This window comes from Eutrigla gurnardus (assembly GCF_963514095.1).
Source record: "Eutrigla gurnardus genome assembly, chromosome: 3".
Taxonomy (NCBI): domain Eukaryota; kingdom Metazoa; phylum Chordata; class Actinopteri; order Perciformes; family Triglidae; genus Eutrigla; species Eutrigla gurnardus.
In genome coordinates this window covers 4,241,999-4,386,177 of record NC_139917.1, presented here as the reverse complement: position 1 = coordinate 4,386,177, position 144,179 = coordinate 4,241,999, and the positions used below count along the sequence as shown (strand labels likewise).

General features: G+C 43.6%; 1 protein-coding gene and 2 long non-coding RNA genes across 6 annotated transcripts; 1 reads left to right on the top strand and 2 right to left on the bottom strand.

Moving 5' to 3' along the window:
• Positions 1 to 74,420: 74,420 nt before the first annotated feature.
• LOC311010970 (vasorin-like) lies at positions 74,421 to 120,049 on the bottom strand. The gene is made up of 2 exons (XM_084005643.1): positions 119,858 to 120,049; positions 74,421 to 82,604 (listed from the first exon to the last, which is right to left on the bottom strand). The coding sequence occupies exon 2, from the start codon at positions 82,581 to 82,583 to the stop codon at positions 80,460 to 80,462; it is 2,124 nt and encodes a 707-aa protein (XP_083861769.1). The 5' UTR covers positions 82,584 to 82,604; positions 119,858 to 120,049; the 3' UTR covers positions 74,421 to 80,459.
• A 5,521-nt stretch (positions 120,050 to 125,570) lies between these two features.
• On the top strand, positions 125,571 to 127,347 carry LOC311011663. Of its 4 annotated transcripts, XR_014596922.1 has the most exons (5): positions 125,571 to 125,933; positions 126,036 to 126,106; positions 126,399 to 126,575; positions 126,684 to 126,745; positions 126,835 to 127,347. It is a non-coding gene; the product is annotated as an uncharacterized lncRNA (long non-coding RNA). The 4 variants fall into 4 exon arrangements; XR_014596921.1 differs by lacking the exon at positions 126,036 to 126,106; XR_014596923.1 differs by having other exon boundaries at positions 125,571 to 126,106.
• Positions 127,348 to 127,496: 149 nt separating this feature from the next.
• On the bottom strand, positions 127,497 to 128,569 carry LOC311010696. The gene is made up of 3 exons (XR_014596822.1): positions 128,129 to 128,569; positions 127,926 to 128,037; positions 127,497 to 127,846 (listed from the first exon to the last, which is right to left on the bottom strand). It is a non-coding gene; the product is annotated as an uncharacterized lncRNA (long non-coding RNA).
• Positions 128,570 to 144,179: the final 15,610 nt, after the last annotated feature.

Here is a 144,179-nt window from a genome sequence, read left to right as displayed (position 1 = left end):
ACCAGTTCAGCCGTACGGTCGCTTCCTTGATGTCCTTGTGCGTCATGGAGCTGAGTCAGCACTTCTTCTTTTAGGCACTCGGGGAGCAAGATTTGTAGAACCTCCTCCCCTCCATCTGGTCTGAAAATCCTACGGTACAGGAGGTCGTTAACCTGGGTTATTCGACCCCACTCCCGCCACAGTGCTTGAGCAGTTGCTGGCAGCTCCTCACGTTCGGCGCGACTTGGCATTCGTCCGGCCTGCCAGATCGGGAGAAAGGCACCAATGGTTGGATCCATCTCCTGCAGTCTCTTCAGGTCTGAAGATGAACGACCGGGAAGGGCCATGATAGCTGACTGAGTCACTGGTTGAGATCCCCTTCCCACAGCCTCCTGCAGGATAGCCGGAAGCACAACTCCAGGAAAAGCCGGAATTGTCGTATCAGGGGTGGTATCCAAGCGTTGTCGGGAAAGGGAGTCCGCATTCTGATTGGTCCGACCGGGTCTATATCGGACCGTAAAGTTGAATGCTGCTAGTTCAGCAACCCACCTTTGCTCGGTGGCCCCCAGCTTAGCTGTGTTTAAATGACTTAGCGGATTGTTATCAGTCCATACCACACACTGTTGTCCCCAAAGGTATTCACGATACTTCTCTACCATCGCCCACTTCATACCCAGGAACTCCAGCTTCATGGAGCCGTACTTCCGCTCAGCAGGGTTGAGGCTCCGACTGGCGTATGCCACCGGACGCACCTTTCCATCTTGCTCCTGGGACAAGACGGCTCCCAATCCCTGGTGGCTAGCATCTATTTCTAAGATGAAGGGGAGAGAAAAGTTAGCAAACGCCAATGTTGGAGCCTTGACAAGCCGTACCTTCATGTCTTGAAAGCTCCCTTCACATTCTCTGGACCAGACATCCTCCAGACTCGACCTGTTTCCCCGTTGACCTCTTCCCACACTTTGTTGAGCCACCAGCTTGTGTAGGGGTGCTGCCAGTGCTGAGAAACCTTTAACAAAACGGCGGTAGTAACTGGCGAAACCTAGGAAGGATCGCAGCTCCTGAGAGTTCCTTGGCCTAGGCCAATTAGCCACTGCAGAGATCTTTCCCGGGTCTGTGGCCACACCCTCTTGGGAGATTAGGTGGCCCAGATAACGAACCTCCCTCCGAAAGAAACAACACTTCTCCAGTTTGGCTTTAATCCCCTCTCGCTGTAACCGTTCCAGCACCAGTTCAAGGCGTTTAAGATGTGCAGCTGTGTCTGACGAAAAGACTATGATGTCGTCTAAATACAGCCACAAGGACTGTCCATTCTGATCGCCAAATATACGTTCCATCATCCTTTGGAATGTGCCGGGAGCATTGCATAACCCAAAGGGCATGCGATTAAATTCAAATAACCCAAAGGGTGTGCAAAAAGCGGTTTTGAATCGGTCCTTCTCAGTTACTGGGATTTGGTGATATCCACTGGACAGGTCAATGGTTGAAAACCACTGGGCACCAGACAGCGAATCTAGCGTCTCCTCAATGCGAGGCAGCGGGAAGGCATCCTTACGGGTTCTGCTGTTTAATTGGCGATAGTCTACACACATCCTGAGGCTGCCGTCTTTCTTCTTAACCAGCACAATGGGAGAAGCAAAAGGGCTGCAGCTCTCTCTGATAACCTGGCTGTCCAATAGTTGTCTAATATGGGCCTTAACAGCCTCATAATCTGCAGGAGGAACGCGCCGAAACCTTTGTCTCACTGGCCTGTCATCTATAAGGGGTATGTCGTGTGATAGCAATGTAGTGCAGCCCAAATCACCCTCAGTTTCTGAGAAAACTGAAGCATATTTGTTTAGAAGACCTCTGACCTTCTCCTGCTCTAGCTGGGGAAGCATTGATAGATCAAACTCCTGAATTTGCTGTAAGACAGAATTACAGCTACCGGTTTGAGTGTAAACGGGAACAGTGAATCCCTGGGATGTTCCCACCCCATCTGTAACCCCAACGAATGGTTCCACCCTTTCTGTGACCTCGGGGGGCAAGCTTACTATCTGGGCCAGTGTCAGGATTCCCACCAGACAACGTGGGTGGAGGACAGTGCTAGACTCATTCACGTTCAAAATTGGGACATACACAGTGCCTTTATCCACCCTAAGTAGAGCGGGGAGGGGCATTAACCCACTAGGCAACTGTTGGGTAGTACAGGGGGGCTCAAATAGGACAAACCCTGGGGTTTCACAGAACTGCTGGGAGCATGTAGACGCCACAAACTTAACAGCACCTGCAGGTATAGTGACGGCCCTACGGCCTCTTACCTTTGCCAAACCAGTAGGATGAGGGGCCTGACCCTGGGCTTGATGGCATAACTGAAATGCTTCCCTCCAAGGTTTACTGTCCGGAAAGACCGTTGGGCTGTCAAAAAGAGCAGGGCCATGCACAGAAAATAGTTCAGAATAGCATTCCCTTATGACATTCATCCCCAACACCCCTGGCGTACTAAGGGTAGTGGGTCCAGGGGGATCCCTCACCACCAACCAACCCCGTTTGCGCATAGATTTCCCCAGAACCCAATATATGGTATTTCCAGGCCATTAGCTGCTTGCAGGTGCAACCAATTGTAATCTTTGAGTTGACCCTGCAGGTACTGTCGAAAATAACTCTCGTATGGTAGACACCATTGATCCTGTATCTAACAGGCAATCTACCCCAACTCCACCCAATTTGATGGTTACTGTGGGACACTGACCTAACAAAGAGGAAATAGGCTGGCTTACCAGGGTAGATAGACTGGAGCCAATGCTGCCCCCTTCCAATGTTTGCTTCAGTGCTGGTTGGGAAGTGCTGTTGGTATGGGCAACTAGGGTTCGAGGCTGCAGTACACCAACCCGTTGGTTGTCACATTCACGTGCATAGTGCCCTGGCTGCTGGCACCTACGGCAGATGACTGCAGTTGGGCGGCTGGAATTCATGGGACGCTGAGGGGCTGCTAAGGAGGCAATGCTTTGAGTGAGGTGATTAATTTGTTCTTGCTGTTTTACCAGCATCCCCTTAAGTTCTGCCAAGTCTACACTAGACTGGCCAGAGGGTGTAGCATCGTGGTTATGTGAAGGCCTAGAATACTGCACGGCACACAGAGATGGAACTGAAAAACTTCTATTCCTCCCACAATCACTGGGTCTGCCCTCCCGCTCCCACCGGATAGCGTCAGACCGGGCTTCCAGCATAGTCAATTGGGGGGACTGTCGGACAAGGCGCTTAAGTTCCCTACGAAGAGTTGGACCAAACACATATTCAATGAACTGATCACGTTATAGAGTGTCGAAATTAATCAAAGCAGTTGGAGCACGTCTCTTTACTTTGTCCATCATAGAACACAGGGCATGGGAATACTCCTGTAATGACTCTCCTTCCAGCTGTTTACGTGAAAAGAAACTCTCCTGTAACTCTACATAAGATTTATCACAGCCATACAGCTCCCGCAAAGTCGAAGTCATTTTAACTGGATCTTCCCTTTCAGCCCTACTACGATATTTAATTTCATCTTTAGCTTCCCCCTCTAAGTGGTCATACATGAAATAGGCTTCGTCCAACTCCCCCAAGCGCCTAGCCCTAATGCTAGCCTTGACCTCCTCGAGCCATTCTTCAACCCCAATCCCCGAACTACCCCGGAACACTGGACATTTCCTCTCTCTGGGTATATACAATAGTCGTTCAACTGTAGAACCAGGCAATTGTCCATCAATCCCCAGGCCAGATCCACCAGCACCCGACCCTGCATCATTCCCTCCCCTCAAGAGACGAGCGTTTTCCACTTGTAGTTGTTGGACCAAGTCTTGCAGTCTCTGTAACTCCTCAGCCATAACTCAGTCTCAAGAACGGAAAGAAAATAGGAGTTAGATGTGGTTGGATGCAGACTTCACGAGCTGGAACGTCCCACGCCGTGCCACTGCTGTTTTGCCTCTTAATATCAAATAAATTAAAAGAAAAAAAACAAACTAACACTGGGTGCCAACTGGAACACTCATCTCTACTAAGATACAATCCTGCCGACGACGCCAATTTGTAACCCTAGGTTACATTAAGGAATGGTCAAATACCAGACAACGCCACCTAAGGCCTTACACCTTAAGACTTAACAATTTCACACCGTATTGAAGTTTCCCCCACACTTGGTTCAATTGTATAGACAAGACAGAGACAGGTGTTCCAGTTGACTGGGCAATATTTATTTATATTAAGCAATGGCTATAAAAATCGGAATCAACAATCCCTTGGATATAAAAAAATGTAAATGTATTTTATTACAACAAGCAGAGAATGATAAAAACACGCACAAGCCACGGATAGGGATAAAGGCCGTAAAATAGCAAGCCGAGGGTACTGGCGGCACTAAAAACAGCAGCAATAGGCAGGTTAATATTGGGATCAATGAGCGTAGTTACCTGGCATACTGGGGGAGAAAGAGAGAGAGAGAGTTCCACACGGCAACCACTCCGAGTGCTCCTATATCTACGAGAATCAAAAACACACACACACACACACACACACACACAAGGCGTAGGCTGCACAGCAAACCGCAATAAAAATAAGGTGAAGGTGCTCATTAGCCTTACACTTAGTCCACCGCAAATATTGTGAAGGGGAAAAGGAAGCACCCAACACCCCCAATACGCTGGAACCACGTTCACTGGCTTCTGTTAATAGAAAGAAGAACAAGGTCAATAAGCTACTTTAAGTTTAAGCTAGTATACCGGCCAGTACCCCAAAGCAGAGCTTAGTAGGAAAAGCAACTAGGATAAGATGAGCAACAAGCCATCATACATTGCCCAATCCAGCATCTCAATGTCACAGAAAAACAACAAAGAAAGCAAAGTACCTACAACAACTATAACCTGCGTACAAAGGCAAGCAAAACAAATACATAAAATTAACCCTAGGCAAAACAGCAATGGCAGACTCCTGCAAATACATACATAAAATTAGTAATGGTATTAAACCATATAAAATCCCAGCGATAAACTGTACCAGCAGTAAATTCAGCATACCTGCAGCATAGCACACACACACACGTAGACACATACCCGTTGCCCTCAGACAGCGTGAATCTAAAAAGGGAGCACATTATCGTTACGCTAAAAGTATCTGGATACATAAAGCGAGGAGATCGTAAAATATGTTTAAGAAAAGAAAATACCGTAATCACTGTTCGTCACACGCACCCGCACCGTAGCCCAAACACAGGAGAAAGGATACCTGGCGACTGTAGCAGACACAAGGTTTAATTTAGAACAGTTAAACGTACAACATACAACCACCATCAACTCACCCACCTCACCAGGATCCCCACACTCTCCACAACTGGATGTCAGAGCGAACAGAGAGCAAACGTCCCACAAGCTTCCTTCCTGGTCTTATACTCATTAGCGTGATTGCAAACTCCAAACAGCTGTGTAATGCATGGGCTCGCGTTCCCGCTAGCAGCCGTTGCTAACGTAAACAGTTACCCAGGAAGTAACCCGGAAGTACTGTTGCCCGTGACCCACTGGTTACACATACAATGATTGCAATAGGCTACATGAAAAACCTTTCTGTTTAATATTTACAGAAGAATTACAATGTGCAACTGGTCAACCCACTTCCCAAAAATGTGTTACAAATTATATATATATATTCCCCACAGGAGAAATGAAGATCAAAGTCCAGCTGCAGCTGCAGCATCACATCACACAGCTCTTCCTCTTCTCCCCCTCCTAGCTCTTCCTCTGCCAGCTCTTCCTCTTCCAGCTGCACCTCCTCTCACAGCTCTTCCTCTTCCAGCTGCACCTCCTCTCACAGCTCTTCCTCTTCCAGCTGCACCTCCTCTCACAGCTCTTCCTCTCCCTGCTCTTCCTCTTCCTCCTCTCCCTCTTGGTGCACCCACTGCCTCTCCTCTCCCTCCTGCTGCTCGTGCCAGTTCACTGTTGGAGAAGAAATTGAGGATGGAAATGAGGGTTTTAAAAAGGCAAAGAAAGGTCCTCAAAGCAAAAGAGTGGCTAATACAAATGAAGACAGAATATTACAGTCTTAAGATAGAAAAATTGAAAGAATAAATGTTATGAACTACACAAATGTGTGTTGACTGATTTTTGCCAAGGTGTTTACCTAAAATGTGTATTTACAAAGTGATCCCTAAATGCCAGTCCACTCGGTTCCACACGGCCAAATTCATCGTCATGTTGATCGCCATCATCATCATCATCGTGGTCATCGTCCTCTTCATCGTCATCATCGTCCGGCTGTGGAATGTTCCTCCGCTTGCAGAGGTTGTGCAGAATGGCACAGACAGTGATGACTGCGCTTGCCCTCTCTGGGGTGAGGCGTATTTCGCCGTGGAGGACATGAAACCGACGTTTCATCTGCCCAATTCCTCTCTCCACAACATTTCGTGTATGTTTGTGCGCTCTAACATATATGGAGGAAAACAGTAAACAATAATAAATATGGATTCAACAAATAAAAGGCGTCAAAGAGCTATAGGACTAAGCGTAATCTGCGTAATCACTTACATGTTATACTTTAACTGTGCTCCCGGTTGTGGATTGAGGTAGGGTGTCAAGAGCCATGTCTTGCAGGGATAGCCACTGTCACCCAGCAAGTGACAGCCAACAGGGACATGGTGCCTCTCAAAAAGCTGCCTCAGACCGCTCTCCATTAAAATGCGCGAATCATGGGTAGCTCCAGGCCACTTTGCAACAACATCCAGTATGTTACAATTTGCATCAAAAACAACCTGCGTGTTGATGGAATGCACTTTCTTCCTGTTGACGAACACGTCCTCATCATTTGATGGCGCGATTATTTTTATGTGCGTCCCGTCTATAACACCGACCACACCGGGCATACCTGCAATTGCCATGAAGTTGGCTTTAATCCTGTGTAATTGTTGAATGTCCAAAGGAAACCGGATAAACTGTTGGATGATATGTGGTCTAGAGAGCGCGTTGATAGTTTGGTTTATGGCACGGCTGACTGATGGTTGCGATAGTCCTAAATCGTCGGCATTGCAAAGTTGCATTTTCCCAGTTGCTAAATAGCGTAGTGTTGCGAGACATTTTATTTCGGGACTAATTGGATTATTCCTGTTAGTCGGGGCTGTTATTGCATCCCGCACTAACTCCACAACAAGTTTAATACCCTCACGATTTAGCCTATATCTCTTCATTAACTCACAGTCTTCCATAGTCTCCAAAACATTTCGTCTTGCAGCCATTTTCAATTCCTTGTGAATAGGTCTTAGTGAGTTAGGAGTCCTCTTGAGGACTTTTAAGCTCTCCTAGACTTAGGTGCTACTTTTAGGCCTAAAATCCTTTGTGAATTGCTCTTAGTGAAAAAAGTTAGGAGTCCTAAATTTAAGAGTGACACGCCCATTATTTTTAGGAGTTACTCCTAAATTCGCCGGTTAGGACCTACTTTTAGCCCTAAAATCCTTTGTGAATACGGCCCCTGATGTTTAGCTAGTTGTATAGCCGGAAAACTTGTTGCCTGCAACATCTTTCAGTGAGGACAACATAGTAAAAGGATGACCACTCATCGTGGGACTTTCAGATAACTCAACTACGCTGAACTCCATCACCATGGAAACCAGAGATAAGCCAGTCAAGGTCCCAGTTGACAAAGGTCATGGGTCACAAGATGAAATTTCACAGGTTCAGTCCTTTCTCAAAACCGCTCCAGAAAGTCTCGCTCTTTACTCTCATCAACAAGCTCTAGAGTCAGCTTAGAAGCAGCAAGAGCCCGAGCTAAAGCTGAGGCAGCCAAAACCAGGCTGGCCTTCACAGAAAAGGAGAGTGAACTTAAAATTGAGAAAGCCAAGCTTAAAAGGACAGATGAGTACGTGACCTGTCATGCCCTGCATCACTTTCCACATGATCCCAAAGAGGCAAAGAATATACACTATTCCCCTCCTCCAGCACTCACATCACAACTACGAACTCAAACACCCAAAGAGGAGAAGGCTGCTTATCAACTCTTACCTCCAATACTCACGCCCTATCAAGACTACACTGCTCAGGATGAGGCCCAGTCACAGGTTATAAACAGAAGACCGATACACCAACAAACAGGCATGCAGCAACTTCATGCCTATGTACCACAGCAGAGTAATTACGACCATGGGCACAGTGACTGTCCCAACAAGCCAGCATACTCAGCCAACACAAATCACAATGCTACAACAGCTGATCTCGCCAGATTCCTTGTTAAAAACCAGGTGGTGACATCGGAATTGACAAAGTTCGATGACCTACCTGAACACTACCAAGCCTGGAGGGAAACCTTCATAAACACGATTGAAAACCTAGAACTGTCAACAAGCGAAGAGATGGATTTGCTGATCAAATGGCTGGGTAAGGACTCAAGTGAGCAAGCACTTAGAATTAGGTCAGTCAGACAACCCTCCTTGGTCTTAAACCTATTTGGGAGAGATTGAACAAAACATATGGATCTGCAGATGCAATAGAGAGAGCTCTGTTCTGTAAAATAGAGGACTTCCCCAAGATCCAGAATAGAGACTTCAAACAATGGTCATCGCACACTACAGAGGAAAATGTATGCCATCTTAGATGACCAGAGCAATATGTCATTGGCCAGATCAGTTTTTTGACATGTTTGGCATCACAGGAGCAGCAGTGACATACACACTCAAAACCTGTGCAGGGATGGTGGAAACAGCAGGCAGAAGAGCCCAGGGATTCACAGTAGAATCTATAGATGGAGAAGTAAACATATCACTCCCTACACTTATTGAGTGCAATGAAATCCCCAACAAAAGAGCAGAGATTCCAACGCCAGAAGCTGCGTACTACCAGCAGCACCTAAGACAGAATGCAGAAAAAATTCCACCTCTTGATCTAGATGCTGACATCCTGCTACTACTGGGAAGAGACATTATTAGGGCTCATAAGGTTCGTAAACAGCACAACGGCCCTCATGATGCACCCTATGCACAAAAACTAGACCTTGGGTGGGTCATCATAGGGGGGATGTATGCTTGGGGGTGTTCACAAAACTAACCTGGTGAGTGCCATGAAGACCTGCATCCTAGATAATGGGAGACCAACTTGCCTTACTCCATGTGAGAATCAGATTTGAGTGAAAGACATCTACAGTAACAAATGTGATGGCAAGAATCTTCTCTCCCACAAACCCACAGGAAGAACATCAGTAGTATCAAACGAAGACAAGCTTGGAAAAACAGTCTTTTGTACGGCAGAAAATTACAACTTGCTCGCCCATTCAATTGAGGATGTAATCTTCCTTCAGATCATGGAACAGGCAGTCTTCCAAGATTACTCAAACAACTGGGTGGCTCCTCTCCCTTTCCGTCACCCACGGAGACGTCTCCCTAACAACAGAGACTATGCTCACCGTCGTCTGACATCACTGTGAAGGATGTTAGACAAAAAGCCTGGCATGAAAGTGCATTTCCCCGAGTTCATGCAAAAAATGCTCAACGGTAAGATGCTGAGCTCGCACCACCACTCAAAGAAGGGATGGAATGCTGGTATCTCCTTACATTTGGAGTCTATCATCCCCAAAAACCAGGCCAGATTCGTGTGGTATTTGACTCCAGCGCACAATATGATGGCATATCACTGAATGAGGTGCTGCTCTCTGGACCAGCTTTCTTGACCAAACCAGTAAGGTCAGAGGTCAACACTGAGGACGAGACGACATACACACTCATAGATCCAGACAGATACTGAGGTTCGTGCCAAGGTAACAGCACTCTCTACACAGATCACTGAAGACAAGCTGGGTTCAAAGAGGTTTGAGCATTTTTCTAAGTGGAGCTCACTTATCAAAGCTGTGGCCCGTCTCCGTCACATCGCTGAATGCTTCTCACTTTAGTGATGTGACTTCCGAAACAGGCGTGTCGGCGCTTCTCTGAAGTCGCGGATCGAAACGTTTCGAAACGGTTCTGAAACGCCCATGTCACGTGACTGTAGTTCAGTGATTGAAGGAACGCCTCTGTTTCGAAACGGCTATTCCAAGACGGGCAGATCCTTTGAAATACTGGCAAGAGCGACGTGCTGTCTTCCCTAATTTGTACCGACTGACTAAGACATTTTTAAGTGTCCCTGCAACAAGTGTACCCTGTGAAAGGATTTTTTCAAAAGCAGGGGAAGTGTTATCCAAAAAAAGAAACAGACTCAGCTCAAAAAGAGCTGAACAAATATTTTTGAATAAAAAACTTTGATTATAGTACTGCATATAACAATGTGTAATTTATTTATTTTTAATGTTTCTTTAATTCAACCTGTATTCTACTTAAATTAAGGAAACCTAAGACCGGCTCATTTCATAGTGGCACATAATTAGGAGTTTTCTTTGGCCAGAGCATGTAGTTCACAGAAGTGGCCACTAGATGCCACTGTAGAGTCAGGTTTCATATTCGTTTCAAGGCTTCAACACATACGGAAACATCGCTTCGAACTGTTTCGAAGCTTCCCTTTGCCCATCACTATCTCACTTCCATCAGGCAATCAGGGTTGTGTTGGCTGGCACATGTGCAAGAACGGATTGTCAGTAGCTGACCTCGCTAATGCAGAGCAAGTGATTATATAGTGTTGTTATGACCACCTGGCTCATGGCAGACCACAACAAGGAGGAGACTACACAGTTAAACCATTTACATATCTTTAATGAAAGTAGGGCCCCAAGCTACAATAGAAACAAGGGATCAGTGTAAGTAGCAGCTAACTATGTGTAGGGTGATATGGTCTGTTGCATTGAGAATGTGAAAACTAACAAGAACCACAAAGAAGATCTGTTGGCAGTTGTCAGCGCAGGCAGGGAGAGAGAGAGAGAGCCAGCCCTGGAATCTTCTCCTTAAATACTCTCCCAGGGAATCAGACCCAACCATGTGCACCTGGACTGGACCTGACCTGGAAGGCAAAAATGGGCAAGGCACTAGGGAAACAGCTCCTCCCCCACCACACAGGAGAAGGACACCCATCCCCAGGAACACACAGATACATAACACCCTCCCCCTTAAAACAGAGGCCCAACACCGTGGCCTCTGTAAGTAAAGCTTACGGTACTGCAAATACACCAAACTCAAACCCCTCTGGTGCACATGACAATGCATCGGCTATGACGTTGTCCACACAGCGTATGTGCCGGATGCGCAGGTTATAAGGCTGTAGAAAGAGTGTCCATCTTATCAGCCGCTGGTTCGGACTCTGCAAGGAGTAAAGGAAAGTTAGGGGATTGTGGTCTGAATACACGACTACTGGATGGACTCCCCCTCCCACATACACATCAAAATGTTGCAGAGCCCACACCAGTGCTAATGCTTCCTTCTCTATCGTTGAATAGATTAGCTATTTAGCTATAACTGGCGGTTAAACTTCCTCGAAAAGTAGCTGACTGGCCGATCCACCCCTTCACTATCAGTCTGCATCAGGACACCCCCAACCCCAACCTGACTAGCATCTACCTGTAACTTGAATGGCTGATCTAGTCTAGGCGCAGCCAGGACAGGAGCTCTTCTCAACAGCATCGTAACTTGGTCAAAAGCCTGCTGGCAGGCAGAAGACCACACAAACTTAACCTTCTGCTGTAGTAGGCCGGTCAGTGGAGCAACCACCGTGGAGAAGTTCGGACAGAAACTTCTATAATAGCCAACCATTCCCAAGAAACGTCTAAGCTCAGTCTTGGAAACAGGAGGTGGGAACCAATGGCTTGGACCTTGGCCCTCACTGGCTTCACCTGTCCCTGGCCCACTACTTTACCCAGGTACATTGCTGTAGCCCTTGCAAAATCACACTTGGCTAAGTTAACCGTGAGGTTGGCCTCCTGGAGTCATACCAACAGCGCGTGTATATGATCCAGGTGCTCCTCCCAAGTATTGCTGTAAACTACAACATCATCTAGGTATGGGGCTATGCCCTCCAGCCCTGCTACTACCCCATTCATCAAAAGTTGCCGGGGCATTCCGTAACCCAAAACTCATAACCTTGTAGGAGTAAAGGCCGGATGGCGTGATGAATGCAGAGATCTCTTGGGCAAGGGGAGTCAGTGGGACCTGCCAGTAGCCTTTTAGCAGATGAAATTTACTCACAAATCTGGCGGATCCCACTGCATCCATGCAATCCTCCATCCTAGGTGAGGGAAAGGAGTCAGGTTTGGTCACAGCATTCACTTTTCGGTAATCTGTCAGTGTTGTCTGGTTTTCCTACATGGAGAGGCCAACTGGAGTTAGAAGGCACCGCCAACCCATTGTCGATCATATACTGAACCTCAGCGTCTAGGCGGCGCCGATTCTCCAGTGGGACTCTGTAGAACCTTTGGCAAATTGGCTCCGCTTCTCCAACATCGATATCGTGCTGCAAGAAACAGCTCTGACAACTCCCTGCCTTGTTTCTCTGGTAAATGACCAACTAGATCACTTAGATCAGCTAGTATCTCCGAGTTCTTGAATCGAGGACGCAGCACGCCTTCCGCAAACACACTCGCATCCTCCTTTTCCTCTTCTGCCGCTACTAAAACAGGGGAAGAAAGCATGTGAGCGGTTGTAAATAACATAGCAGGCTTAACCTCCTGAGCTGTACCTGCTCCTGAGTTGGATACACGGGCATAGTAAGCCTTTAGCAAGTTCACATGACACAGTTGAGTTGACTTTTTTCGGTCAGGAGTATTTATCAGATAGTTCTGGTCAGAGATCTGTCAGACCACTGTGTATGGTCCAGTGAACCTGGCCTGGAATGGTGAAGTGGGGATAGACAGTAACGCCAACACCTGGTCTCCAGGACAGAACACTCGAGGCTCTGCTCTGCGGTCATAATACCGCTTCATCTTATTCTGGACGGTGGTCAGATGTTCACCTGCCATCTTAACTGCCAGATGTAACCTACGGTGAAAACCATTCACATAATCAATTAGATTTACAGGTGGCTCTGCAGGCTTTAGGCCATCCTGCAAAACCGCCAGGGGACCCCTCACTTTATGTCCAAACACCAACTCACTGGGGCTAAATCCTGTACTCTCCTACACCACTTCTCTAGCAGATAACATAAGCCAGGGTAGCCCCTCCTCCCAGTCCCCTTTAAGCTCAGTACAATAAGCACGCAGAAGCGACTTCAGGGTTTGATGGAACCTTTCAAGAGCTCCATGGCTCTGAGCATGGTAAGCGCTAGCTTTGTTGTGCTTTACCCTCAACTGGCGTAGAACTTGGGCAAACATTTGAGATGTGAAGTTGGAACCCTGGTCACTCTGTATGACCCTGGGAATACCAAAGATGGATATAAACTGGTTCATAGCCTTCACAATGCACCGTGTGGTGATGGAGCGTAGTGGATACACCGCTGGGTAACGAGTGGTCTGACACATTACCGTCAACAGCTAGGTGCACCCTGACTTAGATGGAGGGAGTGGTCCCACACAGTCGATTATGAGATGCTGGAATGGCTCGCTCACTGTGGGAATAGGATAAAGAGGTACAGGTTTAATGATCTGGTTAGGCTTACCAGTAATCTGGCAGGTGGGGCAAGTCTGGATAAACCAAGTAACCTCCTTCCTCAACCCTGGCCAGCAGAAATAACGTAGCAATCTATCACATGTATTTTTAACCCCCATATGTCCTGCTACATCACAATGGGCTGTCTCCAAAACCACATCCCTGAACTTTGTAGGAAAGACTACCTGGAACACTGGATCATTTAGAAAACAGGCATCATAAAGGAAGCCATTTACGAACCAGCATTTCATCCAATAAAAAGTACCCATGTGCCAAACTCTCCATCTCTTCTGTTGACTTGACCTCACCGAATAAGGACTTCAGCTCAGGGTCTTCCTGCTGGGCAGCGACCAGCTCACTTTTGGACAGGGAAAGAGGCAGATCAGTTAGTTGAACAGTACTCTGTTTAGGTGGCTCTTTAGCTCCCCCTTCAGGCCCTGCTCCCCCCATAGAGCGAGTTACCGCACAGGCAGTGAAAACTTCAGGGAACTCCTTCTCACTACTGTCTGGACCAGAGGAAACCGTCGGCCCAGGCGTCACTATGGGAGGTGGTGGTGGAACCCCCTCCCACACCCTCCCGCCAGCGAGATCATTTCCTAGGATGACCGAGACACCCTCCACTGGCAGGGATGATCTAAGGGCTACTGCAACTTCCCCCTTAACCAATTTGGAGTCAAGTTTGATCTTGTGCAAAGGAACTGGCCAAGTATGCATCCCCATGTCTCGGATTAACACACTTCTCCCCAGGCTTGTCCTCTCAGAAAAATGTAACACCGAGTCTAGAATGAAAGATACTGACCCCCCCGTGTCACGCAGTATCCTCACAGGTACTTTCTGTGGACTACCCTCCAATGAAACAAATCCTGTTGTGATGAAGTGACTATAGTCAGGAGGTACCTTATCTGGAAGTATGAAGTCGGTGCCCTGTGATGCGCTTGGAAGTTTTCTGCTCACAGGAGGATTTGGTAGAGGAGTCGCCATCGACGGTTTTACCTTACACGCGTCGTCATCTGGGTCCAAGGCCCCCTGTCCCCCACCGACGTATACAGACATGGCTTGAGGTCGAACAGTAGATAGCCCCTTACCATTATATCTTCTACCTTTAAGCACAGGGCAATCTTTCTTCCAATGTCCCTTTCCCAGGCAATAGTTGCATGCAGAATCGGAACCAACCTTACTTGGACTAGCATGTTCATACTTTGTACGAGGAGCTGAGAATCCAGAGCTCCCACTAGGGAACTTAGCAAGGTAAGGAGGCTGGTGGCCTCCGCTCTGATCAGTTCTATAACCGTAACCTCCATCATGGCCACGGAACTCTCTAGCTTGACCCTTATTAGTCAACACAAACTCATCTGCCCACTTAGCAGCCTCAAGGGCAGTTTTTGGTTAACACGCATTTACAATGCGTTCATGGGTAATATTCTTAAACTGTTCTAGCAGCAAAACCTCACACAGGTCCTCCAGAGTCTTAACTCCTGCTGCCTTACGCCAACATTTAAAGTAACTTACCAGCTCTCTTGTTACCTCCATGTAAGTCTGCTTATCAGTTTTTCTCCAGTTCCTGAAGCGCAACTGGTATGCTTCAGCACACAGTTCATAGGACAAAAGTATAGCGGCCTTTACTTTATCATAAGACGTCCTATCTGTGGGGTCAAGTGCTAAATAGGCCTCTTGGGCTTTAAGTGGAAGTACACTCTGAATCAACGCTGTGCGATCTGCATCAGACCAACTTCTCTCATCGGCCAGACTTCCAAATAATGAAAAGAACACGTCAGCATCTCTTTCATTAAACTTTGGTAAGAGTCGAACCATGTCTCCTAAATTGTCCCTACGCCTACCATCAAACCCATCATCAGCAGTAGATCTAGACTGGCGCACTCTCTCTAACTCAAGACGTGCCTCTCCCTCTCAATGGCGCCCTCGGTTCAGAAGCTCCTGCAGCTGTATCTGCATTGCTAACAGCTCCCTTTGCTCTGCAAATGATAAGCCCATACCTACTCCACCCACTGCACCTCCAAGAGGAGAAGGGGGCAGAGACATTTCATCATCTTCCAGTATGCCCTGGGTCACCAACTCCCCCTGTATGGCAACAATAACCCTTATTCTTAGACCGACCCGGTGCAACATCAAGGCTCAGTTTATAATGCTCAACAATTCGCCACAACTCATCAACCTTTAAGTGCTGCAACAACTTAACTGATGGAGCTTCCACAAATTCCTTCACAGGATCCATTTCACCAAAAACCTTTATGGCTACAAATGCTCAACCAGTAACTGATAACCAATAATCAACAGGCCCCCAAGGTCACAACGTCAAACCCAATTTATAATTTACCAGGCCATCACTTATATCAAAATAGCATAAACAAAAACCTTATCGCCTATAATACCCCAGCATGGAACGGTGAGTAGCTTTATATAGCAGCAGAAACCAACGAGCTGCCCCGCATCTAACTCAGCAAAGATCCCTGGCTAACCACAAACCAGTCTTCAGTGCACTCATAGCAGCTTAACTACCAGCAGCACCTTCATGGCACTGCTAAATAGTACCCCGGCTTACAGCACACCAAAAAAAACAAACTAAAACAACAAACAAAAAAAACAAACAAGCATTAAGCGCTTCTACTCCTACCACGGGGGTTCACGTAGCTCATGGTATCTACACCAAATGCTTCATAGACAGAAGGTAGGCGACAACGGTAACCCAAGCTACTCACCATCCAGCTGAGGCTCATAACCGGTACGCAGGTCACCACTAAAAGAAGGAAAGCGGCCACCAGTCCTCCCCTGTAAGCAATCAAGCAAACTAACCACACAATGCAAGTCTCCGAACAAAAGTACTACCAAACTATACAGGCATTAGTAAGGTACTGACAACCTTACCAATATCCTGGACGAGCCCCCATTTGTTATGACCACCTGGCTCATGGCAGACCACAACAAGGAGGAGACTACACAGTTAAACCATTTACATATCTTTAATGAAAGTAGGGCCCCAAGCTACAATAGAAACAATGGATCAGTGTAAGTGGCACTATGTGTAGGGTGATATGGTCTGTTGCATTGAGAATGTGAAAACTGACAAGAACCACAAAGAAGATCTGTTGGCAGTTGTCAGCGCAGGCAGGGAGAGAGAGAGCCAGCCCTGGAATCTTCTCCTTAAATACTCTCCCAGGCAATCAGACCCAACCATGTGCACCTGGACTGGACCTGACCTGGAAGGCAAAAATGGGCAAGGCACTAGGGAAACAGCGCCTCCCCCACCACACAGGAGAAGGACACCCATCCCCAGGAACAGTGTGTCCAACATGAACACTATTCCGAAGAACTGAAATGCATTAATTCAAACCACAGCCTTCCCAAAAACAGCTCTCTTCATAAACTTTGTCCTGTCATTGACAGTGAAGGCCTTCTAAGAATAAGTGGACGCATCGACCAGGCACAAATTGAGAGGTCTCAAGCTGATCCCATCATTATCCCAAGCCGCCATCACATAGCAACTTTGCTTGTCCGCCATCATCATAAATGTGTGCAGCATCAGGGCAGACACTTCACTGAATTGCAATCCGTGCCAGTGGCCTGTGGATAGTAGGAGGGAAGCGTCTCATCAGCAGGTGCATTCACACTTGTGTTACATGCAAGAAGTTGCGAGGAAGAATGGAGGTACAACAAATGTGTGATCTACCTGTCGAACGTCTCCAAGTAGACCCCCCATTTTCCTATGTGGGACTTGATGTTTTTGGACCATGGGAAGTCCTCACTCGTCGTACCAGAGGTGGCCAAGCCAGAGACAAAAGGTGGGCAGTTTTATTCACGTGCATGTCCACACGTGCTGTTCACATTGAGGTTATCAAAACTATGACCTCCTCAAGCTTCATTAATGCACTCAGGAGATTTTTCTCCATCAGAGGCAGTGCCAAACAATTGGGACTAATTTCATTGGAGCATCTAAAGAGCTGAAAATTGATTAACAAAGTCATGTGATTCAAACATAGATGACTATCTCTTTCAACAGAAATGCTCCTGGGTTTTTAACCCTCCACACTCTTCTCATATGGGTGGGACCTGGGAGCGCATGATTGGAGTTACACTGCGAATTCTGGATGCCATGCTCCTTCAAGTTGGACCTTACAAACTCACTCACGAAGTCCTAGTAACATTTATGGCAGAGGCCATTAATTCCTGTGTCTACTGACCCAGAAGCTCCTCTCATTCTAACCCCTTCCATGCTGCTGACACAAAAAACAGACATGCCTTTCTCTCCAGTCAGTGGGTTCTCGAAAGGAGATATGCTCAAGAACCAGTGGAAGAGGGTTCAAGCCTTGGCAGAGACATTCTGGGCTAGGTGGCGACGAGAATATTTGAGCACACTACAGAGTCGGCAGAAGTGGCAAGCACAAAAACCTAATCTCAAAGAAGGTGACATAGTTCTGATGAAGGACAATCAGACAAAAAGAAACCAGTGGCCAATGGGAATTATTCTGAAGGCTATTCCCAGTAAAGACGGACGGTCAAGATTTCAAGAAATCAGACAGTCAAGACATTCTCCAGGCCCATTTCTGAGATGGTCTTGCTCATCACTCAGGAGGACAAAGACAATTCCAGTGAAGCAGGAGCTCTATTGTACAGACTCTTATTGGAAAGTGGGTTGATATGTTTATATGTGGCATATTTTGTAATACGCCAGGTGGGGAGTGTATTGGAATCAGTGCAGTGGATTCGTTATGCATTCTTTGGCGTCACCTAGTGGTGACAGAAAACAGCAGGTTTGAGGAGGAAGTGAGCTCAGTGTTGCAGGAAGTGATGTTATTTTTCAGGAAGTTGTTTTAGCTCCATGGGCTCATAGAGGGAGCATCACAGTTAGACAATCTGTTCAATCCTTATCATTAAAGTCCACAAAGCGGCTTCATCCGTAAGTCCTCTATGATTTATAGTTATATTAATATGTAGGCCATACTATTGGTTAAATGTTATGTATGTTTAAGTCACCGTTTCTCCTTTGTTTGTATCAGTGATCGTTTGTGTGATGATGATGTATTAGGAGATACTTATCTTGTTGTATGTTTCCTTTTGCAGTTTTACAAATATGAATATGATTTTCCAAGAAAATTCTCAAATTATCTATGCAGCAGATGTAGGAGCAAGTGGGTCAAAGTTCAAGTTGCAATGTTACAAGGAAATAATATGTCCCAATGAATGCATGCTGCATGCGACAGTCTGTACTTTGTAAGGGCAGCCGCACTATGTTCACGAAGTAAAAATAAACCTCCAAATGAGCACAACATGTCTCCTTTAAAACTGCTGTTTTGAGACTGAACTGTGTTGGCTTTCAAAAAAACAAGCAAAATGTTGTGGGAGGAAATTTAGGGATTTGAGCTGAGTCTTGAATCTTTAATCTCTCAAACCTCACTGGCTCCACTGGGTCGGTTATAATAAACTTCTTATACCGAATTGAATTTTGAAGATGTTTATAAAATGATACACAATACTAATCGAGAATAACACATGGAGTCTTGGTTTCCAATAACAACGTAACATCTTGGAACTGAAATGAAGAGCTGAAACGTATACATGTATATATATACATGTTAGACAGTGAAATGACATGCTTTTCCAACTTTAAAGACACTGTTATGGGGAAACCACCACTTCAATGCAGGCCACATATTGGTGTGAATTAATAAAACCAAATCTTTTATGTGGTTCCAGGCCTTCACACACACACTAATGAAAACCAAAACAGTAACACAACAATCAGGGAAGTGGCTGGTGTGTTGAGCTTGAAAACAATTCCTTTGTTTTGACCCAGGCGTCTCTCAAAAGTGGCAACTAATACTGACTTTTCGTTTGAATGTTTCCTTGTCATTTGACCTTGATCTCCCTCTGAACTCCTGCTGAACCCCAAACCTCTGGGGCTCTCTGACTGTATTTCAGTTACAGCAGGCTCTGTTTGGACTGAATGATGATCATATGTAGATTTGTTCGGATTTAGAGAGCGTGGTGTGGCTGAATATCAAAGTGTGTGTGCATCAGAATATGTTGGAGGTGTGTGTGCTCGTACTGTTTCAAAGACAGATGTGTGTTTGTGTGTGAGTGAGACCTCCTGTCGGTCCATCCATTCCACTCTAAAACACTAACTCTAGCCAGATGTGACCGTTGCCCTTCACCGCCGTTCGTCTTATTCTTTCTACTCTCTGCCCTTCTTTCTTTCCCTTCTTTGGTAAAGCTTCACTCTCTCATCACCTTTTCTCATCTAACTTTACCTGCAGAGTTCAGTCGTCTTCCAGACAGAGACGTAACATAGAGCACTTGCATGCACAACGATTTGCACCTCACAGTTCAGTAGGGAAAACACCCGGTGTTATATTTTGATTAAAGCCCGACGTGTGTGTGTGTGTTTACACTGGGCGTTGGCATGGTAACAGTCGTTGCTACGATCCAGCTCATTTCCTCTCCACAAAGACTCATCATCTGTCAACTGATGGGCGTGGGCTGATTGTGTTTGTCTATTTTACACACTAGTTAGAACTACTTTACCATTTATAAAATCACAGAGAACTTCTCTACTGTATCCATTCATCTTCTACCGCTAATCCTGTATTCAGGGTCGTAGGGGGGCTGGAGCCGATTCTATCTGACATTGGTTTGCAAGTTTGGCTGACGGCGCGCAGTGCGCACACGTCACCGAGACCTCACAGGCAGGTTTCCACAGTTCCAGGCACATTTAAATGCAATAAATAATCACAACAAACACTATTTAATGCAACTAATTGAATCAACACGTGAATTTATATCTATATAGATTGTCCCGTCACATCTGACGTCAGATCAAAGGCGGATGGCACGCGTAACGGAAACTCTGCCTCTCGGACCAAAACATCTCCCTCTCTCTCTCCTGTTTTTTATAATATCTGCATTGTTATTATTATGATACGCGCGCACAGCGCGTGATGCGCGTGGTGGGAGCGGCGGCGCTGCTTCTGTCATCGGGTTGTCAAGTGACGGATCTTGCACTGAACCTCCCCTAACGCATTAAAGGTGAGGAGAGGAGCTCATTTGATTGGTGAAGATCTGAATCGGCTGTATTAATCCCAGTCTGTCTTGCGCAGTGGGAGTGACGGGAGGTGTGCCTGCGCGCGAGCCTGCGCGGTGCACGAAACTCGCAAAGTCCAGGCGGACACACCCCTTCGGCGTGGTGCAGGTGCGCTGAGAGCTGACTGCGCCTGGTCTACGAAACTAGGGCCCGTAGAGACAGACAGGTAACCAGTCTATCACAGGTTCCCATCATGCATGTCTTTGGACTGTGGGAGGAAGCCAGAGAACCCGGAGAGAACCAACGCTCACACGGGGAAAACATGCAAACTCCACACAGAAGGAACCCGAACCCGACCTGGGAATCGAACCCGGAACCCTCTCGCTGTGAGGCGACAGTGCTAACCATGACACCACCCTGCAGCCCCCCCCCATGTATCATAACAGATTATAAATTCTAAGTTTCTGATTACTGAAACGGATTGGCAAAGCAAACGTTTTAGTAATTGAGGAACGTTTCCTTTTGGTTTTATTTTGAAATGGATGTTAGACGCATTGCATGGTTCTTTCATGGTTACATAGTAAATAAAAGCTTTGGGAAACAAATCTAGAAGGATGTTATGAAGAAGTTCGGAAGTGGAAGAACATGGTGACAGTTCTAGAAATGTTAAAATTTGTTCAGGTTCAGAAGTTCATGTCAGGAAAGCTCGATATGTATTCAGATATTTCTGAAAATGTTCCTCTATGTTTTGGCGCTTCATTTATGCAAATTAGTTTTTTTCAATATTCCTTTTCTAAAATGGAGATTTTTAAAGAAGCCTTCTAAGTTGCAGTTTTTCCAAAACTCCCATTGCTTGGTGCTAAGTCCCGCCCCTTTTATAAATTAGTATAAAAAATTATCTTATAGTAATGGTTTGAATTGTACCATGAATTACACATATTATGTTTGTCAATTGAAATTATAATTAAAGAAAAAAATAGATAAAATAAAGTCACGAAAGTCTCGTTTTTCTTATTATTTAATTTAGCTTCGCTTGCTAGCTAGCCAAGTAACTTAGCTATATTCCATCACAAATATAACATCTCATCTGATGTGTTTTATCCAGCGACTAACCTGAGGCCTGTACTCCTCAGAGAGTTCAACATACCAGGGTATCTTTCAGTTATCCTGCATCAGTAACCCTAAAAAAGGCAATCAGAGATAACGGTCACACGAAGCTGGTTATCAACTCGGTAAGTCAACCAGGGTTTCCCTGTCCAGCTATGAGCGCGTGCACATGAAAGAGGCGGGGTTTGCAGCATTTGACCAATCACAATCATGGATCAGTCTACGGGCAGCTGAGCGGCGTATTTCACGTATGAGGAGCGAACCATAATCTTACAGAAATACGAAGAAGTTAAACGTATAATACAGGCAAAAAGCAACAGTTTCATCTGCAACATGCAGGAAGGACACCTGGCAAAACTTGCCGACTGTGAATGTGCAAGTTAATAGTCGTTTAATATGACTGTCTGAACACACAGAGAGACCTGTTGTTCTAGTAACGTTACATCCTGGTACCCAACACACAGAGAGACCTGTTGTTATAGTAACGTTACATCCTGGTACCCAACACACAGAGAGACCTGTTGTTATAGTAACGTTACATCCTGGTACCCAACACACAGAGAGACCTGTTGTTATAGTAACGTTACATCCTGGTACCCAACACACAGAGAGACCTGTTGTTATAGTAACGTTACATCCTGGTGCCCAACACACAGAGAGACCTGTTGTTATAGTAACGTTACATCCTGGAACCCAACACACAGAGAGACCTGTTGTAAGCGTGAGTAACATTACATCCTGGTACCGAACACATCGTAACTTCAGAGAGAGACGTCAACCATTACCATTGACCTAGTAATACCAAAACTTCTCCAGTCTAACAATACTTGCATTAGATCAAGCGTAGCGTTAGTTCTGGCAGGCCACGACGTCAAGCTCTAAATCAGCAGCAACAGCATAGCTGTCAAAACCGAGGAGATCAGCTGACGGCTCAGCTGACTCCCCGTGCTCACTTCCTATTGGGAAATTGCATTCAGTGCGCGCTATTTAAACTGCTCTAGCCTGACCTCCCTCGTTGCTTCCTCTGCCGGCGTTTTCAACCCACCTCCACCCCAGCTCCTCCCGTCATCTGTTATGTACCTTACCATTGTTCTTGTTGGTTGCTCTGCTCTGTCTGGGGTTTTTCTTTGCTGCTACGCTCCCTGCTTATGCCGTTCATGATGGCTCATGAAGGGCAGGAAGGTGCTCTTCCTGCCTCAGGCTTTCCACGCAAGCGCGTGGAAGAGCAGGGAGTCCCAGAACAGTACCATACCGCCAAATGAAACTTGTGCAAATAAATAAAGATTCTTTTTGACAAAGTGGTCCTGACTGAAATAATTTTTGTGCCAGATTGAGAAAAAACAATGGTATGGTTTTGCTTGCAGCCAATTAGCATAATCTTTTTTTTAGGTAATGCAACATGTGATTGGCCAACCCAGTCCCACGCCAGAATGTGATATAGTAGCGGAACTGAAATCTAGAGATTCATGTACATGGACACGAATGTTCCATTTTGTGTGTCTCTCAACACTAAAGCAATCACAATGTAAAGTTATCCGTCCATCCATCAACCGCTTATCCTGTATTCGCAGTCGCGGGGGGAGCCGATCCCTGCTAACATTGGGTTCACCCTGGACAGGATGCCAGTCTATCACAGGGCTGACCAATGTAAAGTTAAATAAAGTTAATTAATTCCTTTTCTGTGGTTGACACACAAATTAAAGGCAGCCACATGACTATGCAATATTGAGAAAGACAAATTCTCATGAGACTGGTGTTGGACACCATGTGTCCTAAAATGTGTTGTGAATTGACTCATTCACAATGGTTTTCCTAAACCTAACTTAGAGCTTTTGTTGCCTCAACCTCACGTTCATTTTATTGCATGATGTCGTCCTGACTGCATGTCCTGTGGTGAGCAACACGAAAAGTTTTAAATCTGAGTTTATATACATACAAGTCCATAGATGACCTCTTTGTCATTATTTCCCAAACTACCACTGTGTTGTCCTACTACCACAGCTACCAACCAAACAGCTGGGATTGCCAGCAGCAGCTGATGGTGCTAGCAGCTAATATTGCTAGCAGCTAATAGTGTGAGCAGCTATTAGTGCTTACAGCTTATAGTGCTTGTGTGGACAGAATATTAAAACGTTCTTTTAAAAATCTCAAAAACATCTGTATTTTTGTGCTAATGGATTCTTAGTGAGAGCTTTTCCAGATTAAAGAACATGACTTCATCGGAGGGTGTTTATTTTAGGATATATATATATATACACCTTATGAAAAGCCTCAGTGATAAGCAGGGATATTCCCCTTACCTGCACTAGGAAGTCCCTTTCTGGTTTGTTAGGGTTTGTATTTCCATTATTTCGACACTTCAGACACACTTGGATTTCATAATTTATTTTTACCAACCAAATCTGGTCACAATATATATTGCCATATACTATATTGCCAAAAGTATTGGCTCACCTGCCTTGACTCGCATATGAACTTAAGTGGCATCCCATTCTTAATCCCTAGGGTTTAATATGACGTCAGTCCACCCTTTGCAGCTATAACAGCTTCAACTCTTCTGGAAGGCTTTCCTCAAGGTTTAGGAGTGTGTTTATGGGACTTTTTGACCATTCTTCCAGAAGTGTATTTGTGAGGTCACACACTGATGTTGGAGGGAAGGCCTGGCTCTCAGTCTCCACTCTAATTCATCCCAAAGGTGTTCTATCGGGTTGAGGTCAGGACTCTGTGCAGGCCAGTCAAGTTCATCCACACCAAACTCTCTCATCCATGTCTTTATGGACCTTGCTTGCTCAGATACAAATAATTCCATAATTATGAGTAAGAAGTTGTTTTCAGCCCACAGAAAGATGCGTTGCTTCACATCCTGTGATTCAGCAGTAAGGGTTGGTGGCTCTGTGCCAACTATGGAAAGACAACACTGGTGAGAAAGCAGCTCTAGCACGAGGGCCGTGTAAGCAGCATGGACCACCCGCCTCCACCAGACCTCCACCACCTCTACCAGACCTCCATCAGACCTCCATCAGACCGCCTGCTCTCAGACCAACAGGTATTTTTAGCAGCTCAGGAGGAAATACAGCTTGGATCTACCTCAGCTCACTCAAACACACACACACACACACACACACACACACACACACACACACAGTTTAGTTTTAATTTGTTGCATGTTGCAGTTTAGTTACAAGCAATTGACGCGTCCAGTTGTCCTCACATGCACAAGTCACTGTTACTGTTTCCTAAACCAAACTAGTTTTTAGCACATTGGTAATAATAATAATAATAATTCTTTAAATTTATATAGCGCTTTTCAATGACCCAAAGACGCTTACAAGGGACACAAAAGAAACAGGGTAGAGACATACAGGGGGGAGACGAGGGAAAGACAGTGAGACGTTAATGAGCGAGGTGATGGAGAGACCGGCTATGGGTAGGGGAGGTCGTAGGCTTGGGAGAAGAGGTATGTTTTTAACCGGGACTTGAATGTGGGGAGTGAGGGTGAGTCGCGGACAGGTGTGGGGAGAGAGTTCCAGAGTCGGGGTGCAGTACGGGAGAAGGCTCGGTCGCCGAAGGATTTGAGTCTGGATGTGGGTGTTGTCAGGGAGAGAGTGGAGGAGGATCGGAGGGCACGGGTGGGGCGGTGGGGAATGAGGAGGTCAGACAGGTAGGGGGGGGCCAGGTGGTGGAGGGCTTTGAAGGTGAGGAGGAGGATCTTGAAGTTGATGCGCTGTTTGATGGGGAGCCAGTGGAGAGAGTGGAGGACGGGAGTGATGTGTTCACGGGACCGGGTGTGGGTGAGGAGGCGGGCAGCAGAGTTTTGGACCATTTGAAGTCTATGGAGGGAGTGGGAAGTGATGCCGGTGAGGAGGGAGTTACAGTAGTCGAGGCGGGAGGAGATGAAGGCGTGGATGAGGGATTCGGCAGCAGGGGGAGAGAGGCAGTGTCGGATTTTGGCGATGCGGCGGAGGTGGAAGTAGGAGGTCTTGATGACGGAGCTGACATGGTGATCGAAGGAGAGGGTGGGGTCCAGGATAATGCCAAGGTTGCGTGCCAGGGGGGAGGGAGTGATGGTCGAGGTGTCGATGGTGAGTGAGATGGGTCCGGTTTTGCTGAGGGTGGATTTGGTGCCTATGAGGAGGAGCTCTGTTTTATCACTGTTGAGTTTGAGGAAGTTGTGAGTCAGCCATGTTTTTATTGTGGAGATGCAGGTTTCGATGTGGGTGAGGGGAGGGTTCTGGGTGGATTTGGTGCTGATATAGATCTGGGTGTCGTCGGCGTGGTAACTATGTGTTTCAAACTGAGCTTGCTTAGTGGGGTTACCCTGGAAACGTAATTACCGGTGTTGTTTAGTTGTATGGCATCATCATTTTGTAGAAGACGGGGTTGACTCTAAAGGCCACTCATGGGTGGAGTTTCCATCTTTGGTGACTTGATGCTTGAGGGGCTGAAAGCTAGAAGATTCAGTTGAACTCAGCTAATAAACGTAGCAGTTTAAGGAGTTCATCTAAAACCTTTCCAGAGATGTTTGTTGGAGTTAAACGAGGCACCATATGTCAAGTGGTTTTCTTGCCTAAACCTAAAACAGTAATTTGTGTAGTGTGTATTAATTTATTTTCAATTTAACAGTCAATGTGTTTGAAAATAAGTTTCCCTGGAAATGTAAATGAAAGTGTAGTTTAACAGTATGGGAAGGTGATTTTGCAGGAGACAGCTGAAGGAATGAGAAATCAGGTAGAGAAACAGGCACATTCACACAGTCAGAGACTCACTTGGCTCTCCTCCTCTCCAACAATAATATGGCTGCTGTTGACTCACTGCTTCCTGATTTCTCTCTCTTCATCTCCACCTTTTGGGACTTTCCCTCTTCGCCCTCCTCCTTTGTTCCAAACGCCGTCCTGGTTTATGATAAATCTGTCTTACTACCCACCCAACCCCCACCACCCTTTTTTAAAATAATTTTTCCTCTCATAGGTAATTAATTATCTGTCGACTTCTTCGACAGATAATAAAACGCCAGAGTCACTAATTCACTACGTTCAAGGCCCAAACGGTTTTCTTCTGTCCTCCGGCTTGTGTCTCAGTCCATTCTTAGCTACTGGACAGAGAGAAGCACTTAACCTGCCTGCCTCAGTAAATATACTCGTCTTTCCTCTCTGGACTCTAGATCAACAACAGGAAGCTGACGGTCACCCTGAGGTCTGCTGGGAGCAAAATAAACTCATCCTTTGGCAGCCACATTATCTGACATCAGAGCAGAAATTACTACAAATATTTACCCATTTGAGTGGAATGGATCTGTGATGGTGGACAGCGGCGAGATGGGTGGGGCAAATTTGCACCGGGCAGCACAGATGAGGTGAATTTGCAAATGTTGCTTCATTCTAGAAATATGTGTGCTCGGTCCTGAAAGCCTATCAGTGTTGAGATTCTGCTGTCGTCCTGATGATGCTGAATGATACACGGAGGAAACAGATGTTGTCTCCTGTCTCTGTGGTCCCCCAGAGGTCTAGATAGTAGCTCACATTAGTCCAGAGACCAGACCAGACTATATGGAGGAACCAGAGACTGTCTGTGGTCCCCCAGAGGTCTAGATAGTAGCTCACATTAGTCCAGAGACCAGACCAGACTACTGTGTTGATGGAGCAGCTACAATGTTAGCATAGCCTAGCACCCATCAACCAGACTCAAACCAATATCATTATGTTGTTATTTCAGCATCCTTTTTAATATGTCTATTGCAATTATGTCACAGCTAAATAATTTAATTTGATTCTATCCATAAAATGATACAGCCTGTGTGTTCAGAGATCAGTACATTACGTTGTGTTGTGAATTTAATTTAAATAGATATATAAGTTGTCAAGAACACTGTTATGTTCATCTGACAGATCATAAAATAATGTTGTGAACAATGGACAGATGATGCATTAAGACGTAAGGAACATTCATAGAATCAGCAATTTTACAAATATCTACTACACTATCTACACTTTACCTTAAACATCAATGACAAAAGACACATCAGAAAGACACAATAAAAGGACATATGGTGCAGTAAACATACGGAGCAGATGCAGTCCCGTGGTTGCAGCCACATAGTTTGATTCCCATATTGAGTTAATTTTGAGAAAGATGTTAAAGTGGCAGACTGTAAGATGAGATGCGTTGCTTCTAGCGGCCTCTCTGGCAGTAGATTGAACTACAGGCGAGCCTCTGGGACTCATCTCCCTCACCAACAGTGTGACTGTCTCTCATCTGTGTGATGCCTTCAAATGCTCCACACTGAAAGGAGGTCCGTGGTTTTCCCTCATTGGCGTCTCTTTGCTTCTTGATGACTTTCGTTCTTCACTTCCATTAGTTTGTTGTTTCTTTTTCTTGGACTGGAAGTCGAATGGTCTTCTTTCTCTGCCTGTTTCTATGAGGGAACACAACTGAAGGTTGTTCTCCACCAGAACAAAACCTGAATCTGACCTTTTCTCCTAAAAAAGACATCCACACATCAGCTACACTGCATAGCAAATTATGTTACATATACTGTACGTGAAAAATGTGCTTCCCCGGAAACCTAACTGAGAGTGTAGTTCAGTTGTATGGGAACGACTCTTATAAAGTCATAGTAAAACAGAAGTTAAGGGACATGAAAGATGGAGATTGTTTATATGAACACAAATCCTAATATTTCTCCTTATCTTCCTTTTCATTCATATTTGTATTGCATCATATCATCCTCGTTGTTGCCGTTGAGCAGCTTCTGGAGCAGTTATGTCACATATTATGTCATTTATTATGTGTCATATTATATGTTGTGTTTTTTTAAGGAGATTTGGCGTATAGTCACTGATTTTTTTTTTCTATTCCAGTTGAAATGTTGGATGAGGTGAAGGACGATGAGCTGGAGCCAGTAAGAACTCCACTCAGAGATAAAGTGTGTGTGTGTGTGTGTGTGTGTGTGTGTGTGTGTGTGTGTGTGTGTGTGTGTGTGTGTGTGTGTGTGTGTGTGTGAGTGAAGGGCGACACTCGTCTTCCCTCTCTCTCCTTGTTCTGTCCCAGATGGATCGTGGGAAGATTGTCTGCCTGAAAACAAAATAAATGGATAAATTAAATGAGAAGGAATAAATAAACAAGTCCATATTTAGATCCAGATAAGGAGACCATCTCTCTCTACTTCAGCTTGTGTTTCAGCTGCTTGTTCTGCTTCTCCAGAATAACTAACTTACTGTTGAAGATAGGGAGGATGCTTTGAACCCCGTTACTGCAGCGATGCCTTGTCGCCATGTAAGAGGAAGTGATGTTTCCAGTGGGCCGTTGCAGTCCCAAACTTTGTACACCAGTCCAGCATGATGACTTTAACCCTAGAACACTATCACTCAAATTCAAAACACCGTCACTAACGCCGGGTGATTTTCACCCGAGATAATATACCCAATAAAAAGTACTTGTCATCAAAATAAATCAAAACATGACAATACATGACAAATTTGAGTAGTGTTCTTTTATTTTAAACTGTGTCATGTCTAACAAAATGAAAGAAAAGCATCATGAGGGGACCATATAAAAATGCTCCAAAATTACTGGAAAATTAGGAATTTGGGAACAAAAAATTCCTAAAATAAATAATAAAGATGGAAACTTGGTTTTTGACTACCGACTCCTCTTATGTGTGCGAGGGTCCGTGCATCACTGCTCTCAGTTTTAATTAAGGCCCGAAGCACAGACAACGCAAAGGCCCTATTGTATTGCTTTCGTTTCTTCTTTTTCCGCAAGTTGGACTGCCTTTTTGGGGGCCTCATCATATTCAAAAGTTGAAAAAACTTAGTGTGCGCATTTTGACTGGTGTCAAATTTGCGATGTTAGAGGTTTCATAGTTGGCCATAAAAAAGTGGCTCGCTAGTGCCAATGAATTTTGGGAAAAACACCTTTTTGCTAACTCCGTCTAAACCTTACATGTGATTCTCACCAAAGTCTTCTGTGGATCATCACTAGACCAAGCTGGTCAATAGTTATCAAAGGCTTTGTAAAATATTGTTGCGTTCAGAAGTTATTAGCCAACCCACCCTAAACACGTCTGCACTGCAATATTGACTCCCAATCACAGCGCCACCTACTGGCGTCAGGAAATGTTTTTATACTTGTATGCGCTCCTCCTATTGTGTTGACCTGATCCACCTCAAATTTGTTCATAAAAGCCTCCAGACATTTTTCATGTTTACTGTTGAAGATAGGGAGGATGCCTTGAATGCCGTTACCACGGCAATGCTTTTTTGCCATATGAGATTAAGTGATGTTTCCAGTGGGTTGCTACAGTCCATGATGACTTTAAATGTCTGATATGGTTATCAACAGATGAAAAATCAAGTATGTGGCGACCAGTTTGCTTTTTATGTATCCCAAATCAGTTTCTCCTGAAAGTCTGTAATAGTCCTCATGAGAAGGAGGTCAAGGTAGATTGTTCTAAAATAATTACACAGGACTTTCTTCCAGGAAAAGAGACTGCTAGTTGGTTTATAAATAAATAACCATTGTCAGTAACGTGAATCAATAGTGTAGGCAGTCATTTGATTCATTAGTCAGTCAAGATAACATCAACCACGATCCTAACTTCCTGTGAAGAAGACCAGCGGTGCAGATACCAACACACCACGTTTTCAACCAAATCCAACACAAACCCATCAGACGCTCAGAGCAACTGACTGAGTTTAAAGAAAGAGGAAATCCACACAGCGACAGGACTTTCACCCAGGAGACCGCTGTCTGTGTCCCATGCAAAAGGAAAAAAGGAAAAGTAAACATTGACTATCTGTCTCCAAAGTCATGCAGTGAATTTAAAGCCACCCACGCTCTTTCCTGAACCTAAATGTTTTGTTGCCTGTGCCCAACTTCCTGTTTAGTTTATTTTGAAAGGACACTATGCACACACCGAGCAGATATCGACACGCCATCACTGACAAAGTGGTGCGAGAGGGGAGCGTCATAGTTTAATGCTTTGGAGCACAAGTTGGGTCAACACAGGACTGTCACTCTGATTTATTTTAATGCCAACATTAAAATAATCTGTAACATAAATAATCTAACAAACAGATTTTTTAATCCAAATCATGATGTTTTTACAAAACATAACCACGTGTTTAAAATGTGATTGAGAATGTAACTGTTGAGGCGACATGGTTGGAAGCAGAAGAGCGAGGCGTCTCATCACCTCCCACGGTGTCTGACTGCCGAGTGGACGACTGATGGGAAAACAAGGACAATTTGGGAGCAAAGACGGAGACGGAGGAGCTAAAAAAACAAAGCCATTATGGACTTCAAATTTCAATTTGAAAGACGGCATCCTGTGGAAAGGCTCGGCTCCGTGTCTTTTTAACAGTCACCCCCGTTCATCCACTGAGAGGTGGCTGGAAACTACACCACTAACCAGACACACATGGAGTCTGTGTGGAGGGTTTGTGTTGTGGGGAACGCGGGGGCGTCGTCGCTCACGGGGAGTGGGATGACTTTCCAGGGGGGAGCAACGGTTAGCAGGGAAGTAAAGAACGAGGGCAGGAGTGAAGGAAGGGAGAGAGAGAGAGAGAGAGAGAGAGAGAGAGAGCATGTGGGGGCGGGTGGAATGAAGAACGAGGTACGGAAGCAAAAAGAGAAAGTTAAGAACGTCCACAAGCACACCTTGTCCTCATTTTCTCTCTCACACACCCACCCACCCACACACACACACACACACACACACACACACACGTGCGCGCGCAAGATAACAGTTATGAACACAAACTGGCTGCGTGTCCTCCATGAAACACAGTTCATGCCACACACCTCCTCTCAGCAGGCCACACATGCCGAGCCCACATGTGTGCTCAGAGTCCAGAATCCAAACCATCCACCTACACACACAAACTCACAAATACCTCCTCCACACAAGCAGCACCTAAATACACACACCGGCAGCCAAGCTGAACACACACACACACACACACACGCTCGGAGGCCCAGTGCTGAGGATGAGGGGATTTCCAGCCTGATGCTTTGCAGCTGCAGGACGGCACCCAGCGCACCGCCAACCTGACGCAGGCTGATGAGCTCACCAACGGGACGAAGCAAACAGCACACGCGATCACAAGCACAACATTGTACTTTGTTGATGAGAACTTACAGTCCAACACAGTCTCACAGTAGTTATCTTCTAATACATGTACAGGGGTAATCTTTCATTTGTTTGTGTCGGTCAGAACGACTTTAAAACGCTTGTACTTCAATAAGGAATTGTTTTTTTCATTATTGTCACGATTTCAGGAGGAAAAGAGTTCAGGACCCAAAAGCAGGTGCAAACAAAAGATAATTGGAACTCAGATTAGGGGCTGCACGGTGGTGTAGTGGGTAGCACTGTCGCCTCACAGTGAGAGGTTCGATTCCTGGGTCGGCCTGGGTTCCTTCTGTGTGGAGTTTGCAGGTTCTCCCCGTGTAAGAGTGGGTTCTCTCCGAGTTCTCCGGCTTCCTCCCACAGTCCAAAGACATGCAGGATGGGGATAGGTTCATTGATGACTCTAAATTGCCCGTAGGTGTGAATGTGAGTGTGAATGGTTGTTTGTCTCTACATGTCAGCCCTGTGATAGACTGGCGACCTGTCCAGGTGTACCTTGCCTTCACCCAATGACAGCTGGAATCGGCTCCAGCCCCCCTGTGACCCTGAATACGGGATAAGCGGTAGACAATGGATGGATGGATGGATGGATGGATGGAACTCAGATTCATTAAATAAATGCTTTCCAAAAATGCAGGCAAAACTCAGGAAGACTATAAAAGCAGAAAACTGGAAACAAGAACCATTAAACAGCAAAATCCAAACTTATGGATGGTGAACGAAAAAACAGTCACAGGAAAAATCCACACATCACTGCTGCGACGGCAAAATGAATGTAATGGTTAGTTAACACAAAATAACTTTCAGGAAAACCATCATGAACGCATCACTCCACAACACTTTGAGACACCAAAGGGACTGATCTACCGCCACACTCTCCAGCATAAGTAGTCTTTTTTCATTGTTCATGCCAATCAAAATATAATGAAGGTTTTCCTGCTGAGCCACACAGAAAAAAAAGAACAATTAGCGTCACTGTGCAACAAACCAGTAGAACGATGGCGTCTCTAACCCCCTCCCTCAATAACGTTCCCATGTCAATAAAGAGAAAATTCTGTGCTGTGGAACGGGAATGCTGGTCTGAATGATTAGTGGACTGGGAGAGAGGGAATAACATGTTGCTTCCCCTCCTGGCCTGAAGAGTCTTTACTTGATGGATGTGATGATTCTACCTCTCAACAAATAAACAGCTAGCTGAGTAATATTTCACCCCAGCTGCACTCGCAGCTATTTGTGCATAAGGTCATCCAATCAAGAAAACAACGCAGTTGTGTCTTTTTCAAGCATCTTAGAGTTATTATAAAATCAAGACTGAAGACTTTTCTGTTTGCCGCTGTCAAGTAGCTGTTTTCAGTAAACAATACTATCTATGAACTTTCTTGATTGGACAAACTGTCATCAGCCGCTGCAACCTGAAATCCCTCTCTCCCTCCGCTCTCTCCTCAACTCTTCTTTCCTCACTACCATCCACAGAACAATTCTCCTTAATGTCTCCTCCATCCTGATGTCCTCACTCTCCTCTTCTTTGGACACTCTCTGTCCCCTCACCTCACGACCAGTGTAATCATCTCCCTCCCCTCCCTGGCTCTCCGAACTTCTGCGAACCAACAGATCATTGTTGCGAGCGTCAGAGAGGAAATGGAAGAAATCGGGCCAAGATGAGGACCTTGCTCACTACCACCACCTCCTCTCTGACTTCACCTCAACTGTTTCGGCAGCTAAATCTGCCTTCTACCTGGCAAAGATCAACTCTTCCGCCTCCAACCCCAGGAAACTCTTCTCCATGTTCTCCTTCCTCCTCACCCCTCCTACCCCTCCCCCTCCTTCCTCCCTCACTGCTGATGATTTTGCAACTTATTTACCAAGAAAGTAAATGACATCAGCCCCCTCACCTCTGAAGACGTTCACGCACTTGTTACATCTAACCATGCCACCACCTGCTCCCTCGACCCGATTCCCTCCTCTCTTCTCCAAGACATCTCACACGACATCTTGCCATTCCTCACCACCCTGATCAACTCCTCTCTCACCTCAGGTGTCATTCCAGCGGATTTTAAGACTGCTACAGTGAAGCCTCTCCTTAAAAAACCCACCCTAGACGCTACTGACATCCAAAGCTACAGACCTGTATCTCTTCTTTCATTCCTCTCTAAAACCTTGGAACGTGCCGCCTACAACCAACTGTCATCCTATCTCTCGCAGAACAACCTCCTAGACCCTAATCAATCAGGATTTAAGACTGCTCACTCCACTGAGACGGCCCTCCTCACAGTGACCGAGTCCCTGCGAGACGCCAGAGCCTCGTCCCACTCCTCCGTTCTCATTCTCCTCGACCTATCTGCTGCATTCGACACAGTCAACCACCAAATTCTCCTCTCCACTCTGGCTGAACTTGGCATCACTGACTCTGCTCTCACCTGGTTTACATCATACCTGACAAATCGCACCTTTCAGGTCACATGGAATGGCTCTATGTCCAAACCCTGTTCTCTGGACACGGGTGTCCCTCAAGGCTCAGTATTAGGACCGCTTCTGTTCTCACTATACACCAGATCACTAGGTTCTCTTATTACATCGCATGGATTCTCCTACCATTGCTACGCAGATGTTCCTCTCTTTTCCCCCAACCTCTGACACTCACATTGCAACTCGCATCTCGGACTGTCTGGCTGACATCTCTGTCTGGACAACTGCACATCACCTCAAGCGTAACCTGAATAAAACCGAACTCCTCTTCATCCCGGGGAAAGACTGCCCTCGCATGGACCTGTCGGTCACTGTCGAGGGCATCACAGTATTGCTGTCGTCAACTGTGAGGAACCTGGGTGTAATCCTCAATGACCAACTATCCTGCACCCCCAACATCACTGCTGTGGGCCGATCCTGCAGATTTTCACTCTACAATATCCACAGGATTCAGACCTTCCTCAGAAAGGATGCAACGCAACTCCTGGTCCAAGCACTGGTCATCTCCCACCTTGGCGGCTGGCTGGTACCACCATCGCTGAAATCAAACAAATGTCGCTCAGCAAAGTCCAGACTCTTCTCTGTTCTGGTGCCTCGGTAGTGGAACGAACTCCCGACCAATGTCAGGACAACAGAGTCATTTGCCATCTTCCGAAAAAGGCTCAAGACTCACCTGTTCAGACTTCACCTCGACTCTACATAGCATAACCCACTGACCCCCCCCCCCCCCCCCCCCAAAAAAAACCTTACCTATAGCACTTTGATCATAGCACTGTTGTTCTTAAGGTATGTTTGCTGAACAGCTACTACTTTACTCAGATGAGGACCTATCACTTGTTTCTATTTTTTAGCTCTTACTTTATAGGCAATATGTTGTAGTTTCTTTCTTTCGACAAATGTACTTATTGTCAGTCGCTTTGGACAAAAGTGTCTCCTAAATGCCCGAAATGTAAATGTAAATGAACTTCTTATACTACACTGTAATTTCTATTCGTTGATGTTCTTGTTTTTGTTTGTTTTTTTTACATCTTTTTTAGTTTAGTTTCAGAGGTTGTTTTAAGGAAATGTTTACTTTGGTTTTTCCCCCTTCACAAAAAGGCTGTCAATCTATCAACATGAGACCTCCACACCCTCACAGCACTACATGGACGTCATGCCACTCAAATCACGTTGCTAATGAAGAATAAAAATCGTCAGAGACATGAAAGTGAATTGAAGTGATGAGTTTGTAGACCTTGTGGAAGCGGAGGCAGAGGTGGGATTAGAGTTGAGAATGTGCTGAGTGTTGGAGGCGTGGCCGTGCAGGGTGGAGGATTCAAGGAAGGGGGAGAAGAAAAGGCAGATCCTCTGCATCACTTCTCTGCTTCCCTGATGTTATTAAAGCAAATAATCGACCCGCTAAATCCCAGTAAAAATACAAACATATCTTGCTTCTCGGATTCCTTTGACCATTCAATCCCCTTTTAATTTTTCATCTTTTACAACCCAGTGCTCCTTGGCCTTATCCAGAGCCCCCCCCCCCCCCCCCCCCTTCTCACTCTCTGTTGTTTTGCTTTCAGTCTGTGCAGTAAGAGAGCTGCCAGAAACAATTTAAATACTCACATATGTCCAACGTTGGCTCCAGATCTCCACTTCTCATTCTGGTTAACAGTGTTCAGGTCAGCTAAAAGGTAGTCAAATAAGTAGGCTTGTTACTGGAAGGTTGCACCAATCAATATTTATATTCACAATTGATCCAATATAAAAGTCTTTCAACCCCAAAATCCATGTTGGACGCTGTGAAGGTATGTCACTAGGATTTAAAGACGGGGGCTTAGCCCCCAGGAGAAGCATCTCTGTAGTATTACAACTACAACCTGTGAAGAATCCAGCTAGTTACAACTTTAAAGCAACATTCTCTTCTTCCATCTCTTCTGTTGAACAAGAGTTATTGTCATGTTAACTTTTTGACACATTAAAGCTGCATGCTTAGAACCTGATTATGTAAATGTGTCTGAAAGTGACACTGTATCTAATTATATTAATATTCTTATATTTACTCTCCGTTTTGCTTTTCGTTCACCAGGTAGGTCATTTTGGCTGCAGCTTGTGGTTGTACTGGGACAAAGAGGCAGAGCTGACTGGAAACACTTACTTGTACAGTAAGTAAGATTTATTAAAAGCAACAGCACTAAAATATAAAATATACTGGTCTCTTTCCATATGTGGATGATAACCACTTTGGCAATATCCTGCATTTTCAACATTCAAATCAGACTGAAGTGGGCTTAATAGCTGACAAATCTTCTGTAATCCAAACATCATGTCGCCAGCTTGGTTTCAGAAGCAACAAGCATCTGAAGAGCTCATTTATAGAGTTTAAATCTTAGCAACCAAACAGCAAAGTGTCGGCTGTAGGAGAAGCAGTTACACCATAACTGTTCTTTATTCCTGCATGCTCCTTACGTGCAAAAATGAAAATGAAACATTTGTCGTAGAAGAAACAGAAGAATTTCTGTAAGAAATCTTTTCATTTGTGCAAAAGAAAATAATCTCTTTCCACTAATTTCTCTGCCAAAAATAAGTATAACATCCCAGAATGAAATGCAGCACAAGACACATGAATGTCGGGCATCGAGTGGAACAACTGTTACAGGTAATCAACAGCTAGTACCATATCCCAAAGAATGTTCTGGAAGATGGAAGAAATCACAAACCGTAAGTGGAAACAGACGGAGCACCAGAAAGGTTAATTACACGTTGTACGTTGAGAATCGATGATATACGATGCTTCAGGAGTCTCAGTGGGAACATTGAGCCCCTACAGCAGAAGACTGTGTTGCACTGGACAGAGATATGAATTCACAACCATGCACATGTTGCAAAAACGGTTCCTGGAAAATGTAAGGCCCCACCCAAACAAACCGGGTTACAACGCTGCAGTTGCTTTTGGAGCAAAGCGAGTCAGATCCTCAGTTCCTGCGAGAGTCGGCCTGATGCCAACGTGTTTCCACGCGACAGCGTTTAGCAGCCATTAAGACCGGCCGTCGCCATGATCAAAGTGATTATTTGGGAAGCTTGTGGGGCTCTTTGTTGACTTTGGCCAGTGGTTTCACAGCACATTGAGAATAATGCTCAGCCTGGAGAAGCCATTAGCAGTCAGCAACAACCTCAGGTCGCTCCGGCTGATAGGGAGCAGAGACGAGCTGAGTCGGCAAAACACAGCAGGTTTGTCAGTGACAAAGAATACACGAGGAAAGAATTCTACACTGCTCAAATGAAACACTTAACATCACAGTTATTCACCTTTCAGCTGCTTTGGTGCAAATGAACGTGACAACAGGAGCAATGGAGATAAAAGCAGGACAACAAGGAGGTTCTGATGTGGAGACCACAGACAGCTGCTCTCTCAGTCTCCTTCCTGACTGGTTCTTCTCTAGTTCTGGTTCTGCTAGTCTCCTTGTCACTACTTGTAGCATGAGGCAGAACCTGCAGCCCAATCAGGTTCACAGGCAGTCCAGCTCCTCCAGGATCTACATCCATATGTTAGGTCACAAGAAGGTTTGCTGCGTCTGCCAGCACTCAAGAACCTGGAGGAGGACCATGAGACCGTTACACCAGGACAGCTGGACATCAACCCAGCACCAGGACCAGTATGAGCTCCTTTATGGAGGAGGAACAGGAGAAGCACTGACAGAGTTCAACCTCCAGCAAGCTACTAGTGTACAATGGTGTATAATGGTTATTATCAATGGAAAATACGATACCACGTAAATAATAATCCACAACAGGGAAATGTAGTTTATTGTAGAATGCACTCCGACAGTTTTCCTCCAATTATCTTGTTGATTTGATCAAATATGTGATCTGACAGGAGCCAACCACTTTATGACCAATATTTCTTTCTCGTGTAGCCAGATAAAAGTATCAATCACCTTAAAATGCATCAGAATACAGGAAATGACAAATGACTACTCAAATTCTGGGGAAGGACCCGGGAGTAGTCAAGTTAGTGACAGTAGAGATGCCAATTTTAGTCAATTACTTTAATTAAAAATACTGGCGGTAAGAGGCAAACAAGACCACAACATCGGTGCAGTCCGGATCAGGTTCCACGACAGTCCAGGGAGACCTGCTAGGCAAGAGAGCACAGGGACTCTGGGGGAACATACACAGAGAGAGCGTGAGAGAGAGAGAGAGAGAGAGGCTCAGTGTGTCACTATAATCCCCCAGCAGTCTAGGCCTATAGCAGCTTAACCAAGAGCTGGCTCAGGGCAAACCTGAGCCAGCCCTAGCTATAAGCGTTGTCAAAGAGAAAGGTTTTAAGCCTACTCTTAAATGTGGGAACAGTGTCTGCCTCACGAACCAGAACCGGAAGACGGTTCCACAGAAGAGGAGCTTGATGGCTGAAAGCTCTGGCCCCTGTTCTAATTTTGGAGACTTTAGGAACTACAAGTAACCCTTTATTCTGAGAGCGTAGTGCTCTAGGAGGACAGTAGGGTTTAATGAGCTCTTTAAGATATGATGGTGCCTGTCCATTAAGAGCCTTGTAAGTGAGGAGAAGGATTTTAAATTCTATTCTGGATTTTACTGGGAGCCAGAGCAGAGCAGCTAATACAGGAGAAATGTGATCCCTTCTTCTGGTTTTAGTCAGAACACGCGCTGCAGCATTCTGGACCAGCTGGAGAGATTTAAGAGATTTATTAGAGCAGCCTGATAATAAAGAATTACAATAGTCCAGCCTTGAGGTAACAAATGCATGGACGAGTTTTTCTGCATCTTTTTGAGACAGCATTTGCCTAATTTTAGTAATGTTACGCAGGTCAAAGTAGGCTGTCCTTGTAGTTTGTTTAATATGCGAGTCAAAGGACAGGTCCTGATCAAAGATAACTCCAAGGTTTCTTACAGTAGCATTTGAGGCGATGGCAATCCCATCAATAGTCAATGGAGTTTAGGCCCAAGTACAATAACTTCTGTTTTATCGGAGTTTAACATCAGGAAATTGCAGGTCATCCAGGATTTTATGTCATCAACACATACCTGGAGTTTAACTAGCTGATTGGTTTCTTCTGGCTTGATCGATAGATATAACTGAGTATCATCAGCATAACAATGGAAGTTTATAGAGTGTCCTCTAATAATGTTGCCTAAAGGAAGCATATATAAGTTGAAAAGAATTGGTCCGAGCACAGAACCTTGAGGAACACCGTATTTAACTTCAGTGTGCCTGGAGGATTTTTCATTGACATGCACAAACTGAGATCGATTGGATAAATAGGACTTAAACCAGCTTAATGCGGTTCCTTTGATGCCAATTAATTTTTCCAGTCTACATATTAGAATCTCATGGTTAATGGTGTCAAATGCAGCACTAAGATCTAGCAGAACAAGTACAGAAACCAGTCCTTTGTCAGCAGCAATAAGAAGGTAATTTGTCATTTTCACCAGAGCTGTCTCTGTACTATGATGTACTCTAAATCCTGACTGGAAGTCCTCAAGTAGACTGTTATTGTTGAGAAAGTCACACAGCTGATTGGCGACTACTTTCTCAAGGATCTTAGAGAGAAAAGGAAGATTTGATATTGGTCTGTAGTTTGATAAAACCCCTGGATCTAGAGTAGGCTTCTTAAGAAGAGGTTTAATTACAGCTACTTTAAATGACTGTGGCACATAGCCTGTTAATAAAGACACATTGATCATATCTAATAGCGACGCGCTAACTAAGGGTAAGACTTCTTTCAGTAGCCTGGTTGGTATCGGGTCTAGGAGACAGGTTGAAGGTTTAGAAGAAGAGATCATTGACGTTAGTTGGTTTAGGTTGATTGGAGAAAAGCAGGCAAATATCAGGTCTTAATGCTAGTTCTAAAACTCCTGAGTTTGAGGGTAACGCAGTTCCAATTGAAGGCAAGATGCAAGTAATTTTGTCGCGGATTGCTAGAATTTTATCATTAAAAAAGTTCATAAAGTCATTATTACGAAGATCTCTAGGAATGCATGGCTCAGTAGAGCTGTGACTCTTTGTCAGCCTGGCTACAGTACTGAAAAGAAATCTAGGGTTGTTTTTATTTTCCTCTATTAAAGATGAGTAGTAGGCTGCTCTGGTATTACGGAGAGCCTTCTTATACGTTTTAAGACAGTTCTGCCAGACTAGGCGGGATTCTTCCAGTTTGGTGGAGCGCCAGATGGTTTCAAGTTTACGCAAATTTTTGTTTTAATTTACGAGTTTGGGAGTTATACCAGGGAGCTAACTTCCTATGCTTTATAGTTTTCTGTTTTAGCGGAGCAACAGAGTCGAGAGTCGTTCGCAGTAGGCTTCCAGATTCATCTATAAGAGAATTGATCTGGGAGGGACTAAGATTAACATAGAAGTCCTCCGTTTCATTAAGACATGGAAGTGAACTCAAGACTGGCGGAATGACTTCCTTAAACTTAGCTACTGCTCTATCCAATAGACACCGAGAGTAGTAGCTTTTTCCTAGAGGAGTGAAGTCCAGCAACAATAATTCAAAGGTTATCAAGTAATGGTCAGATAGAGAAGAATTTTGAGGAAAGATTATTAAGTTTTTGATTTCAGAGCCATAAGATAAGACGAGGTCGAGAGTGTGGTTATGACAGTGAGTTGGTTTCTGTACACTCTGACTGAAGCCAATAGAATCTATTAAGGAAGTAAATGCTGCACTAAGGCTGTCATTTACAACGTCCACATGGACATTAAAATCCCCCACAATAATTACTTTATCTGATTTAAGGACTAAACTTGATAGCAACTCAGAGAATTCAGATAGGAATTCAGAGTATGGACCAGGAGCACGATACACAATAACAAACAGAATTGGCTGCATTGTTTTCCAGTTTGGGTGCGAAAGGCTGAGAATCAGACTCTCAAATGAGTTATAATTTAGTTTTGGTTTCGGATTGATTGACAGGCTTGAATAAAAAATGGCTGCAACTCCTCCTCCACGTCTGCTGCCTCGAGATATATGAGTATTAATATGGCTGGGAGGACTAGCTTCGTTTAAGCAAACATAGTCTTCATCACGCAGCCAGGTTTCAGTCAGGCAGAATAAATCAATATGATTATCTGATATTAAGTCGTTGACTAATACTGCTTTAGATGAGAGAGATCTAATGTTTAAGAGTCCACATTTAATTCTCTTATTTTGTTTTACTACATCGGAAGTGCTAATTTTTATTAGGTTTTCATGTGAAATCTCTCTTCTGTTGGACCAAATTAATTTGGTTGGTCGGGGGACAGACACCGTTCTTATGTGGTTTTGGTTTTGGGTGGGTGACTGCTCTAAAGGAGGCGCAGAGAAGTGTGTAAGACTGCAGCTCTGCTTCCTGGTCTCAACACTGGTTTGTCATGTTTTAGGACAACCAATGAGATCAGCGATGTTTCTAGATAGGCGAGCAGCTCCATCCAAAGTGGGGTGGATGCCATCTCTCCTGATCAGACCAGGTTTTCCCCAGAAAGGCTGCCAATTATTAACGAAGCCCACATCATTATCTGGACACCACCTCGACAGCCAGCGGTGGAAAGATGACATGCGGCTATACATATCATCACTAGTAAAGTTTGGCAGGGGACCAGAGAAAACTACAGAAACAGATCTTCAGAAACAATCCCAATGGAAGACGATGGGGTTGGGGATTTAATTCATCTACGGGACGTAGTATTAAATATTGACAAATACAACTCATGGTGGGTCTCCCAAAGTTAACCTAACATCTGTTTTGGTTGACTAAACCAAATGTACGTAGTTTTGAGTGTAACCATCCTGCCTGTTTAGTGGATCAGGCGCCAATGGTGCCCCACTGAAATGCATTCATTTTTCATTTTAATGTCGTGGTGAGCGAGAAACCATGCAAGGCAAAGGTACCACAGAAATACCAATCTCTGCCTATTGAACGTGTTGTCCTCCTGCAACTTTATGCTGTTAGCAAGTAACACACACACACACACAAACATCTGAAAGTCTGTGTGCAGCTTGTGAAACAAACATGTAGTGAGATCCAGAGTGTTTTTACAGGAGGAACGTCGTGTTCTGACACATTGAGTCCAACATCACTGGTGGTCTTCATGTTTGATCTGGAGCTGAGATGAAAGGAAGCTGAGCCACTGTGACGCCTCCAGGCTGCGATGTATTTACACTCCTCTATGACTGGAGGAGATGGTGACAGATAATATTCATCCACTGTCAATGTGTCAAGCAGGGGAACTACTGTTCTGCAGAAGATCTCATATCAACCTCAGTTCAAAGCATTCCAGTAGATTTTTTTAATGAGCCTTTCAACATACTTGCAATTTGCATATTAATACCAACCAGGTGGCAACGTCCCGTTAAGAAAAGTGAAGCCAAAGCTGAAGTGCCTTAAACTTGCATTCTCTCTACTGGTCTTCAGGGGGCAACTCCTCTGGTTGCAAAAAGAAGTCAAATGGCATGGAAGTCTATGAGAAAACGAGCCTACTTCTCACTTGATTTATTATCTCAGAAACCCCCCCTCCCCCCAGAATGCCAAAGGAGTGCTCGAGAATGGCAGAGTGCGCACAATCAGGAAGTAGACAGACAGGCAGGCCATCCAGTTATTTTCTCTGGCCCAACTTTTTTGATTGGCTGATGTATTCACAGTCCTGCCACGGCCACAGATAACATTTATTTTAAGTCAGAGCATTTAAATATGAATTTAATGTACTCATAGCTATCAGTATGTTGTGATGATTTCAAGTAACCAGCCAACCATCGTCCAATTGGTGGACACGTGACCGCAGCCGCCCAATATACAGTCTGTGATACTTTATCATTAACACTGAACCACATTCACAACGTTATTTCCTGTTGCTGTCGTCATAGGTGCTCAGGAAGTATTTCCAACCAGGTTTCTAGAACATGACATTCATATTATATTAGTAGTTCTAATAGGCTCTTGTACCTCACAAGTGTCGTATGGAGGTGTTTGAAGAGTATAAAGCGAAACGTGTTCGGTCTCGTGTCACTCGTGATTTTTAATATTGAAGTGCTTTAATTTGCCCAAACATGGCCATAACGACACGATTCTTGGATATTCTAGAGAAAACCAATCACATACTTTGTTTTGCAGAAAGCTTCGGCAACGTTTTCTTTCATGATGTCACAATCTCTCATAGCTCTCTTCCCATCTTCCTCTCTTTCACTACATAATGATCTCAATCTTGCCCATCGTCTCACATATTGTCAAAAACATAAGTATTCATTAGGGTTGTGAACAATAAACCGATGCGACCGGATATTCGGTTCAACAAGTGAGAGATACGGCTGCATCGGTAGCAGCCTCCTCAATCGATATTAATAAGATTTTTTGGTCCATGTCTAAAAATAAATACATTGACATGTGATTTTGTTGTTCTGTTTTTTTTTTTTGCCAGTGCCATACAGCCACAATGTTTGGGGACATGTGGTATTTTACATATTTGAAAAGAAACTATTGTACTGTCACTTTCATAGAATTGGCTTCTTTATTTTATAAAATATCTACAACAAATATTAACCGTAGAACCAAATCCTATCATTCTTACACTGTATGGAATCGATTCGAATCGAATCGGTCTGTAATAAAAGGATATCGTTTTTGAATCGAATCGTAACCTGTGTATCTAGATGCATATCGAACCGTTTATCATAGAGAGATGTGCAACCCTAGCATTCATGCAAAGATAACCTGTTGCACACTGTAGTGTTAGCTAATGTTAATACCTGGGCAGATGTGAGTTAATATTCTCATCTAACTCTCAGCAAGAAAGTTAATAAATGGTGTAATCAGTAATCAGTTAGGAGGAAGTTGTCATTCCTCTCCTGTTGGCTTAAATCAAAGCAAACCATTTGCGACTCAAATGTCAAATTCATGTTGTTGAGTAACTTTGCCCCGTTTCTCCTAGTTTTAGGGGCCATTGCAGTAATAATGTTGCTAGTTTATCATGTTAAAGCTGATAATAGGAGCTCTGATGTTGTTGCAGTCAGGGAGGACAGACACTTTGTCACATTGACATTTTTCATCCCAAGAAAAGAGTTCCAAGAAAAAACGTCCAGTTTGTTTTCAGAGATAAAAATAGTGGAAAGTTGTTTTTTCCAGAAGGTTCCAGACAAAGAGACCAGCCTCCTCACCTCTGAACCCTTTGGGAATAACCCTCAGTGGTGATCCTGCAGGTAGTCTGGCCTCCATCTCTCCTCTGGTACTGGGAGTTATGGAAAATATTTGCCAGTTTACAGTTCATATTCCATGACAATTTAGATGTGAAACTTTTTGATTTGGGTATAATTCATTTCAAGAAAATAAGTTTCCCTGGAAACGTAATGGAGAGTGCAGTTTAGTTGTATGGTAATGTCATTTTGTCGGCCCTCATTTATATTCATGGGGCAAAATACTAGCACACATCTTAGTATACCGCAATAAAAGTCTACAGCAAACAACAAATATTAGGTAGAATCAACACTAAAACAGCTTCAACAAGACCTGAACATGAAGGTTGGATGTGATGTTAGTAGCTGTAGGATTTCCTGTTCACAGCAAAGGAGTTTGATCATCAGATCATTTGTTTTAAACCAAACGCCCACCTGTCTGAGTTCATAACATCTACAGGTGAATTTCACCGAGCTGTAATGTTTGCATTTACCAGATCAAAAGGATGCTGAAATAACTCCATAATGATGCTGGTGCTTTGTTAGGTCTGTTTGCAAGACCACAAGCAAACACATTTTAAAAAGCTTGTTTTCTGAATGGAGTCTGGATTCATGCTAACATTGTAGCTGCTCCGTCATCACTCCAAATAAGGTCATCTAGACATGAATATGGCAGCAGCCTTGTTGTTTGGACCACAGACAGTCTCTGGTTTCTCCACATAGTCTGGTCTGGTCTCTGGACTAATGTGAGCTACTATCTAGACCTCTGGGGTACCACAGACAGTCTCTGGTTTCTCCACATAACCTGGTCTGGTCTCTGGACTAATGTGAGCTACTATCTAGACCTCTGGGGACCACAGACACAAGAGACAACATCTGGTTCCTCCATTCAGGATTCAGCAACGTCAGGGCGACAGGAGGACCATCTCAATGCTGACAGCCTATCAGGATACATCGCCTCGCAAAACCTGTCTATCTGCCTCATCCACTTTGCAGCAATCGTACCTTCCCATTGACTTTGTATGCAATCATGCCGCTGAAAAATCTACTTTACCTTTTGTGCTTTATGAGGAAGAATTAGTTAAACACTGATAGTAATACAAATAATAATAAATTACTTTACAATACAGACAAAATCTTGAGGTTCTTTACATCCAGGACAAAAACCACAATTACTTTTGACTTTCTTTCTTTATTTCAAACCAAAAACTTCATACAACACAACAAAGACACCACCACAAAATATAAAACAAATAAAAATAAATACAACAACAAACTCATAAACAGTTTGGAAAGGGGGATGGAAGAAGCTAGAAGCTTTATTCCAAAGTCCACTATAATTTGGTCCAACTAACTATTTACACTAAGGGGCTGAAAAAGGTTCATCACAAGGTAATTCTCCCTCCTCCCACGCCACCAGATTCTCTCCTCAATGTAACAAGTAGGACAGTTTTCTTCAACACGTCTGTTTCAGGGTTTTGGTTAAATTAGTGTGACCTTTGGAGGCAATTTGCAATGTTTGGGGTCTTCACATGTATGAAAGTAGAGACTTGTGTGACTCCCCAAATTAAAACCACTGTCATCACATATGTAATAAACGACTCAAAGTAGTTTTAGGCTCAACTCAAGCAACAAAGAGAAAATGACAATTTGCAAATATTTTTCCTACAAACTCCGTCAAGTGTGGTGTTTCTGGAGAAGAGACAGAAAACCAGCCATTTGGTTTTTGGGATGAAACGCTTGAACATGGACTTAATCAAAGCTGCATGCTGACTTGGCAAGAAGTGAGCCTGAAATGATTTCCCCTGCAAAGTTTTCATTGTCTGGTTTAGTTCGAAGAACGGGGTGTTGAAACACGGCCTGTGACTAATGGAAACATTAAAAATGAAGAGTTTGTTTTTCCATTGCTGCTCCAGGCCCGCCTGAAGCATTAATCTCGTTTTAGTCGAGAAGAAGAAGAGACGGAAGTGAAGCCTGAAGAGAATTGATTTGTTTTCATGGAACATTTGACCGAGTGCAGCATAGTTATTGCAGGCTGCCATTCAAAACAAATATGGGTGAAGTGCATAAAAAATAATTGCTTTTGCCTTTAACAGTAACTCGGCTGTTTAAAAATGCTGTTTGTGCAGAATGTCCTGTTCTCTCCAACCCATCACTGTGTAACATCTCAGCTCACTAGGAACCTGGACCGAAAAACAACCTGTTGCTGAAAAAGTACTCCGGTACCAGCTACAAGTTTTACTAATGGAAAACCCAAAATACCTATTTTAATGTGTAACTGGACTTAAGTTGACTGAACTGGACTGAACTGGACTAAACTGGATTGGACTGGATTGGACTGACCTGAACTGGACTGCAATTAACTGGACTAGACCAAACCAGACTTGGCTGAACTGTTCTGTACTGGGCTAGACTAAACTGGACTAGACTATACTGGACTAATCTGTACTGGACTAAACTGGATTAGACTGAGCTAATCTGTACTGGACTAAACTGGAATGGACTGAGCTAATCTGTACTGGACTGGAAAGGTACTAGGTACTAATGTGTAACAGAATGGATTGAACTGTACTGGATTCGACTAAACTTTACTGTACTGAACTGTAATGTGCTGTACTTGACTAGATTGGACTAAACTAGACTAGACTAAACTAGACCAGACTAAACTACTCAACTCAACTCAACTCAACTTTATTTATAAAGCGCTTTAAGCAGCCATAGCTGAGACAAAGTGAAAATAAATAAAACATAAATCATAAAAAGGTAGGAGACAAAATAAAAACAATAAAAATGTTAAAACAATTAGAACAGTAAAGATGTCAAAACAATAAAAACAATAAAAAACTAGAACACTAAAAACCAGAGCAGAGTCTCATGCTGAGTTAAAAGCCAAAGAATAAACGTGGGTTTTAAGACGAGTTTTAAAAATGGACAGTGAGGGGGCTTGTCTAATGTGGAGCGGGAGGACATTCCAGAGTTTAGGACAAAAAGCTCTTTCCCCTCTGAGCTTCCTCTTAGACCTCGGTACCTCCAGGAGCAGCTGGTCAGCTGACCTGAGGCACCGAGCATGAGCGTAGGGATGAAGAAGCTCAGAGAGGTAAGGAGGGGCGAGACCATTTAAAGATTTAAAAACAAATAAAATAATCTTAAAATGGACTCTAAAATGCACAGGCAGCCAGTGGAAGGAGGCCAGAATGGGGGTGATGTGCTGGCTCTTACGTGCCCCAGTTAAAAGGCGAGCAGCAGCGTTCTGGACCAACTGGAGGCAGGTGAGGGACTGGCTGACTCCAAGGTAAAGTGAATTGCAGTAATCCAGCCGAGATGTAATGAAGGCGTGGATTACTGCTTCAAAGTGCTTCAGTGCAAGAAAGGGCTTCACCTTTGCCAGCTGCCTCAGATGAAAGAAGCTGGACTTCACTATAGCACTAATTTGCCGGTCCAATTTAAAATCACTGTCCATCTTAAAACCCAAGTTTGAGACTAATGGCTTCATATATTGTGCCAACGGGTGGCTAGCATACCACGATCAAGGCCAGGTTTCTTAAGCAGGGGTTGCACCACAGCATGTTTAAAACTTTGAGGGACAACACCAGAGGACAAACTGCTGTTAATAATGGCCAGAACTGACTGCCCTATACAGGGGAATACCTCTTTAAAAAAGTGAGGTGGGACAGTGTCACAGGCAGAGCCTGATGGCTTAATCTGGCCAACCACTTTTTCTAGGGCAATCAAAGACACAGGCTCAAAGGAATCAAGCACAGCTGAGCAAGGAACATGGTCAGAGGGGTCAGATGCAGGTGTGGTGATGAGAGCCCTTGTGGTAGCAACCTTACCAATGAAGAAGTGTAGGAAGCTATTGCACATTTCTGGGGATTCCTCCGTGCACGCAGGCTGAGGTGAGCCGAGAACAGATTTGATGGTTTTAAATAACACGTGGGTTGTGAGAATTCGATTCAATAATGTTTGACAGGTGCTCTGTTCTGGCCTCTCTGACAGTGCTCTGGTAGCAGCGCCAGCAGTCTTTTAGGATTTGGCGAGAAACCTGCAGCTTGTCCTTCTTCCACCTGCGTTCAGCTTTGCGGCAATCTTGTCTGGTTGCGCGAGTTCTCGCATTGAACCAGGGCTCAGGTTTAGCTTTGGGCTGCACACTTTTAAATGGAGCCACAGAGTTAAGTATGGTTCGGCAGGAGGAGTGAAACCAAGAACTGAGCACCTCCGTGTTTGCAGACGTTATGTCAGAGGGGACACAGCTGGTTGAAGGCAGCAGAGAACTGACCGGCAGTGACTAGACTAGACTAGACTAGACTAGACTAGACTAAACTAGACCAGACTAAACTAGAGTAAACTAACCTAGACCAGACTAAACTAGACTTAACTAGACTAGACTAAACTAGAATAAGCTAGACTAGACTAAACTAGACCAGACTCTCTACATGTCAGCCCTGTGATAGACTGGTTACCTGTTTGTCTCTACATGTCTCCCTGTGATAGACTGGTTACCTGTCTGTCTCTACATGTCAGCCCTGTGATACACTGGTTACCTGTCTGTCAATACATGTCAGCCCTGTGATAGACTGGTTACCTGTCTGTCTTACTTTGTAAGATAATTTCATGTGTCATGATGATGCATTTGAGGCTATTGTATGCCGCATTGTTACTGTGAAATGGCTGCAGTTAGGTTAAGGAAAAACCTTGTGATTGGGTGAAGTTAATGCAGGAAAGCCTTAAACTTACATTCTGTCCTGGACAGGAAGGAGTCTGATTGCATGGAACTCTATGAGAAAATGGTCCTACTTCTCTCTTGATGTATTATCTCAGTAAACATTGTAAACATGAGTTTATGGTCTCAATTTCTAGTTTCAAGTCTTCTTCAATCCAGCATGATGTTCATTTAGTACATTATGGTCCATTTAAAGTCCAACATATGCTTTCTGGTACATGCAGCTTCACAATAACTCAACAATTTGGGACGCAAACGCTGGTTTCCTGGTTGAGCTTCCTGTGTTTGTTTCAATGTTTATACTCAAACTGTCACAGCTCTGAGCATTGCATATTCACATGTATGCGTTTACATTGAAGGCAGTACAGATAGTATGGCGTATAATGACATGAAAACAAGCAAGCAAGATGGACTTAAAAACTGTCCTGTCGTTCAGACGCTATTTGGTTTAAAGAAATACAAACAAAGTGAAACTTCACTCCATGAAAACATCCCTGTCAGGAGGCGTAAACAGTCAGATTGAGGCTTTAGCTTCATGCCTAATGACATGTGAGTGTTTGCTATCATTTTCTTGTGACACTCTTGAAAAGGACTAATACATTCTTGCAATTTCCACAACAGATCCACCAAAAAATGTAATTACAGGATCGTGTGTCGGCAGAATGGCCTCGGGGCTGAAACAAACAACACAGACGTTTATCTATTTCCTATAACACTCATCTGAAATCATACAGCTCTTTGATTAGCTGGCCTGTGATGTAAATCATGCTCCCGATGTTCGCCCTTTGCAAGACAAGAAACCACATGTATGATAAAGGGGATCTTGTTCAGCTCTTGAATGACTTGGGCTTGTGGTTCCACTGTGTTTACAAAAGAGTTACGCTTCACGCTTGTGTGGAAAATGAAGTAAAACAGGATTGCTTCTGCTCAGTTTATACAGTTGAACTTTGATTATGATTTCTCGCAGAGGTGGCTGCTGAACTTGATATCAATGAAAGGAGGGAATGAAAGATGATTTAAGTGACCTTGAAAGTGGCATGGTTGTTGGTGCCAGATGGAATGGTCTGAGTATTTCAGCAACTGCGGATCTACTGGGATTTTGACGCTCATCCATCTCTCAGGTTTACGGAAGACGCCGCAGATGCTACAGTGAGCGACATAAACCATAATATAATAATTATATAAGCAATAACGAACAAATTATATTTGGTGTAGTTGGATGTAGGCTACAATGCCGTCTGTGTGCATGTGTGGGAGAGAGAGGAGACGGGGAAAGAGAGAGCCTTTAAACTTTTCTCTTCCTCCCGCTCTTAGAAGCACATGATTTACAGGAAGCACCCCACACTTGGCTGCCATCGGGTTTATTTAAAAAAAAATCCAACAGGGAAAAGGCTCCGCCCAGAGGAGCCATAAAAATGCAAGGATATAAAGCTGGAGGAAAGAGAAATGAGATGATGATGGGGTATAAATTGAACAGGGGGAGGCTGCCAGGAACTGTTTCATCATCTCTGGGTAAAAGCTGCAGTCAGATGAACAAATAATGAGAATGAGTCTTGGATCACTGAGCTTGGCTGCAGTAAACCAATCAGCCTCCACACCTTCAGATTTACAGCAGGAACACACAACTGCATTCAGTGAACAGTTTATACATATTTTAGATGGCCTGTTTTAATCCTCCACATCCAAACCACTAACTGAATCACAAGAGGAAACGAATACACTAAACTGTTGGCGCACAGGACTCTCCACATGCATCCTCATCGGTCCTGCTGCCATGCCACTACATAAGAACATATTAGGAGGAAGATTCAATTTTGTGGTTGTCCTCGTCCAGACCAGCACTTACATTTGGAAAGCCATAACCACATATCTGTGGTCTTTTCTGTCAGTTGGCACAGTGGAGGTTTCCTATTTTCCACTTTCTCAGACGGAGGCAAAGGGCAAGTTTATTTATCCGCACACTCAAATCTGTGCAAAAATCTTTAAAGGACCAAACCAGCCTAATTCTGACTCAAAGGTTCCTCCTGTCTTCAACACATCTTGTGTGCATCAGTGTCTGCAGTGTTTACTTTAGTAGAGCTCAGCTACCTATTTGAGCCACCTGTTTGAACCGCCGTTCACTGCCGTTCCCCAAGGTTCTGTCCTTGGACCCCTCCTGTTCCTTATCTACCTCCTCCCTCTTGGCCATATTTTCCATAAATATAATATTCAGTTCCATTGCTATGCAGATGACACGCAGCTCTACCTGTCCACCATAAACACCATGTCACACCCACATCAATGTCACTCAATCAGCATACTTCACTCTACGTAACATCTCCCGCCATCTCCATCCCCCAACAGTGCTAAAATTCTAGTTCACTACCTGGTCACATCACAGTTGGACTACTGTAACTCTCCTTTTTGGCTTACCTGACAAGTCCTTCCATAAACTACAACTGGTTCAAAACTCATCTGCCCATTTCATTACTAGAACCCCCTCCATCAGTCACCTAACACCTGTTCTGCAGCAACTCAACTGGCTTCCCATAAAATACTGCATCATCTACACAATCCTTCTCCTCACATTCAAGGCCTTCAACAATCTTACCCCTCAGTATCTCACTGAGATCCTACATATCAAGTCACCCACCCATTCTCTCAGGTCCTCTTCTTCCATCCAGCCCATCCTCCCACGTGCTCGCCTGTTTACCATGGGTATTGAGTCGCTCAGCCCCCCACCTCTGGAACTCTCTCCCTCATGACATCCAACACTCCACTTCCATTACCACTTTCAAAACTCACTTGAAATCTATTGAGACAAGCCTACTCCCTTAAATTCAAATATTCCTTGTAAATTTTTATTACGTTTTGCTAACTCTTATGAATGTTTGATTGATACTCTAATTGTTTATATTTGTTTGATTTTGTACGGTGACCTTGAGTGAGTAGAAAGGCACCCATAAATAAAATGAATTATTATTATTATTACTCGTCTTCCTCCCCCTTGTCCTGGTACTCGTCTTCCTCTCCCTTGTCCTGGTGCTCATCTTCCTCTCCTTTGTCCTGGTACTCGTCTTCCTCTCCCTTGTTCTAGTACTGCTCTTCCTCTCCCTTGTCCTGGTACTCATCTTCCTCTCCTTTGTCCTGGTACTCGTCTTCCTCTCCCTTGTTCTAGTACTGCTCTTCCTCTCCCTTGTCCTGGTACTCATCTTCCTCTCCTTTGTCCTGGTACTTGTCTTCCTCTCCCTTGTCCTGGTACTCGTCTTCCTCTCCCTTGTCCTGGTACTCGTCTTCCTCTCCCTTGTCCTGGTGCTCATCTTCCTCTCCTTTGTCCTGGTACTTGTCTTCCTCTCCCTTGTTCTGGTACTGCTCTTCCTCTCCCTTGTCCTGGTACTCATCTTCCTCTCCTTTGTCCTGGTAATCGTCTTCCTCTCCCTTGTCTTGGTACTCGTCTTCCTCTCCCTTGTCCTGGTACTCGTCTTCCTCTCCCTTGTCCTGGTGCTCACAATATCCAAAAAAATAATACAACTTTAGTAAAAATGGTAGAGGTTTATGTTAACCAGGTGGCTGATGTTGTCTATGGATGGTGACATGCAGTTGCACTAGTATGGCCCTTTAAAAGCATCTACACACTGAAATCTATGCAAAAATCCTTAAATGCAAAAGAGCACCATTGACTAGTGTATACAGTAGTTGAAAAAAACACATTCTTTTTTGTCACGTTTGAATTGTCCCATGAATTACACATATGTTTGTGAAGCTTAAAGATAATTTTTCAACATCAAGAAAATCAATTTTTTGGTCTAACTGTTGAATTATGAAGGTGTGTTCACACCAAAATGCACCATATGCATACAAAGTCAATGTGAAGATGTAAATAACACGAAATTTGCGTCATTGACTTATTTGTGCAAACCTGAACTATTTCAACTCAAGGGAAAAATTGGCGTTATACTGTGATGTGAACGTCTATCAGCATTGAGATTCTCCTCCTGTCGTCACTGGATCAGAAACGGAAACAGAAAACGTTATTTTAAGTGTAACGGGGCGTACCCACCAAACGCGATGAACGCGATTCAATCGCGCGACAAATGAAATCGCGTCGCGCTAGACGCTCCAGTTTTGACGCCGGTCCAATATGCCAAAAAACGCCTCATCGCGGCATCGCGTCATCGCGTCGCGCGACGAGCCCGCCCAAACAACAACATTTCTTCCGCCATTTCATTCTCTCGTCGATCATGGCTGAGATAACCACCATCGCTGCACTGTATCTACTCTGGAGAAGTTCCCAGCTTCGTCTGCGGGCTAGGCGCCGACGTCGGTTCTGGGTGCATGCTACCCTACGGAGGCGGCGTGAGCTCGGCGAGTTCCACCGTCTCCTGCTCCATCTTCTTCACTGGAGCGGCAAGCCGGCAAAAAGCGAGGGAACACCAGGACGTCCGTACGTCAGCACGTCGGTGACGATCTCAACGCTGATAGGCTGTCGCGGCGCGTCTTCACGCGAATTCGCCGCAAAAGTTCAATTATTTCAACTCGAGCGATGGCGCGATGGCGCGATGAAGCGATGAAGCGATTTTTCGCGTCCATCGCGTCCATCGCGCCGCGCTATCGCGTCCATCGCGTCGCCCGCCGCGATGAAGCGTCTAATCGCGTCTTTGCATTGACTTTACATGTAATCTTGTCGCGCGATGAAGTTTCATCGCGGTTGGTGGGTACGCCCTGTAAGGAGCAGCTACAAAAAAGAATTTGGAAAAGGTTATTTGCTTATCGTCTAAAATTTCCATCTTTTGTTTGGTGTAAACGACCTTAACAAGACTTTCTAGACTTGAAAATTATCTTTTAAAATAACAAACATCATATGTGTAATTCGTGGTACAGTTCATACGGGATCAAAAAATTATTTGTGTCTCTGGGCCCTAGTTTCGTGGCGCAGCGCAGGGCGGCGCAGGGTGGCGGAGCCGGCGCAATGCAAGTTTCGACCCGCGCAGCCTTGCGCACGGTCAGTTTGGCAGTTTGGTGGATCGCCTGCGCCAAGATGGGTGTGGCGGCGCAGCAGGGGGAGGCGTCACAGATTCAGCTTGGCATAGCGGAAGTTTCGTGGCAAAAAGCCTCGCCGAGACTGCGCTGAAAGCTCGCCAGCTCCAACCTGGTCTACTCTCGGCGCAAGGCGTAAATAAAGTCCATTCATTCAATGCGAATCACAGCTGGCGGAGTGGAAGTTTGGCTGACGGCTCGCAGTGCACACACGTCACCGAGACCTCACAGGCAGGTTTCCACAGTTCCAGGCACATTTAAATGCAATAAATAATCACAACAAACACTATTTAATGCAACTGACTGAATCAACACGTGAATGTATATCTATATAGATTGTCCCGTCACATCTGACGTCAGATCAAAGGCGGATGGCACGCGTAACGGAAACTCAGCCTCTCGGACCAAAACATCTCCCTCTCTCTCTCCTGTTTTTTATAATATCGGCATTGTTATTATTATGATACGCGCGCACAGCGCGTGATGCGCGTGGTGGGAGCGCCGGCGCTGCTTCTGTCATCGGGTTGTCAAGTGACGGATCTTGCACTGAACCTCCCCTAACGGATTAAAGGAGAGGAGAGGAGCTCATTTGATTGGTGAAGATCTGAATCGGCTGTATTAATCCCAGTCCACGCCTCGTCTCCTCCTCGTCTCCCACTCACGCCTTCTTCTCCTCCCTCTTTCCCACTTGCGCCGGTGGGCGAGGCGGGAGGTGTGCCTGCGCGAGCCTGCGCGGTGCACGAAACTTGCAAAGTCCAGGCGGACACACCCCGTCGGCGCGGCGCAGGTGCGCTGAAAGCTGACTGCGCCTGGTCTACGAAACTAGGGCCCTCTATGTTTACTGCCGTACATCTTCTTCCGAACTCCAGGAGACTTGAAGATGTTGGACGAGGTTCCTCTTGTTTCTCTGCTAAAACCCTTCATGTTTTCCTTCCTTGCATTAATTAGGACCTGCACCGGCGTCTGACGCCCCCAGATGACGGCTGGGCCTCTCCTGGAGAGAGGGAAAGCTGCTCACAAGGAGACTCATAAAGTCATTTTCAAAAGGGAGTTTGATTTCATCCTGCAGGTATGTTGGATGGGAGTGAGCCAGGCGGACTCAGGGGATACGGCTCGCCTTTGTGTAAACTTTCCGCTGCATGAAGAAAAGATCAACAGGGAAAAAAGGACTACTTTAATTTCTGTTTAAGAGGAGCTGCGGTGGAAAGTCGGGGCCAAGTTGCGGGCATGGCTTTGGTTAAACGTAATGATGTCCTGCAGGGAGCGTTGCCAGAGTGTTTGCGAGTTCTAAACGCTGTCCGTCACTCAGAGCTCCTTCTGCTACGACAAATCTCAGAGGAGAATCGCTGGAGACGCCGAATGAGAAAACCAGACAAGAGTTTTGGCCACAAGAATAGAGCATCATGGGAGTATTTCAACAATGCTGTTAGTTAGCTAACGGATCAGTGTGACAAGCTAACTAAGATAACTGTTTTAAGTTGTCAAAAACAATCTTATGACACGTTTCATTAGTCCTATATGTGTTCCGGAGCTTTCTAGCGTATCACGGCTTCTTTTAACTTTCAGGATCAGAAATCTATATATACTTACTGGAAGACCTGCTAGATGAAACAACAATCCTCCATGTTCTGAATAGGGGTGGGAATTGATAAGTTTTTATCAATATCAATGCCATTGTCGATGCTGCCTATCGATCCAATTCCTTATCAATTCTCTTACCGATTCCTGAGTAGTTCAATAAATACTTATATACACTATAATAGGGGATTTTAGCCCATAAATTAAAAATAAATAAAAAACGCACCTTGAATTTTTACACATTTTATTAAAAAAGCACCGCAAATCGTTATAACGAAAGAAAAGCTTAACATAGAAAGTTGCACACACTTGTTTGGATTGTGTGTGTGTGTGTGTGTGTGTGTGTGTGTGTGTGTGTGTGTGTGTGTGTATGTGTGTGTCTCCCGTTTGGGCAAACACGTCCAAGCGTAAATCAGGCTTTCCGATTGGCTGTAAAAGCCGCTGCGGGAGCAAATACGAATGTCCGATGCATAAACGTAACTCTATGGGCCCTAGTTTCGTAGACCAGCGCAGGGCGGCGCAGGGTGGCGCAGCCGGCGCAGTGCAAGTTTCGACCCGCGCAGCCTTGCGCACCGTCAGTTTGGCAGTTTGGTAGATTGCCTGCGCCAAGATGGGTGTGGCGGCGCAGCAGGGGGAGGCGTCACAGATTCAGCTTGGCGTAGCGGAAGTTTCGTGGCAAAAAGCCTCGCCGAGACTGCGCTGAAAGCTCGCCAGCTCCGACCTGGTCTACTTTCGGCGCAAGGCGTAAATAAAGTCCATTCATTCAATGCGAATCACAGCTGGCGGATCGGAAGTTTGGCGGACCGGCGCGCAGTGCGCACACGTCACCGAGACCTCACAGGCAGGTTTCCACAGTTCCAGGCACATTTAAATGCAATAAATAATCACAACAAGCACTATTTAATGCAACTAATTGAATCAACACGTGAATTTATATCTATATAGATTGTCCCGTCACATCTGACGTCAGATCAAAGGCGGATGGCACGCGTAACGGAAACTCAGCCTCTCGGACCAAAACATCTCCCTCTCTCTCTCCTGTTTTTTATAATATCGGCATTGTTATTATTATGATACGCACGCACAGCGTGATGCGCGTGGTGGGAGCAGCGGCGCTGCTTCTGTCATCGGGTTGTCAAGTGACGGAACTTGCACTGAACCTCCCCTAACGCATTAAAGGAGAGGAGAGGAGCTCATTTGATTGGTGAAGATCTGAATCGGCTGTATTAATCCCAGTCCACGCCTCGTCTCCTCCTCGTCTCCCACTCACGCCTTCTTCTCCTCCCTCTTTCCCACTTGCGCCGGTGGGCGAGACGGGAGGTGTGCCTGCGCGAGCCTGCGCGGTGCACGAAACTTGCAAAGTCCAGGCGGACACACCCTGTCGGCGCGGCGCAGGTGCGCTGAAAGCTGACTGCGCCTGGTCTACGAAACTAGGGCCCTATACGTCACTAGCAAGATGGCGGCTGAAAATAATAAACGATATACATAAACAAGCGGGGGAAATGCGCCACGGAGACGAGGAGACATCTAGTGACATCTTTACAACTTTACGCATTCGTTTTGTTGTCAGAAATAAATCGCTCACATGGGCAAGCAGGGTACTGTTGTTTAGCCCCGTTTCTCTAGTTTAAGAGGGAAAAAACACATGTTTGTAGCGCAAACCATTACGGAGTTATGACGCTCTAAAGACAACATGATCTTTTGTAGTGTATACGCTACAATGGGTCTATGCCTCCACTGATTACACACGGCAGCATTTTCATCGCGTTTGGTGAAATGTAGCCAGACTTTTGATCGCTTCCTCCTCTCCATGATGCTGCCTCGTTGTTTATAGGTTGTCGGCGCGCGCAGGGTCGTCGCAGAGAGTGATGCAATGTACCGCGACGCAAAATTTCGAGTAAACCAGAAAACGTGGTGCGGAATCGTTAAGAAGAATCGATAACGTTGGAGGCGTACGATTCCGATGGAATTGGTTAGTTGGAGCCGGTTCTGAGTAGGAACCGGTTCTCGATTCCCACCCCTAGTTCTGAAGGCATCATTGATTAGGCCTACATGTATATATTCATTTTATCTTGAAGTGGAAAAATAATTATTCACATGGACTACTTTGGTGTAGATCATGTTACGTTACATATTAATGTCTGACAGCCGTCTCTTGCTGCAGTTAAAGCAACATGCTTTAAAAGGCAGACATGAAAGAATTACAAACTGAACATTAAAACCTACCAATACTAACAGGATGTAACTATTTCTGTTACTTCCTGTAAATTCTTTGAAGGCCATATTTACATCCTGTATATCTACGGTATGTTATTATTTACTGTTCTATAAATTTAGAGCAGATTCAGAAAAAAAAACTTTAAAAAATAATTGATTATATTTGTTCATAAATAAATTAATAAAAGTGCTGACAACAGTTCACTAAAAACCCCAATCCTATTCTGTTTCTCTGGTTTTGAACACAAACTTAAATGCAGTCGGATATACAGATAGTGTGGAAACTTCGTCAGCCAGTAAGACGACAATAAAGGTTTGTTTCGTGTTTACTTAACAGTCGTCTCATCATGAGATGGCATCATTGGAGTTTGTGTTGTAGCAGTGGTTTTGATTAGATGGCCTTGTGCATCACTGGCGCTCTAATCCTTCTATTGAAAATGTCATTCCCTCACAGAATGAAGTGTTACACAACAGCCGTTCGACAATAGGAGATCACAACATGTCACGTACTATAATGTGATACACAAATACTGGTTCGACTGGTTGATTGTGGTGAAACCAGAGGTGGCCTCCTGGTTTCACGGTGAAGCCAAAACTAATTTGCATTAAACTTGCATTTTTTTTTTCAACCGGAGAACCCACGCTCACACGGGGAGAACATGCAAACTCCACACAGAAGGATCTCTAACTGGGAATCAAACCCATGACCCTCTGCTGTGAGGCGACAGTGCTACCCACTACACCACCGTGCAGCCCAGCATGCTGTTCGTTTAGTCAATTATGATCCATTTAGAGTCAAACAGACCAGAAAGCAGGGGATGCTTTAGGTCGGGGGAGTTAAACATATGACCCGAGGGCTCAAACCGGCCCACAGCAGTTTATTTAAATAAAATAAACTGCTGTTCCTATGAGCTGAATGGCTATGATCGTGCAGGACGTGACACAACACTGTCATGCATTATAGGTTATTGGTTTATTTCTAGTAGACTTACATTACGTGGAAGTGTCATAGCCTATAGCATCAGCTAACAACTAGACACAAAACAAACACAAACGAATGTGACTAATATTATATTATATTATTATTGCTAACACTGACTGTAAAAGGCAAGATGTCGTGTCCGGTACGTCCACCACGGGTAGATAACAAAGCTTGGTAAAAGTCGCTCTCCGAGAGCTCCGTGGGCGCACCCACGCTGGCTCTGAACGAAACATGTTTAGCCGTCATGGTGCTCCTCGGTGGTTACAGTTTTAAAAATGGTGGCACGACAAGTCCCGAGGACTTACCCGTCCAATGTAAATACAAAAAGGAAAAAAAAGAAGCAGATTATTGGCAGAGGTAATTATACACACACACACACACACACACACACACACACACACACACACACACACATATATATATATATATATATATATATATATATATATATATATATATATATAACGGGAAACTGAATGGAGAAGAACCTAAATGTGTGTGTGTCAGTGTAAGAGCTCATTGAGTGTGTTTGTCATAGCCGACCTCGTCTGTCTGGTCTCCATGGTGAAATCATGTTTGCTCGTTGGCCTGCACCTGCTGGTCGAGTTGGTTCTCCAGAGTCAGACCAGATTAAATATTTCATCACACCCGACCGTTTCAATGGAGACACACACAATGTCTTTTGTTCAGGAGGAAAAACTCATAACTGAGAGTGGAGGTCACTCTTTTGTTTCTGAGGCTCTTGGAGACGTCGCTGTGTGACAGGAAATGAGCTGCTGCTTGTCGTTCAGTGAGCTCACGCGACACAACGAGTTTTTAAATAAGGAATTCCATCGTCGTGTTCGTCTCTCAATGTTCTCATAGTTCAGACATCCTGAACCTGGCTGCTTGTCAACACACAGTATAGGAGCTCCTTTTCCTCAGCGGAGGAAGGAAAAACGATTATTTATTTAATGAGGGAAAGTAAAAGAGCACAGTATGCTTCTAAAAGTGCCGGCAACAAAATGGGCATTGTGAAATATTGGAGACATACTCCACCCTTTCTGCTTTTGCTGAAGTCTGCACACAGGATGGCATTGTGAGGTATGATTCATAACTCATATTCCACTCATTGGTTTTCTGTTTCCCTCCTCACCTCTACTAACCACCACTCAGCAGCAGCTCAAATGAATCTGGATTCAACGTTTGGTTGCAGAAACCACACTGAAAAAAAAGAATCCTCCCTGTGTGAACAACAAAAATGGTCTCACCAGACACTGGAAAGTCCAAAGTGCGTAAAACAACCTGACAGGAGGAACAAACTGCTGACATTTAAGACCACTTTGGGATAAAAGTCACGTTTACTTCATTGCAGTTGCCTGCGCATTGTGGTGGCAGAAAAACTTACAACACACACAGAGACCTGTTGTTAGTGAGGGTAACTTTACATCCTGGTACCGAACACACAGAGAAAGACATCACTCACCTCACTTTTGGGTGTCATCTTTCTAATTACTTATTTTTACAGTCTTGTACTTCAACAGTTAAACCACAAAAAATACTTTCTTTGCATGCAAAATTATCTTTTTATGTGTGTAATTCATGGCATAATTCAAATGGGAGCAAAACGACATTTGACTCGTGCCTGCCGTACATTATGACATTTTTTTCCCAAAATAAGGTCCCGTGGTGGTCCACCGAAAAGGGTCTCGCTCCTTCTTCCTTCATAAAAAGAGTTGCTGAATAAAACACATCAGGTAAGATAATGTTAACTTTTTGATGGAGCATAGCTATGTTAGATAGCTAGCTAGCAAGACAAGTATCGGTGACATACGTTCACTGAGCAGTTTCACACAAAACTAAGTGATACTACAACAAATCTACGGAAAATAGAGACTTTCTTGATTTGATCATATGTGTAATTCATGGTACAATTCAAAAAATATTTTCTCTTACCGTTGACTACCGGACACGCTATATTACCAAAAGTATTCACTCACCCATCCAAATAATATAAATCAGGTGTTCCAATCACTTCAATGGCCACAGGTGTATAAGACTGTTTCTACAAACGTGTGAAAGAATGGGTTGCTCTCAGGAGCTCAGTGAATTCCAGCATGGTACTGTGATAGGATGCCACCTGTGCAACAAGTCCAGTCATGAAATGTCCTCACTCCTTAATATACCACAGTCAACTGTTAGTGGGATTAGAACAAAGTGGAAATGATTGGGAACGACAGCAACTCAGCCAAGAAGTGGCAGATCACATAAAGCACGCTGGACTCTAGAGCAGTGGAGACGTTCTCTGGAGTGACCAATCACGCTTCCCCATCTGGAAATCTGATGGATGAGTCTGGGTTTGGCGGTTGCTAGGACAACGGTACTTGTCTGACTGCATTGTGCCCGTGTAAAGTTTGGTGGAGGGGGATTATGGTGTGGGGTTGTTTTTCAGGAGCTGGGCTTGGCCCCTTAGTTCCAGTGAAAGGAACTCTGAATGCTTCAGCATACCAAGAGATGTTGGACAATTCCATGCTCCCAACTTTGTGGAACAGTTTGGGGATGGCCCCTTCCTGTTCCAACATGACTGTGCACCAGTGCACAAAGCAAGGTCCATAAAGACATGGAGGAGAGAGTTTGGTGTGGATGAACTTGACTGGCCTGCACAGAGTCCTGACCTCAACCCCATAGAACACCTTTGGGATGAATTAGAGTGGAGACTGAGAGCCAGGCCTTCCCTCCAACATCAGTGTGTGACCTCACAAATACACTTCTGGAAGAATGGTCAAAAAGACCCATAAACACACTCCTAAACCTTGTGGAAAGTCTTCCAGAAGAGTTGAAGGTGTTATAGCTGCAAAGGGTGGACCGACGTCATATTAAACCCTATGGATTAAGAATGGGATGCCACTTAAGTTCATATGTGAGTCAAGGCAGGTGAGCGAATACTACTGGCAATAAAGTGTACATTTTTCCAAAAGGGTCTAACAGGGGACACAGGAAGCACCATAGCACGTTGTGATTTCATAAGAAAACAGCTAAGCTGCATTGTTCTGCCCAAACGCCAAGCTTTTATAATACTGTTGGTAATATGAAAGTTATTTACACATTCCAATTTTAATATATTTTGGGTTAGCAGCCTGCAGATACTGAGGCTGTTGCTATGGAAAATCCTTAACTTGCAGCTACCATGTTTCTCAAGCTAGCGCTATTTTCTTTTATTTGTCTCTCATGATACTGACTTTGTTTAACTCCCCCGAGACTGACTACTCGTACGAGGCTTGCCTTTGTTCGTCAGGTCAAGGTGTGTTGCTAGGCTTGTTTCACTTTCTTGATGATCAGTTTAAGGAACAATTTTGGGTCAATTTCACATGACTGTCGTATGTGGCTTCAACTGGCAAAGCCAATTGACTGGGTTTTCAGTAATCTTTGACATTTCCCTCTTTCCCCCACATTTACTTTTAACTTCGACATTTGCATCAACGTTGTGGAACAATAAAAAGAAAGGGTTTGAATCTGAATCAAGTTTGGACTCAAACTACAAGCTTAACTTTTGGTGCAAAGGTTCATTCTTGTCGGTGCTTCCCATTTTAAAGTCAGAACAAGAAACTTGAATAAAGTGCGGTGAAGCACAACACAACAACATACCGTAAATCAGCATGTCTGATGATCGTTCGCTCCTCCTGCCTTCTCTTGCCCAGTCATGTCAAAACCTGCTCCACATCTGGTCAGACAAACACCAATAAAACAGGGCCCTTTGTTATTCAATCACTTAATTGGTATCCTGCAGATATTTCCTGAAGGAGGAAGAAACAGGAGACATTAATGGGAAGGCGAGATATGAAACTGAAAGGTAACAACGTTGGTGTGAATGGGCCTGAGAATGAGTTGGATTTAATGAACGTCTCGTAAAATGAAGCAGAACATGAGAGAGGGAGAGATAATTAAAAGCAGCAAGGATGGAGAATGATTGAAAACAAGCCGTTAAAGTTGCCAGTTTGGCTTGAACCTGATGAACACTTGTTCACGTTGCTATAAGTCAATTTTTGTCTGGTTTTTTGCTTTTTGTCGGGATGACCCTGGGGACAACAAAAATGGGGTCAAAAATTACCGGATTTCTCCTTTAATTCACTGAGTCGCTGGAATTGGGTTTCAAATGTACAACGTTTTCAGTCGTCGTCTGTCACAGCATAGTGGAAATGCGTAACCTACGCTATTACCAAGGCTTTGGCAGGAAGCCCATTTAGTTCTCTGTCTTGGTCCACTAGCGCTTCTACTGGCTATGTGGCAGCTCTGTGAGTCTGACTCACAACACTGAGAACTGCAATAGCTGTCCACAAGGTTTTGAACTCGCACTATAGTCAGAGTTATTTGTTGGCACATTTAGAAACAACAGGATTGTATCAAAGAAACTTGTCAGCTGCTACGAAGTTGAGAACTGAACTGTTGCTGGGTAGATGTGAGGAGCTGCTTTAATTCCACAGCCCAGGTCTTAGTGCACAGTGTAGTTTGTAGTCAATTAAGTTGTGGATATGAAATTGTAATGCATGGTCAAGTCAAATTCAGTCAACTCTATTCGTATTGCACATTTACAAACAACAGGATGGACAACACCGGTCTCAAACATGTGACTCTTGTCCAAAACCTAACTAAGTTCTTTTATAAACCTAAATGTGTTTTGTTGCTTTAAATGTTTAAAACTTTTGATTTGTTGACTAAACATAACCTTTAGTTATTAAACATAATCCAGGATTTGTGGCAGCTGTCTAATATAATCAATGGGTTAGGGTTAGGGTTCGGTTTTATTCAGGTTAAGCTTGAGGTGATGTGCAGTTGTCCAGACAGAGATGTCAGCCAGACAGTCCGAGATGCGAGTTGCAATGTGGGTGTCAGAGGACGGGGGAAAAGAGAGGAACAGCTGGGTGTCATCTGCGTAGCAATGGTAGGAGAATCCATGCGATGTGATAACAGAACCTAGTGATCTGGTGTATAGTGAGAACAGAAGCGGTCCTAATACTGAGCCTTGAGGGACACCCGTGTCCAGAGAACAGGGTTTGGACATAGAGCCATTCCATGTGACCTGAAAGGTGCGATTTGTCAGGTATGATGTAAACCAGGCGAGAGCAGAGTCAGTTATGCCAAGTTCAGCCAGAGTGGAGAGGAGGATTTGGTGATTGACTGTGTCGAACGCAGCAGAAAGGTCGAGGAGAACGAGAACGGAGGAGTGGGACGAGGCTCTGGCGTCTCGCAGGGACTCGGTCACTGTGAGGAGGGCCGTCTCAGTGGAGTGAGCAGTCCTGAATCCTGATTGATAAGGGTCTAGGAGGTTGTTCAGCGAGAGATAGGATGACAGTTGGTTGTAGGCGGCACGTTCCAAGGTTTTAGAGAGGAATGAAAGAAGAGATACAGGTCTGTAGCTTTGGATGTCAGTAGCGTCTAGGGTGGGTTTTTTAAGGAGGCTTCACGGTAGCTGTCTTAAAATCCACTGGAATGACACCTGAGGTGAGGGAGGAGTTGATCAGGGTGGTGAGGAATGGCAAGATGTCGTGTGAGATGTCTTGGAGAAGAGAGGAGGGGATCGGGTCGAGGGAGCAGGTGGTGGCACGGTTAGATGTAACAAGTGGGTGAACATCTTCAGAGGTGAGGGGGGTAAAGCTGGTAAGACCATCCGAGTTGAGGGTTGGGGGAGATGTCTTCTGGGAGGGAATAGGCGTAAATGAGGAGCTGATGTCATTTACTTTCTTGGTAAAGTAAGTAGCAAAGTCATCGGCAGTAAGGAAGGAAGGGGGCGGAGGGGTAGGAGGGGTGAGGAGGGAGGAGAACACGGAGAAGAGTTTCCTGGGGTTGGAGGCAGAAGAGTTGATCTTTGCCAGGTAGAAGGCAGATTTAGCTGCCAAAACAGTTGAGGTGAAGTCAGAGAGGAGGCGGTGGTAGTGAGTAAGGTCCTCGTGCTGGCCCGATTTCTTCCATTTTCTCTCTGACGCTCGCAACAATGATCTGTTGGTTCGCAGAGGTTCAGACAGCCAGGGAGGGGGGGAAGATGATCGCGCAGGTCGTGAGATAGGGGGACAGAGAGTGTCCAAAGAAGAGGAGAGTGAGGACATCAGGATGGAGGAGGCTTCCTCAGTAGGTATTAAGGAGAACTGTTCTGAGGATGGTAGCGAGGCGATAACAGTTGAGGAGAGAGCGGAGGGAGTGAGGGATTTCAGGTTGCGGCGGCTGGTGACCATTCGAAGCGTAGAGGGGAGGGATGTGGTGGGCTCCATGGGGAGGGAGAAAGTCACAAAGTGGTGGTCGGACACGGTGAGCGGGGTAACAGAGATTGCCGAGATGCCACAGGATCTTGTGAAGACAAGGTCAAGTTGGTTCCCGGCGCGGTGAGTTGGTGGAGAGGGGGAGAGTGTAAGGTCAAATGCGGAAAAGAAGTTGATGAATTCAGATGAGTGCAGCTTTCCCGAGTGGATGTTGAAGTCACAGAGGACGACGAGCGGTGTGCCATCATCAGGGGAGCAGCTCAGGAGGGCATCCATCTCATCCAAAAAGTCACCGAGAGGACCGGGTGGGCGATAGATCACTATGATGTTGAGTTTGAAAGGAAGGGTGACAGAGACGGCGTGGAATTCAAGTGTAGATCGGGGTAGGTGGTCCAGAGGAAGGATCTGGTAGGACCATCTCGGTGAGATGAGGAGCCCAGTTCCTCCTCCTCGCCCTGTTCGTCTTGGGGAGTGTGAAAACGAGTAGGCAGTTGAAAGGGCAGCTGGAGTGGCAGTGTTTTCCGGGGTGATCCAGGTCTCTGTGAGGGCCAGGAAGTGGAGAGACTGCAGGGAGGCATAGGCTGAAATGGTGTCCGCCTTCTTGACTGCAGACTGGCAGTTCCATAGCCCCCCTAGTACTTCAAGGTCCTTACCGGTGGAGAATGGTGGGTAGCAGAGATTGGATGGGTTACAGCCTCGAGTGAAGGGTCTTCGGTGAAATCTTCTCCAGTGTGATGTCCTGACTGGGATAAGACACATGGCTGCGAGGGGGGGTAAGATGTTATGCCTACCTCGGTGGACGTCCTCGATGGACTCCCGCAGATAGACTCCCTTGTCTTTGTTCAGCTGTCTTGACTCCCGCAGATAGACTCCCTTGTCTTTGTTCAGCTGTCTTGACTCCCGCAGATAGACTCCCTTGTCTTTGTTCAGCTGTCTTGACTCCCGCAGATAGACTCCCTTGTCCTTGTTCAGCTGTCTTGACTCCCGCAGATAGACTCCCTTGTCTTTGTTCAGCTGTCTTGACTCCCGCAGATAGACTCCCTTGTCTTTGTTCAGCTGTCTTGACTCCCGCAGATAGACTCCCTTGTCTTTGTTCAGCTGTCTTCGTTCAGATGGCCAGACGCTGCAGCTGACGCTGTAGTGACAGCCTTTTTAAGTGCGCAGTTTACCGTAAGTACTGTGTGTGACCCCTCCCTCTAATCAAGTCTATTCACTACACCTGAGGTGGCTCAAACTTAGTTGATTACTCACTTAACATATGCAGTTTCACGACGATTTCAACAACAAGCTATCAGCACACGACTAATGTTGCAACTAGCTTTACTCACACAATGCCTGAACCCAAATCTACAATTAGTTTCTGACTTACCAACAACAGACAAAGCAGCTTCCTTCCTTGCTCCAGACAAAATGTGGTTTGAAGGAGGTCTACTGGCAGCCCTTTAAGCACTGTGTGTGACCCCTCCCTCTAATCAAGTCTATTCACTACACCTGAGGTGGCTCAAACTTAGTTGATTACTCACTTAACACCTGGGCCGTTTCTCAATACCCAGTACGCCAAGTTCGAACTCGTGAACTCCGGGAGTCTAGACTTGCGGAGTTCAGTTGGAAGAACGAACTCCCGGGGTACGGGAGGACGGGAGAACGGGAGGACGGTGTTTTTTCTGCATTTGGAACAGGAACGTACTTGATGACGTCATCGTTTTTGCCGGTTGACGGCGTTCAACTTCCGGTTATTTTTACTGGTTAAAATAAAATAAACACTATAAAAAACAACTCTGTTTCATTTGTATATTTTATTATATATTATATGAGGATATAATATGATGTTTTCTTTTTATACAAATATGAATATAAATTTTCAGAAAAAAAAAATGCCCGGGCCAACTTGCTAGCGGCTAGCGAGGTAGGAATAAAAACTACGTGCTACAGTAATAAATCACCCACAGCACCGATTAGAAGTTGTAAAAATGACATTCCCGCAAAAATACATAAAAACATTTATTCACCCCAAAACAGTAGAATTTCAAAACTTCTAACGTTAACTTACAATTGTGCGTCTTCTCCTCCGCCATTGCTTTATTGAAATGCATTCTTGGATACGTAACTGCCCAAAGTCCACACAAGTCTCCTCCGATGCATCCTCGGTGAAATGGGCGGGGCAAGAACACATCCGGGGTATTTGACCGTACTTGGCCAGATGCGAACTTTGAATTGGAACAGTACTCGGTCCGACGCTGATGACGTTTCTCAAGTCCACAAGAACAGAAGTACAGAGAAGAACGCATATTGAGAAACGGCCACGCAGTTTCACAACGATTTCAACAACAAGCTATCAGCACACGACTAATGTTGCAACTAGCTTTACTCACATTTAAGGGCATTCACAACCTCGCCCCTCCATACCTGCCTGACCTCCTCCATGTTGCCACTCCCTCTCGCACACTCAGATCCTCCTCCTCTATCCACCTGACTGTCCCCTCCGCCATCTCACCACCATGGGGAGCAGTGCATTCAGCTGTCTGCCCCCAGGCTCTGGAACTCATTACCACCCGACCTCAGAAATATCACTTCGCTCCCACTATTCAAATCCACACTCAAAACCCATCTGTTTAAGCCTGCCTTTTCCCTACGATTTAAATTGCACTGTTTAATTGTAACTGTCCTATCTTAACTGTACACATTTTAACTGTCTATTCTAACTCATTGCTTGTTTTGTATTTTATTGGTTGTTTTTTATTCACTGTACTGTGTCCATGAGGGCTCTGATAGATGCCGATAAATAAAATGTATTATTATTATTATTAGTAGTAGTAGTAGTAGTAGTAGTAGTAGTAGTAGTAGTAGTAGTAGTAGTATATATAAATGTATAAATAAATATTTTTTTTCCTTTATATATCGCTGTAGTTGCTTTCTGCTTCTGTGTTTCAGACATCTGCATGCCTGAATACACCCTCCCATGTTCGTTTATGCCTCTGGCACATTGTGTGTGTGTTTGCAGCATATGGTTTACAGGCCTGAACACTCCGCCGGAGTGTCCTATTAGTCCCATCCATTATGCTTTGCAGCGAAGGCCTCAAAAAGGTGCAGGTCCCTGGTAATCTGTGCTGTGTGCAGTCATGTCGTCTCTTATCATAACATGAGCCTTCCTGGCCCTGAAGGCATATTGTTGAGCTGCAGAAATCCTGGAGCCCAATAAGCTGTCAGCTGCTGCTGCTGCTGCACAGAGTTCACTCCTCATACTGGCATGTTAACTCTGCTCTGCCTCTTTCAATCGCAGGTTTGAATTTTCAGTAGGATTTCCAGACGTCTTCGTTTCATACTACTTTCCAAAATGAATGAGTCTCATTTCTGCTGTCTTCATCATCACATTTCAGTTCTTGGACTGTTAACAGTCACAAGAATTCCACTCTACATTCAACGATCTGCAGGAGCTCGGGTGGTCCTGTGTGACACATTTTAATTTAACGTAAAACTCTGCACCAGACAACATGGAAGTCATTAAGGGCCCTGGGTAAGAGGATACCTTTGGTCCACAGGCAATTGAATGGCAATTAAAACTAATTGAATTAAGCATTGTATTGCAATTCATCCACAGCTTTATCTGCTGTGTTTTTCTCATGAGAAGAGGGAACATGAGCTCTCAACCCACACAGTGTGGGAAGCCATGTTGGAGAGGAATACAAAGCGAGCCTGCACTGGGTCTTAATAAACTTCGGCTCTTCATTTCGCCTAAAAGCAGTGATGTAAACACGTATTGTGCCCACCAGTGATCAGTCTGGAAGGTAAGTTGCACTAAACTGGACCTTTAGACAAAGAGGCTCCTGCAGAGGTGTGGACTGGAAGCACACGTGATGATTTCAGACTATAGACATGACAAAATAAAAACTTTATGTCGACTTTAACACCAAAAACTTGTGACTTCACCTGGGCCTTTTGACTTGAAAATAGTTGATACCTTCTGAGAAAAATGTAAATTGTTATTTAAAAAGTGTGCCATGACTCAATTCATTTCCTGAATCAACTCACATTAATGCTGTTCATTCCCAGAACATCTACGGTACACTTGATTCTCCTGCATGAGCATCCATTTGAGCTGCAGGAGACAGTATCGTGAAATCACAATACTGAGTGGCAGTTGGAAAAACATGATGCCAAAGATAATTTAAGTTGTGTGCACAAACTATGTGGGGGTAAAAAAAAACAAAAAAAACAAAAAACAAAACAAAACAAAACAAATGCTACAGTACAGAGGAATACCATTAGTAAGGCTTTGACTAAACAGGCAACAGTTGTTGTTGGAATTTGTTGAGAATAATAAAATATTCAATACCACCAGTACTATCCTTTAAAGTCCCAGTCGGCAACATATGTTTGATCATATTCACTGAAGCCGACACCATGATCCGATAGAACAACATAAATCATCCGGTTTTAGAAATAAACGTGCCTCTACGTGCACGTAGAGCCCGTTGTTTGATTTGCAAAAAATCAACAGCCCGGATCATCCTGTCCAATCAGCACGCAGGGCTGTGTTCGTGTACACACAGAGCCCCTCCCCCCTTCGGGTCGTACCACTATCACAGGGGGGAGGCGGAGAGAAGTAGCAACAAGCTTCCAATTCCTCGGTTCAAAACCCAAATGAGGAGGTCCAAAACAACCAAGGAAAAGAAAACACCGGTGGAAAAGAAGGAAAAAAAGAAAGGTTGCGACGGTGCCTGTGATAAAACCAGAGTCAACATCGGACCCGCGTTTCAAAGGTGGCGTGATCTAAGGGATTTAAAAGGGCACGGAGTCGAGGGGAAGGAGCTCAGTGGTCATGGGGGAGGAGTGGAGAGTTGGAAACATTCAAAATCTGACAGAGTGCCCTCCATCCGCCGGACTTGCCGACTGGGAGTTTAAGTCTCAAGTCAAGTTTCAACGTCACCATGGTCTTGCCTGGACTTTAACCAAGTGTTTATTATCGTAACCATGACAATGAAGGACACCAAGCTTGATGTTTCCCGTAACCCAAGAAAATCTTAACCGTGGCGTTAGCATTGAATGGTTTTGGAAGGCACAGAAATGATTTGCTGATTGGGCAGCGGATCAGAAAAAAACAACACATTGAGTGGTCTGATTCAGAGGATTGTTGGAGGATTTACAGAGACTGGATCCAAGATCTTAAATCAAACTTCAGCAAAGAATGTTAGAAATGTATTCCAGAAAACAACTATAGATGAATGCCAAAAATGTAGTGTGTTTGTGAATGATTTTAAACGATATGTGATTCCCTTTTAACCGAGACATACCGACTCTTAAGTGCCAGAATCTGCTCTTAGAAATGCACCAGTGTCCAAAAGACATAAACCCAGATTTTAGTGTGGTAGTAGCTGCATAAAACATTCTCCTTCTACCTCTCGTTGGCCTTTATATATTACACAGGTACGTCAGCATTGATTTATTGCAGCACAAATGGGTTGCATGTGTAATTCATGGCTGTAATATGGTGGGTTAGGTACAATGTATACACAGAAGTATGTACACACACACACACACACACACACACACACACACTCTAAGGCTGGAAGGCTCCGTTAAAACCATTATCAAGTCCAACAATCTGTCTGCAGTTGGATTTCACCCCATTCACTCTTTCTTCAGCACAATCTATCCGTCCACCCCCAGCGAGCCCTGACTGCTTTCATTACAACCAGATTGTTCAAATAAATCTCCCCTGCTTTCTTTTTTTCTCTGCGTGTCTTTCTTCTCTCTCAGCGCCACGCAGCCGTCCACAGAGAAAAGCCTTTAAACGAGAAGCACATTTCGGGGCTAATGAGGGTGATGGGCTGTGAAGTTGGGGGTTTGTTTGGTTTTTCTTTGTGGCTCCAGTATGTGTTGTGTATGAAAGGTCTGTCTATGTACAGTCAAAACCACAGAATTAAGAAAGTGAAAGCGTTGACCTGAGAGGATCAGGAATACTTGTTGTGTCGCTATTGTGAAGGTTAATGAACTGTTTACCCCAAAAAATGGTAAACTTTTCAAGTAAAGGCGCTTTACTACTTAACCCATTCCTTCCTTGTTTTGATGCCTGTATATATATATATATATATTATATACATTTTCCCTCCTCCTCATCCAACAGCAGAGCATCCACATTTGATCACCTGGTTGATCACGAACCCCCGCTACACAGGCTCGTCAGCTGATTTGACTGACACACTCTGCCAAGGGGCGTTTTTGAAGAACTGTTGCAACACGTCTGGCTATTTTGGCGCCTAAAAAGAGTTGAGAGAAACAACACTTGTTGATTTCAAGCCTAAGCTACACTAAACATATTGTTGCTTTTCTGAAGGATGCTGCTGGGATGGAAAAATGTGATTTAGGAACAATTTGCATTCAGCCTGAATAACCCAGAGTTAATTTGTAGCTCAACTGCACATCAGGTGCAAAGGAATAAAAACATGGCTGTATCTGCAGCCCCGGATAAAATGTCTGTATTGTATGTTTATGTGTAACTATGGTTACATTGAATCTCGATGTCCCTGAACCAAAAATACCTCTCACATTTTAGTAATTTATAGATACCATAAAAACATAGCATTTTGAAACTGCATTCTCAACCTAATTTAGGCTTAGACACCAACCTGGTGTCACAGGACACAAACAGCTGTCCTCTGGGTGAAAGTCCTGTGTTTGAATCATTCATCCATCCATCTATAACTTTGATTCAATGTATTTGTGATGAACAAACTTAAACATGGGAGAATGTTTCCCTCAAAATACAATTGACAATGCAGTTTCACTGTCTAGTTATGTAATTTTTGGGAGAGCATCTCACATATATACTAATAAATATAGGGTTAGATAGTTACCTGTCTAACATAATCAAACGTTTCTATTACGATGACAAGGTTGTTTGCCAGATGCTCATGATAGAAATGCTTTCTTGTTACAAACAGGCACTCGGTGGTTCACATCCTTCAAGTCTGTCTGCTCACTTAGGCTCTTATACTTTTGAATCCTCCATTCCTACAAATAAATGATCATATCTTGCCTGCTGACATTATTATCAATAACATATTATCACGATATTTAAGTCACAAAACAATCAGATTGCAATACAATGTTTGCAATATATTGCAATTTAGTACCTTTTTTTAACTGCAAACTATGCAGTGACATCTGCATGATTTCAGTCGGTCAGGCAGACAGACTAAGTCATAAATGTTGAATCATGCACCTGAAAAACTGAACTGTTTGTAGCCAACATGATCCATCCCCTTGACTAATAAAGCACCTTTTACCAAAAGGTTTCATTTGTATTTGCAATATTAATAGTTTATATAATAAAAGATGGATACTTGGCGTCTGTGCATCAATATCATATTGCCACACAACGGCATCCTCACATTGCACTGAGGTCTGTTTGTTTGACATATCTGTAACACTTTGTCACAGGCATGGACAGGAATATGTTTGGTCTTCCAAGTAGTCTCCCTTTGAGTTTACAATCTGTTTTACACACACAGCCCATGTAGTATTGAGATATTTTGTACAAATTCTTCCTTTTACCAGCCTATCAATAGACGTATTGCAAATAGTTAATAACTCCATTCAATCAGGCAATTTCCCAAAGGCCTTCAAAACTGCAGTCATTAAACCTCTTCTAAAAAAGCGGAGCCTAGATGCCTCTATTATCAACAACTACAGACCAATTTCAAATCTACCCTTCATAAGTAAAATAATTGAGAAAGTTGTCCTCCAACAACTGAATCACTTCCTGGCTTCAACTGGCTGCCACAACAACTTCCAGTCAGGATTTCGACCTTTTCATAGCACCGAGACGGCCCTTATTAAAGTTGTAAATGACATCCGTCTTAACACAGACTCTGGCAAAACTTCAATATTAATGCTATTAGACCTCAGTGCTGCATTTGACACTGTCGACCACTCAATACTCTTGGACAGGTTGGAAAACTGGGTGGGGCTCTCAAGCACAGTCTTAAACTGGTTCAAGTCATATCTACAAGATAGGAACTATTTTGTTTCCATTGGCGACTTTGTATCAGAACCTACCAATGTAACGTGTGGAGTCCCCCAAGGTTCAATCTTGGGGCCAACTTTATTCAACATCTACATGCTCCCACTAGGACAAATCATGCAAAATAATAACATTGACCACCATTGCTATGCTGATGACACCCAAATCTATGTAGCACTATCACCAAACGACTATCGCCCCATAGATCTTCTGTGCCAGTGCATTGAGCAAGTCAAAGACTGGATGTGCCAAAACTTCCTACAACTAAATGAGGATAAAACTGAGATAATTGTTTTTGGTGCTAAAAAAGAAAGGTTTAAAGTAATTCAACACCTTCACTCTCTGTCCCTGAAAACCTCAAACAAAGCCAGAAATCTTGGGGTTATTATGGATTCTGATTTACATTTCGACAGTCACGTTAAATCAGTAACAAAATCAGCCTACTATCACCTAAAAAATGTAGCAAGACTTAGAGGGCTCATGTCAGCTCAAGACTTAGAAAAACTTGTACATGCCTTTATTACTAGTAGGCTAGACTACTGTAATGGTCTCCTTGCAGGTTTTCCGAAAAAAAACTGTCAGGCAGCTACAGCTTGTTCAGAACGCTGCTGCTAGAGTTCTTACAAAGACCAAAAAATGTGAGCACATTACACCAATTCTTAAATCCTTACATTGGCTCCCTGTATGTCAGAGGATTGATTTCAAAATCCTCCTGCTCACATATAAATCACTACATGGTCTAGGACCGAAGTATATCACTGATATGCTCCCACTACATAAGACTTTTAGACCACTAAGATCTTCTGAGACCAATCTGTTAGTGATTCCCAGAGTAAACAACAATCACGGGAGAGCATCATTTAGTCACTATGCAACAAATGGCTGGAATAAACTTCCTGAAGATGTAAGACTTGCCCCAACTCTGACCACTTTTAAAACTAGACTGAAAACTGTTATGTTCACCATAGCTTTCTGCTAAATCTTTTAATGTCTGCACTGTTTTTAATTATTGCAAATATGTTTTTATTCTCTTTTCTTTCTGTAATGCATTTTTAAATGTTTTATTATTTTCTTTTAATTCTTCTATTTTTTTCTTTTTCTTCTCACTTTGTTTTATGATGTGAAGCACTTTGAGTCTGCCTTGTGTATGAAATGTGCTATACAAATAAAGTTGCCTTGCCTTGCCTTGCCTTATTCTCTACCTGTCACACCACTAACCAACTACAACTAACCCGTGGTGATTTAGCTCTAAGTTTTTTTTGAGAATAATGAATGAACCAAGTGACATAAATTCTCCCTAATTTATTCATCAAGAAGCTGATCAAAGAAGTCCACCAATTCAATTCAATTTTATTCACAGTGTCATATCACAACAAAAGAGAACATGCTCAAGATTTCCAGTCAATGGATTTCCAACATCACCTGGGAGCAAGAGTTACAGCGTGCCAGTGGTGAGAAAAAACTGCCTTAAAAGAATATTCCAGAATATTCCAGTTCTCTTATATATCATTCTTAGCACTATTATGACATTTTATCAGCTTGATTTTGACTTTTGTGAACACCACTTGTAAGCTGTTTTGCTAAATCCCTTTCCTTACTGCCACAGTTATAGCATGCCACACCCTGCAAAAGTGGCTCTTGTTTTAGCAAACACACATAACAACCAAACAAAAATGTTTTGCCACATAGTCATTTTCTGTGGAATTCAGGAGGGCCATCTAAAGAGGGCGCATTCTGAGCCACAGTGTCAATCCTGCAGAGTCCCCTTCATTTAAATCTCTTTTCATTAGAAGCTGAAAGGCTATAATCTCTTCCCTCAATATATGATTAGACTTTCTGTTTGTTTCGGGCAAACTGACTGAATCAGAAGTGGCGAGTTGTGTTGAATGCATGTATTCTGTGTGAGTGAAGGAGGAAGCCTCCAATTTAAACAGAATAAACTCTTCTGTGTTCAACTAGCCTACAAATGTCATTAGAGGTTAGTTTTTAGTGGTCATGTGACTAGTACGAAACGGAAATGGTGATTGAGTTGTTATGGTGACAACACAGTCAGGATGGCTGTGCATGCCGCCATGGACTACTACTGTTGATACAACCACTACTGTTAATGCTACTACTACTACACTACTACCAACACCAAATGCAGTTGGAACCCAAGGGCCTGGGCTGCATTAGATTTTTGCCTAAAAGCCTATTAAGACAGTTTTTTTCTTGCCACTGTTGCTGTAACGGTCCTGGTGATGTTGGGACTCTGAAATTCATTAACTCTGAAAACCATGAGTGTGTTCTAGTCCCAATGTGTAAAGTGTCCTGAGATTACTTCTGTTGAGACTTTAAATAAAATTTAATTGAAATTGAATTTGAATTCAGGCTGTCCTCCCTATGCTTCGGAACGTCGTCAGTGGTCATTTGAATAGAACAAAAGAAAATGGTGATTGTTCTTAGTTGTTATGGTGACAACAGACATGAGTGGGGCCAGAAATTAATTAAAAGAAGTGTTTTCACAGCTCAATGGAAGAGAGCGGCCATAGCTGTGGTGAAGAATGTCTGGCTTGGTGGCTAGATATTTACCTAGGTAAATATCCTCGGTAGAACCAGAAAACACTGGAGGGATTTTGTATCCCTTGGAACACCTAGGAGCCACCCAGGAGGAGCTGGAAAGCCCCCACGACCCAGCCCTGGATAAGTGGATGAAAATGGATGGATGGACAACATGACATCCAACAATCAATCTGCAACGTTTTGCCCTCCAACTCACTACCACCGCTCTAAAGAAAAACAAGCTAACAAGCTAAGCAGCCAGACATGGAGCTGCGTCCGCTCTGATCTGTGATGTCACCATAACAACAAACACTTGGCGTTTTCTTTTTTACTATTCAAATGAACACTGAAAACAGTTCTACTCCTGTTCTGTTTCTACGGTTTGTCTGCCTACAGCCTCACACCATTTTCTATTCCTCCCTAGCGTGGACTTCTTGCTTGTTTCTTTGCTGTTTACTTTGGGTCAACATGCTGAGTCAACAGGAAAGCAGCCAATAGCTCAGCAGCAGAGCTCTGTTATGTCTGTTATTTGGAAACTCTTGTGTTATTTTGTCATATTTTCCACTGGCATCTGTTCTTGGCTATTAGCAGAACATGACCTCCATCCACAAACCAACCCAACGTCACAAAGTAATCGTGTTGTGGTTGAGGTTAGTGGGAATGTGTGTGATTGTAATGAGGTACTGAGAGATACAGGCTGTGTGCAATCAGCTTCTGTTGTTACTGGAAGTCCTTTCTCTGCTTTTCTGTTTAACTTCACTCACTTGCAGCCTCAAATGGGCCCAAATTCCTCAAATCCACAAGGAGGAGTTAAACAAGTGAACATGTACATTACTGCGCTGTAATAAGTGATTTGTGGAGTCAAGATTTTACATTAAATCTTTTTAATACTGTTTCCTAGCATTGGTTTTCTGGCAAACTCGACAAAACACATAATTGACATTAAACACAAGACAACAATAAAAACAAAAAAAGAAAAGAAAAAGACAGGCTTCCCTAAACAAACAGGGAAGGTTCTGTAACGGCAAGTTGAAAATATTTCAAACATTTCCGCTCACTGTCCAAAGAGTCTTCCAGTTGATGAATCGGGGAGAGCAGATATATGAGCATCCGTGTCTTTGTTTATACTGGAATATCAACAGAAAGTAGAGAAACCAGAGGATGCTAAGTTGATTTTGGACAGTGCTGGAGTGTAGTACCTCGACTCAATTATAAAGCAGACGAAATACTGACACAACACACCTGAAGTAAGTAACTGATAAAACCCAGTCATCAAAGTTCTCCACCGTCCCTGTAGATACAAACGAAGGAAAGTCTTTTTTGTAAAATTGATTAAATTTCATGTTTCTTCACTTTTAGTTTGCCATTTGTTCTTGAAATACACATCCGCATGTACTATTAGTTCAAGATGTCCATAAGGTTCTGTATGCATGTTACACTGAAAATGTACAGTCATTTGCAATTTAAGATTCTCTCTCATGAATGCAAATCTGGTGACACCAACAAAATGACATTCCCATCCAACTAAACTGCACCCTCATTTACAATTCTAGGGAAACAAACCATCACGGTTTTAATCAGTTTGAAACATGGGCTAAAAAAAAAAAAAAGTCAACGACAACAGGACATACTGTATTTAGGTTTCGAAAAAACCATCATGTTTGGCTTAAAATTATTATGAAATTGAAACAAAACAAAAATGTGACAAAACTACTCGGTTTACACCAGGAGGGAACCCCTGGTTCTGAAAAGTGAAGCCAAACCTTAAAGTGCCTTACACTTGAATTCTCTCTACTGGCCATCATAACTGGCGACTCCTCTGGTTGAAAAAATAAGTCAGATTGCATGGAAGTCTATGAGAAGATGACCCTACTTCTCTCTTAATGTATTATCTCAGTAAACATTGTAAACAGGAGTTTATGGTCTCAATCTCTAGTTTCAAGTCTTCTTCAATGCAGCATGATGCGTGTCTACCTTGTGATCGACAGGTCGCTACCACTGTGGCGCTATCACACAACCAATGCTATCAGCTACTATGATTCCTTTAACAACTTTGTTAAGAGCTTCACACCAGAAGTGTGTGCCAAACTCGAGACATCACAATGATATGTCCCCTTCTCATACAGTCCATGGTCAACACAGGACACAGCAGACTCCTGGTGAAAGCCCTGTTTTTTTTTTACTTCCTTCCTACATGTAATTCCATCGATTTCCTTTGTGAAACGTTAACAGCAAACATAATCCACAACAAAATACGTTTCCCTTGAAAAGTGATTCACAATGCAGTTTTGTTGTGTGGGAAATACATTTTTAGGTGACCAGGCATAAGGAAAGGACACAAGAAAAGAAAAAATCTTGGGACATTCCCAGCCCTACACAGAAAAAAAGAGAACAGAACAGTGAACTCGGCCTGTGTGTTTCAGTCTGGTTGGCTATAAACAAGCAAAACAGTCTTCAAACACACAAGCCAGTTATCTATGTTGACCAACAGTGGATGGTTGGAAGCTGGTGAGACCGTGTATGAAAAGTGCTTTGCTTCGTCTGTCAAACCACTTTGTAAACTTATACAGCATCTTTAAAAACAAAGTTACTATTGCAATAAGTGTATTTTTGCCACAACAGGCTCTGATTGTTATTTTATAATTATACGGTATGTGCCTGACAACCTCGCAGAAAGAGTCACGCTCAAGAAGAAGTTTTGTTCTGAAATCTTGTGTTGCCGGGGACGATGTTGGCCGGCCATCCAGTTTGTGTTTGAGTGGAGAAAACAGAGCTTTGTGTATTCTAAAATATTTTTAATGTCATGGCTGAATATTAAGCTGATTTCAACAGGATGAGGTCTTTGCATTCAATGGCCACCCTTATTTCTTTGAGTGGATAATCAGATTTTACAATCAGACTTTTCCTTGAGCGGGACTTAATCACACTTACAATCTGACATGATCAAGTGATCATGATAAAGAAAATAGTTTCATTTTTCTGTAGGGTTTTTGTTGTCAGACACTTACAACAACAATCTGAGCCCGTCTATGGCAAACATTAGCACTTTTAATGTTGTCACAATACCAAAATTGTGACTTTGATATCATACCCTGCCTAAATACAAAAATGACTCCATGGCAAAAATAAAAAAAAAAATAAAAAAATACAATTTTGTTTGTCATTAACGAAAAATGTCAAAATTTATTTAATTAAAACTACATATGGTATGCAGTAATCTGATGTCTTCTATACTTTTGATACATTCTGTGAGAAGTTGATGAGGTAAAGCTGCTAAAACCAGGAAGACACCACAGTAACTGTAGAAAGCTCTGTGTTGTGTTCAAGTGGTGTTCGTGAAGAGAATGTAGCCTTCACCTTCGGACTCCTTTTCCGTTACGTTACAGAGAAACACAGTAAAATAATATTTTAATGCAAGCTCTTTGGTGGGTTATGTTTGAATTACAGGAGAGGCTTGGACAGATTCAGAAAAGATGATGAGTCTAATTGTATTGCTCCATTTAATCAGAAATTAGTTTCAGGTTGTTATTTTCCTTGTTTTATGAAGGGAGTTCTGCTGATACACCAGCTCAGAGCGGGACTGTGCAGCCGGCGAACAGTTTGTATAGTATTGCTCACTTGCCCTCGCCGCAAGTTTGGTATACGTCCTTCAATTTTTAACCAATTTCAAAAAATGTTCTCTCAATTAGTCACACAAAATCATTTGGAAAAAGAATCTAGGTTGAACAATACAAAAGTTACTCTTTAAGCGGGTATTTACTCTGCACTCACTGCACGTAGCTCTGATAAGTTTTGCTCCATGAAACCTCAATAGAAAATGATAGAATTCATGATGACAGGCAGAATTTTCTAAAGGGATAACAATACTGAATGGACATCAACAGTATAAAAACACAATAAAAATACACACATGACAAAAACAGAATATCATGATATAAGTGACACAAAACAGCTTTCCCGTCGCGGCACAGAAGAATGCAGGCAAAGTCCATTCTCATTAAGTCCATTCATCTTTCAAAGAAAATCTCCCACGGACCCGAAAGCTTCAGGATGTGTGGAGATAATTATGTGGATTATGTGGATCAGTTGTCTGTGAAGAAACTTGTTTCAGATAAGATACTGTCAACAGTCACATATTAAGTTCAGACAGCTTTTACTATCATCAACCTATTTGCAAAGCAAAATTTTTCTGTTATTGCATTTTGTTATGTGACCATCATCAGTCTTTTGGCAGTTAGTGACTGTGACACTGGAAAGGAAAATAAATATTTCTTTTCAGTGCAACTTCTTTTTGTAATCCCCCATGGAGCAGTTGGAGTTGGCTGAAAACCCATTTTGTACAAGACGTGTTGTCATTGCTTTTCTCCATACTGTATCTCCAAAATCCAGCAACAGGATTACAGCTCATTCACATATTTTATTTTCTATAAAAACAGATTTTTAAAAAAGAGCCACTGATTACAGTTGTGTCAATGCAAAAAGGCACTTCCGTTTTCAGTCTGCTAATAAAGACCCTTCTAGTCGATTGCACTTAGTTTAATGACTTGGTTGGTTTCACCATCATCAAACTCTGCTGGATGACTTTGAACCACATCCTGATCACAGTCCCAAAGTGGTTTAGCACATTTCCAATATGCTATTCATCATTCAGTATCTTTAAAATAGATGATCAAGTCTGTGGTGTTGCCGTTTGGACAACAAAGATTAGTAAGTGCCACTTTTCAACTCTGAAATTGGAATGGAAATTTTTAATTTTAACCAGCCATAGGAGGATCTCACAAGTCCTGATGGGCCCACTCCCTCCATAGTGTTTGCATTTCATTGCATCTTAGAAATAAGATGGCTTTAAGGATACTAGATTGTTATTTGATGGACAGTGTCCTTGCATCAAGGGTACCTCATAGTCCAAACCCCCATTTTGTTGCAAAGATGAAGGCGAGTGAGAAGTGTGACAGTGGTCAATCTCAGGTTGTTTGTGAGGAAGTGTGCCATTTCCCTCATTCTCCAGGCAAGTCTTTATCCCTTCCAGTTCCATGGGATCAGGATCTGCCGGGCCCAGCTCCAGCTCCATTCCTGCCTTGGCTTGCCTCCTCTTTCGGACACAGACGAGTGTTCCAGCCACCGCAGCCAACCCCAGCACCAGTGCCAGCGCTGCCAGAGTGGGAATGAGAGTGTTTGTCAGCTTGCTCTGTGTCTCCACCCTGGACTCTGATGTTGACAGTGGAACCCCTTCTGTGCGGGCCTCTGTACACGACCCTATTTCGACAGAGCTGTTGGCCCTAGAGCTGACTCTTTCACCCAGGGGACTGGCACAGACTGAGTAGGTACAGTTTGGTCTTAACCCACGCAACGTATACTCAGGGTAGGATGCCGGTACACTCAAGATAATTGGGCGGCGGTCAGGCCCTGAGAGATTACGGTATGTCAACCGAATGCCACGGATGTGTGGCCGCGTCTCGATGAAACGGTGTAGGTCAAGAAGGATAGAAGTGGAGGTGACCTGCCGTGAGCTGATGGCATCAAGTTCAGCGGGTATGACAGGGACAACTATCAAAACTTCTGTTGCTGAAGGTTTTGGTGGCTCAGGCACCTCATCCACATTTTCACAGTAGAGGCCAGATGTTCCCGACGGACACACACAACTGAGTTGACCCAAGGGGTCAAAATTACAAGTGCCCCCATTAAGGCAGATGTTTGGTGGGCAGATGTGCTCCCCTACCTCCCTGCTTGTGGAACTTGAGGAGACTGGAGGTTCTGGTGAAAGGGGGCTGTCTGTTTTTGAGGAGACTGTTGCCTCACTGGGTGGAGGCGGAGGAGGAATAGCGTTGGTATGAATGGTCTCTGGAAATGTGGTGGGCATCTGGGGAGCAAGTGTACTTCCAATAGGGGAGCCAACTGGCACTGTAGTGGTAAGTGGACAACCAAAGTCTTTGTGCTCCAACGCTGAAAGCATCTTCCCAGCATTTACTAGAGGGAAGTGACATCGGGTTTCTTCAGGCCTCCCAATATTCACATTCGTATCCTTTAGCCAGACAGGGAACCAGGCTAATGGACATAAACAGTTAAACGGGTTCTCAGCTGCTGTGAGGTGTGTCAATCTAGAGAAGGTCTGGAAGAAACTCTGAGAAAATCCCTGGAGGTTAAGTCCACTGAGATCCAATTCTTGAAGTCCACGCAGTTTCTGGAAGTCCTCCTCCCTGATTTCGCCCAATGGATTTGCAGCCAGGCTCAGCTTGATCAGTCCCTTGAGGGAGTCCTGCTTTAGGGCCTGGGGCACCTCACTTAACTGGTTTGTGGAGATGTCAAGCTCATGGAGGTTCCCCAGGGATGCTATGAGACCCTCATCCACAGAGGTAAGCCCCAGCGAGGCCACCTTTAGTGCCTCCAGGTGGGGAGTCTGCAGGTCTGAGGGTCCCAGGGTTGGGATGTTGTTGTAACTGAGGTCTAAAAGCAGAAGCCTAGGGAAACGTAGGGATGGCAGAGAGGTGAGCTGGTTTCCTTGAAGCTTGAGCTCAAGTAGCATCTCTAAACCTTCAAAAGCTTCAGAATGGATGTTCTGAATGTGGTTTGCATGGAGATACAGCCTCTCCAGCTGGACCAACCCAGAAAAACTATCTTTGGAAACGTGGGTAATGCGGTTCGAGGACAGGTCTAAGTTCTTCAGCTTTGACAGCATCTGAAACAAACCATCTGGAATCTCTGCCAGCTCATTCTGGCTCAGATCTAGCAATTCTAACTCCCCGAGGCCCTTGAAGTCATCTTGGGACAAAGTGTTGATGCCGTTCTGGAAGATGTATAGATTGTGGGTGGTGGCGGGGACACGAGGTACAATGCTGGAGCGTCGATGAATGCAGAATATTGAGTGCTGGCTCTGGCAGGCACAGTCGGCTGGGCAGTCAGAGGATAACCCCAGACCAGATGAGAGGAGGAAGAGCAGAATGTAAGGCAGCATGGTGATGTCAGGTCTTAAACTCTGAAAGACATAAGAGAGAGAGAAATAGTTGGGGGGTTAATCACAATTTGCTTGCTCAGAAGGTCACAATTAAAAAGTGAGGCTTTACATGAAGAAACAAATGGAGACATAAAATAGATTGTTTAAGGTGCTATTGATAATATTGATAACTAGATGTCGCACTCGCACTCCCTCCTTCCATTGCATTCACGTCACACAGCTGTTGCTCAAAGCGCATGCACCCTCAATGGGTTGCCAGTTCGTTGCACAACCTGTGTTTTCATGGTCGAGTGGAGCGACACTCAGACTCAGTCATGTCAAGTGATGAATCTTTCGTGGTATGAATTCATTCAACATGTAGCTATTAGGGTTGCACATCTCTTTGTGATAAACGGTTCGATATGCATCTAGATACACAGGTTACGATTCGATTCAAAACGATATCCTTTTATTACAGACCGATTCGATTCAAAAACGATATCCTTTTATTACAGACCGATACAGAATCGATTCCATACAGTGTAAGAACGATACAATTCGATTCTACGGTTAATATTTGTTGTAGATATTTTATAAAATAAAGAAGCCGATTCTATGAAAGTGACAGTACAATAGTTTCTTTTCAAATATGTAAAATACCACATGTCCCCAAACATTGTGGCTGTATGGCACTGGCAAAAAAAAAAAAAAACCACAACAACAAAATCACATGTCAATGTATTTATTTTTAGACATGGACCAAAATAAAATGTCTGGCTGAATCGTTGGATGGCAGTCACAGGACAGTGTCGTGGACGCTACCCGGGCTGCGGCCGCCTCTTGTGGCGCAAGTTGAGACACAAGCGATCGACATTCAAAGCCATCTGTGTCTCACGTACGGTCGTGGAGTGCCTGCGGTCACATGGCAGCGTCACAGCCGCATACCTGTGCTGCGCGCGCCTCTCCACCTCCTCCATGTTCCGTGTTGTCCCTTGTTTGTCACTTATACCAGCTAGCCAGCTACGGCGTTTCGCCGGCAGCTTCAGCTCTTGCGTTGTTTTAGAGACGCTGGTGTAATGCCGCCCATTGATATGATGCGGCCGACCGCTTCAAAGTCTTGCGATACCCGATCCATGACTCTGTAACCGATTCATCTAGGAATCCATTGATAATTCGTATCGATTGAGGAGGCTGCTACCGATGCAGCCGTATCTCTCACTTGTTGAACCGAATATCCGGTCGCATCGGTTTATCGTTTACAACCCTAGTAGCTATATTGGGTTATTTTGTGCAGTGGTGAATGTCGCCCGCTTACCGTCAAACTCCTGACTAGGCAGAGATACCACGTGATACCAACGTCGTTATTCTATTGGCTCACAAGCCTTGCTAGAAGCCGTAGCCACACATCACACATCTACACAGAGGTAAACAAAACATTAATTACGGACCGACGAAGTGATACTTTGATTCTGCACCTTGCTAAAAAGCTCTGTGGATGTAATATTTGTTTTAAATTATTTGTTTACATTAAAATGTTATAAATATGACCTCCCTAAAACAAAACTGCATTATGAAAACCACTTCATGGGAAACATATTTTGGTGTGGATTTAATGCTGTCGATGCATTCAAAATCAGTTCCAAATGCATCCATGGATGTGCGTGTAGGGACGTGTTGGATGCGTCCATGATAATTTTCACTATAACTATGTAGTTTTGTTGCCTTAACCTAATAACAATATTGTTGCCCAAACCTAACTATGTAGTTTTGTTGCCCCGAACTATGCAGTTTTGTAGCATTGTTTTGTTTGTTTGTGTGTTTTATTCATTAGCAACATTTTTCAAACTTTTAAAACTGCGACCATTTGGTCCTGAATTGCGTGTGCAGTTTAGTTGAATGGGAACATCATTTTGGAGGAAACAGGTTGGTTAACAACATCATTACTGGGGAATACATAATAGTCAATGTAATTCTTAAAGCCTTCATTCTATTTGCTCAAAAGGAAATGGCAGATGATTTATTCTTTATCCCTTCCACATTCAAACATAATACAACACAATGGATACAACCACACTTTACTCAATCAACAAACCGTAGCTTCCACATGTATATACACAAACCGACACTGCCCACTCTATCATATTGAATTTTCAGACACCCTAGGGATCAGGACAAGGGCCGAGGCCATAGGTTAACACAGCCCACCCAGGACGACCCTTCCAGGGGTCAGTGAGGAGCCCAGTCAGCCTCTTCCCTACGTTTATGACACGGTCCTTAGCCCATGTAACCAAGTCTAGAGTAATGCAGCTGAACACTCGCAGCACCACATGGCTACTTCATACAAACACAGCAAAGGTAAATACACTATGTTGTAAGTGTCCTTTGACAAATTTGGGTAATCAGAAACATGGGTATCATATACAGAAATGCAGGAAATGAAGGGCCAATATATGTGGGTGTCTTAAACAGGGAGGGAGGATGGAATTGATGAATGTATCAACCCAGTTGCCAACATTGTATGTTTCAGAACTAAAAATACATTTCATAAAGTTCATATCAGCCTTATATCACGCTTGCAGAACGTGTAATGCCACGTGGTCAATGCTGTGAGACGATCGTTAAGGTTAAGGCAACAATACTACTTGGTTTTTATCTCCTTGTAATTGTTTTGTGTCCCTGCAGCTGTTTGGCATCTTGTGTCTTTGTTTTGGCATCTTTGTAGCCGTTGTAGTTTTTTTTGTTTTGTTTCACTGCAGCCAATATGCATCTCTTTGTAGTTTTTGGCATCTCTGTAATTATTTTTTAGGTATTTATTTTGCTCCTTTTTGTAGCTGATTTGCTCCTTGAAGTTTTTATTTTTAGCTTGTCTTTTGTATCTCTTTGAGGGACCTTTTGCAAGCCGGGGCGCCCCCTGACACTTTGGGCCCCTGGGCCTGTGCCCAGTAGGTCTGATCAGTAAGTCACATATATCTGCATCACCCCTTTTCCCTCCCTCCCTCCTCCCCTCTGACCTGCTCTGTGTTGGTAAAATATTTCCAGGCTGCTGAGGTGGAAGTTGAGAAGAAACCTAAGATGTTTTCTTAAAGTCAAGGGCAAACCTCCAGACCCAAGCCACTGTTCCCTTTCTGTCCTCTGTCTCCTCCATTTATCCCCCTCTGCTCAGAACATACCAGTTCAGCGCTGTCAGCAGGAATTTGCAATAATCTTCATTAAGCACGACGGAAAGAGAGGAAAAGGAAAGAAAGTGGGGGAACAGAAGTTTTAAAAGTGACTAGTGAAAAAAATAGATTTTTATCTTATTGAACAAAAGATATGTGTGTTTTAAGAACCAACATTCAGATTTCAATAGCAGCTAATATAAACTAGAAGCTGCCAATGTTGTGCTTGCTTACAAGCTAGACACATAACAGACTAAACAATAAGCAACACTCGTCTTTTATAATAGGGTAACTACTGACCCTAACAGATGGCAAAAAAGCAGGTGAAGCAGGTGAAATTTAAGGTTTTGAGTGTGTATCATGAATCAAAAATAAAGCTGTTGGCTAGCTAGGTAGCTTGTCCAGCTCAAGAACTGGCTAGTCAGTTAGTCAACCCCCCCCCCCCCCCAGACAAGTAGTCTTCTTGCACCGAGGCGTGAGGTAGGGGGACTGTCGACACAGCCTGATACTGGCCACCTGCCGCTGTTGGGCAGTGTAACATTAACACGGTAGCTAGCTAACTAGCTAGCTGCTAAGTTAATAAAAGCATCATTTCTCTCCATCCCACTAATAGTTTTGCCGACCAACATTTCTCTCCATCTCGCTTATAGTTCAGCCTATTAGCTAATAAGCTAATATTAAGCTAATATTTTGCATGGTGGGTACAAACATAGATCTACATTTGAGTTTTTGTCCCAGCAAAATCTGAGGGGGTGACCTGGGGACCCCGGGGAGTTAGCGTGGTTTCAATGTTTGGGCCAAAACATGGACATGCAAAACTTGTGTTAAATGTGCATTCAATGTGCAGAAAAATGCTGATGAATGACGAAGCAGCCATTTTGTCAAAATCTGCACAAACATCATTCTGCAAGTGAAGTAACAATAAGTAAAACAAATTTTGTGGAGTGGAGGGGGATTTTAATACTGTTCATTTTTTCCCTAACATAAACATTAAGTCTCCAAACCACTTGTTCGACTGTACACTCCACCAATGACAATGTAACAACGTGATATCTCACTGCTTTTGTTTAAGGTGCTTGTTAAAGTTTAAAGACGCACTCTGAATCCGGATGTTTCTTTGCGTGCAGAACAGGTTTATAATAAGAGCTGCTACACTGACTCAGTGAATGATTTGATGACAGTAGAGTAGAGGAATTAATGGAATACAGATGAGTCAAGAAAGAAAAGGAAGGCTTTGCTTTTCGGCAGCTTATGGTTTGCATATCAAATATTTGTTTAGGTCAGCATACACTTTACACAACTCTGGGATTATTTTGTCTAGAAAACCCTTGTCTGCAATGTAGTGTAATTGTGTGTGAAATATGGTTGTCACAAGAACCGATACTTTCTGGTAACGTCAGAACCGAATATACAACTTTTCACTCGGCGAATCCGGAGCAATTCTTGATTCAAACAAGCCGACATGCAAAAAGTGCCTCATGACCATATTTATAAGCACAGTATTGTTTGTTTTTATACTGGATGGCTATAGGTCTGTTGGCAGCTGGTACTGCAATTTAAATTCTGTGCAAAAACATCTTAAAACACAGTGGTGTTAAATACTTGACAGTTTGAAGCAGTTTTCAATAAATTTGTGAATTTAAAAGTACATGGGTCCTGTTTTTTTTTTTTTAATTGTGGTATCGAATTAGTATCGAGAATCGTGGAAATTCACAGGTATTGGTATCGACTACTGAAATTCTGGTATCATGACAACCCTAGTGTGAAATGTGATGCTGTGTCTATTTTTGTCTATCGCTGTTTTGCCACCCATGCAACTCATCGTTTATGTATTTTTTATAGTCGTTGTTAGATTTGATTACGATTCAGAGGTCAACGATTCGATTATAAACCGATTATTGATGCATCTTGATGGAACAATTTGTTTGTTTACATTTCCATGCATGATTTAAAAAAAACTAATGTAATCTGAATTTGTGACTTAGAGTTTGCTAGTCACTTCCTACTTTTGTGATAATCATAAAGAAAATTACCTTCTCTAATATTTTATTAAAGAAAAACTTTTCTTTGTCACAAGTATTACTTTCTATGAACACAAAGTCTTCCTGTTACAGGCGATGAGCCAGAGACTGTCGGTGGAACAAACAACAAGGTCACTGCTGTATTTATGCCGAGACGTTATGTTCAGGGTTTACGTAGCCGCTACTGTGTTAGCCTAGCTTAGCTCTGAGCGAGCCGAACGCCAAAACAAGCATTTTTAAAGTAATTTGCGTATCGTCTTTACGGACAGACTTAACAAACCATGACTTCAGACTATTTAACAATCATTGTTACTTTGGCATACTCTTTATCCTTATATTGTAATGCTATCACAACGTGGTTTTTGATAGCGACCGCTGCTGTGAATACAGCTCTATGAGATTCACCGAAAGCTATAAACTCAAACAGGACGCCGTTAAGTTTCCCGGTGTGTCTGGGACACCACAACTGTACAAAGCAGTAATAGTGTTTATTACGGCCATGAATGGTGACACATTATGGGTGTAAATGCTGTGCAACGCCACAGACTGTCCGGGCGCTGCATTTCTGAGTTCCGACTTTTGCGTTCCGTAAACAATACGGAATAAATATAATCGATTTTTTGACATTTGTGAATTGATTCAGAATCGTCCACGTCCGCATTGCGTTGCATCTAAGAATAGATTTTTTCCCCCTCCCCTAGTCGTTTTGTTTCTTGTTGTAGTTGTTTTATGCCTGTTTGTAGTTTCATGTCTCTTTGTGGTCATTGTGTGTCTCTCTGTAGTTGTTTTGTCTCTTTGTAGTTTCTGTGCCTCTACAGCTGTTATGTATTATTTATTTATTTTAACGGTGCACACGTCTTGCAGAAATGCTGTTCCAGAAGGCTTTTGTCAGGACATGCACTTTAGTAAACCCTCCTGTCAGTTATGTGTCAGTTGCAGTTGGTTTGTGGACTCCAGTTTTTAAGCCTCAAATTTGGCATTTTAGCTGTTGCCAAAAACAAGTTTGAAGTCTAAAGCATCAAACAACACCCTTAATCGTTGTGATGTCCTCATATGCTGTATACAGTCCACGTCCTCCGGGTCAAACCCCTTCAATAAACCCCCCAAAATAAAGCAGCTTGTTTGAATTTTAAACAACAAATCTATTTTGCCTGAAGAAACAACTTGTCATTCACCACAAATTGTGTGAATACATTTTCATTTTGACCAGAGTACAACAGGAGGGTTAACAGAATATTCCAAAAGAACTAGCAGGAGAGCATGTATGAACGTACGGCATACATGTCATAGTGTGCGGTGAAAAGGTAAAAGCTTCCAGACAGACTTCTCTCTTTTTATGTCCTCATCTTGGCCCTCTCCTGTTGTTGGATATGGACCGTGTGCCCACATCGCAAAGCCAATAACCTGCCATGTGCCACATTAACCACAGCAGACAAAGCATTGCCCTGTCGGCATTCACAGAACTCAGGTTGTAAAACCAGTTGCTCTTTCATAAATTCCTGATTTGACGTGACAGAGGATCCTGCCGTTAAGACTTCACGGCAAGCGGTTTATCCTCAGCTATTTGTATGAGCGTAGATAAGGAAGCATGATGAAAGCCCAACATCACTGTCAAAATGACACGAAACAGGTCAACACACACACACACACACACACACACACACACACGCACACACATTCCTGCACACAGGGTCTAACTCACAGCTGGATTCTGTTATCCACAATACACTGCAGCCACCTCTCACTGTGAGACAGAATGAAAGGCCCACATAAACCTCCGTCCTCCTCTGTGATAAGGAAGGTGGAGAAGGATGTGTGTGAGAGGACACGCCAGAGAGACACAGCGTCTTAAAAGCTGGTAGCTCATGACTCCATTCATTCAAACTCTGGTGTAAACAAAGACGGACTCGGCTACTTAAAGTGTAGGATGAAAGCCAGATATGACAACGTTGTTTAGGGAGTCCTCCCGGATTCTGTTCACTGCTCCGCCAACTATTACTGAAATGCCTCCATAGACCTGAAAAAAATATACCACAATGTCTAGTTGCATCTAAAGTCTAGTGTATCATTATGCTCACAGCACAGATCGTTTCCCTCTTTTCTGTGGACTTGAATCATTACAAAATCTGGCGAATCAATGTTATTGATTGGTTAACTGGTGATAGGAATGTACTTTACTAGCATTAAGTTGTTCAATTTGACTCATTTCGGGGCTGGCTGGTTAGCTAGCATGACATGAACATAACATGAACTGCTGCTCTTAGCCTACAGTACTTTAACATGTAGTTGTACTTCATTAACCCTACTGTGTTGAAAGATGCTCAAATAAAAGTTGCTCTTTTTAAGAATACTACCAAACCCCGATGCATCCCAATCATTATCAAACATACTGAATGAGTGGTAGTTCTGTGACAGCAAAGCTTGAACAGCTGTCCTCTGTTATTTCACTCTATTGTATTCCTCTTTCATTCCTGTCAGCTTGAGTCCTGAGATATCAAAGGAAAAGACCACTTCTGTGGTTTAAACTTGCCAGGTGGGGAAGCTCGGTGTTCTGCATTATGAAGATTAAAGAAGAAACGGACAAAAACAACTAGCGAAAATGAGCAACAAAGAGAGCTGATAGATCTTTTGTGGAGGTATGATAATCATAACATGAAAACGAACATACAGTTTACTCTCTGATTGACACAACAGTGGCCTTACTTAGCTCAGATCTGGTATTGTCTTTTCAAAATTTGTTGTCTGGTAGTAAAACTAGCATGAGCAGCGATATCCACCACAGCTAGACTATCAACAGAAAATTAAATGGAAAGCATTGACTTTTAAACCTTCAAGCTGAAGCCAAAATCAACTTCGAAAGATTTCCAGGATGACTACTTTAAGGGAAAGTGGTGAGAAGGAGGGAATGGAGGTACAAAGAAGGAGAGATAGCATATAAATTGTATTAGAAAGTTGGGCTACAGGGAGATTACTTCATTTCCATGGAGTAACAACGGGGACTTGACTTATTGGTGCAAACCTTACCTCAACTCCCCAAAGTGGAATATCCTGTTACCTCATGCCTGAGAAGCTAACCAGTAAAATCAGTTTAGAGGCTTCAATCTTTCTAAAACTCTTGGCTCCGAAATTCTATTGTGTAAGCAGATAAAGTATGTGATGTGTGTGGACATTCACAAACAAGCGTTTATTAATCCTGAAGACACATAAAATGTCAACACATTTTTATTTGGGGCAAATCAAGCGAACTTTCCATCACCAAAGTGAAAAACACAAAGCAGCAAATAAAATTACAGACTGAAATCAAATATGTACAGCCTAAGTTACTTTGACAACTCCGAACTTTAACCCCTGAGCACTGCAGCAAATCTGCCCATCAAGACTCTTACATCATGCTAGCAGCTCTCTGAAGCTAAACAAAACACTAAAAGCAGCATGCTAACACTTAAATATTGATATTCAGCAGGTAGAATTTTCAAGTGCTTTTGTTAAGCATGTTAGTATGTTGCTAGTTAGCGCTAAAAACAAAGTACAACCAGAGTAAACAAGAGTAGAAATGTTGACCTGATAATGGCGCTTGATGTAAAGTTGAGGTAGAAAGGTTTTTTTTCCTCTGGGGACCAAGAATATATGCACAGACTGTCACGGCAATCCATCAAATAGTTGCCGAGATATTTAAATGAAAACCAAATTCAATTAAAATTCATTGTGATGACCTCCTAATATGGCAGTATGATGGTGATGTGGTTTATTCCTGCAGCCCTAGCAAATGGCATAACTTAAGGACTTTAGACCTGTCAATATTATATGTCATGGGCTTTTACTGTGAAAGGCAAGAACAGAAGGAGTGGATGTGGTCTGTGCTTCCTTTGTCAAGGTTGAAAAGAGCAATAAAGTTTTAGAGTTTGGGCCAAGGAGCCTTTGTATTGTTGTTTCATGATAACCAACTATGGTGAGGTGATGCCTTCATTCATGGTGGAAATGCTCAGAAAAATCTGCTTCATTCTGTAAAAAAACAAAAGCTGCTTTTTTCACCATGTAAAAGTACTTCACCCGAAACAAAGTTTTAAAAACATATTGCATGAAAAAGTGTAAGAGGTCTTCAATGTGGACTCAGCCATTCAAAAGTTTAGAAGAAATCTATGAAACAAATTTGTTTGTTTGAATGATGAAAAGTCCTGCAAAGTCATTTCTGTTGGTCTTTGCTTCCGTGTCTCACTCCAATAACAGATGCTTAATGTGAACCAGTTTCATAGTTTCACGATGTGACCTAAACCCAGGCTGTGAGACAACATAGTCAGCTTTGATGCAGCAGTTAACACCTGAGTGGTGACAACTGTTGTCTAGACTGAGCTCTGGCAGCTGGGATTGAGTCTATATTAGGATGAAGGCAGACTTCTCTTACTTAAAACCATTAAAGTAATGCTATGAAAAAACACACACATATTAGCATAAAAAACACAGTTAGAGTACTCTCCTGATAGCCATGGGACAAAATGAAAATTCATATGACGATTATCCTGCCAAAATAAATGCAATTAGAGATATTACTCTGATAATCTGATTAAAACTCACCAGTGTCGTTGGGGACAGCTAATGGCCATGTTGGTTAATTTAACAGTCGTGTTCCCAGAGATTGACTGACAAATTGAGAAAAACTTCGTGAAAAAAATAAGCCAACAAAACTTGGGTTAACGTGTTTGAAAAATTACTCTGCCTCCGCTGCTCCACCCACAGAAATACACCAACATTGGGACCTTGGCCACCTCAATGGATGATATTGGCTGAAGCGGCTGCCATAGCGACGCCCAAGTGTTGTACAGCATGTCAGCAATAGAAAGTGACATCAAGGTGAGCACTGCTGCAGGTCAGACCTCAATTATCTTCTTACGATTAGAAAAACGTTGCTGTCAGGTGATCAATCCTCAAAGTATCCATGTTTAGCTTCAGGAGTTTGTGGGCAAATGTCAACTTAGTTTCCGAGTGAAGTTGTTCCAAACAACAACCTGACATGAGAGGATGGGGTATGTTTCCTGTTCAGTCTGAGTTTGAAGCCTCAGAGGGGGCATGTCTGCTCGTGTGGAGAGCAGCTTGTGTGGGCATATAGATTGATTAAAATAGATATATATGTTCTGCAAATGCATGAGATGACTAAACTCATATTTATGTCTTTTAAATAATCCTTCTCACTGTTACTCTGCTGATGTATTCATTCCTGCTGAGCTTTTTGGTGGTATAACAACTTAATAAACTCATACATTGTAGGTTCAATGAGTTAAGGGGGAATTAGCTCCAAGCAGATTCCCTGTTTCAGACGTGTTTCACCACATATCACCAGCTGCTACTTATATATGGTGAATTATGTAACTGTTTTGTTGTGTTTAAAAAGTACTAGGCAGAACTTTGAATTGGTTATGAAATAGTCTCAGTTTAGTACATAATATTAAAGCTTGTCATGGATGCCACCAGGATGAATTCTTCATACAATTCTTAGAAAATTTTCAGGTTCACCAGAAACTCGTTCAGCTCTAATGTCAGGGGGGGCCTCTGGCAGCGAACAGACCCAGATCCAGCTTCGCTTACGCCTTTGACCTGCATTCGGAGCTCTGGCTGGAGGTGGAGTGCTCCGTGCCCTGCTCCTCCTCCAGCCAGGAGCAGAACTTTGCCTCACTGAGAGCCAAGACCTGCAATCACGCTGCAGGAGGACCAGGCCATATTGCTGGGCCTACTGGAGGGAAGGGAGGCCTGGCAGGACCAGCAGCAGGTCTGAGCAGGGCAGAATGTCAGACATAGCTGCAGTTAAACGAGAGGTTTTCTAAAGGGAATCTGGTGCTGGGCAACACTACCGCTTTTGTCCAAAGGCACCACCAAAATAAACACAATAGGTATATCCGTCATAAACATGTTGCATGAGAACTAGGGGTGGGAGATATGGCAAAAAATATCACATCACAATTTTTTTGCAAGTTACTGAACAGTCCAACCAAACTAATTCCATCCATCGTCTACCGCTTATCCTGTATTCAGGGTCGTGGGGGGCTGGAGCCGATCCCAGCTGATATTGGGCGAAGGCAGGGTACACCTGGATCGACCAGTCCATCACAGGGCTGACATGTAGAGACAGACAGGTAACCAGTCTATCACATGCGGTGCATGCTGGGATATATGACTGCGCGAGGCGTGCCGTTTCATTTCCATTGGTGTTTAAAGACCCCAAAATGGCTCCTATTAAGAGAAACGCCTACGACGCAGAGTTTAAACTCAAGGCGATCAGTCACGCAGTAGAACACGGGAATAGAGCAGCAGCGAGAGAATTTAACATTAACGAATCAATGGTGCGGAAGTGGAGGAAGCAACAAGATGACCTGCGCCAAGTAAAGAAGACTAAACAGAGTTTCCGAGGGAACAACGCGAGATGGCCACAGTTGGAGGACAAACTCGAACAGTGGGTTGTTGAACAGAGAGCAGCAAGTAGAAGTGTCAGTACAATCACTATTCGAATGAAGGCAACAGCGCTAGCACGCAAACTTAACATCAATGAATTTAGAGGCGGTCCTTCTTGGTGCTTTCGGTTTATGAAAAGACGTCATCTATCCATCCGCACACGAACTACTGTTTCACAGCAACTGCCAAAAGACTACCAAGAAAAGCTGGCCACTTTCCGCGCATACTGCAAAAACGAGATTACTGAAAAAAAGATCCGGCCAGAGCACATCATCAACATGGACGAGGTTCCACTCACCTTTGACATTCCTGTGAACCGCACTGTGGATAAAACGGGAGTACGTACGGTAAATGTTCGCACCACAGGGAATGAGAAGTCATCCTTCACTGTAGTTCTCGCCTGCCAGGCTAATGGTCAGAAACTTCCACCCATGGTTATTTTCAAGAGGAAGACCTTGCCAAAAGAAAACTTTCCAGCCGGCGTCGTCATCAAAGCTAACTCGAAGGGATGGATGGATGAAGAAAAGATGAGTGAGTGGTTGAGAGAAATTTACGTGAAGAGACCGGGTGGCTTTTTTCACACAGCTCCTTCCCTATTGATCTACGACTCCATGCGCGCCCATATCACCGATGGTGTCAAAAAACAAGTGAAGCACACTAATTCAACACTCGCCGTCATTCCGGGTGGATTGACAAAAGAACTCCAGCCGCTAGATGTTGGTGTCAACAGGGCATTCAAAGCTAGACTGCGAACTGCGTGGGAGCAGTGGATGACAGAAGGCGAACACACGTTCACCAAGACGGGGAGACAGCGCCGGACGACATACGCCACTATCTGCCAGTGGATCGTTAATGCCTGGGCTGACATATCAGTCTCAACTGTGGTCCGAGCTTTCAGGAAGGCAGGAATCATCACTGAACTGCCAGACAACAGCAGCGACACTGACTCTATTAACGACGACGTTGACGAGACGGAGCCGGGCATGTTGGATGCCGTACTCGCCCAACTGTTTAATTCGGACACTGAAGAAGAAGAATTCGAGGGATTCGTGGATGAGGAATAAATTAATAAAGTGAGCTTTACGTGTTTATTTTGTGTGTTGTGAATATGGACATTAACGTTTGAACAACGTTGTTATTGTTATATTGTTATTGCTTTGCACTATTTCGAGTGTTACTATATTGTGATTGCACTAACGTTTGATTTACCGTAACAGTATCAGACTTTTTTTACAGACGTTTTTTACGTGTTTACTGAATCGAGGAAAAGTTCCCCTCCACTATGTGATATAAATGTTGCACTACATGTTATACCTTGCTGTTGTTAAAAGTTAAACTGTCACGAAAATACTACGTTACTGACTTTACCTCGGGGAAAATAATAAAACAGCTGTTCATTTTGGGAGTGAATGGAGTTGTCAGAACGCTGGTTTGTACCGGTAATCTATTACGGTAAGAAAGTTTGACTGACCTGTCTGACTGTTTTGTTGACATTCCCTTTAGCGCAGCTCCATCTAATGGATGCATAACCTAACCCCAGCCTCTATTGTAGCATCTATTCTATGCTATTATAATGCAGTGCGCCTTATATATAAAAAAAGTTTTAAAATAGGCCATTCATTAAAGGTGCGCCTTATAATGTGGTGCGCCTTATAGTGCGGAAAATACGGTACTGCTCTATAATACTGTTATATCAATGAAAAGTACTGAAACAGATATATATGCAACAAAAAGAGGACAATTTATTATTTGGCCGGTAAAAAATGTACTTGTCCCCTTGGCAGGTGAGCCAAAAAGTTAGTTTACAGCCCTGGTAACCAGTCTATCACAGGGAGACATGTAGAGACAGACAGGTAACCAGTCTATCACAGGGAGACATGTAGAGACAGACAGGTAACCAGTCTATCACAGGGAGACATGTAGAGACAGACAGGTAACCAGTCTATCACAGGGCTGACATGTAGAGACAGACAGGTAACCAGTCTATCACAGGGCTGACATGTAGAGACAGACAGGTAACCAGTCTATCACAGGGCTGACATGTAGAGACAGACAGGTAACCAGTCTATCAAAGGGCTGACATGTAGAGACAGACAGGTAACCAGTCCATCACAGGGCTGACATGTAGAGACAGACAGGTAACCAGTCTATCACAGGGCTGACATGTAGAGACAGACAGGTAACCAGTCTATCACAGGGAGACATGTAGAGACAGACAGGTAACCAGTCTATCACAGGGCTGACATGTAGAGACAGACAGGTAACCAGTCTATCACAGGGCTGACATGTAGAGACAGACAGGTAACCAGTCTATCACAGGGAGACATGTAGAGACAGACAGGTAACCAGTCTATCACAGGGCTGACATGTAGAGACAGACAGGTAACCAGTCCATCACAGGGCTGACATGTAGAGACAGACAGGTAACCAGTCTATCACAGGGCTGACATGTAGAGACAGACAGGTAACCAGTCTATCACAGGGAGACATGTAGAGACAGACAGGTAACCAGTCTATCACAGGGAGACATGTAGAGACAGACAGGTAACCAGTCTATCACAGGGAGACATGTAGAGACAGACAGGTAACCAGTCTATCACAGGGCTGACATGTAGAGACAGACAGGTAACCAGTCTATCACAGGGAGACATGTAGAGACAGACAGGTAACCAGTCTATCACAGGGAGACATGTAGAGACAGACAGGTAACCAGTCTATCACAGGGAGACATGTAGAGACAGACAGGTAACCAGTCTATCACAGGGAGACATGTAGAGACAGACAGGTAACCAGGTTTCTGAAACGGGCCCCTGGTTTCAAAAAAGTTTGTTTTCAGGCACCAAAAACGTCGGATCCGTGTGGACGGTCGACCCAAACGGGCAAGACTTCTGCGTTTACGCACAAAAAATGTTTCTGCAGCCTCTGCAGTTGAAAGTCGTTCAAATGCTCTTACATACTGTATGTGAATCTGGTGCATCACAAGATACAATTCATACAAGGACACCCTCATCCAAACATCTTCACCAAACTTTTTAAAATGACTCATCGTTAAGACCCGACACACAACAGGCTTCATCTACATGGTAAGAGGACTGAATCGAGCTTGAATTCATATTTTTCTACCATTTCCTCATCACCTTATATGAATGCATACACGTTTGATAAATCACCCCACAAGTATACTATTGAAAACCTGTACAGAATTTAAATACTAAATGAGACCAAATAAATGCATTTAAGTGGCATTCAGTGGCATCGTTAGTTCAGAGCGACATGAAAAAAAAAACACAATTTGTGTTCCTGAACATGAAACCAATTTCGTGATTATTTCACAATCTGCCATGAGGCTGGGTTGTTTCACAAGCTTTGGAAGTCAGTCTGTACCAAGATAACAAGGCTTGGTGTGTTTAACACTCAGATAACTCTATGCTCAGGCTTCTTCCTACTCAATTTCTGTAAATATTTAATAGGGTGATGCACATAAAAACGGTCCTTCCACTACATTTGCATTGCACACAGACAAAAAGAACATGGAGCCAGCAAAGAGGAGAGTCTGGAGACAACACACATATCTGCAACCAGAGGAATCAACTGGCCTGGTTTTGGTATGTTCCTTGTGGCTCGGTCGGGCACACACCCTGATCCAGGGCAACATTTGGAGACACCGGTTTTTCCACCGAGGTTATAAAAGCAGGACAGAGTTTCTACAGCAGAGTCTGTGTGTCTTCACACTTCACTGGTCTGTCAACAGTTGCAAATAAGCAGGTCACCTTCACACAGGTGTGCCGGCAGGCACCTGGCAGAGAAACAACGCTCTGAAACATGTCTGCGCTCTGCTTCTCCTTCATCCTCGTACAGATGTGTCCTCCTGCAGATCCTCCAGTTACTCTGTGAGTCTCTACTGTTGACATCTTGAAATTAGAGTAGTAAGTACATGACCTTTAAAGACAAAAGACTAATTTTAAGTACATGGTGAACTGCTCTTCTGCATTAATCTTTCTAGAACAGTCTTAAAGCTACACTAACCAAATGTTTCAGCCTGCAGCGGTGAAGTGTGTTATTAGTTCTCCCTCCTCCCTCTGCAATCTATCAATCCCTGCCATCACTTGTCCCTCGGAGCTGTTTACATCTGGAAATGGTGTCTACTCTGAGAGAAGCCACAGAAGCAGTAAATATTTTTCAGAAAAGAGGTTTTCATTTTCCTTTTAGTTTTATTTCTTGATGCACTGTTGCAGCTTAAAAAGTGGCTATTCCTCATCTCTCCATCCACCCATCACTGAGTGTTAGATCACCTGCAGAACTCTTACCCAACAGGGGCCCCTTCATGCTGTCAGTCTCTATTGTCTGGCCTCTGGCAGGGTTCAGGTTGAACTGGACTGTGGGGGGAGAGTGGGGGTGGCAGGCGCCTCCAGTCTGAACGAGTCTAGACAGATACTGTACCATTACAGCTTATCTGTTCTTCAAGATACATCGGATGTGATCTCTCTCTCTTTCACACCACCAGGAGCTACATCCCCAAGAGAGTATAGATGCAACCAGTCTATCACAGGGCTGACATGTAGAGACAGACAGGTAACCAGTCTATCACAGGGCTGACATGTAGAGACAGACAGGTAACCAGTCTATCACAGGGCTGACATGTAGAGACAGACAGGTAAATAGTCTATCACAGGGCTGACATGTAGAGACAGACAGGTAACCAGTCTATCACAGGGCTGACATGTAGAGACAGACAGGTAACCAGTCTATCACAGGGCTGACATGTAGAGACAGACAGGTAACCAGTCTATCACTGGGCTGACATGTAGAGACAGACAGGTAACCAGTCTATCACAGGGCTGACATGTAGAGACAGACAGGTAACCAGTCTATCACAGGGAGACATGTAGAGGCAGACAGGTAACCAGTCTATCACAGGGAGACATGTAGAGACAGACAGGTAACCAGTCTATCACTGGGCTGACATGTAGAGACAGACAGGTAACCAGTCTATCACAGGGAGACATGTAGAGACAGACAGGTAACCAGTCTATCACAGGGAGACATGTAGAGACAGACAGGTAACCAGTCTATCACAGGGCTGACATGTAGAGACAGACAGGTAACCAGTCTATCACAGGGAGACATGTAGAGACAGACAGGTAACCAGTCTATCACAGGGCTGACATGTAGAGACAGACAGGTAACCAGTCTATCACAGGGAGACATGTAGAGACAGACAGGTAACCAGTCTATCACAGGGCTGACATGTAGAGACAGACAGGTAACCAGTCTATCACAGGGCTGACATGTAGAGACAGACAGGTCCATCCTGCATGTTTTTGGACTGTGGGAGGAAGCCGGAGAACCCGGAGAGAACCCACGCTTACACGGGGAGAACATGCAAACCCATGCATACGTTTGCATGGGTTCGTGTAAATCAAACATGCTCAGAACTTGAAACTGCAGGGCCTGATATCATCATGGGACTCGTCACTAGAAGCTGCTGAGTAATTTGTGTTGGAACTTTCCAGGCATGACAGATGAGCTCTGGAAAATCATAAACAATCACTGCACTTATTTTCAACGTCACACACATTTGTCTCCTGCAAACACACCTTTACACCATGAACGCTACACCCACTTAAATCCTCAAGCAGATGCATGAAGACACACACACACATACACACACACACACACACACACACACGTGCACACAAACACAAAGTAAAACAGGACCAAGTCCTGAACCCACCATTCCCTGCTGCTGGATCACCTCATTAACCCAGTTTTAGGTCAGGGAGTGCGGACGGATTTACTGCTGAGACATCTATAGGAACACACACACACACACATATATATATATAAATAATTGCATTATAATTATAATTAGCCAATTGGTTCACTTTCAGAGCACATTCTGAACACAGAACAATGTAATGAACAAATTGTTGTGTATAGAAAGCAGGAAGCTGTTTTGTGTGTGTGTGTGTGTGTGTGTGTGTGTGTGTGTGTGTGTGTGTGTGTGTGTGTGTGTGAGAGAGAGAGAGAGAGAGAGAGAGAGAGAGAGCGAGAGAGAAGTGTTTACTTTGTCACTTATCTATTTACTTAAACTCCTGACTCCTAAAGTAAACACACACACACACACAGAGAGAGAGACACGCACGCTCACACAGTCTCTGCTGGAAAGAGAATCAATTAGTACAAACTGAACTGTGTGTGTTTGTTTGGCTCCGTAAAACCCGGTGACCTCGGCTGGTTCATGACCCAGAAACAAAGGCAGCTTTTTACACAGATGTCAGATAATCATTGTATTTATTTTTTTTTTTTACTTTTTGTGGTGTCGTTACAGTTTACAAGACCAGACCTGATCCTTGATCATCATTTTCACAACGAGAAAGCAGCAACATAAAACATGTCCTAGCAGGACGATTCTGCAGGAGGCGGGAAATATGGAGCTAATCTTAGTTTGGATTGTGCTATTTGTAGCATCGTCGACTGAATGGTTGGCAGCAAGTTATTGCCTTGTGTTATTCGCATGAGTTTGACTGCAAGATCATGTGTTTATTTGTGTCACTCAAGCAAGACACAGAGAGGGGGGGGGGGGCTTTCCTCCATGTAAACACCAACAATGTTCATCAATCATGGCGGAAATGACCACTATAAACCAAACACTGTCCTGTCTGAGTTCATAACATCATCCAGAGTTGATGAACGGTGAATTTCACCAAGCTGGATTCACTGGATCTAACAAGACACTCAGCTGGTTTATCACTGCTGGATGAGCCTAAACTAAACTATTAGGCTGTGATTTAATAGCAATAAACAGATAAAAAGGAAGCTGAACTATCTACATAGTGATGACGATTTGTAAAAAGTGTGAAGTCATTGTTTGTTTGGTCTGTCTGCAAGACGACAAGCAAACAACTTTTGAAATGCTTGTTTTCTGAATGGAGTCTGGATTGATGGATGCTATGCTATGCTAATATTGTAGCTGCTCCATCAACACTCAAAATAACATCATCTAGAGACGGCACATTGTTGTTCGTACCATAGACAGTCTCTGGTTTCTCGACATACATTTCTATACATAGTCTACATAAAACAATTAAAATTCATTATCCTGATAATCATCAAAATATGCTTAAAATGCTCGAGCCACCACGCAGCTGTCACAGTACAGGTTGTGTTTCTTGTGCTTTTCAAATCTGAACTCCGGCAGTAAAGCAGCGTTCCCAGCCGGCTCTGGCCGTACCCTTTGCAGTAAATGCATAATGTTGGCCCACTCGCCGCGAACCGGTGTCCAAATCAAACGACCGGTTCTTAAAACTACGTAGAGTCGTAGAGTTTATTTTTGCCACAGAGCTAATTTTCTGCAATAATCCTTTTGTCAAGGGAACTAGTGTGGTTCTAACTAGATGTTTAATTCCTGTAGCACTCTATTAACGGTAACACGAAGCAGTCAAATTTCACATTTTACAATCACACTGACATAAATCTATGTTCTTGGCAAGATATTTCACCAAGACCTCTGTTAGCTTCGCCTAAAATGGCAGAATTTAGAAGTTACAGTAAAGTTGTAGCAGAAGTAATCGTGTTTTGTGCCACCATAATTCTAATGCTGGGCCTCCATAGAAACTGACAGGAGACTGGGCTCTGGTAACAACCACCAGAATGAAACTTGGGTAATTGGTTTTGAACAGTTTAAGTATTTTCCAACTTAAGGAGCTGAAATGGGCCAGTGACAACAATGCCATGCTCCTTTCAGATTCCTTTTAAAGATAATATCTGGTCTTTTCCATTTCATGAGAAGACATGAGCGTTTTAACGCTGAGCCCAACAACATACACCTTCTGAGCATGTGCAGCTCGACCGTATTAATCTAGTGTAAATCTAATAAGAGATGGAAATCAGGTCCATTTGAAGCATATTTGTTCACATTAGCTTTGACCACAACAGCGGTGAGTTAACATGCAGGTATGCATGCAGAAGAATAAACGCTTTACTTAAATCACATTTCGTTTTCCCGCAGAACATAAAAACATTGTCTTATTCCCCTGTAACACATTTCAGCAAATTCAGTCCATCCCGTCATTTTATGTCGATTTTACTGGACAGGTTTATTAAAGAGCAAATAAACCCCTATAGCTTGTAAATCAAAAAAATGGCTTGTGTAAAAGTATCAACATCTTATCATTATATCATCATATCATATCATCAGTCATCTTATTTTTTAACCAATCCATCATTACAATCACAGAAGCAACATCTGGTTATTGACGAATATCTGGTGATAGGAATGTGATTTCCTAGTGTGTGGACACAGCCTTAAATTGTTGATTTTACATGCAAGGCTGGGATTGTGTATGCTAGTGATTAGCATTAAGGATTACCTTAAGCAATTCACAGGCTGGGAGGTGTGGGCTTGGGTTAGTTGGTTGTGGTTGGTCTATATAGGCTACGCAAGTCATTCAAATACTTTTCACTAAAATGTCAAGATTTGGACCTGAATCAATCAACAACACTGACTAAATACCCAGAAACATTGGTTTCAGTTAAAGGGATGTTCGGGGGTTTAGTTACTCTTATAATCCACACTATCCATTCATTTCAGTTTTAGCACATAATCCATAAAAGGGGATTTCACAGTGGAACTGCTTGAATTTAAGTGGTTTCCACTAACCCTAACCCGCCTCTTTGACGGTTTGGAGCATAGATTTACAAAAAAAAGCCAAAAAAAGTTAACGTCTCCACAGGCTCCGCTGCTCCTCAAGCTGCCATTTATCAAGTTACTTTTTGTTTGCAGGGATGATACTGAGTGAACTTAAAGTTGTTACTCTGTATCCACCATTATTTGCTTTCTCAGCTGTCCTCACAAACCTTTCTGTTCATTTGAATAATGGCAGTAATCAAATCCAAATAAGCCAGAGGTCTCTGAAGTGGCAAACAACCCAATCAAACCCAACACAGATATATCAAGTAAATGGTGTAAAATCACTTCATCAATCTCAGCTACCTCAATTTGTTAAATGCTTCCCATCTGTTCCCGAAGCCGAGAGTCTGGTGAGTTTTGGCCTCGTCAGATGTTCAGCTTTTCTGCAGCCGACTGACCCGCTGACTGCTTGTTTTGGACTTGTATTGGTCTGTCTGTGTTTATGGAGTGTCTTGGTTTAGCTAGCGGCTATCGCTAACACACTGATTCATTACACATGATGGACACAAAGAAATAAACACCCTCTTGTCTATAAAACTGTAAAGAGTCCAGCAGGTATCACAGTCCAGCAGTTTTTTAACCCTCTATTTCAGGGCTATTCAATTGGTGGCCCCCGGGCCCACGAACAAATATTTACTGGCCCATTTAGCGAGAGAGAGAACAAATAATGCTGGCCGTAGAGTGGCCGATATGAGATATGAGCTGCCCTCTCTCATCTCCGCGCAGCACAGTACTGTATACTTGCTCAGCGCACATCCACAATAATCCTCAGCACGCTCCCGCTAGGTTCTGTGTACTTTTCGCGCCTGATGTTGTTCTGATGACCGTTCCGTCTGGTTGAATCACCACAACGTCGCTTTCTACTTTAAAAAAATGGAAAGTTGACACAGAAAACCGACAATTCAATAGCGAATGCAGTGTTTCCCCTAGAATTTTTTTCAGGCCCGGTGGTACCCACCGAGAAAACCCTATACAGACGAGACGCGTGGGATGGTGTTTTGGTGCAGTTGGATTAAGTCAGGTGGCACAACAAGCAGTCTGCAATACTGCAATTATTATATTTGCATTCAACATTTTTGTTCAACCAGAGTGTATTCAAGGTTTTCAAGGATTCAAGGAGAGAGTGACTTATTAAGGTGCCGGTTGATGGAAATGATCCAAAATTAGGGGCCGGAAAAATATGGCTTGAAAATGAGGAGCATAACATTAATAATAGCTACAGATACTGTAAAATACTACAACGACATATGAGTGCATATATTGTCTTATTTTATCAAGTAAAATATAAGTTATAGGTTTACTCAACAGCCTGATAGTTCATAGAAATTCAGGTAGAAATAGGTTAACTCAGAGTTCCACAGCTTATCAAAAAACAATCCTTATTTTATTAACATAGGCTGCCTGAGGGCACGATCAGTAGCGTGCCTCGGCACGATTGCCCCCAGGGGGTCCCCCGCGGCTTTGCATTCACACTGCTCCAGCCCAAACGGGCTTTGGCCCGTTAGCCGGTTGTACATACGTCATCACATCCTAATACTACACACGCATGGCTTGATGTTGTTTTTAAGGAGCACCGTCTCTGCATATATTTCTCGACAACGCTCGAATGTGCGCACGAGCGGATCTGTGCGAGCAGGCAGCGCGAGGAAAGCGGATTTTGGACGGAGACACACAGCGGCATTTTTCTTATAAATGCACCGGTCCGGTTCCGGCTAAATCAAACAAATTCCATTTATCTCATTAGATGGCACATTTTGCGAAGTGGGCTACTTCATGCCAGTTAACACTAACAATCAGCCTATGTTGAGGATTGTTTCAGAAAAAGCTGTTACATTCTGATTAAAGCTATTTGTACTGTATTTTGAGAAGCTGTTGCACTCTCAGTAAATCTATTTGTACTGTATTTTGAGAAGCTGTTGCACTCTCAGTAAACCTTTTACTACCTGTATTTTGAGAAGCTGTTGCACTCTCAGTAAATCTATTTGTACTGTATTTTGAGAAGCTGTTGCACTCTCAGTAAACCTATTACTACCTGTATTTTGAGAAGCTGTTGAAGTCTCAGTAAAGCTATAACTTATATTTTACTTGGTAAAATGAAGACAATGTATGCACACATAGTGTTTTACAGTATCTGTAGCTATTAATGCTCATCATTTCCAAGACATATTTTTCCGGCCCCTCATTTTGGATCATTTCCATCAACCGGCCCTCATTGAAAACTAATTGAATAGCCCTGCTCTATTTACTTAAAGTGTTCATTTAAAGGCCTGCTGTGTCACATTTAGGGGCTCTATTGGCAGAGATGGAATATCATTGTCATAACCATGATTTCATTGGTGTGTGATCTGGAGCTAAGAATCACTGTGTTCATTACCTTTTGAATGAGCCCCTAAAGCAAACGTTAGGTTTAGGCAACAAAGCATTTTAAATGGAATGCGTGACCCATTTGCATTGAGCTTTGTATCCTCAGAGACCCGGTAGTATTTCTGAATGGTCATGCATCATTTGTGTTGGGTGTGTGTTGGGTACCAGGATGTAACGTTACTATAACAACAGGTCTCTCTGTGTGTTGGGTACCATGATGTAACATTAATCAAACTACAACAAACCAACAAACAGGTCTCTCTCCTTCTTTCTCTTCCCCTCTGAAAAATGCTAGCTAGCAAGCCTTTTCTAAAGTCTTTGAAACAACTTTGTATCCTTGCCAGCTTCATGTAAATCAACAATTTGTGATCATAGATCCTCTGAAAGCTCTTTTTGGCGAGGCATGGCTCACATAAGTGTGTTCTTGTGCAGCGCAAACTCCAAAAGTTTGAGGGGTTTTAATCGGTCAAAGTAGCTGTAGTCCACACCTCCAAACTTATCATCTTAACGAGACTCCAGGTGTGCTAAAACCTGACTCCAATTAGCTTATTTGAGGTCATTAACTCAAAGGTTCATGTACTTTTCCCACAAGCACTATGGGGTTTTTTTTTTTTTTTTTTGGTTGTTCTCAATACACAGACATGAAAGTTAAAAGAAATCTGTATATTTATCAATACCCTTGACTTAGATGAAGATCAGGGGCCCGTTTCACAAAGCAGGTTCAACAAACTCTGAACCTAACCCTGAACTCTGAGTTGACCAACTCTGAGATCGGCAACTCAGAGTTTTCAGTTTCAGAACATGCGTAATTCATACTGACAATTCAGACAGGATCAAAAAGATATATCGTCTCTTGAAGCAGACTACCGTATATATTTTTTCCAAAAGGAGTTCGGGGAGGGACAGACTCTCTATTTAAAAGGCACCTGATCTCTTAAAATCAGCTGCTAGGTCGCTGCTAACTCTAAGTTTGTTCAGGTAACTAATTGTTAACTATGTTACATTTCAGTTTGAAAGCATGCAAAATGCCAGCCTTTGCTCAGCTCCTACTTTATTATTCTTTCCTCCTCTCTGTCAGTGAGCATTTAAAGTGTTCGTCCGCTTGGCACCTCTTTGAAGTGGCTTTCAGTTCTCATCTGCGAACAAGATGTCCAAATTAAAAGTAACACAGGCTCGCCCACAGCCATAGTGGGCAGAGGATGTGTGGAGAGCCCAGTCAAGTGGGGAGCAGTTTAGACCGTCTTCATCTGTCAAACAGGCGGGGGGGGGGGGGGGGTGGGGGTGTTTAAGGCCATTTTAATGACGCCACATAAACTTGATTAGTTTCTCTGTTTGCACGTCTTGCCTAATAAGCTGTTTGTCCTGTTCTGAACAGATTAGCTGGAAGGGTTCTTCACCCTGAAAACGCCAAGTAAATAATCTGTGTTTCAACGACTCAGATCAACTTTTAAAGTGCTCATACTCACAACCATTTGAAGTTTTTTCTTGGTATAATTATCCTCAGGTTTATGCATTTTGCATATTTTTTAATATTTGAATTACTGTTTTACAGCAAACAAGGCATTTGACAATGTTGCCCACCAACAACAAAAGCCAGCTTTGCATTGCCCTCTTTTCAGTGGAACACCAGAAAACTCTCACTTCCCCAGTCGTTTTATGTGGATACTTTGTGTTTAATTAATCATGTAGGTCGTCCCCTTTATCTTCTTTCACTTAGGTTGTTATTTGCTTGTTTTTTTTGGGGAAACATTTATGGTGGCCTTTCCTGACCTGGTGGGGGGCTCCAGAGGAATTGAGCAGTAACATTGTAGGGGAAGCAGCGCTTATATCATGGAGCTCTTCGGCCATATATAAATATTGATCAATATTAATTATGTTTATTACTATTTCAGTGTTTTTGGGATATTTATAGTCAACCTGGCCAAAACACTGAGACTGCCTGACTATGTCTTCAGAAATTGTGTCATGTTATATTTCATGTATTTTTTGTCAGTTTACAGTCCCAGTTGTAGTAAATAGAAGAGGACATTCAGTTCCATCACTATCCATTGATCTTGGTTAAAATGGTAATATTGCCTTTGAAATTTAGATCATATACTAAGTGAGGCTAAAAATCTAATTTTCATTGCTTCTCCATTTTCTCTTGAATGGTAATATAGTTTAGTTTTCTTACAAATAATTCATATTCCTTAACGTCTTACCTTTTTAAATATCCATCCATCCATCCATTGTCTACCGCTTATCCTGTATTCAGGGTCGCGGGGGGGCTGGAGCCGATCCCAGCTGTCATTGGGCGAAGGCAGGGTACATCCTGGACAGGTAACCAGTCTATCACAGGGCCGCCTTTTTAAATAAGAGCAGATATATAATATAAGCCCTATGGTTGAGGAGCTAATCATGGTTCATGTCGGGTGTGTCTTCTGAGGCGTCGGGCGAGGGGTTAAAGCCAGACGCGTCCACTTTAACCTGCTCTCATTTGAGTCAGACTTGTAAAACTGTTCTGCTTTGATGCGCCTGACACCGTCGGACAGATGAAAACACTCTGAACCACAGAACATCACATACTTCTGATCTGGGTCATCTGGATCACAACTCTCTCTATGTGTCTCCCTCTCTCTGCCCGTTTTTCTTCTGCTTCGTCACTTTCGTGTGGCGGTCTCTGTTCTGACGGGTCCCCCCTTTGACTCCTGACCTCTTAATCCTCAGCCAGCTGCAGGAGGCCTCAGTGACTGTGTGTGTGTGACAGCAACAAGAGTGCAACAAACAATGTGAGAGAGTACACAGTGAGTACCTGTCGTCTCTGTCCAGCTCCGTCTTCAGATGTGCCTCTGTATGACTGTGTCAGTTACACAACATACTTGAGTATTTCAGTACACGCAAACTGAAACCATAGCTAGTGCAAAAACACTTGGGGCTATTAGTCACTAAGAGAAGTGTGCAAAGACACAATGCCCTTGACTTCAGGCCAAAAAAGTTGAGTCAGTCAAAGTTTTCCCGGTTGAATCAGATGAAGAAGAGTGCTGCCACACCTGCAGTCCGTCTTCTTTCAATGCACTGTGTTCAATTACGCACCTTGCCTCAAGTAAAACATATTTAAATTCCTCTCACGTCTGAATGGCAGGAATCCTCAAATTGACAACCATTAACGGTCATTTTAGTTTTCCTCTGGTGATGCTTTCATAATAATTTCTTGCATCGTTACTCATCAACATAGAACTTGACTATGAATACAATCTAAATTCACAATATCTAGAAAATGATTGGAATAAAATAAAACTGAGTAGCTACAAAAAACAAAGACTTCATCCTAAATATCCAAATATCTCTTGTTTTATGTAAAAACATACTAAGGGGTGCGCAGGTGGCGAAGTGGTTAGAGCACATGCCATTTACGCACGTACGCATATGTGCCGACCCCCGGTTCGAATCCAGTCCGGAGGTCCTTTGCTGTTTGTCACACCCCCCTCTCTCTCCTGTGTTTCTGATCTGTCCACTGCTAATAAAAGGTGTCTCTGCCACAAAAAAATCTTAAAAAAAAAAAAACATTAAGATATATGGTCGAAGACACCCATAGACTGTATATTTGGCCAATCCCATCTTAGAATTTTTGCAACCAGTGAACAGAAGTGACCATATTTGGACTGCAGAGGAGCGACGGGTGGATCTGATGAACACACCACAGAGCAGCAACCTTACTGGATCTGGATCCATCTGGTTTCTCCTGTGAAGCCATTGACAACACTTCCATAATTCAATGTTAACTTTTCAGCAAAGCGTTCAAGTCGTGGTTGCGACAGTAGTGAGGCTGCGGTAGCCATGGTAACAACCGAGGGGCCCTGGAGGGTGAGAGCTACACTTCCATGACGACTCCTGTGAGAGCAGTGCATAGCGGCTGCCGTTAGCTAGTCAGTGGGACACGTGCATATGCACCAACAGTCACTAAAAGGCACGCAGCCTGCTGGCTAGGTTGACAAAGCAAGGAGAAGCTCTGATAACACACACAGGGAGCAACCCTGTCTCCAAAAAATTGCATTCTCCACCAACTAAATTACACTCTCATTTTATTTTTCCCCTGAAGCACATGGGGAAGGAACAAAACAAAAAACGCAACAAAACGACATGGATAGATTTAGTAAAAGAACATCATGATTTGATGACTATGACATTGAAAGCACTATGATTTTGGAGGCCACCCCGCCCAGACCTCCTCTCTATGTGGACTTCTGTGCACTTTTGAAACTCATTTGTGATACCTCAACAGCAAACGTAATCCACAAACAAAGAGTTTCCCTCGAGATGTAATAGATAATGCAGTTTTAATTTTAAGGTGACCGGGCTGGAGGGAGACTTTAGACATTACTCCACTTTATCTTTACATAGACAGTAGTTGGATTAATGATGCGTGTAGAACAGAGCTTTGAAATGACAACTTGGCACACAGACACACACATGTGCACCTGAATGCAGACACACTAAACTAAACTGACAACAGCAGCAGACTTGTTTCTGTTCGTCAAACAGCTTCTCTCTTCACCAGTTGTGCCTTCGAGTGGTTCAGGATGCCATAGATCCAGAACTCGGTCTTTTGAAGTGCTTTGTGACGCCCTGCAGCTCCCAGGCCAAGGTGTGTGTGTGTGTGTGTGTGCGTATGATTGTGTGTGTAGGGGAATTAGGGCCATTGATTGGGGATGAAAGAGTGTGTGTTTGAACAGCCAGACTATGTGCCCTCAGGAAAGAAGGAGCTGGGAGGAGAGTTCCCCCTCATCTACCCCTCCTTCCTCACCCTCAGGTATTATATGTTGAAATATGATTGGGAGGGGGTTCAGAATATAAATTGTATATTATCAGTAGTATAATAGTAGATTAAATATAATATAGAAGCTACCTGAAGAAGAAAAGCTGTCTAGAATCTCTTTGGACGAGGACTACAATAAAGTTGTCAACCAATCAGGTTGCATGTAGGGATGCAAATTATCGAGTAATTCATTAATCGATAGTTGTTTCATCTTATCAATCGATGATCGATTAATCGATAAGCGGCAATTCTTCTGAGAAGCTGAATTTCCCTCTGAATAGGTTCCATCTACTGTATACGTAACATGAAATGCTATCTTCCTTATGATATAAAGAAAAATGCAAATCATATTTTGAATAATTTTATTTTAATGCATCAATTTGGGGAATTTTGAGAACCAAAAAATGGCCGATCACTTCCTGACCAATTTCTTACAAACTGCTGGTTCTGATCCAAATGTTGACATACTAAATGGGGTTGAGGAGTTTAAGCATTCAAGAAAAGATGAAAACAAAAATGACTAAAACACAGTGCTGAGCCTATACTATTAGTTTGCTATTATTCTTATTATTATTAATATAAGTGGGTGACTATTCCTTAGCCTTCCTTGGTGTTTTGGTTTTGACTAAAGCCTCGTTCACATACGTCGCTACTCGCCCATCTCTGAGTGACAGCTGTCAATGAATGTGAATGTGTTCTAGCGGGATGTGGCCAGGACAGGCGATGCGATGTGGGCGGGGACGGAGAGAAAATCAGTTTAACTTTCTGCGATGCGAGTGAATCGAGTACCAATCAGAATGTAGAATAGAGATGATTGACAGTTGACGTCAACAGAGAGTTGCCGCTTGAACTAGCCGTCGGCGGCAGTGCATTTTTTTGCCAGCGAGTAGAATTCAGCGAGAAAGCGAGTGACGGGCGAGTAGCGACGTATGTGAACGGGGCTATACGCGCCGTCAAACTCGCCGGCTGAGGGGGGGTCGGCGTGGTGAACGCCTTGCGATGGCAACGGGGGAAAACAGAACGTTGATGAGCCAAACCAGCCGCAAGGATTTCCCCTTATAATAAGCGCTGCTGCCCTCCTGTTTAGGCCTATTATTAGAGCCGCTAGTTAAGTCCATTTGCCTTGATAAAATAATTTTGGGCGAACATCGAGACTATGGCGGCCTAAATAAGACGATGGCATCCGAAATTAGACTATGGCGGTGCGCCATAGTCTCGTCAATGTGTGGGAAACCCTACTCTAAGTGTCCCGCTTCTCGTTTGTCTTGTTGTTGTCGTTAGAGCCCTGCTTCGCTTGTGTTCGCGCATGTGCGTCAAGTACGTCTGGCGTCAAGCGCGCCCTCACGTGGACTGGCGGGGAATTACGGGTTCAAAACACAATTAATTTATTTTAATAGAGTAATTTCTTATCGATAATCGATTAATTGTTTGCATCCCTAGTTGCATGGATGGGTTTAATTGCGCCAGGCGGCAACCTCCAGAGAAGCCAATGCTGAACTTATTTTTTCTACTGGCCACCAGGAGGCGACTCCTCTCTGATTGCAGGAAATCTCTATGAGAAAACACTACTTCTCTCTTGATGTATTATCTCAGTAAACATTGTCAACATGAGTTTATGGTTTCGATCACGTCTTTCAAGTCTTCTTCAATCCAGCATGATGTTCATTTAGTTTTTGAAAAGTTGACCTTGAATTATCAAACTAACTTTGTTAACCGCTTCACACAAGAAGCCAGATGGATCCAGATCCAGTAAGTGTGCTGCTCTGCTGCTTGTGTTGGTCAGATTCATCTGTCGCTCCTCCACAGTCCAAATATGGTCAACTCCTTCACTGGTTGCAAAAATCCAAGATGGTGGTCGCTAAAATAGAATATGGCTGAGGAATTTGATGTTATAAAAGCTTAGCTTACAACCATGTCTTACTCTGTGCCACTAACAGTTGCAGAGTGATGAATTGATGGATGTCATGATAATATTGGTTGATACCGTCGATGTCAACACACATCACATTTTGTTTGTCATTAGATCTTGATACAGTATGAAGAAATTCATTAATTTCAACTCAACTGATTTAAAGGTGCTATTGAAAACATTGATAATATCCAGCCACTAGATGTCGCACTACACCTCTCCCCCCGTCCATTGCATTCAAGTCACAACACAACACGCTGTAAGCACATGCGCCTTCAACGGGTTGCCTGTTTGTTGCACAACCTGCGTTTTCATGGGCGAGTGGAGTGACACTCAGACAGACTCAGTCATGTCAAGTGATGAATCTTTTTCGTGGTATGAATTCATTTTTCAACATGTAACTATACTTGGGACTGGTACCGAAATGCCATTTTTTCCACACTAACTGGCAACCCCAAAGACACTTGACCCCCGACTACTCAGAGATACCACGTGATACCAACAACGTTATTCTATTGGCTCACAAGGCTTGCTAGAAGCCACAGCCACACATCTACACAGAGGCAAACAAAACATTAAAGGAGAAATCCGGTCATTTTTGACCCCATTTCCGTTGTCCTCAGGGTCATCCCAACTTATTAGAAGCAAAAAACCCGACAAAAATTGACGTTGCCTAGCCCAAGATCTGTACCTGCCTGGCAGCCTTCCAGACTCGCTCCAATGCTAACCCATTGGGGCACGTTATATCTGCTTTCCTGGGCCTCAGAAAACAATTCCAAGACCTATGCAACACAGGTTGGGTCCGTACGAGACACCACGGTGCTCGTTTAGCTCAAATAGTGTTGCAAAACGAAATAAATATGTGTTTTAGCATGAAGTTACTCACCTCAAATCACCCCATAGACATTAGCAGTAGATAGCCGAGCGCCTGTCGTCCCTCCCAGTCACCGCAGAAACAAAAACGTTTTCCTTGTAGATTTTGATTTTGTATCCATAAAGAAACGACCGAGCTGTGCAGTCATCATGTCCATAATAAATCCATGAAGCTGTTATGTCCATATGTATGACTATGTTACACATAGCAACGATAGCTTCAGCTAGTAACGTGCCGGGCGCTCGTCCGTCCCACTCACCGCAGAAACGAAAACGTTTTCCTCGTAGTTTTGATTTTGTATCCATAAAGAATTGATCAAGCAGTGCAGTCGTCATGTCCGTAATAAATCCATGAAGCTGTTATGTCCATATGTATGACTATGTTACAACATAGCAACGATAGCTTACAGCTAGTAACGTGCCGGACGCTCGTCCGTCCCACTCACCGCAGAAACAAAAACGTTTTCCTCGTAGATTTTGTATCCATAAAGAAACGATCGAGCAGTGCAGTCGTCCTGTCCGTAATAAATCCATGAAGCCGTTATGTCCATATGTATGACTATGTTACAACATAGCAACGACTGCTTACAGCTAAACAGTAGCCTGGAGCCAAAACAATGCAAGTCTTGCGCAAGTTCCCGTCTGCCGTCCTCACTCTGGAGCTGTTTTCAAGCCAGTACAGTGAAAAATCTTGGAAAGTCGCGCGAGGGTCACTTTGATCTCACTCTGTCACTGTATTGGCTTGAAAACAGCTCCAGAGTGAGGACGTCGGGAGACGGGAACTTGCACGAGACTTTTGGCTCTCGGCTACTGTTTAGCTGTAAGCAGTCGTTGCTATGTTGTAACATAGTCATACATATGGACATAACAGCTTCATGGATTACGGACTGCACTGCTCGATCGTTTCTTTATGGATACAAAATCTACGAGGAAAACGTTTTCGTTTCTGCGGTGAGTGGGACGGACGAGCGCCCGGCACGTTACTAGCTGAAGCTATCGTTGCTATGTTGTAACATAGTCATACATATGGACGTAACAGCTTCATGGATTTATTACGGACAGGACGACTGCTCAGCTCGGTCGTTTCTTTATGGATACAAAATCAAATCTACGAGGAAAACGTTTTCGTTTCTGCGGTGACTGGGAGGGACGAGCGCCCGGCACGTTACTAGCTGAAGCTATCATTGCTATGTTGTAACATAGTCATACATATGGACATAACAGCTTCATGGATTTATTACGGACATGACGACTGCGCAGCTCGGTCGTTTCTTTATGGATACAAAATCTACAAGGAAAACGTTTTCGTTTCTGCGGTGACTGGGACGGACGAGCGCCCGGCATGTTACTAGCTGTAAGCTATCGTTGCTATGTTGTAACAGTCATACATATGGACATAACAGCTTCCTGGATTTATTACGGACAGGACGACTGCACTGCTCGGTCGTTTCTTTATGGATACAAAATCAAAACTACGAGGAAAACGTTTTCGTTTCTGCGGTGACTGGGAGGGACGACAGGCTATCTACTGCTAATGTCTACGGGGTGATTTGAGGTGAGTAACTTCATGCTAAAACACACATATTTATGTCGTTTTGCAACACTATTTAAGCTAAACGAGCGCCGTGGTGTCTCGTACGGACCCAACCTGTGTTGCATAGGTCTTGGAATTGTTTTCTGAGGCCCAGGAAAGCAGATAAAACGTGCCCCAATGGGTTAGCATTGGAGCGAGTCTGGGAGGCTGCCAGGCAGGTACAGATCTCGGGCTAGGCAACGTCAATTTTTGTCGGGTTTTTTGCTTCTAATAAGTCGGGATGACCCTGAGGACAACGGAAATGGGGTCAAAAATGACCGGATTTCTCCTTTAATTACGGACCAACAACATTTACCAGGAGAAGTGATTTGATTCTGCACCTTTCTAAAAGCTATGTGGATGTATTTTTTTATTATTCGTTTAAAGAACATTTTTATCAATATGTCCTTTAAAAAGTTCAATCTGATCTCATTTAAAAAAGATAATTGTTGTGTAACATTATGTAACACATTCTGTGTGAAAGTATTCATGACAAAAACTAAACTGTGATGTGCAAATTAATCAAACAGCAAAAACGTGGTGTGAAAAGGTCTCTGCTACGTAGCCAGCTAGCTAACGTTAGCTAGCCACTGCCTTCACTTATCAGGCTAAAGTGAAGAGGCACAAACGGAGCAAATCAACTAGTTTAATGACTTCTGCTGAACCTTATTATTGAACTGGATGTCAGCGCTCCACTTAGTCTGTAGCTGTGTTAATCTGTATCTTATTTTACAAAGATTAAGAATACAAACATCTCGTTAGGTGCTCGGCTTTCGTAACGCCAGCATGCAGTGTCATGCCACAATGTATTGATCGACAACGTTTCAATCAAAAATATTTGACCAGCGATGCAAAACCAATACAACTGTGAATAAACCCCAACCCTGAAAAACATAATTATTTATCATTATTTGTCTATTTCATCCAGAGCTGGTTATAAGTTAAAGATATATCCAACACTTCAGGTCTGAATCCATACACATAGTTCTTTTAACAGGTCATTACGGGATATGAACTGAGGGATTATTAGCAAAAGCTTAACTGTTCACGTCTCTGCATCTTTGTGTCCTGGTGCCTCTTGGTACCACAGAGGAATGTTTCTTTACCTCCCTCCTGTTTATAAAACACACGGTGAGGATGAGGGGGGAAGTACTTAGAGACACGCTTCATGGGTTAGTGAAGAAGTCGCAGGCCTAAACCCTCCCTCAGGGAGGATGGGGGGGTAGGTTCCCCTCTGGTGGGCCTGTTAAGTCTCAGCCTGTTGGAGGTTTGAGTCTCAGATTCCTTTGGTGTCAAACAACCTTGTAAAGATGTAATGCAAGGCTTTTTATGTCGCTGAAAACAGAAGCAAGTTGAACCAAATGTCAACTGCCTTTATTTGAATGTTGTATTCAGGCATGTTGTGCAAGAGCATCCTTGACAGCACTCTATCATTCAAAGCTCACATCAATAACACCACTCGGGCTGCCTACTTCCACCTACGTAATATCAATCGACTCCGTCCCTCCCTCACTCCCAACACCGCCTCCATCCTTGTCCATAGTCTCGTCACCTCCCGTCTCGATTACTGCAACTCTCTCCTCTTCGGTCTCCCTCACAAGTCTCTCCATAAGCTTCAACTGGTTTCAAAACCCCCATCCTACAGCAACTTCACTGGCTTCCAGTTACACTCCGAATACAATTCAAAATCCTTCTGTATACTTTCAAGGCTATCCACAACCTAGCCCCTCCGTACCTGTCTGACCTTCTCCACGTTGCCACTCCAGCACGCTCCCTCAGATCTTCCTCCTCTCTCCACCTCACTGTGCCCCCTGCTCTCCTCAGCACCATGGGGAGCAGAGCTTTCAGTCGCTCTGCTCCCCGACTCTGGAATTCTTTACCATCTCACATCCGTAACATTGACTCTCTCCCTCTTTTCAAAACAAAACTCAAAACCCACCTGTTTAAAATTGCTTATCCACTCCACCACCTCTCACCCTAACATCTCCGTTTTATTCTGCACAGTTTTATTTATTTGTTCTTTTCATTATTCATTTTTACTGATGTTTTTTTTATTTTTATTTTATTCTGTGCTCTTGTGTTTTGGTATTTATTTATTGATGATTTATTTTGTGTTTTTGGTGCTTGATGATTTTAACTGCTGTACAGTGTCCTTGAGTGGCGTGAAAGGCGCTTTCTAAAATAAAATGTATTATTATTATTATTATTATTATTATTATTATTATAAGAGAGGACTTGGGTTTGACAGGTAATACTCAGTAATAATCAATTAGTCACTGAAGTAGGGATGGGACGATATACAAATATATATAAATGTTTCTAAAAATGATTTATCCTTTATTTATGCAGGGAGACCTTATGATTTATGATAATTTGGCCAGAATAATTGTGACATGAAATCTTATACCGTCCCATGCTGACACTGACACATGCTGAGTCATTTATTGGGGTGAAACAATCAACCAAAAAAAAATGAACATCCAGTTGTTTTTGGGTACAGTGTTATCTCCAGCTGTGTGCATAACGTTAACATGCGTGCCATCGAGAGAGACACCAACAGTTTGTTGGTGAATCGATGCTGCAACTTCTCAAGACACTTCCACTGAGCAATTTGATGTCTAAAATATATTTAATAGATGTAAACTTAAATATTCTGGGTTTTAAAGTGAAGGTTTAGTAGTAGACATCTTTATGTATTTTTAATGTACATCTGAATTGTTTAAATATGGTCTAAATCCAGGTGTCACAGTCTAATAAATCTTGGTCTATATGAGAGCTAAAGCATATAGGTGAAGAAGAAAAGACGCTTAGTGGGCTCCTTTCGGTTATAAACTATAATAATCAGAAAGCAGCTAAAGATTTGCAGTTTCTTTTGCCACATTGTTAGCAACATACTTAGAGAAACAGTGAGTGGAAGAAAGGTCCATGAAAGAGAGAAAACAGTCTATTCATATTGGTGGATTTTATGCCTTTTTTTTTAAAACTGAAAGTGCAATCTTCCCCTAACCCTAAAAGGTGCAGTGTGTGGGATCTGACGCCACCTACTGGTGAGGCTTCAACCAACTGAAACTTCTCCAAGAGTTAAGAGAACTGTGGTGGCCGACAAAAAGGTATTATGGGCTCTCTCTTTATTGTGAGAGTCAAAGGTGGGTTTGTCCTTTCTGGGCTCCTGTATAAACATAGTGGTATCTACGTAGGTATGAAGGGCTAATTCTAAGCTAGCAAAAATAAAAAAATGTTGCTTCATTAATCAAAATGCCTTGTGGTGCCGTAGGACGTCAGAATAGTGCAACAACAGCAGGGAAACCATTGCTTTTGTTGTTGTTTTCGGTCTTTGAAAGCCGAGAAAAACGTCAAAAAACAGCAAAGCGGAAGCAGAACTTTGTGACACACACACACACAACTCCATCCTTTTCAGCTTGTACCTCTTAACTTCCTTCATCGGATTATTAACTCTCTGATTGGGGAGCTTTCCTTCTGGTTCCTCCCTATTTAGTTGTCATGATGGCATGACCCGAACACTTATTAGCTGACCCTTGGGATTAGTCCAAATAGGAAGGGGGGGGTGGGGTGGGGGTGGGGGGGAGATAGTGGGGTTAAGCCTTCACCTCGAGGCGCTCGCTGCAGCATCTCACAGAAAACCTTAATTAAATCGCTGAGACACCGAGTCAGGAATGTTTGCGCTCTCTCTCTCTCTCTCTCTCTCTCTCTCTCTTTGCTTTTCCCAGACTTTATCTCTCTGGCTGCTCATCCACCAGTATGGATTTGGAAAAAAAACTATTGACTGAACAAAGGCAAACAGCTATTAGATTCAACATGCAAAAAAGCTGTTCAAAGGGTTCCTCTTCAGGCTGATCCAGACTATGTCCGTGTTACATGTGAGGTTATTTACTGTATAGGTTGAGAAAATTCAAGGGAACATAATCTCAAAACAGATTCAACATGCATTACATTTTATTACTTAGTGCATTATAGACAGTATAAGTAACTTGTTGCATTTTTGCAACCAGTGACCATATTTGGAGTGTGGAGGAGCGACAGGTGGATCGCCATGACGAACACAAGTGGCGGAGCGGCACCCTGAGCAGCAACCTTACTGGATCTGGATCCATCTGGTTTCTGGTGTGAAGCTGTTAACGTCAATCAGCAGGTAGCCCCGCCCCCTAAAGCATCCCCTGCTTTCTGGTCTGTTGGACTCTAAATGGACCATCATGTACTAAATGAACATCATGCTGGATTGAAGAAGACTTGAAACTAGAGATTGAGACCATAAACTCATGTTTACAATGTTTACTGAGACCAAAAATCAAAAAAGCAGATGCCCCCTGAGGGCCAGTAAAGATAATGCACTTTAAGGCACAGTAAATGAACTGCAGGAAGAAATATCACAGCCACAACTTATTTTCATACCATGTTAAGATTAAACTCTCAATCATTTTTCAGCTTCAGTGTAGAAATATTGAGAAAAATCCTGAATCTCAATCTATCAAATTATTTAACTCACAGTGACATAAAAACAAAAGCATCGATTCATTATGTCTAACATGCTGGAAGAGACACATGTTTGGCATTGATGATCTCAATCATTTAATAATGTAAAGTAAGTAAAGATAATAATAATAAAATACTAATTGAATTATAATCACAAGCAGGTAACAGGAAGCTTATGCTCCTGTAATAATACAATAAACAAAAATAAAATACGAATTAATTACCTAATATCCACAAGCATGTCACAGGAAGCTTCTGCTGCATTCAGGCTCGTACGGGAGATATTTATATCAGTAAAAGAGGACAGAATAATAGATGCATTTGATTATTATTCTCCCAATCGATTCATATAAAATGTCAGAAAGCTGTAAAAAAAACTTCCTAGAAGCAGGGTAAGCTGACAGTTACAAATGTTTTGCTTCTTCCAAGAAAAAAACATCTTGATTTGATTTATTTGGTTTTCTTGGCAAATTAATCGATTGTCCACATAGTTCTGGACTAATTGTCTGTTTCAAAAATAAAGTTGGCCAATAAGTAACATCTCCATGAATAACAGACCCGGGTACACGTACAGGAGAGTCCCCGCGGAGCGTCTCGGTCTCCGGGAAAGAAAACGACTACTCTTCGGACAGATCCGACACAAACGCGCCCGATAAGAGGTGACCCTGTCTCCACGTCTGCTGCTCTCTGAGCGCGTCTGGACGCCAGATCCGGACCCCAGATAGTGAACCTTGTGCCGGGCAGAGGAATGCGAGGACGCCGGCGGGGTGAAGGGAAGCGTCACGGAGCTGAAACCGGATCGATTGTCAGAGTGTCGAGGATGACTGATTCACTCTGTAATCGATAGCAGCGTGTACAAGACGCGGTCTCCCCTCGAGGACGAATTCACTCATCGGAATCACACAGTTGTTGCTTTACTCTGGACACTGAGAGAGAGAGAGAGAGAGAGAGAGAGAGAGAGAGAGAGAGAGTGCTCACCTTGGTAAAGTAATCCAAAATCCGCGGGAATGCGCTCGAGCAGCTTTCCACCCAAAGGTCGTATCCACTTTTCTCTCCGTGCAAAGTCCTAAACTGTCCAAAGCCGACCTGTCAGCGTCCGCGTCCACGAGGAGACCGACGAGGACCGACGTGTGTCCCGGAGGAGTGCCGCGCTGCGCCGTTGGAGAGCCGGTCCGCCAGCGTTCAGGGGCGCACACACACACACACACTTCACAACAATAGCACTCATTGAAGCGAAGGAGGCGACTTTAACAAGCCGGGAGAGTGGGAGGGGCTGTGTGAAGCCGGTGCACGCGCGGCCATGCGCGTCCCCGCTGCGAACTGCACCTGTAAGGCCGTGGCTGTGTCCGAAATCACTCCCTATTCCCGAAATAGTGCACTACATAGGGAGTTTGCTGTATTCCCAACACAGTGATTTTATTGGCCAGAGTCAGAGTAGTTTATTTGCATATATGTGGCTCCACACACACCAAATTTATCCCTAAAAGTTTCTGATTGATTGCTGGAGGCAGGGCCGGCCCAAGCCTTTTGAGCAGAATTTGATTTGGGGCCCCCCTCCCACCACCGTGGAGACCTGTGCTTGGCAATTATTGACAAAAATGTCACACTATAATTAGGGATGCTCCGATCGATCTGCCGCCGATCGTTATCGGCCGATATGGACCCTAAACAGGTTGATCGGCGATCGGTCAAAGTGCCGATCAGAAAAGCCGATCGCATATTTATATATTTGTATTACCCGAGACTGTTTTTCTGCGCCTGACGCAGGGTGGGAATTTCGTGGCCGGTGGCCTGTCAAAGTGCAGTGTAAACAACGCTAGTGATATGTGGTGGGCTTTTATCAGCCACCCTCGTGCGCACAGTCGGCTCGTCCCGTGTCTGTTGATCAGAGCACTGCTCCGCTGGGATTGTTCCAAAATACAACCTGCGCAACTTCGCGAGCCGCGCAGGTGAAGTATCAACATCACATGCAAGAACGTCAGCCGTTCGTCAGCTTAATTACAGCCACCCGAGTGGAGCTGAGCGAGCGGGCAGTGAAAGCACAGAGCAGCATTTTTATTATTAAAGTACGCTCCGGTTCCCGTTCCGCTCCGGTTCCCGTCCCGTCCCGTTCCGCTCTGGTGTGCGCACATGTTTGTAGTCAAAACGAGCGTAGCTGAACGAGCAAGTGGCCACGAGCGGGCAGCGGATTTCGCAGAGAGCGGAGCGAAGTACCGGTCCGGTTCCGCTCCGGTCCGCTCACACCGCGAGTCTGAAGCCCAAGCCCGACCCAGAATCCTGCTGTGTCCTACACAGTCATCGACAGTATGTTCAGTCATAAAACAGCTCTATTATTATTATTAGTATTCTCCCAAATAAAAAAAATTATCGGGAATGATCGGAATTGTATCAGGAGAAAAAAAAAGTGATCGGATCGGGAAATATCGGGATCGGCAGATACTCAAACTCAAACGATCGGGATCGGATCGGGAGCAAAAAAACGTGATCGGGACAACCCTAACTATAATGTTACATTTTAAACTGTATTAATACAGTGATGGATTTTGAACCGCTGTCCCACTGGGCACAGATGCATAAAGATCCCACCCTTTTTGTGCAAAAGTGGGTGCAAATAGCGGAAGGGGTCTGGGGGTCTGATCTGGGGTCAAATTCTGAATTTGGTAGATGTGATTTCCTGTATTCTGGTGCATTTTGGGGATGGCCAGCTGGAGAATAGCAGTACCTGAATCCGTTCAGATTCATAGCCTCAAAATCTCCACACATGATTGGGGGGCCCTGGTGGCCAGGGGGGCCCAATCAGCTGCTTAGTTCGCTTACGCCTCAGGCCGGCCCTGGAAGGAGGGATGTCATGATATTATTTGTTGAATTGTTTGCTACTCGTTTATGTAAGCGCACATCATATTTAGTTTAAATGGAAGAAAGGATGATTGTATTTTGATATAATACAAAGAAATAGATTATTGCATAATATTACATAATATATGTTTGCAAATATTGTGAAAGTGGAGCTGGACAGGCACGACAGAACATTGGGAGAAATTTTATTTGATTGTTTGAGCTCAAGACCTTCTGTGGCTCTGTGCAGAGACATACACTCAACAAAAATATAAACGCAACACTTTTGTTTTTGCTCCCATTTTTCATGAGATGGACTTAAAGATCTAAAATTCATTCCAGATACACAATATTACCATTTCTCTCAAACATTGTTCACAAATCAGTCTAAATGTGTGATAGTGAGCACTTCTGCTTTGCTGAGATAATCCATCCCACCTCACAGGTGTGCCACATCAAGATGCTGATCTGACATCATGATTAGTGCACAGGTGTACCTTATACTGCCCACAATAAAAGGCCACTCTGAAATGTGCAGTTTTGTCTCACAGCAAAATGCCACAGATGCCACAAGCATTGAGGGAGCGTGCAATTGGCATGCTGACAGCAGGAATGTCAACCAGATCTGTTGCTCGTGCATTGAATGTTCATTTCTCCACCATAAGCCGTCTCCAAAGGCGTTTCAGAGAATATGGCAGTACATCCAACCGGCCTCACAACCGCAGACCACGTGTAACCACACCAGCCCAGGACCTCCACATCCAGCAGGTTCACCTCCAAGATCGTCTGAGACCAGCCACTCAGACAGCTGCTGAAACAATTGGTTTGCATAACCAAACAATTTCTGCACAAACTGTCAGAAACCGTCTCAGGGAAGCTCAACTGCATGCTCGTCGTCCTCATCGGTGTCTTGACCTGACTCCAGCTCGTCGCCGTAACAGACTTGAGTGGGCAAATGCTCACATTCGATGGCGTCTGGCACGTTGGAGAGGTGTTCTCTTCACGGATGAATCTCGGTTTACATTGTTCAGGGCAGATGGCAGACAGCGTGTGTGGCGTCGTGTGGGTGAGCGCTTTGCTGATGTCAATGTTGTGGATCGAGTGGCCCATGGTGGTGGTGGGGTTATGGTATGGGCAGGCATCTGTTATGGACGAAGAACACAGGTGCATTTTATTGATGGCATTTTGAATGCACAGAGATACCGTGATGAGATCCTGAGGCCCATTGTTGTGCCATACATCCATGAACATCACCTCATGTTTCAGCAAGATAATGCACGGCCCCATGTTGCAAGGATCTGTACACAATTCTTGGAAGCTGAAAATGTCCCAGTTCTTGCATGGCCAGCATACTCACCCGACATGTCACCCATTGAGCATGTTTGGGATGTGCTTGACCGGCGTATACGACAGCGCGTACCAGTTCCCACTAATATCCAGCAACTTCGCACAGCCATTGAAGAGGAGTGGACCAACATTCCACAGGCCACAATTGACAATCTGATAAACTCTATGCGAAGAAGATGTGTTGCACTGCATGAGGCAAATGGTGGTCACACCAGATACTGACTGGTTCTGAGTCCCCAGACCCCCAATAAAGCAAAAAAAATCACATTTCAGGGTGGCCTTTTATTGTGGACAGTCTAAGGCACACCTGTGCACTAATCATGATGTCAGATCAGCATCTTGATGTGGCACACCTGTGAGGTGGGATGGATTATCTCAGCAAAGCAGAAGTGCTCACTATCACACATTTAGACTGATTTGTAAACAATGTTTGAGAGAAATGGTAATATTGTGTATCTGGAATGAATTTTAGATCTTTAAGTCCATCTCATGAAAAATGGGAGCAAAAACAAAAGTGTTGCGTTTATATTTTTGTTGAGTGTAGTTGCAGATTGATTGATGGATGCCATGATATTATCAGTTTTTTGGAATGGTATTGGTTTATGTAACCACACATCATATTTAGTTTTGACAACAATAAAATCATTGCAAGCTTTGCTCTTTTGAAAAACCTCCATGCCTATATTTCCATCTGGAAAATTTCATTTAGTTTTTTTTTTATTTCACAAAAACATTTATGTTTGCAGAGAAAGTTCGGGAACAAGCAACAGATAACAAGTAAAAACGTAAATGTTCTTACTTCCAAGAAAAGGAAAAGGTCTCCTCACGTAATAGAGATGATTGTGTTGATGATTCATATAAAGGAAATTTGAATCTGGATGTTTTTATTGTTAATCTATTTATTTTTGCTTGCGTGCGTCTTTGTTTCTTTCCTTTCAGCATTTTATTTTGTTATAATATATAATTGTCACAACAGGCCTGAGGTAAAATAATTTTCTTGCGGCCGATAAAAAAAAACCTCTAAGTTCAGCCGCGCATTACATTTCTTGTTTTATTGACGGCTCAAGTTTGCATTTCCATTTTGGGTCTGTGTATTTATACCCAGCGTTGGGAAAGTGAGTGCAGGTGCACCACCGAGCGAGTCCTTCCGGCCATCACCTCGGCTGTAAACGAGCTGTGGAGACAGAGACATTAAATGCATGTGTGTTCAGGGACACGCGGAAACTGAGACGCTCGTCGTTTTCACCTCAGCCTGGTAAAATGAGTTTCACAGCATCACTGAAGGTGGAGATCCAACACACCAGCACAGACATTAATAATCCTGCAACGGAGGAAAACATGCATGTCAATAACAGCATATTTACAAACATATATACTACATCCTTTCAATAATAACTATGTATCATAAAGTCTCTATTGATGAGAATGTATCATGTTTGTATTAAAATTATTAAACATCATTAAGTAGGGAACCACTGTTGAAAAGTGTAAAATCATCTTTTTACATATTTTTTTCCTTCAATAATAAACAGTTGAACAACAGAGTTAACTGAGTGAAGCCTCCATTCAGTGGATGTCTCACAGCGATACATGACAGAGAACAATCCTGTTCAACATGGAGGTTGAATTTGTTTCCTTCCATCGTTATTGAACCACAATGGTGTAACCAGGCTCTTGTTTTCAACTTAGTCTCATGGCAGGTTTTAGAAGTTTCTAAATGTAATCGACTGGTTTTACCGTGTGTTGTGTTGTTGTGAAGTGATGGTTTTCCTGAATTATGTTTTTTGTTGCGGAACATTCGTTTTTTCATAAAAACTACATTTTATTTTGTTGCCTAAACCTAATGTTTGTTTTGTTGCCTAAACCTAATGTTTGTTTTGTTGCCTCAACCTAACGTTTGTTTTGCTGCCTAAACCTAACGTTTGTTTTGTTGCCTAAACCTAATGTTTGTTTTGTTGCCTCAACCATAACTTTGTTTTGTTGCCTAAATCTAACGTTTGTTTTGTTGCCTAAACCTAATGTTTGTTTTGTTGCCTCAACCTAACTTTGTTTTGTTGCCTAAACCTAATGTTTGTTTTGTTGCCTCAACCTAACTTTGTTTTGTTGCCTAAACCTAATTTTGTTTTGTTGCCTAAACCTTAAACATTGCTATTATTTATATAATGTATGTGTGTTTGATTGTGTGAGCTATTGCAGTTGTTTCTATGTTTTTATCTATGAATGTGTGGTTTAAGCACTTTGCTGGAGCAGCGCTCCAATTTTCGTTGTATTTTTAATGCAATGACAATAAAGGCATTCTATTCTATTCTTTTCTATTCTACACCAATAAATTAAATATCTTGATTTTTTCACAAACTACCGTGAGACTATATTTAACCCCCATGAAGGCAACCAGAAAAAAACATCCACACACCCTCAGACGGACGGAAACTGAGCGAACTGGCAGCGAGACTGATACACGCATACGAGGAAGGCTTCGTGCCACAGCAGGGGGGTATTCCAGAAAGGAGGTTAAATAAACTCTGAGTCTATCCCTAAACTCTGAGTTGACTTACTCTGAGATGGGAAACTTTGAGTATCCGGTTCCAGAACAGCTGATCTGAATTAGTTCAATCAACTCTGAGTATGTTCACCTCGAGTTACGCGCGTGCACAACCACTATAAAAAGCCATCGCCAATGGAGCCCTGATCCCACGAGTGTCACCATGACAACACAAAAAAAGCGATCGAGTTATTTCACTACAATGGAGCTGGAGGTACTAATGCAGGCATATGCAGAATATGACCACATATTTCGCCGAAAATCTAACACCGCTGCAGCGGCAAAGGAGAGAGAGACGGCATGGGAGGAAATTGCTGCCCGAGTGAACGCGTAAGTTTGAACTATTCTATTTATTTAACATTTAACTGTAAGAACGTAGCACATGGGCGCAGTTATGAATGTAAAAAGGAATAAAATCTGATTTCCATTTAGGTGCAGTCCAGCAGGGGAAAAAAGGACTTGGAAGCAGCTAAAACTGAAATATAAAAACATCATTCAAAAAGGCAAGACATGTTTTGCGTGCGGCATGTGAGATTGCACCTCACTTTGATTTTCTTTTTTTAATTATGAAAGAAAAATATTAATTCAGTGGCTACTTCAAATAGTAATGTAAACCCCTAACCAAATTCTGTTTTAACACGTCCTTCCACTTAATACACCAATTAGTAGATTAAAACTTGATGCAATGTTTACACATTTTTATTTTATATGTAGGCTACATTTAAAATATGACGATGTGTAGAGGAACACTCAAAATACTAAGTTAAAAAAAAATAACATTTGAGTTCTGCTCAGCCAACAGAAAGAAGGCAGAAGCCCGAAAAACAGGTGGAGGGCCACCTCCACCACCTCTGACAGAGGCTGAGGAGATGGCCCTCAGCCAAAACTATGGCCGACCGGTGGCTGAAGGCATCCCTGGGGGAAGCTCATCTGACCCTGTCACCCACCAGGACACAAGTGCCTACATCAGATGCAAGTACACACTTGTGTCTTTTAAAAAAATAAAACATTTCTTAGAAAAACACATCCATCTATCCTACTTTTAAAATCTATATATCTATATCTATCCCCACCCAACAGTTGAGGATGGTGTCATCTGCTTAGTTCAGCCTCCAACTGAAACAGTTGAACACCCTGCAGCTGTAAGTATTCCATACTCAGATCTTGATCAGATGGTAGCTCAAAGTAATCTGAAACAGTTTCTTTTCCTGCATCACAGGAGGAGGAGGAGGAGGAGGAGGAGGATGGTGACGATGGTGATGAAGAAACGCTGTCTGCTGCCACAGGGAGAGATCCAGAGAGGCCTACTGAAGTGTGTCTTAATATTATGTATAGCTACTGGCAGTGTTCTACCCATTCACATTCCTTTACATTGTCGAGTGGAATATAGTTTGACATGTAACCTACACTGAAGTGATGAGCACAGAGAATGGACAAACAACTAGCACATTCTTGTCCTTCAACAGAACATAGCTGGGCATCGTGAGGAGGGTCCATCAACTTCCACAGCACAGCTTGATACAGTGAGATTTTTGGTCAATACCATGTTAAATCTGTATGTAGAACTGTAGCAATTAAATGTTGTACATATGTTTCCCAGTTACCAGTGAAGGAGTTATACAGAGTGCACCTCATGAGGACTATTAAAAAAACAGAAAAGGAAATGGTTTACCTGGATCGCAAAATAAGAAAAACAGACCTTGAAATTCTCTTACTGGAACGCCAATTGAGGTGGGTGCATTGGTGAAATAGGTGAATATGTTAATGGTTGGAGCTAGATTACAAATCCTAACTGTTGCTTTTATACTTATAGGGAATAAAGAAGATCCAAATAACACATGAATTTGTCTTTATTTGACTGTTTCAAGCAAAGTAATTTCTGCTTATGAGATCCCTGACAGCCCTTCCATCCCGGACATCTGCTGCAGGGTGGATGGGGTGTTCATCCTCAGGGTCATTTCTTTGTAGGGCAGGGTGTTGCTCTCCTCTAATAGTTGCAATATTATGGAGAACAACACAGGCCACAATGATGTCACATGCCCTCTCTGGGGTGACCCTGAGCTTACGCAGGCACTGGAACCGGGATTTGATTATGCCAATGGTCATCTCAACCCGGGCTCTAGTCCTGCAGTGGGCCACATTAAAACGTTGTTGTGGCCCTGGCTCAGGGTCAGGGTAAGGGGTCATGAGAGAGGGCTGGCAGGGATAGCCTCGATCTCCCAGTAGGTAGCCATCAAATTCTCCTGAAATTATAGTGGACACAGTTGAGTGCATTAAAAGGGGAGACAAAAGAACATTTGTACAAAGCTTTAGCTTCCTTACCACGTGCAAATCTGTTGCTCAGGCTACACTCCCGGTAGATCCGGGAATCATGCACGGAGCCTGGCCACTTGGCTTCTACATTTGTTACGATGTAGGCTGCATCACATATGATCTTCACAATGCAGAGGATAATATGAGTTACTTGTATTGTACTGTATATATTTTCTTATACATATTTTTTTAAAAGATGGTAGGTCATATACCTGGACATTGATGCTGTGAAAGGACTTTCTATTCACATAATCCCCTTCATTGTTTTTAGGTGCAGTAATGGGAATTTGTGTCCCATCTATGCACCCTATCACATTTGGAAGCCCTGCAAAATGACATCTGATTAAGCTACTGACCCCACTCTGAGGTCGCAGCAGAATGTATATCATAATTTAAAAAAAACAAACAAATTCTACATCAGTCACCTGCAATCCTGTGGAATTCCTCTTTGATGTTTCTGACAGGTTTGTGTCCGGGGAACACCACCATCATTGGTAACAGACTTTTCAGCGCGAGGGTAACTTTTCTCACCGCTCTACACACTGTTGCCTTTCCCAAATTCTCTGCATCCCCAATATTGTAAAGGAAACTACCATTGGCAAAAAAACGTAGTGCTATGCATAAAATCTGCAGTGACGTGAGCGCACGTCCGCGGTGTGTGAGATTGGCTATGTATGGCCAGAGTATGTTCTCAAGATAAATTATACTGTTGGATGAAAAACGATAGCGTTCAAAAATAAATTCCTCAGGAAATGACAGGACATCGATCCTGGGTCGGAAGATTCTCTCGCGACGTAAAACATTCCGAATTATTTGCGCTTCGACGTCTATCGGATTAGGAATGAATGGACAATCCATGTCAGCTTTGTTCATGTGGGAGGAGACGGGTAGAAACTCAGAGTCTCTTCAAGTAAACCTGCCAGCGAGCAGGTTATGTTCACAGAGTCTGTTACCATGGTGACTGACTCAGAGTTTCAGTTACCTCTCTCTCTGGAACGGAAAACCCAGAGTTTCCCTCATCTCAGGGTTAACTTACTCTGAGTTTTCACATAACCCGCTTTCTGGAATACCCCCCAGGTCATCGTTTTTTTTGTTTTTGTTGACTATTAGTTTCAGCTTGGATTCCCGAATAAACTATGTAAATTATGATATCTTAAGGTTTTGTTGTGAGTTTCTAAAGCCGAATCCTGCTAATTCATCGTGATACAGGGTGGGAGTGGTTTGCAGTGGAGGTGTTGCTGTATGCATGTTACTGTCTGACTAACTGAGCTGTTTCTGTAAAGAGCTGCTTTGGGTTTCGTTTGTTTGTTCTTGTGAGGCTGAGAAAGAGAAACAGAGCACGAGAAACCAAACACAACAACGCTGATCCTCCACAACGCTGATCCTCCACCCTCGTGTTTGATCTGCTGCTTTACGATCAAACACTAAAGTGGGATTTTCTCCTGGTACCAAGTCAATACACCAAGCAGATGGAACGGCCACTTACTTAATGTGAATCAAAAGGGGAGGATAAAGGTTCAATAGTGTTTCTTTAAAGGTCCCATATTATACTGTTTTTCATCAATTCCACACAGCTGTCAGAGGTCTAACAACACTGTATTTCAATATGCATTGGCCCAAACCAGGCTGTTTCTGTGTCTGCACCTTTAAATGCTAATGAGCTCCGTCTGTCATCGTCTACTTGGAGAGAGACAGAGAGGATGCAGCTTACGCTAGCGATAGCATGCACCAATGTTTACGTGGGTGTATAGCTATGGCTCGCCTATGTGGCTCAGGTGAAGTTGCTGGGTCCCGTATGGTTGGGACAGATCCTTTTACGATGGTCAGTGTCGAGGCAAAGCCAGCTTTGTACTGACCCTCGTTACTGAAGCAGTCCGATGTGAAGTGGACTGGTTACCTGTCTGTCTCTACATGTCGGCCCTTTAGAACTGGAGGTTGCCGCCTGTTTCCAGCACAAAAAGCAAGTGAGCTGTTGCAGCGTGAGCACCAGAGGAGGCCTGTGGTCCGAGTGTTGATGTGATTCACACAGCTGGGTTTGGGAAGGCCTGACCCCTAACAGACCCTCAACAACACAGCGGAAATCACTTGTGTCTCTGTAAGACCCTCCCATAGTCCATAACATGTTGCTTTACAGGAATGTAAATGCAGTGAGACAGGACAGCAGAGAGGGACAAAGTAGGGGGAGTGTTAACCTCTGTATGTGCTTGTATACTTTAGGGTGCACGTGTTTATATGTTGTACTGCAAGTCTGTCTGCACACACACGTCTTTTACAACTGCAGTGTTGGTTTAATGAGGGCCGGTACGTATCTGTGTTTCAGCAAGAAGATGTCAGGAGGAAAGCATGAAATAACAGAGTGAAATTCAGGCTTGGAGTCTCCCCAGGGAGGGGGGGTAGTAGTCAGACTCTTTGGTCTGTAGCCAGGACCACTACAGGAAGACTGTTTCCCCGTCTCTTCACTGCTCTTTGTGTCTGCTTCTGTCTGCCATCACTGAAATTCTAATTATCATCATACAGGTCACTTTGCTTTCTTTCTTTATATCTGTCTGTGTGTGTCTGTGTGTGTGAGTTGAAAATGTACCCTGACACACACACACCCACACACACAGACACAGAGGTTATTGTGAGTTAAGTCCTTTACACACCAGGAGCATGAAGAATAAACGACAGGAAGATGCTGAATACTGACTGGCAAATAGAATATGTCTAGGGCTTTGTTAGAGAGGCTAAGTCCCGCCCCTTCTGGTGGCGACCTTAATTTGTAAAACATGTACACTAGTCAACGACGAGAGACAAATACATTTTTGATCCTGTTTGAAGTTTACCAAGAATTACACAAATGACTTTGGTCGACAATTATTTTTCAAATCCAGAAAGTCTCAGTTTGTCGTAGTATCATTTGGTTTGTATGTCACCAACACGGCCATTAGCTTGGCTTGCTAGCTAACTAGCTAGCTTATCTAGATTCCATAACAAATGTAACGTTATCTTAGCTGATGTGTTTTATCCAGCAACCTGTTGTTAGTGTGAGTAACGTTACATCTTGGTACCCAACACACACAGAGACCTGTTGTTATAGTAACGTTACATCCTGGTACCCAACACACAGAGAGACCTGTTGTTATAGGAACGTTACATCCTGGTACCCAACACACAGAGACCTGTTGTTATAGTAACGTTACATCCGGGTACCAAACACACAGAGAGACCTGTTGTAAGTGTGAGTAACGTTACATCCTGGTACCCAACACACAGAGAGACCTGTTGTTATAGTAACGTTACATCCTGGTACCCAACACACAGAGAGACCTGTTGTTATAGTTGTTGGGACCTAACCGTTAGGACTACACAATGCGGCCTACAAAGCCTACACAATGCGGCCAGACAAAGGGACAAAGGAGATAAAAAACTACAACCACCATTTTAGTGTCACCTCCACCTGGTCGCGAGATCTGACGTCACACAACTGGGGCCCTATTGGCTGACAACTGCATGGGACTCCAGGGGGTCCCCCGGACCAGCCGTGAGCTATAAATCCCGGCGTCACCAGATCCCTCTCTCTCTCCAAAGTAACTCGCATTACGCCAGGAGGTGAACATAACGTCTGCAGCGTTTTCCTTTGTCCTAGGCCGCAGTCTTTCCCCCAAACTCGCTGGACGAGCAACAGACTGTTTTACCCCTCTTTTTCTCTACTCGTTTTATTTTTCTTTTGTTTATCATTTTGGATCCCGAGGAGACCATCGTGACAGCGCGACTCTCCCGTTCCCCGCGGTAAGAAGAAAAACTTTCTTCATCCCAGCTGCCAGCAGAACGGATAACTCGACCCGTCTTTGTCTGAAATCAGCTGACTAAATCGCCGAGCCCCGCGATTGTTCATCATCTCCCTGCAGAAGGAAGAATAACTAACGGTTTTCTTCAACCAATTGGATCCGGCGCTGAACGAGCGCCTACAAACTACCGTCCGTTGCCGGCGTCAAGGAACGCCATCACCGCACGGGACGAAACCCTCACATCGACGCATCTCGCATCGACAAAAGTAAGAGGCTATTTGTCTGGGCAGAAGCAGAGATTCGATAGTGTAGGACATGCTTGTAATTCTTGTTAATGTGTTTTAAGTTCTGATCGCGGATCGCCGAGTCCGTTTGTTCATGTGCTGCTGTATGTGAATGCTGATCGTGTACCCACGCAGCTGGGTTGATTTCTGTAACAGTGTTTTCGACTAACCTCCGCCATATTCGCGAGCTCAGAAAGCCTCTACTATCAGTTAAAAGACCGGTCTCGCGGAATAAACGCCAGTTCATTCACGCGAGCCCGTGTGATAGCGGCACGGCTTCTGTCCCTCAGAATATCGCTCGCGCATTCTCTCTCTCTTTGTTTGTGTCCCGCTAACACACACACACACATACACGCCGCACACACGTGTCCTAAGCCAGCTGTTCCCGGCGGACGCTAGGGACATAGCTACATCCTGTGGCTACATACGGCCATCTCTCCCCCTCTCTCTCCCTCTCTCGCTACGCCATCTGACGTCAGTGGCTGCGCCCCTGAACGCTGCGAGGAATAGCTCCACCTCTCTCTCTCTCTCTTGCTACCCCATCGGACGTCAGTGGCTCCGCCCCTGAACGCTGCGAGGAATAGCTCCATCTGGTGGCCGCACATAGCCATCTCTCTCTCTCTCTCTCTCGACACGCACGCACACACACGCACACGCACATGCACACGCACGCACGCACACACATACGCACACACACACACTCCACGTGTGTCTCTCCCTTCGTTCAGCTTAGCTTTGTGTGTTAGGTAGTTAGGTAATAAGGCTTTGTTAATTGCAGTGTTATTGATTGTGATCATTATTACTGATTTTAATAAATCTTATTATGTTATAACTAGCCGTCTCTTGTGCTTGTTGTGTATATGTCACTGGATAACAGCAGGTTGTGAAGGCTAGTGCTTGAATTTCACGCCTTCTTAATTGTTAGATTGTTTTTATGCTTCCATGCCAATGATCACGATGATTGGCATGTGAGTATAAAACCTTTATATTGAGACTGAATACAGTTTTAGGTTATCTTTTCCCTGATCCCAGGGTGGTGCCCCGTTTATTCATGATTATATCATGATAATATATTAAATATAATTATTAATACCGATAATCATATTGATATTGATAGTTAACTGTTGATAACCAAATCTGCTCCTGCTACAACCCCAACATAGTAACGTTACATCCTGGTACCCAACACACAGAGAGACCTGTTGTTATAGTAACGTTACATCCTGGTACCCAACACACAGAGAGACCTGTTGTTATAGTAACGTTACATCCTGGTACCCAACACACACACTTTATTTTTTTTCAACCGAGGCATTTTGAGGGCCGGTTCGGAGCCGGTGCCCAATCGCGAACCAGTTCTTCCTGTTTCCAAGGACAAAGAACCGGCTCTCGGCCAGGAAAACTGGTTCCAGAGCGGCCCCAACTCTTTGCTAGTCGTGGGCACGTTTGTGGGCCCTAGTTTCGTAGACCAGGCACAGTCAGCTCTCTGCGCACCTGCGCCACGCCGACGGGGTGTGTCCGCCTGGACTTTGTAAGTTTCGTGCACCGCGCAGGCTCGCGCAGGCACACCTCCCGTCTCGCCAACCCGCGCAATTGGGAAAGAGGGAGGAGAAGAAGGCGTGAGTGGGAGACGAGGAGGAGACGAGGCGTGGACTGGGATTAATACAGCCGATTCAGATCTTCACCAATCAAATGAGCTCCTCTCCTCACCTTTAATGCGTTAGGGGAGGTTCAGTGCAAGTTCCGTCACTTGACAACCCGATGACAGAAGCAACGCCGCCGCTCCCACCACGCGCATCACGCGCTGTGCGTGCGTATCATAATAATAACAATGCCGATATTATAAAAAACAGGAGAGAGAGAGGGAGATGTTTTGGTCCGAGAGGCTGAGCTTCCGTTACGCGTGCCATCCGCCTTTGATCTGACGTCAGATGTGACGGGAAAATCTATAGATATAAATTCACTTGTTGATTCAATTAGTTGCATTAAATAGTGTTTGTTGTGATTATTTATTGCATTTAAATGTGCCTGGAACTGTGGAAACCTGCCTGTGAGGTCTCGGTGACGTGTGCGCACTGCGCGCCGTCAGCCAAACTTCCACTCCGCCAGCTGTAATTCGCCTTGAATGAATGGACTTTATTTGCGCCTTGCGCCGAGAGTAGACCAGGTTGGAGCTGGCGGGCTTTCGGCGAAGTCTCGGCGAAGCTTTTTGCCACGAAACTTCCGCTACGCCAAGTGAATCTGTGACGCCTCCCCCTGCTGCGCCGCCACACCCATCTTGGCGCAGGCGATCCACCAAACTGCCAAAGTGACCGTGCGCAAGGCTGCGCGGGTCAAAACTTGCATTACGCCGGCTCCGCCACCCTCCGGCGCCCTGCGCTGCGCCATGAAACTCGGGCCCTGTGATTAAACCGCTGTTCTCTGGTTTGTGTTTGTAGAGCTGTCGGACATTGGCGATACTGAACGGAGGTCCAACCTGCAGATGACTAAACATCAAACACTTTGATCTATTGGTCACACACTGTTCTACACTTTAAAAAATGTTTAAAAAATGTTAGTATTTTGTGTATTTTATTGTTATTGTATTATTTGCCAAAATAAACACTTTTTCTGAAGAGACATGTCTGCTATGCTTGAAATGAGCGCTGCGGGAAAACCTCAGACGTATACAGTGACGTAATGACGTGGCTCTCTGGGCCGGTGGAAACGCAAACAGGTTCCCAGAAGGTTCGCAAGTTGAACCAACTGCGAACCAGCACGGGCACCGGCCCGGTTCTTGAACTAGGTTAGCGTTGGTGGAAAAGGGGTAAGAGAGACCTGTTGTTATAGTAACGTTACATCCTGGTACCCAACACACAGAGAGACCTGTTGTTAGTGTGAGTAACGTTACGTGGGTCTTCAGGTGGGAACCCTTCTTCATTGGTGTTTCATTGAAAGGCCCACGACACCTCCAAAGGGCTCAACGGTGACACCTTGTGTCCCAGATGTGCCCCCCTCTGCTTTTACCCCTCGATGGTCATTTTGCAGCAAAGTTGGAGTACTTTCTCTTAATCCATAGCCAGCTGCTGCTTCGTTCGCCATCATCTGACAAGATGACATAAGAAGCTTGGTTGTGGACGTGGCAACAAATCCTCTACACCCAACCTCAACTGGAAGTAGCTGGGCACGCCAGCCACTTGTTCAGCCTCAGTTGCTATGTCGGAGTACTTCAGTCGCTTACGCTCATATGCTTCACCAACTGCAGCTTCCCATGGTACAGTTGGTTCCACGATGAAAAGCGACTTCTGAGAGGTTGACCACAAGACCAGGTCCGGCCTAAGGTTAGCTGTAATGATCTCAGGTGGAGAGGTGAGTCTCTGGTCTAAGTCAACCTGCATTCTAGTCGAGGTGAAGTCTGAACAGGTGAGTCTTGAGCCTTTTTCGGAAAATGGCAAATGACTCAGCTGTCCTGACATTAGTCGGGAGTTCGTTCCACCACTGAGGCGCCAGAACAGAGAAGAGTCTGGACTTTGCTGAGCGACATTTGTTTGATTTCAGCGATGGTGGTACCAGCCGGCCAGCTGAAGTAGAGTTTCAGTTTATGAAATCAGTTTATGATCACCTGATGAGAAATAAGAATACAACTCCTTTTTAGTAATTTATTCTATAAAGAGTCCAAAAACAGGCTAGCAGTCGCTACAGACAGACTGTAAACAGACAAAGTCTAATAAGTCAAAGCCATCGCAAACAGGGTGTCCAAGCGGACCGCATCACCGACATACAGCTTCAGAGCAAACTATCTGGCCAGATAGGGGCAGACTCCTTAAGAGTCTGACCAAGTCTTCAGTCTTGAGAAGGGCTTTTTATACAGTTGTTTGTGATGTGTCATCAGAGAAGCATTGTATCCGTTGTTTGTGTAGACGGAGAACTTTGTCCAGAATGTGGTGTTTGAACCACTCATCAGTGTCCATAGATCCATATTGACTTGCCAGCTGTGCTGGTGTCACAAGATGCATTTTACGACTCATGTAACACATGACATGACATAAGTGCAGAATACAGGTTACCTCATGACACACATGGAATAGTATGAGTTAAAACTACTCAAACTACTAATTATACTATAATGAACTACTAAATGAAAAATTCCCATCACAATGATGAAGCTGATTTGGCTTCCTTCCATCTCCCAAAGATCTTTCCATTTGAGCTTTTGATGTTCCTGGTTTCCCAGCTAGTCCATTGGCCCTGTTTGGACTGCGAGACTGCCTACCTGAGCAACCACCAGCTTTCTCCTCTGGGTCGATGTTGCCTTGTGCCATGTGGGTCGACATGTCCCAAGTCCGAACCCACCTCTTCCATGCTGCACCTGTCCTACAATGTCTCCATGCCTGAGAGCAGATTTTGCTTGCTGTACGTCCTCAGATGGGATCCTTTTCCTCCCAGTTGCCAGTCTGGGAGCAGCCACTCGGATCTTGTCATCTTGCCACTCAGTCAGGGTCATGTTCAGCCTCACTTTGGTGCATTTAAACTCCTCTGTGAAGCTAGAGACAGGCAATTCCAGGGCACCGTGTCCATACATGCCGATGTTGCTGAGGCAACGCGGGAAGCCAAGCCACTTTTTGATGTATGAACTGACTGTCTTCCTGCAATGAACAAAAGTAAATAAAAAAGCAGCTAAAGCTTGATGATGGACACTGAGTGGGAGGAAGAAAAACATGAGTGGATACAGAGGGAGGTGACGTGGGAACCCATGTTGGGTTCGTGCTCCAAACTCGTCAGTGTTGTTATTTGGTTTCAATGTGCCTTCCCCCTCGCCGTGTAGACCACAAACACATGGTGATGACGTTTCTCACAAGAGTTTCTACTCAGAGTCATCAGCGCTGCTAATGAGCTGCGGTGAGACGCCATTACAGAAGAAACAAATGCTGGAACGAAACAGGAGACAGTACAACTGGTTCATTTTATAAAATAGAATGACATCCTCTGGATGTCTGAGTCATTAAGGCTCACCATACGAAAGAAAGTCATTGTGGTCGCTTGTATCCGCCATCTCATGCTTTTGGCCACCACCCAAAGCTTGTGGCCATAGATGAGGTTTAGAATGTAGATGGACTGTTAAATCGGGAGCCTTGCAGCTCATATCCCTCTTTACCACAAATGTCTGGTACAACGCTTGAACGCACCAAACCATCCATCTCACTCGCCATATCAAGCCTCTGCTTAGGGCAGTGACTCACACATACTGAACCTCTAAAATGTTTTAACATCTGTTATCCTTGGGGTCAATTTGACCCCACATAATTTAATCCTCAAGAATATTATTACAATCCAAATTGTTACCAAGGTTTATGCTTCAGTGTTTCTTTGTTGACAACCTGAATAACCCATGAAATAAAACATAACCCACCCTCCCACCTGTTTATACATCCAGAATACATATTGACTATCGAAAAATAGGCAAATCATGAAAAACACTGACATTAGCAGCACTAAGTCGACCCGATCCTTCAAGTGGGGAGGTGGACTAGAGAACTTTCCATTTTTGGAAGTAAACACATTTTTTTTGTAAATGGTTCCAAAGTGTGTACAGGACATTGAAAAAATATCATGTTCATTTTATGTTTACCTTTTGGCCCCCATTCAATGAGGAAAAGTCAGTGAATATCAAGCCAAACAAATGGTGTTTAACCCTGTTTTTAGAGACGTTAAACATTGAATGGCATCAAATTGACCACGAGGATAACGGGAGGGCTACAATGTGAACCCATAAAAACGTGATACATATGATAATTTCCTTGATGAACAGAAATGTTTGTAAGTTTCTATATCAGAGCAGCTTTAACTGCTGTTTGTTTTCGGCGATGGAGAGGACTGAGATAAAGCTGGAGCCTTGTATGCTGTTTTTTACGCTTGTGTGTACACAACATATGCAGACGTGCAACGTGTTTGTGTGTGTTTTCGTTTGCGTCTGTGCGGACAGAAGCAGCGTGAGGCTGCTGGTGGTTCTCACAGTCCACAGAGTGACTCTCTGACAGGGATCGTGAGAACCTGAGTGGCAGGGGTCCTTGTGGTCAAGAGGAATTTGACAGAATGTTGAAGAGAAGGAAAACAGCAGGGTTCACGCTGTACATGTCAACAGCATAGCACAGTCAGAGGAAGGCGTTGAACGAGGCTCAGAAGACTATTTTAAGGAAGGCTGAAACAAAAATCCTCACAAACCTGTTAAAGACACATTTCAAAACAAATATTTTAAATGCAATTCCACTTTATTCATACAAAATCACAACTCACAAAGGGCTTTACAATCTGTACAGCATACGACATTCTCTGTCCCAGGACCCTCCATAGAATAAGGAACCCCCCCCCAAAAAAAAATTCTCAAAGGAAAAAAAGGAAGGGCCCTCAGGGAGGGCCTCTGAGGAGGGATCCCTCCAGCAGCATGCACAGAACTGCAATAGATGTCATGTGTAGCTGCAGAACAAACTAAATAATTACAACATTTTAATCCATATGACAGAAATGGCAGTAATAGCAGTAATTTCAGTAATGACAGAAAAAGTGGGAAATTATTTCTACAAATTATGAAAGCTGAAGTGGATATGATATAATTATAATATAAATTATTATTATTGATAACACAAATAATAATACAAATAATAATAATAAAGCAGAAATAGGAGCATGATAATAATAAACATATGACCTATGTTATACTATATAACTATGTTGGGGGGGGGGGGAGTAGGCAAATCTGAGCCAGCCCAAAGTATGAGCGTTATAATATTTCTCTCCTCATTCACTATCATACATCGTACGTGCTTTACACCACTGCATCCGATGCTTTGCATTGCACTTGCTGATGTATGGCTTGGATGCAGCTGAACGCCATGGAAACCATTCCATGAAGCTCTCTAGACTGTTCTTGAGCTAATCTGAAGGCCACATGAAGTTTGGAGGTCTGTAGTGATTGACTCTGCAGAAAGTTGGTGACCTCTGTGCCTCAGCATCTGCTGACCCCGCTCTGGTCTACCACTTCTTGGCTGAGTTGCTGTCGTTCCCAATCACGTCCACTTTGTTCTAATCCCACTGACAGTTGACTGTGGAATATTTAGGAGTGAGGACATTTCATGACTGGACTTGTTGCACAGGTGGCATCCTATCACAGTACCACGCTGGAATTCACTGAGCTCCTGAGAGTAACCCATTCTTTCATACATGTTTGTAGAAACAGTCCGCATGCCTAGATGCTGCTTTTATACACCTGTGGCCATGGAAGTGATTGGAACACCTGATTTATATTATTTGGATGGGTGATTGAATACTTTTGGCAATATAGTGTACTTTATCTGCAATAAGGCCCCATTGGGGCTCCGCCTACAAAATGTATTACAGTTTTGAACGTTTTTAACTGTCAAGATAAGATAATAAACGGAAACATCGATTCCAAAAGTCAACCTGCAGGACGTCTGTATTTCTGTCTTCTTTCAGTCTTCATCTCAAACTGCAGTTTCCTTCTTGTCACTGTGGGATTATTTATAGGCTGCTGAATGGGGAGAGACCCAGAGCGTGGCCTCTACCCTTCCACTGTCTGCTACCCCTAAATCACCACAAGTCTGGCTTACTTTCACATGATTGGTTTGTTGTCTGTCTCTACAAGTCAGCCCTGTGATAGACTGGTTACCTGTCTGTCTCTACATGTCTCCCTGTGATAGACTGGTTACCTGTCTGTCTCTACAAGTCAGCCCTGTGATAGACTGGTTACCTGTCTGTCTCTACATGTCAGCCCTGTGATAGACTGGTTACCTGTCTGTCTCTACATGTCAGCCCTGTGATAGACTGGTTACCTGTCTGTCTCTACATGTCAGCCCTGTGATAGACTGGTTACCTGGTTACCTGTCTGTCTCTACATGTCAGCCCTGTGATAGACTGGTTACCTGTCTGTCTCTACATGTCTCCCTGTGATAGACTGGTTACCTGTCTGTCTCTACATGTCAGCCCTGTGATAGACTGGCGACCTGTCTGTCTCTACATGTCTCCCTGTGATAGACTGGTTACCTGTCTGTCTCTACATGTCAGCCCTGTGATAGACTGGTTACCTGTCTGTCTCTACATGTCAGCCCTGTGATAGACTGGTAACCTGTCTGTCTCTACATGTCGGCCCTGTGATAGACTGGTTACCTGTCTGTCTCTACATGTCAGCCCTGTGATAGACTGGTTACCTGTCTGTCTCTACATGTCAGCCCTGTGATAGACTGGCGACCTGTCTGTCTCTACATGTCTCCCTGTGATAGACTGGTTACCTGTCTGTCTCTACATGTCAGCCCTGTGATAGACTGGTTACCTGTCTGTCTCTACATGTCAGCCCTGTGATAGACTGGTAACCTGTCTGTCTCTTTTTTTTTTTAACATTCTGTTTATTGAATTTTTCCATATTCAAGACAAGTGAACATATTTTTTCAACCCGAACCCCCCTCCCGTTCCCTCCCCCCGTTTCCCATTACTGGTATACTGTATATCAAAAATGTACTTACAGTTAATACAAATTATAATACAGTAGGATCAAGACATAGAATAGGTACAAAAAATAAAAAAATAAAAAAATATATAGAGTAAATAAAAATAAATAAATAAATAAAAATAGTGATAATGACAACAAGTACCGGTAGTAATAAATAGATTAATAATGAGACAGAACAAATGGAGAAAAGTACATAGTTTAAATACATTGATTAGTAAAAGGAGAAGTTAAACAAAATATTGATAGTTAGATTTCTCTAGTCGGCAACTACGTCTATCTTTGGCGTGACTCTTCAATCAGCTATGTCTGCTGTGTTCAGATGCTCCATTAGACCACCCCATACTCCTTCAAATTTATCTGGCCTTTGTTTTAGATTATACATTATTTTTTCGTTGGGGATACAAGAGGTCAGTTCACTAAGCCAGAGTGAGGGTGGGGGCGGGTGCTCATCCTTCCATTTAAGAGCTATGCATTTATTAGCTGTTGTCAAAGCTATTCTTATGAATCTGATTTTGTTTCCCCTTACAGGCAGCATCGATGTGTCCCCTAATAAAATTAACCTTGGTTCAGATGGAATATTTATTTTAGTTATCTTGGATATGGTTCTAAGTATTGTTTCCCAGTAGTTGAATAATTGTGAACAAGACCAGAACATATGAAGAAGAGAGCCAACTTCGGATTTGCATCTTGGACAGTATTGAGAGATTGTCTGATTTATCTTGTGTAGTCTTTCGGGGGTGAAATAGACTCTATGTATTAGATTATATTGGGTTAATATGTGTTTACTATTATGGGAAAAGCGCTGGGCCTTTTCACATAACTCAGTCCAATCAGCATCTTCAAAGTTATGAGACAGGTCAGCCTCCCATTTTTCCTTAACCTTAAGTCCCTCTTTTTCGAACAGACTGTTAATACCAGCATACATGTGAGATATAAACCCCTTGAGCTCCTTTTTGCTGCTCAATATATTATCTAAGGGTTGTTTTTTAACTGGTAGAAGTCTGCCCCCCTGTTCTGTTCGAATGTAATGCTTGAGTTGCAAAAATTTAAAGAAGTGCTTTTTATCAAGGCTGTACCTGGCTGTAAGATTTTCAAATGACTCTAGGACCCCATTTTTGTACAAGTCCCCAAATGTCCTAATTCCCTTTGTGAACCACGCCTGGGTGATGCCATCTCTTAGGACCTTTGGTAGAAACGGATTCGCATGGAAGGGAGTAAGGTCATATAAGGGTTGGCTACTTTGGGTCTTTTTACGTAAATCAGACCACATTTTGTAGGTGTGTTTTATGAATGGGTTTGTTGTCAGCGTACAAAGTTGTTTGAGTGAAGGAACATATGGGATCGATGCTAGACAGAAAGAATTAATATCATGCTGTTCCATCTGTACCCAAGAGGGGGGTTGTTGTAAATTTGCTTTCCATACCCAGACCGCCCGGCATTGTGCTGCCCAGTAATACGTTTCAAAGTTAGGGAGTTTCATTCCACCTTCCTGAGATGTTCCCTGAAGGATTTTTAACTTTATTCTGGGAATTTTGCCCTTCCATATAAATCTAGATATAGCTGAGTGTAGCTGTTTAAAGAAGTATTTAGGTATTGCAGTGGGTAGCATCTGAAACAGAAAGAGAAATTTCGGTAGGATAGTCATTTTGATACAGCTGATTCGACCCATCAAAGACAGAGGAAGGTTCATCCACCTGTTAAGCTCCGCTTCAGTTTTTTTTAATAAAGGTAAATAGTTTAGAGAGAAAGCCTTTGAGCATACATTGGGGATCTGAAGGCCCAGATATGTTAATTTCTCAGAGCACCATTGAAAGGGTATGTTATGTCTCGATATTTGAGACCCCGCTGTGTTAAGTGGCATAACAACGCTCTTACTGAGATTTATCTTATATCCAGAGATAACACCGAATCCGGTTAATGTTTCTAATAATGTGGGTATTGACGATTCCGGTTCTGTTAAATAAATTAGGATATCGTCCGCATATAACGAAATTTTGTGGGTGGTGCCCCCCATCTGTTTACCTTTAATTAATGGATGGGATCTTATTGCTGTCGCTAATGGTTCTATTGCCAGCGCGAATAGCAAAGGCGAGAGACCGCAGCCTTGTCTTGTGGAGCGTGAGAGGGTAATTTTAGAAGAAATATCATTATTTGTTTGAATTTGAGCCATTGGGCATCTGTATAACATCTTAACCAGTTTAATAAAAGTAGGGCCAAAATTCATTCTAATCATTACATCAAAAAGATAGGGCCATTCTACACGGTCGAAAGCTTTCTCCGCATCTAACGACACAGCAATTGTAGGAGAGTTATCTGTCTCAGAGGCGTGGATGATGTTGAAAAGCCTTCTGACATTATCAAATGGGGAGCGATTCTGGATAAATCCAGTTTGGTCCAAGTGTATTAAATCTGGGATATGTTTTTCTAATCGCAGTGATAGTATTTTAGAGAATATTTTATAATCTGTGGATAGAAGTGAAATCGGTCGGTATGAGCTGCATAGTTTCAGGTCCTTCCCAGGTTTAGGTAGAACCGTAACTAGCGCCAATTCTAAAGATTCTGGCAGTCTTCCATTTTCAATAGCATGATTATACATCAATAGCAAAGGTTTAAGTAGTTTAAGGAGAAAAGTCTTGAAGAATTCAATGGGAAAGCCGTCCAAACCAGGGGATTTCCCTGACTTAATTTTGGAGATGGCTTCTGATATTTCTTTTTCTGTGATAACTCCTTCCATGCTCTCCTTAGCTCCCTCATTAAGCTTTTTGAGGTCATATTTATCTAGAAAGTTTTTTGTTTTTTCAGGAAAATTACCTTGAGTAGAGTAGAGAGCTTCATAAAAATTTTTAAACATATTGTTTATCTCTTTGGGGTTGGTAATTGTATTAGAACCTGATTTCAAAATATGTATTTCTTTTTGGGCTTCCTCCCGACGAATCTGCCAGGCAAGGAGTTTGCCGGCTTTATCCCCTTGCTCATAGAATCTTTGCTTTGTCCTTCTCATTGCATTCTCTATTTTCCGAGTAGTTATAGTGTTGTATTCTAATTGTTTTGACCTGAGTTTTTGTTTGGTTTCTGTGTTACGTAATGTTAGATGTTGCTCTTCGAGTTCTTTTATTTCTTTTTCCAGAGAGTCCACCTTTGAACTATATATTTTACGTTTGCCAGAGGTGTATGATATGATTTGACCTCTTATGTAGGCTTTCATTGATTCCCAAACAAAATTAGGTGAGGCAGAATTCTGATTTATTTCGAAAAAAAGGTCTAGGTGTTTATTAACAAATTCTATAAATTCAGAATCGTTGAGTAAATAAGAGTTGAAACGCCATCTTTTAAGAGAACCAGATGCCTCGGTAGAAGGGATCGTAACCAGAAGCCCAGAGTGGTCGGAGATAGTTCTTGCTAAATATTCACAAGGGGGGATTGTATGAGCTTTAGCTAAAGGGACCAGGAAGAGATCAATTCTTGAGTAGCTGTCATGGACTGGAGAATAAAAGGAGTACTCCTTTGTCCGTTGATTCTGCATACGCCATATATCACAGAGGCCGGAGTTTCGGAGCTCTATTTTTAATGTTTTTGCTGCTTGTGTTAGGGTAGTTTGCTTTGCTGAAGACCTGTCTAGGATAGGATCAAGCACTAGATTGAAATCCCCACCAATGAAAGTTTCGTCAGGAGGATTTGGTAGATTAAAAAAAATATCATGGAAAAACTG

Excerpts from the sequence above, each read along its gene's own strand:
- LOC311010970 (XM_084005643.1), bottom strand. The coding sequence starts at position 82,583 with ATGCTGCCTTACATTCTGCTCTTCCTCCTCTCATCTGGTCTGGGGTTA.